The 144,179-nt window shown below is 44.7% G+C and overlaps 1 protein-coding gene across 3 annotated transcripts; it reads left to right on the top strand.

The window, feature by feature from the left end:
* Nucleotides 1-34,455: 34,455 nt before the first annotated feature.
* Nucleotides 34,456-132,216, top strand: prkx (protein kinase X-linked). Of its 3 annotated transcripts, none has more exons than XM_033023359.1 (9): nt 34,456-34,860; nt 64,074-64,242; nt 65,216-65,479; nt 91,023-91,142; nt 102,529-102,624; nt 109,177-109,234; nt 118,762-118,839; nt 124,146-124,293; nt 126,452-132,216. In XM_033023359.1, exons 1-8 carry the CDS (start codon nt 34,710-34,712, stop codon nt 124,269-124,271), a joined length of 1,062 nt encoding a protein of 353 aa, XP_032879250.1. In that variant the 5' UTR covers nt 34,456-34,709; the 3' UTR covers nt 124,272-124,293; nt 126,452-132,216. The 3 variants fall into 3 exon arrangements, with proteins under 3 accessions (XP_032879250.1, XP_032879248.1, XP_032879247.1); XM_033023357.1 differs by having other exon boundaries at nt 126,431-132,216; XM_033023356.1 differs by having other exon boundaries at nt 126,425-132,216.
* The last annotated feature ends 11,963 nt before the right edge of the window (nt 132,217-144,179 follow it).

The raw sequence follows: 144,179 nt of genomic DNA, 5'->3' as shown, positions 1-144,179 counted from the left end.
TATTCTTAAACTGTGGCCCTTGGTTCTGGACTCCCCCAACATCTGGAACATGTTTTCCTGCGTCTAGCGTGTCCAAACCCTTAACAATCTGACATGTTTCAATGAGATGCCCTCTCATCCTTCTAAACTCCAGAGTGAACAATGGTCTACTCCTGCACCTATTTTCCATGTTTCTATGTCTATGTTTCCATGCATCACACTGTGACTATGACTCACTGAACCTACATTGGTAGCACGCCCATCTCTTGTGTAACTTCATTGAATTATCCGCAAGTGTTCACAAACTGAGCAGTCCAGGTACCGGCAGCGTTATGAATGACACAAGATACAGCGTGAACCTATTTACCAGTGGCACTTGCTGCCCGAGGCGACATATCAGCCTGCAATTACGCAAAGGGGGAAGGAAGGCTGACATTTACTGGAAGTCAAATGGAAAGACAGCCTGGGACATCAGGGAAGGGTGTGTCGTTGCCTGTAAAGGCATACTATGTCTTGGGTGGGGCCCATCAGACCATCCCTGACTAAGCAAACGCGTTTGTGACAGGCATTAGTGCTGCAAGATGCAGCACATCTGTGCCTGTAATATGATTTTGGTTCTATAGTTCCAGACTTTCAGACGCCCTGGCAAAAGTATCCAAGGCTTCACTCTGTTGCCAAGCAAACTCTGAGTTTCCCTTACATAGCTGGATGGATGCAGGCTAGATGCAGGAAGATTGTTCCCGATGTTGGGGAAGTCCAGAACAGTTTAAGGAGAAGGGGGAAGGAAGTCTTTTAGGACCGAGATGAGAAAAACATTTTTCACACAGAGAGTGGTGAATCAGGAATTCTCTGCCACAGAAGGTAGTTGAGGCCAGTTCATTGGCTATATTTAAGAGGGAGTTAGATGTGGCCCTTGTGGCTAAAGGGATCAGTGGATATGGAGAGAAGGCAGGTACAGGATACTGAGTTGGATGAGCAGCCATGATCATATTGAATGGCGGTGCAGGCTCGAAGGGCCGAATGGCCTATTCCTGTACCTATTTTCTGTGTTTCTATGGAAAGATATGGGATGGTCTGGTGCAGTGCTTTGTTTTTAGAGAATCAGCGTGGAAACGGGCCCTTCAGCCCACCGAGTCTGCGCCGACCATTGATCCCCGAACACTAACACTATCCTACACCCACTAGGGACAATTTAAAAAAAACATTTGTCATCATCATCGGCGGTCACTGGAAACGAGTATGACTGTCCTCTCATGGAGGAGGCCTGTGCGTGACTTTGTTTAACGTGGGGAGACTGGTGCACAGACAGCCACCTCACGTGGGGTCCTTGACAGATCTGGGTCAGGATCCAATGGCATGGAGTCCAAGACGACCGGAGACCCTTTTCTGCTGCAGCCTTCATCCGCCTTCCCAGCCGTTGTGACGCTCCACTAAGGGCAGCCATCGTCCTCCGCCTGTTCCACCGTTGAGGTCTTGGTTGGATTGCTCTTTGTCAGAGACCTACCCCTCGACCTTACCGCCATGGGTGGCCCTACCAGGAGCATAGCTCCAGACGGCATTGCTCTCAGGATCTCAGGTCCACACAAGCTTCTCCACCACGACAAGGTGACAATCCACGGGGAAGAAGAAAACATTTGTACCAAGGCAATTAACCTGCAAACCTCTGTGGGCAAGTTGGGTCAGAAGGCCTGTTTCCATGCTGTATCACCCTATCACGGCGGCGCCGGAGACTCGGGTTCGATCCCGATTGCGGGTGCTGTCTGTACGGAGTTTGTACGTTCTCCCCGTGATCTGCGTGGGCTTTCTCTGAGATCTTTGGTTTCCTCCCACACTCCGAAGACATACAGGTTTGTAAGTTAATTGGCTTGATAAAAAAAAATGTTAAATTGTCCAAGTTGGCGACATGCAGAGTACTGCCCTGCCGACTACAATATTCAGAAGGTTCAGAACTATGACTCCATGACCCACAGGTTAGTTACTTTCAATTCAAATCATCTGTTTGCAAAGCACATCGGTGGAGAAATGTTGCTTGGGCTGGAGTTATTGAAGATTAATAACATTTAGCTTCCTGGAAGTAAACACCAGTAGATAGACACAGAGTGCTGGAGTAACTCAGCAGGTCAGGCAGCGTCTCTGGGGAAAAAGGATGGGCGACGTTTTGGGTCGTAACCCTTCTTCAGACTCACATTCGATGTTCTCCAGTGGGTCCTGCCTGACCCGCTGAGTTACTCCAGCATTCTGTGTCTATCTTCTAAACACAGGTAGACATCGTGGGGAAAGAAGGCCGTGGTATGGTTGCCCTTACAAGACTCACGTTCAAGTTCAAGTTCGTTAATATTTCTTGTCACATGTACCAATTAAGTTAAAGTGATGTATGAGTTACCACACGGCCATACTAAGTAAAACAAGACACACAGCACATAAAATAAAATTTAAAGCAAGCATCCACCACAGTGAAATCCACATTCCTCACTGTGAGGGAAGGTAATAGAGTTCAATTATCTTCCTATAGATTAACTTCCTTGTAGCTCTATAGAACTTTGGTTAAGACACATTTGGAGTAGGAATAGGAATAGGAATACTTTGTCACATGTGACTAGGCACAGTGCGATTCTTTGCCTGCATGCACAATGTATACAGATAGCAGCCACCTATGGCGCTGACAAGGGTTTCGGCCCGAAACGTTGCCTATTTCCTTCGCTCCATAGATGCTGCTGCACCCGCTGAGTTTCTCCAGCATTTTTGTGTACCTTCAAGTGACAAAGCTCGCCGGCTCCCCCTTTTGTCCCCCCCCCCCACCCCCCCCCTCCCACCACAACAGTTCCCCCACGCCGGATCCCCATTGTTCTTTGTCCCCCCCCCCCCAATGTCCATTGTTCTTCCCCCTTCCCCCTCACAGTGGTTCTCCACCCTCTCATCGGCCATCGATCGCGGGTCGACCAGTGAGTATTGTGTGCAGTTCAGCTCGCCCCATTGCAGGAAGGATGTGGAGGCTTTAGAAAGGGTGCAGAGAAGGTTTATACGTATGGTGCCTGTATTAGGGGGTATTAGCTATAACGAGACGTTGGACAAGCTTGGATTTTTCTTTCGCTGGAGCTTCGGAGGCTGAGGGGAGATCCGACCAAAGTATATAGAAGGCATAGACATTCACTGGCTTCCCATCTCCCACCGGATCACCTACAAAATCCTGATCCTCACCTACAAAGCCCTCCACCATCTGGCCCCCCCATATCTCACTGACCTCCTCTCCCCCTACCAACCCTCACAGTCCCTCAGATCCACATCAGCCGGTCTCCTCTCCATCCACAAGTCCAACCACCGCAGTTTTGGGGACAGAGCCTTCTCCAGGGCAGCTCCCAGGCTCTGGAACTCCCTCCCCCAACTGATCCGCAATTCCGTGTCCCTCACCATCTTCCAGTCCCGCCTCAAGACCCATCTCTTCACCTCTGCCTATCCTTAGCCCCACGTCCCCGTCCCTTTTCATCTGTGCATTAATTGCCTCATACTGTGTTTTGTATTGAATTCTGTCTTTACTTTGTGTACTAGTCATGTCTCTACTATTTATTTCATTCCCCTTACATGTTTTTCCTCTACATGCTCAATTTTTGTAAGGTGTCCTTGAGACTCTTGAAAGGCGCCCATAAATAAAATTTATTATTATTATTATTATTGAAAAGGTAGACAGTCAGAACCCTTTTCCCTCGGGTGGAAATGTCAAGGAATGGAGGACATAGCCTTGAGATGAGAAGGCCCACCGAGGCCTCGCCGACCAACCCTCACCCACACACGATTTCTATCCGACACATAACGGACAATTTGCAGAGACCAATGAACCTACCAACCAGCACGTCTTTGGAGTGTGGGAGGAAACCGGAGCTTCTGGAGAAAACCCACGCGGGTCATGGGGAGAACGTACAAACTCTGTACAGACAGCACCCGTAGTCAGGATCGAACCCTGGTCTCTAGCGCTGTAAGCACTGTAAGGCAGCAACTCCACCGCTGTGCCACCGTGCCGCCCAGCAAGAAGAGGTCCTTACCCATATGGTGGTATTCTTGGATCACAGTGGTCTCCAGAGCTTTAAGGATGTACGAATCTGTGATCAGTTTCCTGCCGTTAGGATGGATGCACGTGTCGACATTCTTGAGCGTCGCACCTCTGTGTCATTCCCATTATTATCTGTATGCCGTTCACAGGGTCATGTAACTGGGCTTCTCGATGTGGAGACTGACAAAAACCTCAGGGAACCTCCGGGAACCGCACGGAAACCTTGGGTGGGGCACAAAGTCTCCAGAGGTTTCCGTTCAGGTTTCCTAAGTGGGACAGGGGCATAAGCAAGAGGACGCACAGAGATGCAGCTGGTAGAGTTGCTGCCACACAGCACCAGAGTCCCATGTTCAAGCCTCACCTTGGGTGCTGCTTGGGTGGACTCTGGTAGAAAAAACCTGATGGGTCAGGCAGCATCTGTGGAGAGAATGGACAGATCAGCCACAGTCATAATGAACAGTGGGGCTGGCTTGAGGGGCCGAGTGGCCTACTCCTGCTATTTACATGTGTTGGTTGAACCCACGTTGTCACAAGAGGACCAGTCAAACTCCGTACAGACAAGCACCCATAGTCAGGATCGAACCCGCAACTCTGGTGCTGTAAGACAGCAACTCTTTCAACGTTATCACACCATTTATTTTGTTAGGAGTCGTCTGAAGAAGGGACTTGACCCGAAACGTCACCCGTTCCTTCTCTCCAGAGATGCTGCCTGTCCCACTGAGTTACTCCAGCTTTTTGTGTCTATCTTTGATAGAAACCAGAATCTGTAGTTCCTTGTTATTGCCAAGGCTTACATCATAATGATGATCTTTAGGGAGACATGGACTGTTTCAAAAGAGGAGATATGGAAGATGGTGGTTAAGAAGGACGGCACGGTGGCGCATCCTCACAGCGCCAGAGATCCGGGTTCGATCCCGACTACGGGTGCTGTCTATATGGAGTTTGTAAGTCCTCCCCTCGACCGCGTGGGTTTGCTCCAGGTGCTCCGATTTCCTCCCACACTCCAAAGATGCGCTGGTTTGTAGGTTAATTGGCTTTGGTGAAAGATTGTAAATCGTCCTCAGTGTGAAGGAATGTGCTCGTGTACGGGATGATCGCTGGCCGGTGCCAACCTGGTGAGCGGAAGGGTCTGTTTCCTCGCTGTATCTCTAAACTAAAGAGGAGGTAGTTGCCAGAGGAGGTAGTTGAGGCTGGGACTATCCCATTGTTTTAGAAGCAGTTAGGCAGGTACATGGATAGAGCAAGTTTGGAAGGATATGGACCAAAGGCAGGCAGGTAGGACTAGTACAGCTGGGCCATGTAGGCCGGTGTGGACAAGTTGGGCCGAAGGGCCTGTTTCTACGCTATATCACTCTATGACTTTATGACTGTGAATGGTGTAGTAGACTCGATGGGCTGAATGGCCTAATTCTGCTCCTAAAGGTTATGTACTTATGAACTTTCATTGGTCAGCACCTTGATGATTGAGAGCTAATCGAATGTAAGGTTGAAGTACAGAGGCCACTTTTACCACAGGCTGCAAAATATGAGCCCCACATGCCTGACATGCTTGAGAAGATCCCGTTCGGATTCAGTTACACGCTGCATGAAAACGTGAATGCTGACCTGCTGAGGCGCAGACACTTGATGCCGAGATGATTCCTGTGACCAACATGAGAAGCCCAACGTGTTTCCTTCGAGAGCCCAACAGCTCAGAGTGCAAAACCCCATTGATCCCATGTATACCTCACGCTGCCTCAGCAAGGCCAGCAAAATAATCAAGGACCAGTCGTACCCTGCCCACTCCCTCTTCTCCCCTCTCCCCTCAGGCAAAAGGTACTGAAGTGTGAAAACGCACACCTCCAGATTCAGGGACAGTTTCTTCCCAGCTGTTATCATGGCAACTGAATCATCCTATCACAACCAGAGAGCAGTGCTGAACTACCATCTACCTCATTGGTGACCCTCAGGCTATCTTTGATCGGACTTTGCTGGCTTTACCTTGTAATATTCCCTATACACTGTACGTGGCTCGATTATAATCATGTATTGTCTTTCCGCTGACTGGATGGCACACAACAAAAGCTTTGCACTGTACCTGAAGTGAAAAGCAAAATACTGCTGACATTGCCAGGTTAGGACACAATGCAACAGCTGGTAAAGCTGCTGCCTCACAGCTCCAGCGACCCTTGTTTAGTTTAGTTTAGTTTAGTTTAGTTTAGTTTAGTTTATTGTCACATTTAGCCAGGCAGAATGGAAAGCTTTAAGGGCCTGTCCCACGAGCATGCGCCTGCATGCGGCGAGCACGACCAAACCGGAAGCGGGGGCCGCGCGGAGGTCGAGTGAGTGACGTGAAGTTCGAGCGAAGTCCGCGGGAAGTTCGCGCTTGACGTACGGCGTCGAGGCGCTGCGCACGCCCGTCGAGGCGCTGCGTACGGCATCGAGGTGGCTGCGGGACGGCAGGCCGTTGCCGCGCGGAATTTTTGAACATGGTCAGTTTTTCGGAGCCCCGCGCGATGTCGGGACCAGCTCCGCACAACTCCATACGGCCCCGTCGATCGAAGTGGGACCGGCCCCGCGAGGCCGTACGGCTCAAGCGACCACGTTAGGTCGCGCTTGCCGCATGGAGTCGCATGCTCGTGGGACAGGCCCGTTAGCCCTAGAGCAGGGCTGGGGAACCTTTTCATGGTGGAATGCCGCATTAAGTTAGCTGTAATCTAATAAGGCCGCATCCACGAAACTTCAATCAGTTATACTTCAAAATGTCCATTGTTCTGTAAAAATCTAACTACTATGTACTAACTTCAGGAAAATGAAAAAGAAATTGTTCATTCTAAAGTTAACTAACTTCTTAATGACTTGCGTGACTGCTTTTTGTGGGAAAGCATTTGAATATTTGGTTGCAACACGGATGTACGCAGTTTCAGCTGATCTTCCAGATGGGTATCCGTCATTTGTGACCTTAAGGGCGTCTTGATTTGGGTTAGGTCGGAGAATGTGGATTCACAGCAATAAGTGGTTGAAAAGCAAGAAAGCATTTTTCGTGCGGGGAGGATTATTTCGTTGAATCTTCTTTTACTCTTTGGTATTTTAAATACGTTCATTTTAAGATTAACATTAAAATAATAAAAGACGAACAACATTAATAAAAATAAATGGATTTGTTCTACAAAATTTGTATTAATTCAAAAGGCCGCACTTAATGGCCTAGAAGGCCGCAGGTTCCCGACCCCTGTCCTAGACTCATACAGTCAGGATACAGTTTGGTCTATTGTCACGTGTACCGAGGTACAGTGAGAAGATTCTGTTGCGTGCTAACCAGTCAGCGGAAAGACAATACATGATTACAATCAGGACATTTACAGTGTATAGATACATGATAAGGGAATAACGTTTAGTGCAAGGTAAAGCCAGCAAAGTCCGATCAAGGATAGTCCGAGGGTCACCAGTGAGGGTGAGTCTGAGACCAATGAGTAATTGAGTCGTGCAACGTGGAAACAGGCCCTTTGGCCCAACTTGCCCGCATTGACCAACATGTCCCATCTACTGTACCTCCCAATCGACCTCATGTGCTTTCTGTGAGGAGTCTTCACTGCCACTGTGTGGGTTTCCTCAGGGTGCACCCACGCCGACCAGCGATCCCCGCACACAAACACTATCCTACACACACCAGTGACAGTTTACAAATTGACCAAGCCAATAGCCTACAAACCTGTACGTCAATAGACAATAGACAATAGACAATAGGTGCAGGAGTAGGCCATTCGGCCCTTCGAGCCAGCACCGCCATTCAATGTGATCATGGCTGATCATCCCCAATCAGTACCCCGTTCCTGCCTTCTCCCCATATCCCCTGACTCTGCTAGTTTTAAGAGCCCTATCTAGCTCTCTCTTGAAAGCATCCACGTCCTTGGAGTGTGGGAGGAAACCAGGGCACCCGGAGAAAACCCACGTGGGCCACGGGGAGAACGTAGGTACAAACTCCGCGCAGACAGCATATCATGGTCAGGGGCGAACCCGGGTCTCTGGCGCTGTGAGGCAGCAACTCTACCGCTGCGCCACAGTGCCGTTCAATGTGCTCGGGCATTTCCTGCTCACGTACAAGAGAGCAGGTTGCCGAAAAAGCTGGGTTGGGAGGAATGGAGTGGGCAACATTTATTGTCACATGCGACTAGGCACGGTGAAATTCATTGACGGAAAATTCAATGTATACAAACAGCGGCCACCTGCGGCAATGACAAAGGTACAATGTTGTGCCAGCTCCTCCTTTGTTCCCCCCCCCCCCCCCCCCCCACCTGCTCGCTCCGCCCCAACAGCGGTCCCCCCCGCCGGGTCCCCCATTGTTCTCCCTCCCCCACCCCACCCTGGGTCCCCATTGTCCATTAAACATAGAAACATAGAAAGTAGGTGCGAGAGTAGACCACCAGGTCCGTCGAGCCCGCACCGCCATTCGCTCATGGCTGAACACTAAACAGACACACTTACCCACAAACAATAGACACAAGACACAGAACACAAGACACTACCCTCCCCTTTATACCGCTATCACCCCTCTCCACCCCAAGAACCGCGTGATCTCCTGGGGGAGGCAAAAAAACGGATAAAAACCCAGGTCCAATTCGGGAAAAAAATCCGGGAAATTCCTCTCCGACCCCAATCCAGGCGATCGACACTTGTCCAGGAGATCACTCAGGTCTTACTATACTAACCATACCTAGGTCCATATCCCTGCCCTCTCCCCATAGCCCCTTATCCCCTTGGCAGCTAAAAAACCATCTATTTTAGACTTAAATATATTTAACGTTTCTGCTTCCACTGCTCCCTGGGGCAGTGAATTCCATAAATTAACCACCCTCTGGGTGAAGAAGTTCTTCCTCATCTCAGTTTTAAAAGAGCCCCCCCTTATTCTGCAACTATGTCCCCTAGTTCTAGTTTCCCCGATCATTGGGAACATCCTCGGTGCATCCACCCGATCAAGGCCCCTCACGATCTTATATGTTTCAATGAGATCGCCTCTCATTCCTCTAAACTCCAAAGAGTAGAGTTCCAGCTTACTTAACCTTTCCTCATATGTCAATCCCCTCATTGCAGGAATTAATCTTGTAAACCTTCGCTGCACTGCCTCCAGGGCTAGTACATCCTTTCTTAAGTATGGACCCCAGAACTGTACACAGTATTCCAAATGTGGTCTCACTAATACCGTGTACAGCTGCAGCAAGACCTCCGTGTTTTTATACTCAATCCCCCTAGCAATAAAGGCCAAAACTCCATTGGCCTTCCTGATTGCTTGCTGCACCTGCATACTGACTTTTAGTGATTCATGTACTAATACCCCTAGATCCCTCCTCATTTAGAAAATAACTTGCCCTATCATTTTTTTTCCCAAAGTGAATGACTTCACATTTATTAGTATTACATTTCATCTGCCAAGTTGTTGCCCACTCACCTAGCTTATCTATATCCTTTTGCAGACTCTTCCTATCCTCCTCATCCCCTACCTTCCCTCCCATTGTTCTTCCATATAACCATATGACCATATAACCATATAACATATAACAACCATATAACAATTACAGCACGGAAACAGGCCATCTCGGCCCTTCTAGTCTGTGCCGAACACTTACTCTCACCTAGTCCCATCTACCTGCACTCAGACCATAACCCTCCATTTCTTTCCCGTCCATATACCTATCCAATTTATTTTTAAATGATAAAATCGAACCTGCCTCCACCACTTCCACTGGAAGCTCATTCCACACAGCTACCACTCTCTGAGTAAAGAAGTTCCCCCTCATGTTACCCCTAAACTTTTGTCCCTTGATTCTCAAATCATCTCCTCTTGTTTGAATGTTCCCTACTCTCAATGAAAAAAGCTTATCCACGTCAACTCCGCCTATTCCCCCTCCGTCACGATGGTTCTCCCCAGGCTCTCATCGACTGTCGACCACGGGTCGACCCACGAGGCATCACCTTCGCCGTGAGAGAAAGCGAGAGAGGGGGGGGGGGGGAGACAGAGAACATCATGGCCCGGGCAGCCGGAGTGAGGTGGCTGCCAAAGATGCAACGATTAAAATCTGGCCCAGAATTTGAAGGAACACAGAGTTCTCAAAAAATAATAAGCGAGAGGAAAAGGACGAGGGAAGGAAAGAATTCTACAACAAAGATGAGAACTTTTAAGGTGCGGCTTTGTGGAGAGGGAGTCGGTTTAAGGCAGGGAGCCCAGCCGGCTAGAAATGAAGCAGGCGCTGCCAATATCATGCTTCTTTCAGGTCAGGGCATTCGAACCTGATCCTTTCACAGGAGAGGTCCCACGAACATGGGAAAGTATTGTTCACATATAAGTATTACTTTATGGCACAGGTAACCTGCTTAAACATCCTGTTGTGTAGCAAGGAACTGCAGCTGCTGCTTTAAACTGGAAATAGACACAAAAAGCTGGAGTAACTCAGCGGGACAGGTAGCATCTCTTGAGAGAAGGAATGGCTGACGTTTCAGGTCAAGACCCTGGGGCTAAAATACAGCTAAACCCTAAGGAGCAGCCAGTTCGGATAGTCGAACAGGGGCTGCAACCCCTCACACTGCATGTACACGTGGAACATGGTCTCTTCCTCGCCGCAGACGTGCCAGGCGGCTGGCGAGTCCGTGAACCGGCTCAAGTGCCTGTTACAGGCCGCGGCCATGTACAACACTCTCCGCCCTAGGTCCCCGATGTGAAGGGGAGGACTCCCTTGTAGAGAGATCTCCACTGGGGACCGCTCCCCTCGTCAGGTGGTAACACGGACCGCCAGGGCGTGTCCAGACGGAAGACGAGGGCGAGGAGGTTTAGAGTGTGCAGGAGCAGCCTGTACAGTACGCGCCTCTCCGCGTCACGGGGCAGCACGCTGGGCATCTCGGAAAGGCGGCTCGCGTTGCGTGGGGCCGGCTCTCCGGAAGGGACTTGGGCCGTGGGACCGATGAGCAATTCGGAAGGAGCGGGGGTAAGCTCGGTCTGAATCGCACCACGCTCGCGCCTCTCCTCGATACCCACCGTGCCAGGGTCACCCTCGCAGCCACAACACCCCCCCTTCCCCCTGAGGAGCAGCACCCTGGCTACAGATGCAAACCAGTGCCTGACCACCCTCCTCCAACGGCACAGGCAGCATCGCTGGAGAGAAGTAATGGGTGACGTTCCTTCAGACTGAAGAAGAGCCTCGACCCAAAACGTCACCCACTCCTTCCCTCCAGATGCTGCCTGACCAACTGAGTTTACTCCAGCTTTTTGTGTCTCTCTTCAGCGTAAACCAGCACCTGCAGTTCCTTCCTGCACATTCTCAAACCAAACGCAATATCAGGGTAGGATTAGTGTGGTAAATGGGTTCCCGATGGTCAGTACGGACTTGGTGAGCTGGAGGGCCTGTTTCTAGGCAGTACCTCTCTTTGATTCTATGATGTACAGTCACAGTCATAGAGTGATGCAGTGTGGAAACAGGCCCTTCGGCCCAACTGGCCCACATTGGCCAACATGTCCCAGATACACTAATCCCACCTGCCTGCATTTGGTCCATATCCCTCCAAACCTGTCCTATCCATGTACCTGTCTAACTGTTTCCTAAACCGTTGTGATAGTCCCAGCCTCAACTACCTCCTCTGACAGCTCATTCCATAAACCCACCACCCACTGTGTGAAAAAATTACCCTCAGATTTCTATTAAAGCTTTCCCCTTCACCTTAAACCTATGTCCTCTGGTCCTCGATTCCCCTACTCTGGGCAAGAGACTCTGTGCATCTACCCGATCTATTCCTCTCATGATTTTATACACCTCTACAAGGTTACGACTCTTCCTCCTGCACTCCAAGGAATGGAGTCCCAGCAACTCAACCTTTCCCTGTAGCTCAGTTACCCTCGAGTCCTGGTGACATCCTCGTAAATCTACTCTGCACTTTTTCCAGCTTTTATGTTTTTTTACATCATTGGATTTGAACCGGCCTGGGGGTGCATTGAAGGTTGCATTTGGCAACAGACCTTAAAAACTCACCACCTTCCATAGGTTTCTACTCCATTCTGTGTACAACGTAACACAAATGCTTCACAAAGTTGGCTCAAATGTCTCCCATTGTTACTTGCCAATGGCCTTGGCTCAGTTTGTTAACATGCAGGTGGCAAATGAGAGAGGTTGGTTTGACCCAAGTATGTTAGAGTTGGCACTACAGTCCTGGTCATTTCCAGGTCACAAGTTTAAAACAAGTTCTTTTGTGGCTGCAGATTGACACAAAATACTGCAGTAACTCAGCGGGTCAGGCAGCACCTCTGGGGAAAAGAGAGAGTTTCTTCCCAGCTGTTGTCAGGCAACTGAGCCATCCTCTCACCAACTGGAGAGTGCTTCTGACCCACCATCCACCTCATGAGACATTTGGACTCTCTTTAATCGGACTTTGCTGGACTTTATCTTGCAGTGAGCGTTATTCCCGTTATCCTGTTTCTGTACATTGTAAAATGGCTCGAGATTGTAATCATATACAGTCTTTCTGCTGCAACCCGAAAAAAGCTTTTCACTGTACCTCGGTTCACGTGATAAAATACTAAACTTAACTTAATGAAACAAAACAAAACAAAATAAAAAAGTCTAAACTAAACTAAACTGAATGCAGGCAGGTGCAACTGGTGAAGATGGGGCACATTGGTTGGCGTGGGCAAGTTAGGCCGAAGGGCCTGTTTCCTTGCTGTATGACTCTTTACCTCTATTCTATTAAAGTTGTAAGTTAATTGACCAATGTAAATTTGTCAGGTCAGGTCGGATGGGGGGGGGGGGGGGGTGGAGTTTCCCCCCGCCACGGGTACCATGTAATCATGTGCTACCTGCTCCATGGTTGGATAGTCGGCGACTAAACCGTCTCTCCCCCACCTGGTTTGCCAGGTGAGGAGGGGGCTGTGGACCCCCAGCAGGACCAAAAACTAGACCTGTCAAAGGGCGGATGAGCTCCTAGCGAGCCAACGGCCATCCACACTTCAGTAGAAGTTGAGATCACTGTTGTACACGGCATTGTAGGGAATGATGATGAAGCACACACACACACCAACATCCTGTACTTCCAGCGGCAGAAGTCCGCAGGAACTGGAGGACAGAGACGTGTGGTGCGTCCGTCACCGTTCCCATCGGAAACCAGCACCACTGCGTCGCTAATATTTTCAACGAATGTATGAATGAAGTAAATTTGTCCCTGATGAGTGATATAATCTGGGAACAAATGTCGAAACTGAGGTGAGAATAAAATGTAGTCCGTGTAGGATTGGAATAAATGGATACTTAGTGATCAGTATGGAATCAATGTTTAAGAAGGAACTGCAGATGCTGGAAAAATCAATTCAGTCTGAAAAAGGGTCTCGACCCGAAACGTCGCCTATTGCTTTTCTCCTTAGATGCTGCCTCACCCGCTGAGTTTCTCCAGTATTTTTTGTCTACTTTCAAGTCAAGTCTATTCGTCACATACACATACGAGATGTGCAGTGAAATGAAAAGTGGCAATGGAATCAATGGTCTGAAGGGCTTAACTTTACTTTAGACTTTAGAGATACAGCTTGGAATGAGGCCCTTCGGCCCACCGAGTCCGTGCCGACCAGCGATCGGCAGGGGGCACTATCCTACACACACTGGGTACAATTCACCATCTTTTTACCAATGCCAATTAACCTATAAACCTGTACGTCTTTGGAGCGTGGGAGGAAACAGGAGCGCCTGGAGAAAAGCCTCGCTGGTCACAGGGAAAATGTACAAACTACGTACAGGCAGCGCCGTGGTTGGGATCAAACCCGGGTCTCTGGCGCTGTAAGGCAGCAACTCACCGTGCCACCCCTATATGTATAGTTTAGTCCAGTTTAGTTCAGTTTTGTTTTGTTTTGTGCAGTTTGGTTTAGTTTATTATTGTCACGTGTGCCGAGGTAGCAGCGAAAAGCTTTTCCTTACGTGTTATCCAGTCAAAGGAAATAGTATACACGAATACAATCAAGACCTGTTCTATTACTGTATCAGAACAAAGAACAAAGCTTCAATTCGGGCAGCACAGATGTGGCACAGCTGATATACTTGCTGCCTGACAGCACCGGAGTCCCAGGTTCAATCCTGACTACGGGTACTGTCTGTGTGGAGTTTGCACATTCTCCCTGTGACCTGTGTGGGTTTTCTGCGGGTGCCCTGGTTTCCTCCCACATTCCAAAGACGTGCAGGTGTGTAAGTTAATTGGGTTCTGCAAATTTGTCCCTGGTGTGTAGGATGCAAAAGTGGGATAACAGGGAACTAGTGTGAGCGGGTGATCGATGGTCAGCGGGCTGAAGGGCCACCTGATTCCGTGCTATATCTGTAAACTAAACTAAATAAAACCCGGGAAGAACACTTAAAACCACAGGGCTCTCCAATAGGTGTAGGAGTAGGCTATTCGGCCCTTCGAGCCAGCTCCGCCATTCATTGTGATCATCCACAATCAGTACCCGTTCCTGCCTTCACCCCATATCCCCTGTCTCCGCTATCTTTAAGAGCCCTATCTAACTCGCTCTTGAAAGCATCCAGAGAATTGGACTCCACTGCCTTCTGAGGCAGAGAATTCCACAGACTCACAACCCTCTGTGTGACAAGGGTTTTCCTCATCTCCGTTCTAAATGGCCTACCCCTTATTCTTAAACTGTGGCCCCTGGTTCTGGACTCCCCCAACATCGGGAACAGATCGACAGCTAACAAAATACTTTTGAAGTAGAGTTGTTGTTTCCTGAAGAGCATCCAATGGACTTGCAACAAAATCCCACGCACGGTGACTCAGTGGATGATGAGTTAATCATATTTCATGCTGGTTAATGGCAGCGTTAGCTGTGAGCTTTGTGGTCTGTTGCCAAGACGAGAAGGTCTGAGCTATAGGGAGAGGTTGAGTAGGCTGCGAATCTATTCCATGGTGTGCAGGAGGATGAGGGGTGATCTTATAGAGGTGTATAAAATCAGGAGAGGAATAGATCAGGTAGATTCACAGAGTCTCTTGCTCAGAGGAGGTGAATCGAGGACCAAATAACATGGGTTCAAGGTGAAGGGGGAAAGGTTTCATAGGTATTTGAGGGGTAACTTTTTCACACAGAGGGTGGTGGGTGTATGGAACGAGCGGCCAGAGGTGGTAGTCGAGGCTGGGGCTATCCCATCGTATAAGAAACAGTTAGACAGGTACATGGAGAGGAATCTAGAAGGATGAGAGGCTATCTTATTGAAACATATAAGATTATTAAGGGTTAGAAGAAGAAGAAGAAGAAGAAATAATTTAATTGCCACACAACCAAGGTCGGTGGTATTTGGGTTGCCAGCAGCGGTACAATAATAAAGAACACAACCACAATAAAAAATTTTACACAAACATCCACCACAGCATTCATCACTGTGGTGGAAGGCACAGAGCTTGGCCAGTCCTCCTCCATTTTCCCCCGTGGTCGGGACCACCACCCTCCACAGCCGTTGCTGCGGGCGTCCAGATGGTAAGGGACAAAGTCAAAGTCAAGGTGAGTCCAGGATCGGCTCTTCCCAACCAGAGACCGCGGCTTCAGGCTGGTGTAGGCCGCAGGCCGGCGGTCAAAGTTTTAAAGTACCTGCCGTGCCGCAGCCGGAAGCACCGCAGTCTGCAGGGCCGGCGGTCGAAGCTCCCCTCCAGGGGAGATGATAAGTCCATACCGCACCCGCGGTAGAAGACGGCCGCGGGCCGGCGGTGGAAGCTTCTTCCCCGGGTCCCCAACGTGAGATCCCGGGCTGTAGACGCCGCACCAGCTGGAGTTCTGCAGACCGCTGCTTCAGGCTGCCGGCTGCCGCGGGCCAGCGTAACGGAGCGCTCCCCTCCAGCGAGGTCTCACCCGCTCCGCGCCGAGAGTCCACGCTGTGCCCGCCGCTGAAGCTCCGGGCGCGTCTCCGGGAAAGTCGGCGCCGATCCTTGCTGTTAGGCCACGGGGGAGGCGACCTGAAAAAGTCGCCTCTCCATGGAAGAGGCGGCCGAAACGGTTTCCCCCTTACCCCCCCACACCACCCCCCACACATAACACACAAAGAAACATTCAATGATAGACATGATATGACATGATAGAGGCAGGAAACATGTTCCCGATGTTGGGGAAGTCCAGAACCAGGGGCCATAGTTTAAGAATAAGGGGTAATAATGTGTAAGCCATTTAGAACGGAGATGAGGAAATACTTTTTCACACAGAGAGTCTGTGGAATTCTCTGCCTCAGAGGGTGGTGGAGGCCAGTTCTTTGGATGCTTTGAAGAGAGAGCTAGATAGGGCTCTTAAAGACAGAGGGGTAAAAAGTTATGGGGAGAAGGCAGGAACGGGGCACTGATTGTGGATGATCAGCCATGATCACATTGAACGACGGTGCTGGCTCGAAGGGCCGAATGACCCCTGGCTGGTTAAATATCTGGTAATGTGTATCCCAGGGTGGCACGGTGGCGCAGTGGTAGAGTTGCTGCCTAACAGTGCCAGATACCCGGGTGCTGTCTGTACGGAGTTTGTGTGTTCTCACCGTGTGGGTGCTCCTCAGACGTACAGGTTTGTGGGTTAATTGGCTTCGGTAAAAATTGTAAATGATCCTTAGTGTGTAGTGTGTGCTAGTGTAATGGGGATCGCTGATCGGCGCGGACTCAGTGGGCTGAAGCATCTATATCCATGCTGTATCACTAAACTAAACTGAACTAAACTAAACTAAACTAAAATAAAATAAAATAAAATAAAATAAAATAAAATAAAATAAAATAAAATAAAATAAAATAAAATAAAATAAAATAAAATAAAATAAAACAAAATAAAACAAAATAAAATAAACTTAAGATGATCGTGGTGGTTAGATCCGAATCGTCACCCATCATGTCTTCCTCAGTTGCTGCCTGACCCATTGAGTAACTCCAGCACTTTGTACTTTGCTCAAGGTTCCAGCATCTTGTTTTCTCCCAGATCTTCGGTTTCCTCCCACACTCCAAAGACGTACAGGTTTGCAGGTTAATTGGCTTGGGTTTGTATACTTGGTATAAGTGTAAATTGTCCTTAGTGTGTGTTAATGTGCGGGAATCGCTGGTCGGTGCGGCTTCGATGGGCCGAAGGGCCTGTTTCCGCGCTGTACCTCTAAACTAAACTAAACAAAATTCATGCACTTGTTTTTAGACAGAAATAGCCCTTTATGTTGACTGTGGTTTAACCTTTTATGGTTTTAGCACAGACTTTGAATAACATCTTTGAAATCCGGGTGCCTGCATCTAAACAGGGCCACCGGGCACAGTTATTCTGATCACTGGTGATTACTGTTGGTTCAAGCAAACCAACATTTCTAAAACTGTCTAGTAATTTATTCTTCGGCCAATCTGGCTATTTATGTGTAGGAAGGAACTGCAGACGCTGGTTTAAACCGAAGTTAGGCAGAAAAATCTGGAGTAACTCAGTGGGATAGGCAGCATCTCTGGAGAGAAGGAGTGGGTGAAGTTTCAGGTCAAGACCCTTCTTCAGTCTGAAGTCTGCAGAGTTACTCCAGCTTTTTGTGTCTATCTCTGGCTATTTATATAATGGATCTGGAGGAAACCGGAGCTTCTGGAGAAAACTCACGCGGGTCACGGGGAGAACGTACAAACTCTGTACAGACAGCACCCGTAGTCAGGATCGAACCCGGGTCTCCAGCGCTGTAAGGCAGCAACTCCACCGCTGTGCCACCGTGCCGCCCAGCGAGAAGAGGTCCTTATCCATATGGTGGTATCTTGGATCATGGTGGTCTCTAGAGCTTTAAGGATGTACTAATCTGTGATCAGTTTCCTGCCGTTAGGACGGATGCATGTGTCGACATTCTTGAGCGTCACACCTCTGTGTCATTCCCATTATTATCTGTATGCCGTTCACAGGGTCATGTAACTGGGCTTCTCGATGTGGTGTCAATGGTTGAGCAGTGGTAGACACAAAATACTGAAGTAACTCAGCCGGACGGGCAGCATCTCCGGCAGAGAAGGGCCCTTCTTCAGTCTGAAGTCCGCTGAGTTACTCCCGCTTTTTGTGTCTATCTCTGGCTATTTATATAATGGATCCACCATGTTTGATACATCAGGCTGACAAGGGTTTGCTTGGTTTGATTGATTGAATTGACTGAAAAATACAGCGCGGAAACAGGCCCTTCGGCCCATCCTGTCAGTAGACAATAGACAATAGGTGTAGGAGTAGGCCATTTGGCCCTTCGAGCCAGCACCACCATTCAATGTGATCATGGCTGATCATCCACAATCAGTACCCCGTTCCTGCCTTCACCCCATTTCCCCTGACTCCACTATCTTTAAGAGCCCTATCTAGCTCTCTTTTGAAAGCATCCAGAGAACCGGCCTCCACCGCCCTCTGAGGCAGAGAATTCCACAGACTCACAACTCTCTGTAAGAAAAAGTGTTTCAGCGTGGAAACAGGCCCTTCGGCCCATCCAGTCCACACTGGCCATCAATCCCCCGTTCACATGAGTTCCATGTTAACACACTTTCGCACCCATTCCCTGCACTCCAGCAGAAATTTACAGAGGACAATTTTACGAGGATGTTGCCAGGACTCGAGGGCCGGATCTATAGCAAAAGGTTGACCAGGCTGAGACTCTATTCCTTGGAGCGCAGGAGGATGAGGGGTGGTCTTATGGAGGTGTATAAAATCATGAGAGGAACAGATAGATGAGAGAAATCAGAGTCTCTTTCCCGTAGCAGGGGAATCGAGAACCAGAGGACATAAGTTTAAGATGAGAGAGAAAGATCTAATGGGAACATGAGGTAATTTTTATGGATCGAGCTGCCGGAGGAGGTAGTTGAAGCAGGGACCATCGCAATGTTTAAGAAACAATTAGACAGGTACATGGATAGGACAGGTTTGGAGGGATATGGGACAAACGCGGGCAGGTGGGACTAGTGTAGATGGGATATGTCTGTCGACACCTTCGGTGGTATCTATGGGCATCTCCTACATACCAATAGAATAAATTCATCCACAACTGATACCTTCAGAACAAGCACTGAGCTGCTTAGATTTTCCAATTCCGTTTCATGTTCACACAAATGCAGAGCCGGAGACCCCGGGTTCCATCCCGACTACGGGTGCTGTCTGTACGGAGTTTGCACATTCTCCCCGTGACCTGCGTGGGTTTTCTCCGAGATCTTCGGTTTCCTCCCACACTCCAAAGACGTACAGGTTTGTAAGTTAATTGGGTTGGTAAATGTAAAAATTGTCCCTAGTGGGTGTAGGACAGCGTTAATGACCGCTGGTCGGTGCGGACTCGGTAGCCCAAAGGGCCTGTTTCCGCGCTGTATCTCTAAAAAGTTTTCACTAAATGAAGACCCAATACGTCACCCATTCCTTTTCTCCAGAGATGTTGCCTGTCCCGCTGAGTTACTCCAGCATTTTGTGTCCATCTTCGATTTAAACCAGCATCTGCAGTTCCTTCCTACACAAACTTCACTAAATGTGTTAGCTTTGAAATAGAGACTGAAGTATTGGTGTCATAGAATGAAGAGGATCAGCAGCGATAATAGATTGAGAACGTTACATCTGTGTGGAATTTTGAAGGGAAATGTTTGGAGAAGATATCAGTCATGGATGTATTGCCCTTTGTTCGACCAGGCACAGACTTAATGTAATAACAAGGAATTGCAGATGCTGGTTTATATCAAAGATAGAAGCAAAATGATGGAGTAACTCAGCGGGGCAGGAAACGGGATAGGTAGCATTTCGGTTCAGTATCTTTTGACCCTTCTTGATTTTCTCCAGAGATGCTGCCTGACCCGCTGAGTTACTCCAGCATTTTGTGCCCATCTTAGGCACAGATCTTTGTCTGATTATAGACATTCAAAGCTGGAGTAACTCTGGAGAGAAGGAATGGGTGGACATTTCAGGTCGAGACAGATGGAAGAAGGGTCTCGACCAGAAACGTCACCCATTCCTTCTCTCCAGAGATGCTGCCTGACCCGAAAAGTTACTCCAGCATTTTGTGTCCATCTTCGGTTTAACCCAGCATCTGCAGTTCCTTCCTTTACACCCAAGCCTGACTGCACATGTTTTAAACAGCTACAACAGTTGATTATGATTCATAACACTGTTATGAGTTCGCAAAGGATCTTTGTTTTAAAAATAGAAACATCAAATGGGAGGGAGTAGACAAAATGTTTCCCAGAAATGTTTTACTTAAGTTGGCAGCTGTCTGGGAAATTTTTTTTTTCTCTCTCTAAAATTACCGCCCTGCTTTTTTGCGACCTCATCTTTCTCCTCATCTTATGAGGGAGTTAGATGTGGCCCTTGTGGCTAAAGGGATCAGGGGGTATGGAGAGAAGGCAGGTACAGGATACTGAGTTGGATGATCAGCCATGATCATATTGAATGGCGGTGCAGGCTCGAAGGGCCGAATGGGCTACTCCTGCACCTATTGTCTATGTTTCTATGTTTCCAGAGACTTGATAGAAAAAATGTGGCGCAGCGGTAGAGTCGTTGCCTCACAGCGCCAGAGACCCGGGTTCGATCCTGACTACGGGCGCTTGCTTGTCTGTACAGAGTTTGTACATTCTCCCCGTGACCCGGGTGGGTTTTCCCCGGGTGTTCTGGTTTCCTCCCACACTCCAAAGACGTACAGGTTTGCAGGTTTATTTTGTATGTAAAGTAGTTAGTTAGTTAGTTTTAGTTTATTGTCATGTGTACTGAGGTACAGTGAAAAGCTTTTGTTGCATGCTAACCAGACTGTGGCAAGACAATACATGATTATAATCGAGCCATTCACAGTTTACAGACACATGATAAAGGAATAACGTTTCATGCAAGGTAAAGACAGTAAATTACGATCAAAGATAGTCCGAGGGTCCCCGATGAGGTAGATAGTAGTTCATTGTTAATTGTCCCTAGTGTGTGTAGGATAGTGTTAGTGTGCGGGGATCGCTGGTTGGTGCGGACTCGGTGGGGAGAAGGGCCTGTTTCCGCACTGTATCTGCAAACTATACTAAACTAAACCAAACTAAATGCAATACAGAATTCCACAATCTTTGCTGACAAGGCAGATTTCTGCAGTACAGCATTCCCCACCGGTTGGATCAGTTCTTTGCAACACAAAGCAAATAAATGTCATCCTAGATTAGCCAAATGGCATAAAGTGTGCATTGAACTCCCACAAGATTTCCACAACACGAAGACACAGCCATCATTGTGCAAGCTGAGCTATTTATATTTCAATTTTCTTACCACACAGGAGTCCATTCAGCCCATCAAATCCTTGCCAGCTGCTGGAGTGTTCCCTTCAGATTCAGTTTCCCTGTTACTTCTCTGTTCTCTGCAACCTATTCACTCTCATATATCGATCACTCTCACATATCCATCAACATTTGGCGGCACAGCAAGGCATCTGGTAGAGCTGCTTCCTCACAGAGCCGGAGACCCCGGTTCGATCCTGACCTCGGTTGCTGCCCGTGTGGAGTTTGCACGTTTTCCCAGTGACCCCAGGGGTGTCCTCCAGGTAATCCAGTTTCCTCCCACATTACAAAGACGTGTGTAGGTTAATTGGCCCCTGTAAAATTGCCTCTAATATGTCAGAGGTGAATGAGAAAATGCCTCAAATGTGTACGTTCATAATTTCATAAGTGATAGGAGCAGAATTAGTCAATTTGGCTCAGTCGTTTACTCCGCCATTCAATCATGGCTGATCTATCTCTCCCTCCTAACCCCATTCTCTTGCCTTCTCCCCATAACCCCTGACACCCGTACTAATCAAGAATCTATCTATCTCTGCCTTAAAAATATCCACTTACGGCTTCCACAGCCTTCTGTGGCAAAGAATTCCACAGATTCAACACCCTCTGACGAAAGAAATTCCTCCTCATCTACTTTCTAAAGGGACATATTTTAATTTGGAGACTATGACCTCTGGTCCTGGACTCTCCCACAAATGGAAACTCTCCACATCCACTCTATCCAGGCCTTTCACCATTCGGTAAGTTTCAATGAGATCCCCCTCAACCTTCTAAACTCCAGCGAGTACAGGCCCAGTGCCCTCAAACGCTCATCATATGTTAACCCACTCATTGCTGGGATCATTCTCGTAAACCACCTATTCAGAGCCAGCACGTCCTTCCTCAGATATGGGGCCCAAAATTGCTCACAATACTCCAAATACGGCCTGACCAGCGCCTGATAGAGCCTCAACGCTACATCCCTGTTTTTGTATTCTAGTCCTCTTGAAATAAATGCTAGCATTGAGTTTGCAAGGAGTGGATGCAAAAGTGGGATAACATAGAACGGGCGATCGATGGTCGGCATAGACTCGGTGGGCCAAAGGACCCGTTGCCATGCTGTATCTCTAAATTAAAACTATTTATTTCACAGTGAGAACATGCAAACTATGCACAGACAGCACCCGAGGTCAGGATTGAACCTGGGTCTCTGGTGCTGTGAGGAAGCAGCTCTAACTCTGTGCCATTGTGCTGCCCAAGGCATGTTGTGAATTCAAGCCAGATTTATTTATGTTACTAAAACGTTCATAGGTTATAGGAGCAGAATTAGGCCATTCGGCCCGAGTCTACTCCGCCATTCAATCATAGCTGATCTATCTTTCCCCCTCAACCCCATTCTCCTGCCTTCTCTCCTGACACCCGTACTAATCAAGAATTTATCATGGGATTCCTGAAATGTTCATGAAAAAACAGTTTAAATAACAGAGAGTTAGAAAATATGTCTTTCAATGAGGAATGATTATCAGCCAGCCTACATGGCAGATGTTTAGTTTAGTTTGGTTTAGAGATACAGCGCAGAAACAGGCCCTTCGGCCCACCGAGCCCGCACTGACCAACGATCCCAACACACATTGACACTATCCTACTCACACTAAGGACGATTTTACATTTATATCAAGCCAACCGAAAAGGTCCACTAGAAACTTACAAAATTCTTAAGGGGTTGGACAGTCTAGATGCAAGAGGATTGTTCCCGATGTTGGGGAAGTCCAGAACAAGGGGTCACAATTTAAGGATAAGGGGAAATCTTTTAGGACCGAGATGAGAAAAAAAATTTTCACACAGAGAGTGGTGAATCTGTGGAACTCTCTGCCATAGAAAGTAGTTGAGGCCAGTTCATTGGCTATATTTAAGAGGGAGTTAGATGAGGCCCTTGTGGCTAAAGGGATCAGGGGGTATGGAGAGAAGGCAGGTACAGGATACTGAGTTGGATGATCAGGCTCGAAGGGCCGAATGGCCTACTCCTGCACCTATTTTCTATGTTTCTATGTTTCTATGTCTGAATGACAATAAAGGATACTTTGACTTTTGACTTTGATCTTTGAGTGTGGGAGTGTGGGAGGAAAGCGAAGATCTCGGAGAAAACCCGCGCTGGTCACGGGGAGCACGTACAAAGTCTGTACAGACAGCACCCGTAGTCGGGATCGAACCCGGGTCTCTGGCGCTGTAAGTGCTGTAAGTGCTGTAAGGCGGCCACTGTACCACTGCTCCACCGTACCGCCCATAATGTTCATGAAAACATTGTTTAAATAAAAGAGAGTTAGAAAATATGTCTTTCAATGAGGAATAATTATCAGCCAGACTGCCTGGGAAAAGTATCAGATATGCTGAAGGACATTTGAGATGGCGGCTTAGTTTAGTCTCAAGTCTGGAGAACAGTAATCACTTTACTGCACAAAAGAAATGCCTTGATTACATGACCATGGGTCACCTTGCACCTGGGATCGTTCATCTCACAACCAGACAGCCACCCACTGAGTTACACTCTGTTACCTGTCTGGAAAGCCAGCTCCATTGTTATCTCTTGGGTTTTGTTCTGGCGTCACAAGTTATGTGACTGATAACCAGAGTGTGTAATGAGAGGACAAACATCCATAGAATAACTCTGAAGAAAGACACAAAATGCTGGAGTAACAGTGGCGCAGCGGTAGAATCACTTGGCCACAGCTGCTGTACATACAGAGTTTGTACGTTCTCCCCGTGACCTTTGCGGGTATTCTCCGAGACCTTCGGCTTCCTCCCACACCCCAAAGATGTACGTTTGTAGGTCCATTGGCTTTGTGTAAATGTTTTTAAAAATTGTCCCCAGTGTGTGTAGGGTGATCATAATGTTCGGGGATCGCTGGTTGATATGGACTCGGTGGGCCGAAAGACCTGTTTCCGTGTCAGTCAAACTAAACTAAAATAATATTCAGCGGGACTGGCACCATCTCTGGTGAGAAGAAATGAGTGGCGTTCGGGTCAAGACTCTTCTTCAGACTGTTTCAACCCGAAATGCCACCCATTCCTTCTCTCCAGAGATGCTGCCTGACCCGCCGTGTTACTCCACTATTTTGTGTCTATATATGTATCAACGTCTGCAGTTCCTCCCAACACATAAAATAACTCCGTCCATTTTATGGATACTAATTGAAAGTTGAAGTCGATTAAAATTTTTATTACAGGATCCATCCTTATTAAGATTGCAAGCTGCTCCTTCTTACAGTAGATACATGTTTGGTGATGAGTGGAAATAAAACGGTGTCACAGCGTTGCTGCCTTATAGCGCCAGAGTTCGATCCTGACTACGGGTGCTGTCTGTACGGAGTTTGTACCTTCGCCGCATGTCCTTGGTTTTCTCTGGGTGACAATAGACAATAGACAATAGGTGCAGGAGTAGGCCATTTGGCCCTTCGAGCCAGCACCGCCATTCAATGTGATCATGGCTGATCATCCCTAATCAGCACCCCATTCCTGCCTTTGTCCGGTAGGCGGCGCGACTCTCGTCAGCAGCGGCCTCTGCAGTCCGTCTGCGTTTTTATTATTTTATGTCTATGTTTTTAATGTAGTTTTTGTTATTTTTTGTTGGGGTATGTGTGTGGGGGGGTGGGGGTGGTGTGGGGGGGTTGGGGGTAACTTTTAAATCTCTCCCTGCATGGGAGACCCGACCTTTTCTTTGTCGGGTCTCCGTTGTCGTTGGGGCTGCAACGAGGAGCGGCCTCCAACAGGAAGACCGGGGGCTGTGGTGCCGACTACTCACCTCACCGTCGCGGAGCTGGCCGAGTCCAGAGCGGGTGGAGCTGTGGTGGACGCTGCTGCGGCCCGACCCCCGGAGATTCGGTGGCTGCAACTGCGGGTTTGGCGGACAGTGACACCGGGAGCCCGCGGGTCCCTGGAGGGAGACCGCTTTTGGGGGCTTCCGCAACGGCGACTTCTCCCGCCCGAGTTGCGGGGTTGAAGAGCTCCTGGAGCGGGGCCTTACACCATCGCCCCGCGCGGCTTGGAATGGCCGCGGGACTCTGCGAGCGCACGCCGGGGGCTCTAACATCAAGACCCGGTGCACGACCTTGCATCACCCGGCGTGGCTTTAATGGCCACGGGACAATTCGCCATCGCCCGCCGGGGGCTTTGACTTTGACTTTGACTCTGACATCGGGGGGGAGAGTGCAGTGGAGAGATAAGTTTTTTTGGCCTTCCATCACAGCAATGTGATGGATGTTTATGTAAATTATGTTGTGTCTTGGGTCTATTTGTTTGTAATGTATGGCTGCAGAAACGGCATTTTGTTTGGACCTCAAGGGGTCCAAATGACAATAAATTGAATTGTATTGTATTGTATTGTATTGTATTGTATTGTGTTCTCCCCATATCCCCTGACTCTGCTATTTTTAAGAGCCCTATCTAGCTCTCTCTTGCAAGCATACAGAGAACTGGCCTCCACCACCCTCTGAGGCAGAGAATTCCACAGACTCACCACTCTCTGTGAGAAAAAGTGTTTCCTCGTCTCTGTTCTAAATGGCTTACCCCTTATTCTTAAACTGTGGCCCCTGGTTCTGGACTCCCCCAACATCGGGAACATGTTTCCTGCCTCTAGTGTGTCCAAACCCTTAACATCTTATATGTCTTTGGTGCTCCCAAAGACGTACAGGTTTGTAGGTTAATTGGCTTCGGTATCATTGTGAAATGGTCCCTGGTGTGTGTAGGCTAGTGTTAGTGTGCGGGGATCGCTGGACGGCACGGAATCGGTGGGCCGAAGGGCCTGTTCCCGCGCTGTACCTCTAAACTAAACTAAGCTAAACTAAACTAAATAAACCAAGATATGGAGATAAATTATGTTGTTTTGTTATAACTATTGTTATATCCATATAATTTATAAATGGTCATTATAAATGGTCATACAAGGTCATTCAGAAATATGCAGAATACCAAGCAGCCTCTGAAGCGAGGGAATGCAGAGAGATATCCTTCTTTTCTACTCGTTCTTCTATTTACTGTTTAACTTAGTGATGTGTAGTGTGCTGACTAGATTGGGAAAAAAAAAATCTAGTGGAGTTATGCATTAATCCAGCCCAAAAGAATGGATCGCTCAATCTTTCTGTAGCTGCACATATGTCAGCATATTATTTTAGCTTTAATTTAGTTTAGAGCTACAGCGCGGAAACAGGCCCTTTGGCCCACCGAGTCCACGCCGACCGTCGATCCCTGCACGCTAACACTATCCTGCACACACTAGGGATAATTTACAATTATACCAAGCCAATTAGCCTACAAATCTCCATGTCTTTGGAGTGTGGGAGGAGCGCGGTGCACCTGTAGAAAGCCCACGCAGGTCACGGGGTGAACATACAAACTCCGTACTGACAGCACCAGTGGTCGGGATCGAACCCGGGTCTCTGGTGGTGGAAGGCAGAAACTCTACCGCTGCGCCACCGAGCCACCCCTCTCGAACATAAAACATAGAACAGTACAGGACGCGCACAGCCCACAAAGTCCGTGCCGAACACGATGCCAAGACCATCTCTTATCTACCTGCACATAATCCATTCCCCTCCATTCCCTGCGTACCCATATGCCTATCCAAAAGTCTCTTAAATGCCACTATTGTATCTGCCTCAACCACCAACCCCGGCAGCACAATCCAGGCACTCACCACCCTCTGTATAGAAAAATTTACCCCACAATCTCCTTATAGCTGAGCCCTCTAGTATTTTATTTTTCCATCCTGGGAAAAGGGTTCTGACTGTCTACCCTATCTGTGCCTCTCAGATCTGTGCCTCTGAATAAGATAAAGATAGACACAAAATGCTGGAGCAACTCAGACGGAAGGAATGGGTGACGTTTCGGGTTGTCTGAAGAAGGGTCTCAAACCGAAACGCCACCCATTCATTCTCTCCAGAGATGCCGCCTGTCCTACTGAGTTACTCCAGCATTTTGTGTGTATCTTCGATTTAAACTAGCATCTGCAGTCCTTTCCAACACATGAATAAGACGAATATTAATAATGAAATCTTTTCAACCAAATCCATATTTTATTGCTGACTACCGACAACTTGGACTTCGGAAATGGAGCTAAAACCTGGCGACTGTTGTATATGGTTTCAGCGGACTATTCCTATGCACTGTATACATAATCAGGCATTGTGACTATGTATTGTAATAGTTTAATGAACTGTATGGAAAAAAAAAAAAAAATTGTGCCTCGGTGCATGTGATAAAGAACAAATTAACCCAATGACTGAACCTTCCAACCATCAACTAGAGAGCAGTCGTGAACTACTATCTACCTCATTGGAGACCCTTGGACTTTATTGCATTTCTCTTGCACTAAATGTTATTCACGATGGTCCTTATATCATGTACCTGTACACTGTGGACACCTCGCCCAAACTTGTCAAGGTAAAGTCACTTTTCGGTTTGAATGTCTGTTTTTAGTTCAATTTTAGGTCTATTTTAGATATGATCATTTTTAAGTGGTATGTACTTATTCTGTTTTTATTAATTGCACTGACAAAAACTGATGAAAAACAACTTTTTCATTTCTTCTGTGTATGTAAGTACTCGGTGAAATTACAATAAAGTTAATACTGTATTGTCTTTCCGCTGACTGGTTAGCACGCAACAAAAGCTTTTCGCTGTACCTCGGTACACGTGACAATAAACTAATGACTATTGACTTCAGCTTGTATTCTTTATTAATCAAATGCGTTTCAATGTTAGGATGATGATTCATGTCCGGTTCTGTTGATGGATGTTTTTATATTGAGGCGTGTTCATCCCTGTTTGAGTTGCTTTGGCATTAGCTGTGTGTTTTGTTTTATTTATTCAACATCTCCTTTCAGCTGTGTGCAAGTGCTTGTCAGGAATTGTTGACATCTGACACTTGCATTGATATCAGTTTACTAACCCTAATGAAATGAGTCTCAGCGGATTCAAGTGACCGATTTATCCTTCTCTTTACTCTGTTTCTTCCTTGGTCTCAGACACCATATATGGTGTATCAAATGACTCAGGTTAATGAATGTTTTTCAGCTAAACGTTTGTTATTCCTTATCTGACCAAGCAAACAGAGGCCGAAACAAAGAACTGCACATGCTAGTTCATACCAAAGATAGACACAAAATGCTGGAGTAACTCAGCGTGTCTGCTTGCCTTTGATAGACACAAAGTGTCAAGCAGCATCTCTGGAGAATAAGGATGGGTGACCTTTCAGCCCGGGACCCTTCTTCATACTTCTTCTGACAAAAAGGGTCCCAACACAAAACGTCACGCATCCATTTTCTCCGGAGATGCTGCCGGACCCGCTGAGTTACTCCAGCACTTTGTGTCTATCAAAGGCAAACAGAAGGCAGATAGTTAATAAATCAGAGTGAGGCCCAGCGCAAATCGGAGGAACACCACCTCATATTTTGCTTGGTTAGTTTGCACCCCAGTCGTATGAACACTGACTTCTCTAACTTCGGATTGCCCTTGCTTCCTCTCTCCATCCCCTTGCCCTTCCCTGTTCTCCCACCAGTCTTACTGTCTCCGACTACATTCTATCTTTGTCCGGCCCCCTCCCCTGACATCAGTCTGAAGAAGGGTCCCGTCCCGAAACTCCAGAGATGCTGCCTCACCCGCTGAGTTACTCCAGCATTTTGTGTCTACCTTCGATTTAATTTATCTGTTTATTCATGGTCAGCAGTGTGGCACAGTGGTAGAGTTGCTGCTTTACAGCGCCAGAGACAAGGGTTCAATCCTGACTACGGGTGCTGTCCAAATGGAGTTTGTACGTTCTCCCCGTGACCTGCGTGGGTTTCCTCTAAGATCTTCGGTTTACTCCCAAACACCAAAGACGTATAGGTTTGCAGGTTAATTGGCTTGGTATAAATGTAAATTGTCCCTGGTGCATGTAGGATAGTGTCAATGCATGGATTCGGTGGGCCAAAGTGCTTGTTTCCACGCTGTATCTCTAAACTAATCCAAAATTATTTGATTGAAAGATACAGCATGGAATCAGGCCCTTCGGCCCACCAGGTCCACATGACCTTTGATCACCTGTTCACAGTAGTTTTATGTAATCCCACTTTCGTATTCACTCCCCACTCACTGGGGTTAATTTAGAGGCCAGTCAACCTGCAAACCCACACGTCTTTGGGATGTAGGAGGAAAACCTGTGCACCAGGAGGAAACCTATGTGGTCACAGGGAGAACGTGCGAACACGACACAGACAGAACGTGAGGTCAGGAACCATATAACCATACAATTACAGCACGGAAACAGGCCATCTCGACCCTTCTAGTCCGTGCCGAACACTTACTCTCAACTAGTCCCATCTACCTGCACTCAGACCATAACCCTCCATTCCTTTCCCGTCCATATACCTATCCAATAAATGTTTAAATGATGGAAACGAACCTGCCTTCACCACTTCCACTGGAAGCTCATTCCACACAGATACCACTCTCTGAGTAAAGAAGTTCCCCCTCATGTTGCCCCTAAACTTTTGTCCCTTAATTCTCAAGTCATGTCCCCTTGTTTGAATCTTCCCTACTCTCAATGGAAAAAGCTTATCCACGTCAACTCTGTCTATCCCTCTCATCATTTTAAAAACCTCTATCAAGTCCCCCCTTAACCTTCTGTGCTCCAAAGAATAAATACCTATCTTGTTCAAACTTTCTCTGTAACTTAGTTGCTGAAACCCAGGCAACATTCTAGTAAATCTCCTCTGTACTCTCTCTCAGGAACGTGAGGCTTCTATATTTGAAAAGCATTACCAGCATTTGACCATCACTGGCAGTCCCAATTACTGGGACTTAAGAGCGGCACAGTGGCGCTGATGTAGAGTTGCTGCCTTACAGCGCCAGAGAACTGGATTCGATCCTGTCTACGGGTGCTGGCTGTATAGATTTTGTATGTTCGCCCTGTGGCATTGTGGGTTTACTCCGGCTGCTCCGGTTTCCTCCCACATTCCATAGACGGGCGGGTTTGTAGGTAGTCCGCTATGCCACTCACTGTTCCACCCAGTAGATTCTTCTGAATTGTTGATAATGCAAGTCCAGGCAAGTAGAGTATATTTTTTGATGGGACACAAAGTGCTGGAGTAACTCAGCAGGTCAGGCAGCATCTTTGGAGAACATGGATAGGTGAACCTTCTTCAGTCTGAAGAAGGTTCTCGACTCGAAAAGTCATCTTATCCATGTTCTGCAGAGATGGTTTAGGTTTAAGTTAATTTATTGTCTTATGTACTGAAGTTGTTTTGCATGCTATCCACACAGTCAAATATAATCAAATACATAGATACAATTGCTTCCACATCAAGTACAATAGGTAGAGCAAAGGGGAAGATACAAAGTGCAGAATAAAGTTCTCAGCATTGTGGTGCATTGTATCAGATCAGTTCCACAGACAAAGTCCAATGTCCACAATGGGGTAGAGGTGAATCAGACAGTACCCTGGCTTATTCCGGAAGTGGCGGCGCTGTTGAACAGCTGCGGCTCGCCTGCAGTCCGTCTGTTTTTACTTTTTTTGTTGTTGTTTTTGTCTTGCTTTAGTTAAATTTTAGTTTATTAGGTTGTGTTATGTGTGGGTGGGGTGTGAATGTTTTTATGTCTCTTCCTTCGGGGGAATGCGACTCTTTCTGTCGTATCCCCCCCTTCTCTGCCTCCGTCTGCGCTAAGGCCTAATGGCGGAGCTGGCGGCCTCCAACTGCGACCGACCTCGAGGCTCCGGAAGCAGAGCCAGCCAGGACTTACCAACGCGAGGCTGGCCGAATTCGGAGCTGTGGCGGCGTTCCGGCGTTCCGGTGGCAGCGGCACGACTCGGGGCTGAGGCGGCGTTCCGACGGCGGCGACCTGAATCCGGGGCTCGGCCGCGGGACAGTGGATGACATCGTCGGGAGCTCGCAGGCCACAGGATGGTGACCTGTTTTTCCGGAGCTCCCGCGGCAACAGCTGCATCCGCTGGACTGGAGGGCGGCATCTTCAGCAGCTTTGACCACCCCGGGCCGCGGAGCTTGAACCGGCCCGTTCGCGGAGCTCGGTTGAGCCGCGGGACTGAATTACCATCGCCCGGTGGGGTAACAACATCGGAGGCCTGGATCGCCTCAGCGCAGAGGGAGAATAAGGAGGGAAGAGACAGTGACTTTAAGACTTTTGCCTCCATCACAGTGAGGAGGTGCCTGGTGAGCTCACTGTGGTGGATGTTAATTTGTGTTTATTGTGTGTTTTGTTATTTATTATTATATGTATGACTGCAGGCAACGACATTTTGTTCAGACCAAAAGGTCTGAATGACAAATAAAGGAATCTAATCCAATCTAATCTAATCTAATCTTATGGAAGGAACGGCAGATTCTGTAGGAAAAAAAGTCACAAAGTAACTCAGCGGGTCAGGCAGCATCCGTGGAGAACATGGGTGGTTGATGTTTCTGGTCAGTATCCTTCTTAGAGGCGTTTGGTGTGCCATCTTGGCTGTCACACCAGTGTGCTTGGTCCACAACAGATTGTTGGTAATGTTAACGTCAAGGGTGTGGCAAACTGAGCGCAGCTAACAATTTTTCACTTTTGGTTTTATGGCGACTGCAGGAGGAATGTCAGTAAGTTGAGTGAGGCAAGGCAGATCAGGACATGTCGGCAGTTATGCTGAAGGAGGCTACCTGGAAACAAAACCACAAATTAATATTATCAACAGGTCAGTTATCATCTGTGGTGAGAGAACATATAATCATAGAGTTTTAAACAGAATGTTTATGTACAGAACCACAGTGGCGCAGCTGATAGAGCTGTTCCCTCACAACGCCAGAGACCCAGGTTCAATCCTGACCTCAGATGCTATCTATGTGGAGTTTGCAAGTTCCACATGTGACCACCTGGGTTATAGAAACATAGAAAATAGGTGCAGGAGGAGGCGATTCGGCCCTTCGAGCCAGCACCACCATTCATTGTGATCATGGCTGATCGTCCCCAATCAATAACCCGTGCCTACCTTCTCCCCATAGCCCTTGATTCCACTATCCCCTAGAGCTCTATCTAACTCTCTCTTAAATCCATCCAGTGATTTGGCCTCCCTGCCGTGTATGGCAGGGAATTCCACAAATTCACAACTCTCTGGGTGAAAAAGTTTTTTCTCACCTCAGTCTTAAATGGCCTCCACTTTATTCCAAGACTGTGGCCCCTGTATGATGTCGCCCAACATTGGGAACATTTTTCCTGCATCTAGCTTGACCAGTCCTTTAATAATTTTATATGTTTCTGTAAGATCTATTATCTTACAGAGTAGAGCGTAGACACAAAATGCTGGTATACCTCAGCAGGACAGGCAGCATCTCAGGAGAGAAGGAATGGGGCGACGTTTCGTGTCATGACCCTTCTTCAGACTGATGTCAGGGGAGCGGGGGGGACGGAGATAGAATGTGGTCGGAGACAGTAAGACTGGTGGGAGAAATGGGAAGGGGAGGGGTTGGAGAGGGAAAGCAAAGGCTACTTGAAGTTAATATGGAGTAGAGGGTGGGATAGGATGAAAACAATGGAGGGGTGGGATCAAACCAGCTGTCCATCAGACCCAGGGCGGGGTCTATTCCATGGGGGTGGGATCTGGACGAGGCAAGGCTCTGATAGGATGAAAGAGGGAGAGGGAGGAGCACTCAGGGCTCAATCAGAACAAGGGGGTGGGACCTAAAGGAGAGGCCAGGCAGGGATAGGAGGAGTGGGTGAAAGGGCGGGGCTTAAGACAACTGCCAAACAGAATAAGGGGTGGTATCTAGAGTAAGAGTATGGAAGTTGGGAGGTCATGTTGCAGTTGGTGAGACCACACTTAGAGTATTGTGTTCAGTTCTGGGTACCATGTTATAGGAAAGATATTGTCAAGCTGGAAAGGGTTCAGAGAAGATTTACGAGGATGTTGCCAGGACAAGAGGGCGTGAGCTACAAGGATAGGTTGAGTAGGCTGGGTCTCTATTCCATGGAGCGCAGGAAGATGAAGGTTGATCTCATAGAGATGGCAAAATCATGAGAGGAATAGATCGTGTAGATGCACAGAGTCTCTTGCCCAGAGTAGGAGAATCAAGGATCAGAGGATCGAGGATTGGTTCAAGGTGAAGGGGAAAAGGTTTAATAGGAATCTGAGGGGTAACATTTTCACACAAAGGGTGGTGGTTGTATGCAACAAGTTGCCAGAGGAGGTAGTTGAGGCTGGGACTATCCCCAACATTTAAGAAACAGTTGGACAGGTACATGGATAAGACAGGTTTGGTGGGATATGAACCAAGCGCAGGCAGGTGGGACTAGTGTAGATGAGACATTGTTGGCCGATGTGGGCAAGATTGGGCCGAAGGGCCTGTTTCCACACTGTGTCTATGACGATGATCTATTCTAGAGGCTCATGTTGAAGAAGGAACTGCAGATGCTGGAAAATCGAAGGTAGACACAAAATGCTGGAGAAACTCAGCGGGTGCGGCGGCATCGATGGAGCGAAGGAAATAGGTGACCGAAGAAGGGTCTCAACCTGAAACGTCACATAATCTAGAGGCTCAGTTGGGACAATAGGGTGGAGGGGGTGGAGACTTGGGCCACCTGTCAATCCTGGAGGGGGCAGGGCCCTGGTTCACCTGTCAATCATAGAAGGGTGGAGCACAGGGGGCAGGGTCTGGAGTGAGCGGCTCGGATAGGACGGATGGGGAGAGGGGCGGGGCTTGACCCACCAATACGTCATTACAGGGGAGCGGGGGCGGGGTCGAGTGGAGGGGGCGGGGTCGAATGGAGGGGGCGGGGGCGAATGGAGGGGGGGGGCGGGGCCGAGTGGAGGGGGAGGGCGGGGTCTAGTGGAGGGGGAGGGCGGGGCCGAGTGGAGGGGGAGGGCGGGGCCGAGTGGAGGGGGAGGGCGGGGTCGAGTGGAGGGGGAGGGCGGGGTCTATTGGAGGGGAGGGCGGGGTCTAGTGGAGGGGGAGGGCGGGGTCTAGTGGAGGGGGAGGGCGGGGTCTAGTGGAGGGGGCGGGGTCTAGTGGAGGGGGAGGGCGGGGTCTAGTGGAGGGGGAGGGCGGGGTCGAGTGGAGGGGGAGGGGTCGAGTGGAGGGGGAGGGCGGGGTCTAGTGGAGGGGGAGCGCGGGGTCGAGTGGAGGGGGAGGGCGGGGTCTAGTGGAGGGGGAGGGCGGGGTCTAGTGGAGGGGGCGGGGTCTAGTGGAGGGGGAGGGCGGGGTCTAGTGGAGGGGGAGGGCGGGGTCTAGTGGAGGGGGAGGCGCCAACCGTCAGTGAGCGAGCGAGCGAGCGGCAGCCCATCCGTCCGTCGTGTGTGAACGCTCACCGGCGTCCCTTACAGTCTGATCCGCCGCCACCACAGTCTGATCGGCCTCCATCACTTTAGCCGGGCACACTGGTTTACGGCAGCAGCGGGAGGAGGGAGAGCGAGAGACGGAGACAGACACAGGCAGAGAGAGAGAGAGATGAGCGACTGCCTCTGAGGGGACGCGAGTGGAGGAGGGGGGGGGTCGCTAAAATGGCGGCGCTGAGGGTGAAGCCGCCAACCTGCGGCTCCGGCTCGGCAGCCGAGCCCGCCCTGCGTCTGCCCCTCGTCAACGGCGACAAGACGGCGCCCGACGAGCCCCGGGAATACCAGCTGGAAGACCTGGAGACGGTGGCCACCGTGGGTGAGTCTGGCGGTCGCCATCACGGTCCTCACTCGCTCCCTGGACCTGCCCCCCCCCCCCCCATCCTTCCTTCCTGGTCCTCCCCCCCCCCCCCTTTCTCCCTGGTCCTCCCCTCTCCCAATCCCTGGATCCCCCCTCCCTGGTTCTCACCCCTCCCCCCACCCCCCCCCCTCCCTGGTTCTCAACCCCCGCCCCCTCTCTGGTTCTCACCCCCCCCCCCTCTCTGGTTCTCACCCCCCCCCCTCCCTGGTTCTCACCCCCGCCCCCTCTCTGGTTCTCCCCCCCCCCCCCCCCCCCGCCCTGGTTCTCACCCCCCCCCCCCCCTCTCTGGTTCTCACCCCCCCCCCCTCTCTGGTTCTCACCCCCCCCCCCCTCTCTGGTTCTCACCCCCCCCTCTCTGGTTCTCACCCCCCCCCTCTCTGGTTCTCACCCCCCCCCCTCTCTGGTTCTCACCCCCCCCCCCTCTCTGGTTCTCACCCCCCCCCTCTCTGGTTCTCACCCCCCCCTCTCTGGTTCTCACCCCCCCCCTCTCTGGTTCTCACCCCCCCCCCTCTCTGGTTCTCACCCCCCCCCCCCTCTCTGGTTCTCACCCCCCCCCCCCCCCTCTCTGGTTCTCACCCCCCCCCCCTCTCTGGTTCTCACCCCCCCCCTCTGGTTCTCGCCCCATCCCCGGTTCTCACCCCCCCCCTGGTTCTCACCCTCCCCTCCCCGGTTCTCATCCCACTCCCCCCCTCCCCGGTTCTCACCCCCCCCCCTCCCTGGTTCTCACCCCGAACGCTCCCCTGAAGTATGAACAAGTGATTTTTGCTTGTTCCTTCAATACTTCCAATTTTTAATATTGAACATCTGTGGATAGTTTTTAGCATTTGTTGTTTGAATGGTTTTGCATATGTCCCATGTTTATTATTTTGTAATTGAATTAACTTTTTACATTTAAAACCAGCATTTATTACTGAACACTTGCACATACTTGGCCGAATCTGACATGCATGTGTGTTTGTGTGGGAGGGAAAAGAATGGAAAATTGTTAGTTGCTCAACTTTTTGTTGTCTTGGTTCCTGGTGAATTCTATCCTTGGCTTTGTTCTCTTTGGAGAGCTGTTCTTTGATTTGAACGATGCGTTGATGGGAAGAGGCTACAAGAATCCAATGCAGCCATGAATCTGTGGCTTGCTTTTGGTCTTTACTGGATGTCAGTTTTTAATACCAGTTTCCATTGTTGCATTTGATGTAGATTTTATCGGAGTCATTTTTATTAATTGGATGTGATGCTGATGGTGTTTTATCAGAAGGGCTGCCGTGCACATCCCTTTCCAATTGGTTTTAGTTCTTTGTCGTCGAAAATACTGTACATTAATATGTCACTGAGCATTTTCAGTGAAACCATTTGTATTATAGCCAATATATTTCCTAGAAAAGCTGTACTGTCAGTTATGCCACTTGTGGAGCAATGATGGATTAGATTTGTCATGATCTAACTGGAATTATTGGTTTGCTTTTCTAAGGTATGTTTACTTGCGTTTTTGGCATTTGTTCAATTGCCATCACGTTTGCTTCGAAGGTTAAAGTTCTTGGGTCTCATTCATTTGTGTTTTTTGTGCTTATTTTTAATAGGGTGGATTTTAAAATGCGTTTTTGTTTCCGTAGAGCACTTATACCCATTATTGTCTCGTGATCCGAACATCGTGAGCTGTTTTGGATAATTTATTGTTCATTGAGTGACTTATTGTCACATGCATGCCATCAATCAGGACTAATGAAATGTATGAGGAATGTTGAGTGTTGGATGTTACCTTGCGTAATACAGATGTACATGATTATGTGCTGTGACTCAAGGGAGACAATCTACATTCTGATCTTCCACTTTTATTACCCCAACACAAACTGGCTGCAATATAGTTAAATTTGCCCATATTGATATTGTGTTATCTTTATCAATAGCAGTCGAAGAAATTAAAGCAGATAAGTTATTTTTTAATTTACTTTTAAATTAAACTTTAAAATTAAAGCAAAATTAAAGACCCAGCTGGAAACACCCAGCCGTTCAGGTCACGTCTGTGGAAAGTTTAGTTTAGTTTAATATTGTCATGTGTACCGAGATACAGTGGAAAGCTTTTGTTGTGTTTTATCCGGTCAGTAGAAAGTCAACTGCCTACTGACTGGAAAGAGAAAAGATAGACAAAAATGCTGGAGAAACTCAGCAGGTGAGGCAGCATCTATGGAGTGAAGGAATAGGTGAAGTTTCGGGTCGAAACCCTTCATCAAACTGATGTGGGGATGGGGGTGTGGGGGGGGGGGGGGAGGAAAGAAGAAGAAAGGAAGAGGTGGAGACATTGGGCTGTGGGAGAGCTGGGAAGGGGAAGGAGTGCGAACTCAAGATTACCTGAAATTGGAGAAGTCGATGTTCATACCGCTGCGGTGTAAACTACCCAAGCGAAATATGAGGTGCTGCTCCTCCAATGTGCGGATGGACTCACTCTGGCCATGGAGGAGGCCCAGGACAGAAAGGTCGGATTCGGAATGGGAGGGGGAGTTGAAGTGCTGAGCCACCGGGAGATCAGGTTGGTTAATGCGAACTGTGCGGAGGTGTTGGGTGAAGCAATCGCCAAGTCTGCTCTTGGTTTCAGATGTAGAGCAGTTGACACCTAGAGCAGCGGATGCAATAGATGAGGTTGGAGGAAGAGCAGGTGAACCTCTGCCTCACCTGGAAACACTGCTTGGGTCATTGGATGGAGTTAGGGGGGAGGTAAAGAGACAAGTGTAGCATTTCCTGCGGTTGCAAGGGAAAGTACCAGGGGAGGTGGCGGTTTGGGTGGGAAGGGATGAATTGACTAGGGAGTTACGGAGGGAGGGGTCTCTGCGGAAAGCCGAAAGGGGAGGAGATGGGAAGATGTGGCCAGTGGTGGGATCCCGTTGGAGATGGCGAAGATGTCGGAGGATTATCTGTTGTATGTGACGGCTGGTAGGGTAAAAGGTGACGACAAGGGGGACTCTGTCCTTGCAAAGAGTAGGAGTAAACGGGTCCTTTTCACAATGGCAGGCAGTGACTAGTGGGGTACCGCAAGGCTCAGTGCTGGGACCCCAGCTATTTACAATATATATTAATGATTTGGACGAGGGAATTGAATGCAAGTTTGCGGATGACACGAAGCTGGGGGGCAGTGTTAGCTGTGAGGAGGCTGCAAGGTGACTTGGATAGGCTGGGTGAGTGGGCAAATGCATGGCAGATGCAGTATAATGTGGATAAATGTGAGGTTATCCACTTTGGTGGCAAAAACAGGAAAGTAGACTATTATTTGAATGGTGGCCGATTAGGAAAAAGGGAGATGCAACAAGACCTGGGTGTCATGGTACACCAGTCAAAAGTAGGCATGCAGGTGCAGCAGGCAATACAATACAATACAATACAATTCAATTTATTGTCATTTGGACCCCTTGAGGTCCAAACGAAATGTCGTTTCTGCAGCCATACATTACAAACAAATAGACCCAAGACACAACATAATTTACATAAACATCCATCACATTGCTGTGATGGAAGGCCAAAAAAATTTATCTCTCCACTGCACTCTCCCCCCCGATGTCAGAGTCAAAGTCAAAGTCAAAGCCCCCGGCGGGCGATGGCTAATTGTCCCGCAGCCATTAAAGCCACGCCGGGTGATGCAAGGCCGCACACCGGGTCTTGATGTTAGAGCCCCCGGCGCGCGCTCGCAGTCCCGCAGCCATTCCAAGCCGCGCGGGGCGGTGCTGTAAAGCCCCGCTCAGGTGCTCTTCAACCCCGCAACTCGGGCGGGAGAAGTCGCCGTTGCGGAAGCCCTGAAAAGCGGTCTCCCTCCAGGGACCCGCGGGCTCCCGGTGCCGCCCGCCAAACCCGCAGTTGCAGCCACCGAATCTCCGGGGGTCTGGTCGCAGCAGCGTCCACCACAGCTCCACCCGCTCTGGACTCGGCCAGCTCCGCGACGGTGAGGTGAGTAGTCGGCACCACAGCCCCCGGTCTTCCTGTTGGAGGCCGCTCCTCGTTGCAGCCCCAACGACAACGGAGACCCGACAAAGAAAAGGTCGGGTCTCCCGTGCAGGGAGAAATTTAAAAGTTACCCCCATCCCCCCCCACACCACCCCCACCCCCCCATACACATACCCCAACAAAAACAACAAAAACTACATAAAAACATAAGACATAAAATAATAAAAACGCAGACGGACTGCAGAGGCCGCTGCTGACAAAAGTCGCGCCGCCCACCGAACACCGAGGCAGTGAAGAAAGCAAATGGTATGTTAGGATTCATAGCAAAAGGATTTGAGTATAGGAGCAGAGAGGTTCTACTGCAGTTGTACATGGTTTTGGTGAGACCACACCTGGAGTATTGCGTAATGTTTTGGTCTCCTAAGCTCAGGAAATACATTCTTGCCATAGAAGGAGTACAGAGAAGGTTCACCAGACTGATTCCTGGGATGTCAGGACTTTCATATGAAGAAAGACTGGATAGACTCGGCTTGTACTCGCTAGAATTTAGAAGATTGAGGGGGGATCTTATAGAAACGTACAAAATTCTTAAGGGGTTGGACAGGCTAGATGCAGGAAGATTGTTCCCAATGTTGGGGAAGTCCAGAACAAGGTGTCACAGTTTAAGGATAAGGGAGAAATCTTTTAGGACCGAGATGAGAAAAACATTTTTCACACAGAGAGTGGTGAATCTCTGGAATTCTCTGCCACAGAAGGTAGTTGAGGCCAGTTCATTGGCTATATTTAAGAGGGAGTTAGATGCGGCCCTTGTGGCTAAAGGTATCAGGGGGTATGGAGAGAAGGCAGGTACAGGATACTGAGTTGGATGATCAGCCATGATCATATTGAATGGCGGTGCAGGCTCGAAGGGCCGAATGGCCTCCTCCTGCACCTATCTTCTATGTTTCTATGTTATGAGTGGGGGGATGGGGAGTGAGAGCGGAACGACGGGATGTAGAAGAGACCCTGGTGAGAGCCTCATCTATAGTTGAAGAGGGGAATCCCCGTTCCCTAAAGAATGTGGACATCTCCGATGCCCTGGTTTGGAACACCTCATCCTGGGTGCAGATGCGGTGTAGACGGAGGAATTGGGAGAAGGGGATAGAGTCCCTACAGGAAGCAGGGTGGGAAGAAGTGTAGTCCAGATAGCCATGGGAGTCGGTGGGTTTGTAGTAGATGTCGGTCAGATGTCTGTTACTTGCGATGGAGATAGTGAGGTCAAGAAACGGTAGGGAGATGTGGGAAATGGTCCAGGTGAATTTGAGTGCCGAATGGAAGTTAGTGGTGAAATGGATGAAGTCAGTGAGTTCTGCATGGGTGCAGGAGGTAGCACCAAGGCAGTCATCAATGTAGCTGAGGTAGAGTTCGGGGATCGGGCCACGGTACGCCTCGAACAAGGATTGTACGACGTACTGTACAAAGAGGCAGGCATAGCTGGGGCCTTGTATTTGGAGGAAATGAGTTTTGTTGAGGGTAAGGACCAACTCCGCTAGGTGGAGGAGAGTATCGGTAGATGGGGATTGGTTGATTCTGCAGTCGAGGAAGGAACGGGAGGGCTTTAAGACCCTCCTCGTGGGGAATGGAGGTGTAGAGTGACTGGACATCCATGGTGAAGGTGAGGGAATGGGGGCCTGGAAAACGGAAGTCATGGAGGAGACGAAGTGCATGTGAGGTGTCTTGGACATAGGTAGTGAGGGATTTGACCAGGGGGATATGATGGAGTCGAGATATGTGGAAATAAGTTCTGTGGGACGTGGAGGTATGTGGAAATAAGTTCTGTGGGACATCGAGGTATGTGGAAATTAGTTTGATGGGACCGAAAGAGAAAAGGAGTCAACCTTTCAGGTTGAAGACCCTTCATCAGAACTGGGAAGGAGACAAAGCATGCTTGTTAAACTGCATGGATGGTGGGGGTGGGGGAGCTGCCTCTGATTGGGTAAAACTGGGGTGACCATGTCGATTAAGCTTTAAACAAAGTTACAGTTGGTCAGTGAGTAAAGGCAAGCAGTTTGAGAATGAGAACATGGACAATAGAATGTGGACAAGACAGGAGCATAAAAAAAACACTTTGCCTTTATTTTCGAATTCCAGCATCTGTGGCTTTAAAACTTTTTATCATTATTCTGTTTCAATTAGCTTTGCAAACTAGCAACTATAATTCACAGTCGTGCTTCCAAGTAAATGTATTTAATTGTAGTTCAAAAAATCAATTTGAAGCATTGTTCCAGTGAGAATGATCTTCAATTATATTGGTTGAAACATTCTTTGATTTTGATTGCAACTTGCTATTTAACTTAGACTTTAGTGATTACTAATAAAATAAATGGAAAATGTTGGAAATACATAATTGAATCCTTTATTTGTCATTCAAACCTTTCGGTCTGAACGAAATGCTGTTGCCTGCAGCCATACATGTAATAATAACAAAACACAATAAACACAAATTAACATCCACCACAGTGAGTTCACCAAACACCTCCTCACTGTGATGGAGGCAAAAGTCTTAGAGTTACTGTTTCTTCCCTCCTCTTCTCCCTCTGCGCCGAGGCGATACCCCACCGGGCGATGGTAAGTCAGTCCCGCGGTTCAAGCTCCGCGGCCCGGGGGTGGTCGAAGCTGCCGCCCTCCAGTCCAGGACGCAGCTGTTGCAACGGGTGCTCCGGAAAACAGGCACCAGCCTGTGACCTGCGAGCTCCCGACATTGTCCTCCACTGGCCCGCGGCCGAGCCCCGGATCCAGGTCGCCGCCGCCTCAGCCGCCGGAGCACCGTCTCCGCCCCGCACCGGGCCGCCCACACGGCAGCGTCTCAGCACCGCACCGGGCTGCCCCCACGGGAGCACCTTCCAGCCGGGAGCAGGTCCGCCCACACCGGAGCGCCTTCCAGCCGGTAGCCGTGCCGCCCGCACGGGAGTGTCTCAGCCCCGCGCCGTCCGCCCTCACCGGAGCGCCGAGTCGTGCCGCTACCCGGACGTCGCCACAGCTCGAAGACGACCAGCCTCGCGTTGGTGAGTCCTGGCTGGCTCTACCTCCGGACCCTCGAGGTCGGTCGCAGGTTGGAGGCCGCCAGCCCCGCCATTAGGCCTCAGCGCAGACGGGGGAAGAGAAGGGGGATACAACAAAAAGTCGCATTCCCCCGAAGGGAGAGACAGAAAGCCCTGTTTCACACTTCCCCCACACACATAACACCACCTAATAACCAAAAAAATTACTGAACTAGACAAAAAAAAAAAACAACACAAAATAGTAAAAACAGACAGACTGCAGGCGAGCCGCAGCCGTACCACAGCGCCGCCACTTCCGGAAGAATTGAACGTTAACATTTCAGCTAAGTAACATTACATTACAGCACATGATAGGTTGTGAATCTGGAGCTTATTTTTCCTCCACGAATGCTGCCCGACTTGCTATGTATTTCCTTCATTTTTTGTTTTGGATTTCTGAGGTTAATTGGCTTTTTGATTTGGAATTGTTGACTGGATAACAACTAATTGATCTGTCTGAGGTCAATAAGCAAACATTTACTTACAGGGTGAAACCAAGTCTAGTGTTGGATTATCAGTGGTGGCCAACTATGAATAACTTGCTGTATAGACTTATGAAGATTTGTTTCTATGTGACCCAGTACCCAAACATGATTTGCAGCCTTAATGTGGATAAGGGTGTCCAAAAAAAAGCTTTGATTACATAAGTCAAATAGATTCACCTGTTTGGACTAATTTTATTTCTGCTTTCTTCACTTGAGTACTGCAAGCATATTCAATGTCAGATTAAATTTTACTAAACGATTCCTAGTTAAAATGTTAGTCAAATTGCTAACCCTGCAGTTGAAAATGGTTGTATAAAATTTGATATTCACTTGGAGAAGGCGCCATCCAAGGTATTTTGTTAACATGGCCACTGTTTGCCAGGCCACCAGGATTTCTGAACATCTAGTTTACTGACTAGTCTAGAACAAGAGCTGGACGGCCAGAGAGCAGTCAGTATGTGCAGCAGATCCATGGTTAGGGTCTGGAGTGCAGACAGGGCAAAGATCTTGACAGTGGCCCGGTGTGGCTGGAAACAAGATTGGGATCCAAAACATCTGGCAGAATGGTTGGTTTGAGTGGATTGGTTTGCAGCTGAAAACAGGATCTGGAGTCCTTTTGTGTTTCCCACAATCTTTAAGCGCACTGGGTTCACTGGAAAATGTATTGATTAAAAGGTTAAGAACAATGTGTAGTTTGGTACAATTAAGAGTCACATCCAAGTCTGCTATTACAGCAACACCAAAATCCCACAGGTTCCAGATTATCAATGTATTGGTTGTGATTATTGTATAGTGTCATGAGAGAATATTTGCCATTCTTTATGCCAGCGTTCTTCACTTCTGCTGTTATTTTTTTGTTAGTTCAGCAGTTTATGATGAACTATCAATTCTGAAAACATTATTCTGTATCCCAAAATGATAACGTAATTGTTACTCCTTGCAGAGCACTACTTAATTTATTTTGGCCTGTAAAGAAGAGCTTACATTCAAAGGCATTATGTTCCAAGTATCTCATTTAAGATCCTACAAACAAGAGACATTTTAGTCAGAGGAACATAGATAACACATATGGAAAGGAGCATGTGATATCCTTCACAGTTGCCCTGATGATGGTGATTCATCTCTTGAGGATTTTCAGTACTTTGAACCAGTGGTGAGAGGAGCATCTGTGCAGTTAGAATGATAAGGTAATAATAATAATATATTTTATTGTCATTGCCAATAAACGCAACGAGATTTGGTATGCAGCTTCCATCCAATGTCATAACATAAATAACTAATAAAATTTAGATTTAGATACCCCGAGAACATGGTTTGTAAAGAACAGTAAAATAGTCAAAACAGTTCAAACAGACTAAAATGCAGATGTGTCTGTGCGAGGTGACCATCCAAGGAAGACAGTCCGGGGGGGGGTGGGGGGTGGGGGGCACTCAGCAGGGCCGGTTCAGAGCCGCAATAGCTCTGGGAATGAAGCTGTTCCTGAGTCTGGAGGTTTGGGCGTAGAAGGCCTTGTAACGTCTGCCGGAGGGAAGTAGTTCGAACAGACCATTACAACGGTGTGAGGAGTCTTTATGGATGCTGACGGCCTTCCTGAGGCACCGTGTGTGGTAATGCCCTCCAAGGCTGGTAGCTGTGTCCCAATGATCTTCTGCGCTCTGTGGACGACGCGCTGAAGAGCTCTCCTCTCTGCCTCCGTGCAGCTGAGATACCACACAGAGATGCAATACGTTAATATGCTCTCTGTGGTGCAGCGGTAGAAGGTTGTCCCGATTAGTAAAAGGGGAGATGCAACGAGACCTGGGTGTCATGGTACACCAGTCATTGAAAGTAGGCATGCAGGTGCAGCAGGCAGTGAAAAAAGCGAATGGTGTGTTAGCATTCATAGCAAAAGGATTTGAGTATAGGAGCAGGGAGGTTCTATTGCAGTTGTACAGGGTATTGGTGAGACCACACCTGGAGTATTGTGTACAGTTTTGGTCTCCAAATCTGAGGAAAGACATTCCTGCCGAGAAGGTTCACCAGACTGATTCCTGGGATGTCAGGACTTTCATATGAAGAAAGATTGGATAGACTCTTGTGATTGCAATGATTGTGCCATACATGACCTACTGTACAACAACTTGGTCACTGGCATGTAAGTCCACACTAAAGCCTGTTGAAATTGCTTATAAACAAGCCCTAAAAACTTGTGACAAAAAGCCCAGAATGTACCATCACTGTAGCATCCTGAAGAAATTTGATCTGCTGAGCTGGGAAAACGTAATAAAATATTCGGACTCGATTTTGGTTTACAAAATCTTCCGTGGACTAGCCCCACCTCCGTTAAACGATTTCATAAAGAAAAACACAAATAGGTCGACAAGAGCAGCCTCCAGGGGTGATTGTATAGTCCCGTTTAGGAAAAGTGTCTTTGGGCAGTCAGTATTTTCATATCGAGCGTCGCAGACCTGGAACGCGATACCATGCGTCATACGGGATCTGCCAACCCTTACCTCATTTACCAAACATCTAAAAACATGGTTACTGCAAAATCAAAATTGCAATCATAATCTACCTTAAAATTATCCTATGGTACTCTTTTATTGCTACTTTTTTACTTTATTGTTTGTTTTGTTTTTATTTTTGTCTTTTGTTTTTACCTTGTTTGGGATGTGTTGTGTTGGGACTAAAGATGGAAATTAGCTACTGGCTACAATCTTGCATATTACATGCAAATGTTTATTAATATGCACTGTCTCTAATAAAATCAATTCAATTCAACTCGGCTTGTACTTGCTAGAATATAGAAGATTGAGGGGGATCTTCTATAAACTTACAAAATTCTTAGGGGGTTGGACAGGCTAGATGCAGGAAGATTGTTCCCGATGTTGGGGAAGTCCAGGACAAGGGGTCACAGTTTAAGGATAAGGGGGAAATCTTTTAGGACCGAGATGAGGAAAACATTTTTCACACAGAGTGGTGAATCTCTGGAATTCTCTGCCACAGAAGGAAGTTGAGGCCAGTTCATTGGCTATATTTAAGAGGGAGTTAGATGTGGCCCTTGTGGCAAAAGGGATCAGGGGGTATGGAGAGAAGGCAGGTACAGGATACTGAGTTGGATGATCAGCCATGATCGTATTGAATGGCGGTGCAGGCTCGAAGGGCCGAATGGCCTACTCCTGCACCTATTTACTATGTTTCTATGTCAGCAGCTGTCTTTTTTTAATGTCCTCAGGAAGAACAGTCGTTGCTGTGCCTTCTTGACCAGCGCAGCGGTGTTGGTGGATCATGTGAGGTCCTCTGAAATGTGAGTGCCCAGAAACTTAAAGCTGGACACTCTCTCCACACTGGCTCCGTAGATGGAGATTGGGGCGTATTCTTCATTATGTGACCTCCTGAAGTCAATAATCAGCTCCTTGGTCTTGGACGTGTTTAGTGACAAGTTGTTACGTGTGCACCAGTCCGCCAGGTTCTGCACCTCCGCTCTGTATTTTGTTTCATCACCGTTGGTGATCAGCCCAATCACTGATTGGGCTGTTGTGTCTGTTGTGTCGTCTGCAAACTTGACGATGGTGTTGGTGTCGAATGCAGGAACACAGTCGTGTGTGAAGAGGGAGTAGAGCATGGGGCTCAGTACACAGCCCTGTGATAGTGGAGGACAGGTGCGGGCCCAGTCTCACTGCCTGCGGTCGCTCCGTCAGAAAATTCAGGATCCAATCGCATATCGGCGAGCTGAGGCCTAGCTGGTGAAGTTTGGTGGTGAGCTTGTTGGGATGACCGTATTGAATGCAGAGCTATAGTCTATGAAGAGTATGCTCACGTACGTGCCCTGTCTATCCAGGTGAGTCAGGGGTGCCAGAAGGTGCTTCCATCATCACCAGTTCAAGTAAAATGTGCTGTATGTGGTCAACATTATTTTTTAATTAGCTTGCTATTGTCATGGTTATCTAGTAATCTTGAATTTATTTTCAGGTTATACTGTGCTCTTTTATCTTATTTTGATTTATTTCTACAGTAAAATAATATGGTTATGCTGTGGGGGAGGGAGTTGGAAGGTTGCCTTTCATACTGTTGGTGTTTTTATTTCATTCTTCCCTCTGCAAACGTGTATTACTGTGCTTTCTGGAAAATGATTTAAATGTGCCTTCCATTTACTTCCAAATAGTTCTAAGATTGCACAGTTCCGTATGGACAAGTAATTTCATGATTTATGTATCATTGATTGTTTTATAATGGCTTCCTTCTGAACGTTTAATAAATTGATGTTCCTCACTCTGAAACAAGTTGAACATTTTAAACTTTTAAGGGTGTTATTGATTTTCACTTGAGCTGCTGCATTTATTTAGTCTGGATAATTTTGTGTTTACTGAAATGCTTCTGCTTGTGACAAAGGCTGAGACTCCTGTAAATGAAATGCATGTTTTTTTAATAGTAACTCAAAATCTGTTTCATTTTCTGAAATAAATGAAACAAAATTTGTTTCATTTTGTCAACTGATATTAATAATACAGAAAATGGCAATGACAATTTCCTGCATTATCTCCAGAAGCTTGATTCCCTAACCATTCAGAAATATAGTGGTCTATGTTGAAGTGTATTGAATAAACACAGGAACTAAGCCTCCACAGTGCCCCAGTGAAGTAAATTCACCCTCTGGAAAGATTTTGCCCCATTTCAGACCTTCAATACCAATCAATGCCTTCTATTTTAAACTCATTGGCTAGGGGAAAATTCTCCCTATCATTGGTATACATTGGGTATGCAAGCAAAGAATTTTGCTGTGCCTTGTCACATCTGACAAAGTATTCCATTCCAAGCCCTGTGGATGTTGTATGATTTTTAAATGTTTTATTATCTGTAGTTTGGAAGAACACAGATCTAGTGTGCTTGATATGAAAAATTGCATTAATGGGGATCAGAGGGTATGGAGAGAAGGCAGGTACGGGATACTGAGTTGGATGATCAGCCATGATCATATTGAATGGCGGTGCAGGCTCGAAGGGCCGAATGGCCTACTCCTGCACCTAATTTCTATGTTTCTGTTTCTATGTTATATCTTCAGGATTCCAGCATTTTTTCATCCCACTACTGTTAGGCTGACGTCCCTGCTTTAAAAAAAAAAAAAAAAAAAAAAAAAAAAAAATCCTTATTAAATAGTTGAGTCATATTTGCTATCCTCTAATCTACAAAAACGTTCAAACATCTATAAACTGGAAGAATCAATCATTACATCTGTTGTCACCTCTTTCAAGTTTCTGGGAAATATATCATCACGTTTTTGGATTTTCACCTCTCTACCTTTTGTTCTTTTTGAATAATTTCCTTCCGTTCCTTATTCTCACCAGACTGTTGCAACTCCCATCCTCACAGTACTCCCCCATGTATAAGTGATAGATGCAATACCTGCACTTGTTTACCTGTTCTTACTATCATCAACTTTGTTCTGTATCCTATCACAGACATTATCTTGTGTTCAAGAAGGAACTGCAGATGCTGGAAAATCGAAGGTACACAAAAATGCTGGAGAAACTCAGCGGGTGCAGCAGCATCTATGGAGCGAAGGAAATGGGTGACTTTTCGGGCCGAAACAGCTTCTTCAGACCTGGGCTTCAAATTCCTGGGCGTGCACATCTCTGAAGATCTTTCCTGGTCCGAGAACACTAATGCAATTATCAGTCTGAAGAAGGGTTTCGGCCCGAAACGTCACCTATTTCCTTCGCTCCATAGATGCTGCTGCACCCGCTGAGTTTCTCCAGCATTTTTGTGTACCTACAGACATTATCTTGTTCTCTCTATCTACTCCTTTTCTACAACGTAAATCTTATTAAATAGTTCAGTCATATTTGCTATCCTCTAATTCGGTAAAACATTCAAACATCTATAAACTGGAAGAATCAATCATTCATTATTTCTGTTGTCACCTCTTTCAAGTTTCTGGGAAATAGATGTCATGTTTTTGGATTTTCACCTCTCCACTTTTTGTTCTTTTCGACTAATTTCCTTCAGTTCCTTATTCTCACCAGGCTGTTGACCTTTTGTGGTGCACTAAAGTGCTTGACCTCACATTTTTCTACATTGTATTCTGTACAGTCTCATCTAGGAGAACTTGGAAATGTCACTTGGTCCCCTCCTGACAAATTGTTGCTATAGATGGCGAGTAGCTGGCCTATTTTTTCTGCTGTATAGCACTCTGAAGATCAGGATGCCTTTATGAAGTAGGAAAAGGTCAGGTTAATGACCGCTTATCAGAAGTGGAAAGTGAAAAACTTGTTTCATGTTGCAGAAAAGTGAAGCATTTATAGGGTGCAAACCAAACTTGTCAAGGTAAAAATTGCTTTACAGGCCAGCAGTTATTAACAGTAGGAGAAGCAAATAAAGGAACAATATGAAGCTGAAATAGCCAGCAAAAAAATAGGTCTGTTTGCTGAAACTCGTATGTCAGGCTGTTATTCATCGATTACAGCTCGGCATTTAACACAATCATCCCCTCCAAGCTGGTTACCAAACTCGCAGAACTGGGTCTCTGCGCATCCCTCTGCAATTGGATCCTCGACTTCCTCATTCACAGACCACAGGCTGTTCGTATTGGTGGAAATGTGTCAGCCTCGATAACAATGAGCACGGGAGCACCTCAAGGCTGCGTGCTCAGCCCCCTGCTGTACTCACTCTATACCCATGACTGCGTAGCGAACCACAGTGCGAACTCCAACATCAAGTTCGCTGATGACACCACTATTGTGGGGCGTATCACTGATGGGGATGAGTCAGAGTATAGAAGAGAGATCGAGCAACTGTCCATATGGTGCCAGCGCAATAACCTGGCCCTCAACACCAGCAAAACCAAGGAACTGATTGTGGACTTTGGAAGGAGTAGGAGGGGGACCCACAGCCCCATTTATATCAATGGGTCGATGGTTGAAAGGGTCAAGAGCTTCAAATTCCTGGGCGTGCACATCTCTGAAGATCTTTCCTGGTCCGAGAACACTAATGCAATTATCAAGAAAGCTCATCAGTGCCTCTAATTCCTGAGAAGATTACAGAGAGTCGGTTTGTCAAGGAGGACTCTCTCTAACCTCTACAGGTGCACAGTAGAGAGCATGCTGACCGGTTGCATCGTGGCTTGGTTCGGCAATTTGAGCGCCCTGGAGAGGAAAAGACTACAAAAAGTAGTAAACACTGCCCAGTCCATCATCGGCTCTGACTTTCCTTCCTTCGAGGGGATTTATCGCAGTCGCTGCCCCAAAAAGGCTGGACGTATCATCAAAGACCCACACCATCCTGGCCACACACTCATCTCCCTGCTACCTTCAGTTAGAAGGTACAGGATCCTGAAGACTGCAACAACCAGGTTCAGGAATAGCTACTTCCCCACAGCCATCAGGGGAACCTGGCTCGGACAAAACTCTGATTATTAATAACCCATTATCTGTTATTTGCACTTCATCAGTTTATTTATTCATGTGTGTATATATTTATATTATGGTATATGGACACACATCTGTTTTGTAGTAAATGCCTACTCTGTTCTGTGTGCTGAAGCAAAGCAATAATTTAATTGTTCTATACAGGGACACATGACAATAAACTCACTTGAACTTGAAATTATTGAACTCTGTGGTAAGGCCTGAAGGCTGCAATGGTCCTGGCAGGAAGGTCAGTGTTTTTCCTTCAGCTTGTTGGCTATCTGTGGAACAATTTCGAGCCCCAAGCCAGAAAGGTCAGAGTGGGTATGAAGGAACTGCAGATGCTGGTTTAAACCGAAGATAAACACATAAAGCTGGAGTAACTCAGCGGGACAGTTAGCATCTCTGGAGAGAAGGAATGGGTGAAGTTTTTGGTCGAGACCCTTGTCTGAAGAAGGGTCACCCATTCCTTCTCTCCAGATTTGCTGCCAGTTCCATTGAGTTACTCCAGCTTTTAGTGTATCTAAGGTCAGTGGGGATGGGAGGGAATTTTAAAATTACAGGTGACAATTCAATCTGGGTAAAGGAATGGAGATACATTACAATCTGTGTCAAGACTGTTCCAGGGTGGTGAGAAGGGAGGAAGTAAAAGTTGGTGAGAAGGGAGGAAGTAAAAGTCTCTTAACAACCCATCCTCACAGTACTTCCACATGTATGTGATACTGCCCTCTTTCACTTCTTCTTATCAACTTTGTTCTGTATCCTATCACAGACATTCTTCCTCTCTAGAAGATCATTTTTCTACAAATTAATGTAAAAATTAATCTGTCTGCAAAAAAAAAGGAGAGCAGGTCAGGCAGCATCTGTGACAGGAAATGGACATTTAAAGTTTATGATAAACACCATTAACATTGAAATAGTAGAGGGGGAGTAACTGGTAGAGGGAGGGGGGAAGAAGAGATGTCAAACTATAGATGTGTGGCGTCAGCTAATACACGGGCCACTTATGGTCGAACCCTCGTCAGTAGATACGAGGGCTGGCATGTGACGTCATGGGCTAGAGGCAGTGTCCTGCTACTTAAGGTTATCTCTCCTCGAGACCTTGGCAGTCAACAGGTAGCTGAGCCCGAGAGAGCAACCTCGCTCAGCTACAGCAGCAATGATAATATAGTTAGCGGACCAAACTAACGTGTAACACCTGAATAAACTCCTGTTTGAACCTGCCTGACGTCTGGCCTTATTCACCACGTTTGGTGCCGCTACAGATGGCTTATTTTTGTTGCTGAACTGGTAATTCTGCTACACATTCTACAGTGCCCTCCATAATGTTTGGGACAAAGAGTCATCATTTATTTATTTGCGTCTGTACTCCACACATAGCTACATGACTACTTTCATTGCTGTGTCCCAAACATTATGGTGCCCTGAAATGGGGGGACTATGTATAACACTGCTGTAATTTCTACATGGGGAAACCAAAATGAATAAAAATGGCCTTTATTAGAATCTGACAATGTGCACTTTAACCACGTTATTTTTTTTTTCTATTACAAATCTCAAATTGTGGAGTACAGAGGCAAATAAATAAATGATGGGTCTTTGTCCCAAACATTATTGAGGGCACTGTGTCTCTGGGTAGAACACTAATGGAAGCTGAAGTAGGTAAAGCAATCGCCTTCATTCTGGTCCTTTGTCCATTCCATTAATGGTGGGAACAGTTTCTCTCTGCTTCATTCCTTAAGATTTGGTAAATAGTTTTATCAATGTGAACCGATAAAACTATTTACCAAATTTTTGCAGGACAATTTCTGCTTTTAAATAAGAGAATTACTAAAATTCTTTATTCCTTGAATCATTCCAGTAAATCTTGTATGTACCATCTAAGGCCTTCACATCTTTCTTAAAAGTTGGGGGAGTGTTTGCTAGTGCTGTCGGGGAGGATTTAAACTAATGTGGCAGGGGGATGGGTGCAAGAGCAGAGAGGCAGAGGGGTGTAAAATGAGGGTAGAAGCAATAGGTAGCAAGGTGAAAAGTAAAAGTGGCAGGCAGACAAATCCAGGGCAAAAATCCAAAAGGGCCACTTTTCAACATAATTGTATAAGGGGTAAGAGTGTTGTAAAAACAAGCCTGAAGGCTTTGTATCTTAATGCAAGGAGCATTCGTAATAAGGTGGATGAGTTGAATGTGCAGATAGTTATTAATGAATATGATATAGTTGGGATCACGGTGACATGGCTCCAGGGTGACCAAGGCTGGGAGCTGAACATCCAGGGATATTCAATATTCAGGAGGGATAGACAGAAAGGAAAAGGAGGTGGGGTAGCGCTGCTGGTTAGAGAGGAGATTAACGCAATAGAAAGGAAGGACATTAGCTTGGAGGATGTGGAATCGATATGGGTAGAGCTGCGAAACACTAAGGGGCAGAAAACGCTAGTGGGAGTTGTGTACCGGCCACCTAACAGTAGTAGTGGAGTTGGGGATGGCATCAAACAGGAAATTAGAAATGTGTGCAACAAAGGTATAACAATTATAATGGGTGACTTCAATCTACATATAGATTGGGTGAATCAAATTGGCAGGGGTGCTGAGGAAGAGGATTTCTTGGAATGTATGCGGGATAGTTTTCTAAACCAACATGTAGAAGAACCAACGAGAGAGCAGGCTATTCTAGACTGGGTATTGAGTAATGAGGAAGGGTTAGTTAGTCTTGTTGTGCGTGGCCCCTTGGGCAAGGGTGACCATAATATGGTTGAGTTCTTCATTAGGATGGAGAATTACATTGTTAATCCAGAAACAAGGGTCCTGAACTTAAAGAAAGGTGACTTTGAGGGTATGAGACGTCAATTGGCCAAGATAGACTGGCAAATGATTCTTAAAGGGTTGACGATGGATATGCAATGGAAGGCATTTAAAAACTGCATGGATGAACTACAACAATTGTTCATCCCAGTTTGGCAAAATAATGAATCAGGGAAGGTAGTGCATCTGTGGATAACAAGGGAAATCAGGGATAGTATCAAAACAAAAGATGATGCGTACAAATTAGCCAGAACAAGCAGCCTACCAGAGGACTGGGAGAAATTCAGAGTCCAGCAGAGGAGGACAAAAGGCTTAATTAGTAAAGGGAAAATAGATTATGAAAGAAAACTGGCAGGGAACATAAAAACTGACTGCAAAAGTTTTTATAGATATGTGAAGAGGAAAAGATTAGTTAAAACAAATGTAGGCCCCTTGCAGTCAGAAACAGGCAAATTGATCATGGGGAACAAGGACATGGCAGACCAATTGTATAACTACTTTGGTTCTGTCTTCACTAAGGAAGACATAAATAATCTGCCGGAAATAGCAAGGGAACGGGGGTTAAATGAGATGGAGGAACTGAATGAAATCCAGGTTAGCCGGGAAGTGGTGTTGGGTAAATTGAATGGATTAAAGGCCGATAAATCCCCAGGGCCAGATAAGTTCCATCCCAGAGTACTTAAAGAAGTAGCCGCAGAAATAGTGGATGCATTAGTGATAATTTTTCAAAACTCTTTAGATTCTGGAGTAGTTCCTGAGGACTGGAGGGTAGCTAATGTAACCCCACTTTTTAAAAAGGGAGAGAGAGAGAGAAAACGCAGAATTTCAGACCAGTTAGTCTAACATCAGTGGTGGGGAAAATTCTGGAGTCAGTTATTAAAGATGGGATAGCAGCACATTTGGAAAGTGGTGCATTCATTGGACAAAGTCAGCATGGATTTATTAAAGGTAAATCGTGTCTGACGAATCTTATACAATTTTTCGAGGATGTAACTAGTAGAGTGGATAAGGGAGAACCAGTGGATGTGTTATATCTGGACTTTCAGAAGACTTTCGACAAGGTCCCACATAAGAGATTAGTATACAAACTTAAAGCACACGGTATTGGGGGTTCAGTATTGATGTGGATAGAGAACTGGCTGGCAGACAGGAAGCAAAGAGTAGGAGTAAACGGGTCCTTTTCAGAATGGGGTACCGCAAGGCTCAGTGCTGGGACCCCAGCTATTTACAATATATATTAATGATCTGGATGAGGGAATTGAATGCAACATCTCCAAGTTTGCGGATGACATGAAGCTGTGAGGAGGATGCTAGGAGGCTGCAAGGTGACTTGGATAGGTTGGGTGAGTGGGCAAATGCATGGCAGATGCAGTATAATGTGGATAAATGTGAGGTTATCCACTTTGGTGGCAAAAACAGGAAAGTAGACTATTATCTGAATGGTGGCCGATTAGGAAAAGGGGAGATGTAACGAGACCTGGGTGTCATGGTACACCAGTCATTGAAAGTAGGAATGCAGGTGCAGCAGGCAGTGAAGAAAGCAAATGGTATGTTAGCATTCATAGCAAAAGGATTTGAGTATAAGAGCAGGGAGGTTCTACTGCAGTTGTACAGGGTCTTGGTGAGACCACACCTGGAGTATTGTGTACAGTTTTGGTCTCCCAATCTGAGGAAAGACATTCTTGCCATAGAGGGCGCACAGAGAAGGTTCACCAGATTGATTCCTGGGATGGCAGGACTTTCATATGAAGAAAGACTGGAGCGACTCGGCTTGTACACGCTAGAATTCAGAAGACTGAGGGGGGATCTTATAGAAACTTACAAAATTCATAAGGGGTTGGACAGGCTAGATGCAGGAAGATTATTCCCGATGTTGCGGAAGTCCAGAACTAGGGGTCACAGTTTAAGGATAAGGGGGAAATCTTTTAGGACCGAGATGAGGAAAACATTTTTCACACAGAGTAGTGAGTCTCTGGAATTCTCTGCCACAGAAGGTAGTTGAGGCCAGTTCATTGGCTATATTTAAGAGGGAGTTAGATGTGGCCCTTGTGGCTAAAGGGATCAGGGGGTATGGAGAGAAGGCAGGGATGGGATACTGAGTTGGATGATCAGCCATGATCATATCGAATGGCCGTGCAGGCTCGTAGGGCCGAATGGCGTACTCCTGCACCTATTTTCTATGTTTCTATCTATGTTTCTATGTTGTGTCAGGTCTGATGCAATATGCTATTTATGACTGAAGCAGCATTTTACACAAGCACATTGTGACTATCTTGTTCTTGAACAAATCGACTGTTTAATATAGCTGTGGATCCTGATAATTTAAATGTGAAGTGCCAGCTGCTTACTTGCTTTGCAGTATGATACTAAAATATTTTTAACGAAAATGTGGCTCAAGCCATTCCATCACAAAATGCATAGTTTGTGCATTTGCATCAAGGAATTCCTAACGGACTGGCCGCAGTCAGTCAGGATGGGACCCTACCACTCCCCCACTCTGACACTCGGCACAGGAGCTTCACAAGGATGTGTGCTTAGCCCCCCTCATCTACTCTGTACACCTATGACTGCATACTGACCTACAGCATGAACACCCCAAGGCCATCACCACTTTGAACTCAGCATTGAATCTACACCCCCCACCCCCGTAACCAATAGTGTACTGCTACAACACTATACTGTGGAATATTGCACATTCTGACTACGTTTTTCTTGCCGTTTTTGCCGTTTTCATTGTCGTTACTTATTTATCAGATACGTTGGAGCTCCGCTCGGGCAGTGCGCCTGAAATTTTGTTGTATGTATTTACAATGACAATAAAGTATTATTATTATTATATTTTCACTTTCTTTACCTGCTTGTTTCTGACTGAATATTGTTCACTTCTACAGGAGGTCTGTACCATTTCTTTTGGAAACAGTAACCTTTTCACGTGGAATGAATTGAGGTTCTCTGATAAAACATCTTAATATTTTTTAAGCCGTGAATAAATAATGTGTCCAGTAATGACTGCGATCCTGCCCCTCTAGACTTTGCTGCCACCTGAGCTGTCTGGTGCTGGCACCTGATGTTATCTGTAGAAGAGTGAATTTACTGACAGTCTCACTTCCCCATTTTATTGGTTCTTTGTATTTTATTCACTTTGTTCAGAGTGAAATTTCTGCAGCATAATATTGGAGTTACTTCGCCCTCTGACCACTCCATCTTCGTCTCACGCATTCTATTCTGCTCACAAATTGAGTGAGTGGCAAGCTGTCTGAGGTACTGGGAAATCCGCTTGTTTAGTTACCAATGTTCAGTGAGGTTTTAAGTTCCATTTTTGTCTATTCCCAAAGGCATTGACTTGGTATCAAAGTCATGCAACAATATGTTCTGCAGTGCTTATTACTTGATTTAGTTGAAGGTTTTCTTGTTTTAGTCTTATATTTTTTTCACTTATTTTCCTGAAGTTATTAACTGGACACAGTTCCAAGTTTAATCTCCTGTCCCTTTGCTCTGGGCGATGCCCATTATGTGTGAATCTGAGGAGAATGTCAACATTCAATGCCACCGTAGAGGCATTTTATTTCATGCACTACTTTTCTGCACCATATCTCATAATTTGGATAACATCCTAGAATGTTTGGATATGTTTTAAATCTATTCAATGCCTGAACTTCCTCTTAAGATTTCTAGATATTTGCTATAGTCCAGATGGAGTTTTTACCTCTTCTGTCCTGATTGACTACTCACCTCCCCCCCCCCCCCCTTTCTCCTACGTTGAGATACTCCAACCAGGCAAAACATTTCGGTCTGAAGAATGGTCTTGACCCGAAACGTCACCCATTCCTTCTCTCCAGAGATCCTACCTGTCCAGCTGAGTTACTCCAGCATTTTGTGTCTACCAGGCAGAACATCAGCTCCCCATCTAATCTGTCAAATCCCACAAGACTTTAATTCCATGAGATTGCCTTGCATTCTAAATTATGCATAGTATAGGCTGTATCTGCTTAATTAATCCACATGACAAGCTCAATATTCCAGGAATCAATCTATTGACGTTTTGTTGCATTTTCTCTATTGCATATGTTCTTTGGTAGGTATAGGGAACAAGAATCATTTTTTATATTTCAGATGTGTTTTCATAGAGCTCTATGAAATTGGAGTGGGATGCGTCAACACTTAGGAATAAATTTGTGTTACTGAGTTTCTTCTTGTGTCACAGACTTTTAAGACTAAATACAAGGTTGAGTACAGAACATTTAGTGAGAGTGAGGTTAAACCTTGAGTGGACATTTAAATAGTCTCTTTTACAAGCAATATCCTAATGAATGTAAATATAAAATCCTTTGGACAATCTGCTCTTTATGTAAACAAAAATATGTTAAAATTATGAATCTTTGTGTTCAATTTAAAGTTGATTTATTGCACCCTTTTTGCAGTCATGGGAAGCACGCAGAAAGCCATTTTGAAGTGTTAGTATTGTAATAGAGAAAAATGCCACAACTAACGCTGAGGATCTGAAGAAGGTATGAAGTCAACGGTTGCCGTAAAACCTAGGCCATGACGCATTTGAAACTGGGGCTGTGCTGTTTCCAATGATTGGCATGGGATGAATGTCAAAACTAAAAGTTTAAATGTAAGAAGTGAGTGCATGATACGGTTTTTATCCAATGAGTTCTAGAGTGTCTGTTGACTTGGAGCTGGTGGTTGAGAATCCGTATCAATATGGTTAAATAAAGCATTGGCTGAGAGAAATATATTTAGATAGGAACTAGTGTGAAAATATGTGTTAGCACTTCTGATGGAGCTGATTGCAAAATCACAGTTTGGTTACAGTACAGAAGTAGGGCATATGCTCGCCCCCTAATCTTCCATGTTCTTTCCTTTCAAATATTTTAGAATGCTGCAATTGAATCTGCCTCTGCAGCTACCTCATCACCTTAACTACTCTCCAGATGAAAAGTTTCCCTCATCATTTTTTGGTTCCTTTGTGTATTATCATCATTCTGCTTCCCCTAGTTTGTGATCCTTCCAATAGGAATAGTTTCTCTCTAATGCCTTTATACTTTGTGATTTAAATACCTCTTATCACAATTCCTAAATAAAACTTCTGTTACACAAAGAGCATCCCCAGCTTATGCAGTATATCCACCAGAGTTGTTTCTTCTATCATTTCAGTAAATGCTTTGCACCCTCCTTTGGGCTCACATCTTTGCTGTACGCAATGACAAGAATTGACACCATACTCCATTTATAACCAAACCCATGTCTTAGAAAGGTTTGTCACGACTTTCATGGTATTCTATGTTTTTTTTAGTTCAGGTTTTGTTGCATGCTTTATAATCAGCGCGGAAAGACAATACATGATTAAAATCGAGCCATTTGCAATGTATAGATACGTGATAAGCGAATAACGTTTAGTGCAAGATAAAGCCAGCAAAGTCTGAACAAGGATAGTCCTCGGGATTCTGCAATGCTGCTTTAACCACTTTCACAGCCAGTCTTGCAGGCTTCAGTTAATTGTGTATTTATCTTCTCTTCCAGAATTTATCTCTTTTGGATCTCTCAGCTTTCATTTGCCCATATCTGCTAATTCCAACAACTGCCTTTATCTCTTTTGAAGTGTATATTCCTTGCAGTTCCTAATGTCTCCCAAGTTTTGCCATCTGAAAATTTGGGAAACATGCCTTGTACCCAAATCATTAATACTAACAGCAGTCCCAGTGCTTACTTCTGGGAAATTCCAACATATACTTATCTGCAAAGAAACAGCTTTTCACAAGATTTCTTCCATCACATGGCAAATTTACTCTCCACGCTGCTACAAGCCTGTTTTATTAGTCTCTGTGACAGGGAGGCACAGTGACACAGCAGTAGAGTTGTTTCCTTACAACGTCAGAGACCCGGGTTCGATCCTGACTATGATTGCTGTCTGTACGGAGTTTGTATGTTCTCCCTGTGATTGTGTGGATATTATCCTAGTGCTCCAGTTTCCTCACGCATTCCAAACACGTGAAAGCTTGTAGGATTATTGGCATCTGTAAAATTGTCCCTAGTGTGAGGATAGAACCAGTGTATAGTTGATCATGGTCGGCGCTGACCTGTTGGGCTGAAGGGCCTATTTCTACGCTCTATCTCCAACTAAACTAAGACTATAATGTGGCACATTGTCAAATGCCTTTTGGAAATCCATGCATAAAATGAGCAGCAAATCTTTCTCTGCAGCCTCATCAAAGAATTATTGTTAATTAGTTACTGGTTGTCTTTTACATATCCATACTTGCTTACTTTCCTCAATTCAATTTGTTGGCGTCATAGCAGACAGTGGTGAAGAAGGCATTTGGCATGCTGACCTTCAGTCAGGGCATTGAGTACAAGAGTTCAGACGATATGTTGCAGTTGTACAAGACATTTCCAAGGCATGTATTCCTTAAGAGTAGGAGACTAAGGGGTGACCTTGTAAAGGTGTGTAGATTCGGTGACCAGTTTAGATGGATGCAGGACTAATGTAGACAAATGGGGCTAACTTAGATGGGCGTCTTGATTGACCTGGGTGGGTTAGGCTGTAGGATAGTGTTAATATGCGTGGATCACTGGTCGGTGGAGACCTGGTGGGCTGAAGGGCTTGCTTCCGCGCTGTATCTCTAAACTAAATTAAAAGACGTTGGTCAAGTTGCACATGAAACATTTTTACAGTTTTGGTTACCCCGCTATAGAAAATATGTCATTAAGCTGGAAAAAGTGCAAAAGAAGATTTGCAAGAATGTTTCCAGGACTCGATTCCTGAGTTATAGTGAGAGGTTGGGCAGGCTGGAAATGTATTCCTTGAGAGTAGGTGACCTTGTGAAGGTGTGTAGATAAGGTGAAAGGTTTAGAGGGATGCAGGCCTAATGTAGACAAATGGGGCTAACTTAGATGGGCATTTCATAGTCCCATAGAGGCCCGTTCCAGCTAGAGCCTCCATCCAGTTGTCCCAAGAACTGTCATTCCTCTCCTTGTAAGGTTTGTTTTAAGGATAAATGTTTCCCAAAACACCAGGGACAATGCAGTATCATGAGATATTTTGCAACCATATGAGAAAGTTGATGGAACCTCGATTTGTCTACAAACTAAAGGCAGTACATGCAACATTTTAGCACTTCCTTAGTACTTTGTCGGAGTGACAATGTAATTGTTTTTGTGTGCAAATCTCTCGAGTGGATGAAGGTCCTATTAAATTTGCTAAGATGTAATTTCTCTTGTAGAAAATATCCCATTAATCAGTTGATCATGGAGATTATTCATACTAAATTATGGATTGTTTTTGTGGTTAAGATTTTATATTCCAGTTTCCTGTTAGATGATTAAAGTATAGTACAGGCATTAGACTACATATGAATTGGTTCTTTAACTGGAATTGCTTGTTAAAATCTTTGGAATCATACTTAAAACCAGCTTTATTTTTCTCCCATTTAAATTGGGAATTTTCTGCCTTTTGCAAGTGGGATTTTCAACAAAAATAAATAATTTGCAGTATTGACCCTGTAACACTAGAAGACTGGGATCTCCTATCCAGATGGGAATGATTTTCTACCCCCCCCCCCCCCCTTTTTTTCATTGGGGAAAAATATTTGTAATCAATCTTTGGAGAGTTTTAATGCTTTTGAATATCTGAATATTCAAAAACATTTACAAAAAATCAAACCAATGTTAAATATTCTGTAAGCACCAAGTATTTTTAAAATAATTAAAAGCATTGAAGCAAAATTCAAATCACAATTTACTTAGCTGGGTTCGTTTCAGATGCTTCCAACCATTCAAATGAATGCACCTGCTGTTTTTCCTCTCGGTCTAACTGGGGCATGTTGGCTGATTCCCCAACGTGGCATCTGGAGAATTGCTGCAAGTTTCATGGGCTGCTGCTGAATCCCGTGAAGACTCCAGGAACAGAGCACAGATGGGAAATTACTGACTAAAGATCCCCAACAAGTTCCACACTTCAGCTTTCATGTTAGAATCCCAAACTTGGTGATACTTGCGCTGATAAGTATTTTGGCATGGAACTGCTGACATTTTAAGCAACTTTCAGGCCATCACCCTAGCATTAGTCACACTCAATAACACCATTAAATGCACTTGATTGTGGTATTTGCATGTGATTGCATTCAGCAAATAAAAAATAAGCTGTCAGCTAAATCATCCTTTTTACTTCTTTCCCCTCCTGATTGTTTATCGCAGGTAACTTCCTTCCATGCATTTTCTCTGCATTCTGGGGTGATTGATGAGACCTCTGGGTCTGCAGCCCCTTCCACCAGTGGGATGAGGTATCTTGTATCTTGTAAGCAGTTTGTGGGGTAATTTTCTGGATATGCTGGGCTTCCATGTGCTCCCAAGTAACAAACTTGGGAGCAAACAAGATGTGGTTATTGCCGTCCCAAATGCTTGTCAACTTTGAGTAGTCATGCGTCCTCTATTGCCAGAGTGAGGTCACATGCAAACACACGGAACTGTTTGTGCTAGGGTAGCTTACAGGGAGTTCTCTAATTTCAAATGATACCCCCAACCCATTGTGCATGCATTACTCCCAAGCCCCCACAGTCATCATGCTCTTTCCCCCTCATCTCTCATCCCCGAATATCCCTTTTTATTCAACCCTCTGTCTCCACCTCATCCCCTTTCACCCATATCCTTCTCTCTGGCTTTATATTCACCTCTTCTCTCCCCACCCTTTTGAACCCTCGTCACCTGTAGCCTTTATCACTTACTCGACCCATCTACCAATCACACCTCCCTTACCTGTAGCCGCTTATCACTTGCTAGGTTTTGTCCCACCTTGCCACTTTTTCCAGCTTTCCCCCCAGTACACCATTCAGTCTGAAGAAGGGTCCTGGCCTGAAACATTATCTGTCCATTCCATCCCCAGATACTATCTGACCCGCTAAGGTCTCCCTTCAACTTGTATTTTGCTCAAGATTCCGTTATCTGCAATTTCCTGTGTCTAACATAAGAAAACTTGAGTGAACAAGATTTAAAAACTGGTGAAAATTGCTGAGAAACTCGGCTGTTCAGGCAACCCCTACGGAGAGAGAAAAGGTTCATGTTTCAGGTGTTTACACCTATCCTTCCACTGGATGTTCTGAGCCATGGTTTTTCACTTGAAACAACATGCTGGCAACCTCTGCTGGAAGTTTGATAGTATTCAGCAACTTCTCAATTTGCGCTGGGCCTCTGACAATGGAGGAGGCCCAGGACAGAAAGGTTGGGAATGGGAGGGGGACTTAAAATGCTGATGGGTTTTGTTGAAGAAAGATGAGTGCATCATGAAATGTAGAATTCACTGGCTTGGCTGAATGACTGGTTTCTAGCCAGATATCTTGTGAAATCTTACTTAATTTTTTATCTGCCATCACATATCAAATACGTCTAGAACATAAAACTGCGTTAAGATGAAGATAGATGAAGATAATCTTTATTGTCATTGTACAAGACAACGAAATTCTGTTGGAGCAGGCCTCCAGCTGCACAGGAATATAAGTATAAAAATACAATTAAAAAAAAAAGAACTATTAAAAAATTTAACTATAACCATAAACATACAGGAGTATTGGCGGGTGTGTGAGAGAGAGGGGGGGGATCAATGTGGGAGGGGGATAGAGTTCAGTAGTGTCACAGCTCTATGGTAGAAGCTGTTTTTCAGTCTTGTCGTGCGGGCGCTCAGTATCCTGTATCGTCTTCCTGAGGGCAGAAGGGTGAAGAGACAGTGTCCAGGGTGTGTGCTGTCTCTAAGGATGCCCTTGACCCTCCGGATGCAGCGGGTCCGGTAGATGTCCTCCAGACTGGGGAGCTGGGTGTCAGTGATCCTCTCAGCAGTCTTGATGACGCGTTGGAGAGCTTTCCTGTTCTCTGCGGTACAGCCAGAGTACCATACTGTGATGCAGTATGTAAGAACTGACTCGATGGCTGACCTGTAGAAGCTCACCAGCAGCTGTTGTGGGAGACGTGCCCTCTTCAAGCACCTCAGGAAGTGAAGCCTTTGTTGTCCTTTCTTGGCCGTCGCCGTGGTGTTGACGGTCCAGGTCAGGTCGTGGCTGATGTTGACCCCGAGGTACCTGATGTTCTGCACAGCCTCCACTGTCTCGCCGTTAATGGTGATGGGCTGATGGACGAAGGTCTTCGGTCTCCTCCTGAAGTCCAGGATCATCTCCTTTGTTTTTTTTGCGTTGAGGATCAGGTTGTTCTCACGGCTCCAGCTCACCAGGTTCTCTACCTCTGTCCTGTAGGCGGCCTCGTTGTTACTCGTGATCCTGCCTACCACGATGGTGTCATCTGCAAACTTAAATATGGTGTTGGCCTCGTGGGTGGGTTTGCAGTCGAGAGTGTAGAGGGAGAAAAGGAAGGGGCTCAACACACAGCCCTGTGGTGCACCGATGTTCAAGGTGATGCTGGAGGAGACCTGCCTCCCCATGCGCACAGTCTGTGGTCGGCCGGTGAGAAAGTCCAGGACCCAGCTGCTCAGGTGTGTGTTGAGGCCCAGGTGGTCCAGCTTAGTGACTAGTTTATGGGGGTGGATGGTGTTAAAGGCGGAGCTATAATCTATGAATAGCATCCGCACATAACTGTCCCGCTGGTCAAGGGTGGCACTGGCGCAGCGGTAGAGTTGCTGCCTTTCAGTGATTACGGCACCAGAGACCCGGGTTCGATTCCGACTATGGGTGCTGTCTGGAAGGAGGTTGTACGTTCTCCCCGTGACCTTCATGGATATTCTCCGAGATCTTTGATGAGAGAATATCGTGCTTTGAAAGTGATGAGCATTCCTGATGTATTTTGTCTTTCCCATTCTGGGAAGAAAGATTCTGACCGTCTACCCTATCTATGCCTCTCAAAGTGCTCTGACCAATGAGGAGAACGTTGCAACCAAAGGACTGGTCTGCTGCAGCAAAGTCCGTATCTATAGCAGCAGTATCAACATCTAATGGCCTAGCTGATGGAATGTATGGCATTGTGATCCTGAACAGCATTGTGCATGGTGTGGCTTTCCAAAACATTTAATGTATAGCACAACCCAGAAGTACTGTTGAGTTCATCTAGCACTGAAAAGCCACACATTGTGTAGCAAAGAAAACAATAATAATAATAATAATGGATGGGATTTATATAGCGCCTTTCTAATACTCAAGGCGCTTAAAGCTGGGTCATAAAAGTGGGACAGGCCCTATAGTTGTACTTGTTTAAGAAAGAATTGCAGATGCTGGAAAAATGGAAGGTAGACAAAAATGCTGGAGAAACTCAGCGGGTGAGGCAGCATCTATGGAGAGAGGGAACAGGCGACGTTTCGTGTCAAGACCCTTCTTGTGTTTGAAAGGTTATGCGACGCACCCGAGTGCCAGGAAAGTTATGCAGCTTGAAGTAACTGGAGCTAAATTAAAAACATCTTATTGCCAACTTGAAAATTGTAGATTTAAACAAAAAATCTGGGAAGTTCAGTTAATGTAATCTGTGTGAATTTCTTATTGGAGGACTGACCATTCTTATGCTTTTTGTAGGGACTGGAACCTTTGGACGGGTTCTGTTGGTCAAAGACAAAAAGACGAGAGAATATCGTGCTTTGAAAGTGATGAGCATTCCCGATGTAATTCGCCTTAAGCAGGAGCAGCATGTACACAATGAGAAAAGCATATTAACAGAAATCCATCATCCATTTCTTATAAAACTGTAAGTAAGCTTGATGATTTTGTCTATCTAAAGGTTGTACTTATACGACATACGTATTTTAGGCAGGTTGTTAAAACTCTATTTTCTTCTTCTGCTTTCTCGATGTGGACCGCTGGATACAAATAAAACTTTAAATTGAATTGTTATTTCCTGAACAGGTTTAAAATGAAAGGGAAACGATTTAATAGGAATCTGAGGAGTAAAACTTTCACACAAAAGGTGGTTAAGTACATTGACAAGCTGCCAGAGGAGGTAGTTGAGGCAAGGACTATTCTCAATGTTTAAGAAACAGTTCGACGTACATGGTTAGGACAGGTTTGGAGAAATTTAGGCCAAACACAGACAAGTAGGACTACTGGAGCTGGGACATATTGGCCGATGTGAGCAAGTTGGGCCAAAGGGCCTGTTTCAATGCTGTTTATCTCTTATGACTCTAAGGACATTTCAATATCTGATCAGAAAGAATCTACTGTGCTTATAAATGCTGAATTTGAATTATAAAACTTTATTATGCAAGTATTGATTGATAGCAGTTCACATACTATCGCACATATAGACGCTTCAGCTACTAAACATCATGCCTTTCATACATTTAACATGCAAGTCTGATTTTTAACAAACTTTGCAGCACGTGAGTTTTATTTAAAATCTGTTGACTTCTGTATTATAATACTGAAGTTTAATTTCTACACACTGGTTGTCTAGTTGTTGCGTGGTTCTGTAACTGCACACTTGAGTCATTGTATTGAGTATCGAGATAGATATATTGTAGCTGGTTAGCTCCTGTCCTTTGGATAAGAGACGGGAATGTTATTATGTGAATTTTGTTCAAGGCCACTGATTTGATAAAATTAAAGATTTTGTTCTTAATTTCATTTTATCTTTTGATATATTTTTCAGTGACAAATCATTGCATTTGCCCACTACGCAAACTCATCCCAATCTAACCTCTTGGCTTTGTTTTTAATTGCAGGTACTGGACACATCATGATGAATGCTTTTTATATATGTTAATGGAATATGTGCCTGGAGGTGAACTGTTTTCTTACTTGCGTAACTTGGGACGTTTCAACAATAGTTCTGGACTTTTTTACTCTGCAGAGATTGTGTGTGCAATGGAGTATCTACATGCCAAAGATATTGTTTACAGAGATTTAAAACCAGAAAATATTTTACTGGACAGAGATGGTCATATAAAACTTACAGATTTTGGATTTGCGAAGAAACTTGTTGACCGGTAAGTCTGTTGCTTGGCTAATTGATTTTCAAGACCTTGGTATTTACTTAGTATTTAGAAATGTTATGTTATTTTGTCTAATAAACCAAATATTTTTCTTACTGGAGGAGTACGTTCTCATATTTAAAGATATTTTAATTTTGTGGAGGGAGTACAAAGAAGATTTACGAGGATATGGACAGAACTAGAGGGTCTGAGCTATAAACAGAGGTTGAGTAGACTGGGACTCCTTGAGCGCAGGAGGATGAGGGATGATATTATAGAGGTGTATAAAATCATGAGAGAAATAGATGGGGTAGATGCACTAAATCTCTTGCCCAGATTAGGTGTATCATGGGACATATGTTTAAGGTGAATTGGAAAAGACTTAATAGGAATCTGAGGGGTAAATTTTTCTCACAAAGGGTGGTGGGTGTATCGAACAAGCTGCCAGGTGAGGTAGTTGAGGCAGGGACTATCCCAATGTTTAAGAAGCAGTTAGACAGGCACATGGATAGCACAGGTTTGGAGGGATATGGATCAAATGTAGGCAGGTGGGACTAGTGTAGCTGGGACATGTTGGTCGTTGAAGGGCCTGTTTCCACACAGTATCACTCTATGACTTACGTAATTGTACTACCAATTGATGGCCATGTAGAAATAATGGGAATATCTGTAATTTGTGTTGTATGGGTTGATGAATTATGAATTTTGGATGCCAAAAATTAACATTAATTTTAAATTAAAGCTAAAACTTAATATAACTTTTCTGTTGTTACTTGAAGGGCAAATATAAAAGTTTGAATTACTTGTCTGACATTCTTCCATTCATTCACTAGCTCTCATTTAACACATCAACATTTATCAATATCTTGGGTTTTTAAATTTAAAAACTCTGGTTTGAATAAATGTTCTCCCGTCCTGCTGAACAGGCTTGGATAAATAAGTTTGACTTCATTGTTTTGTGGCGGAAGGAAAAGGAATGTTGACTTTACTGTTTGGTACTGATTGATACAATGACTGCCACTAGAAGGCACAGTGGGTGCTCTTAAAGGATAAGATTCAGCTGCTTTGACCGAAACCATTGACACTATTTTTCTATTAATTACAGATTAGTAGATTGGATTTATGGGAGGACAATGATCTAGCTTAATTTTCTGAAGAGTGAGCCGATGAGGAAAGTTGGCAAATGGTTAGTGGCAGAGACTGAATTAATTACTGGGATAAAGCAGGGAGAATGTAAATACCTAGCATTTTTGAGAAGTGTAAACATGAATGATTAAGGGCTTGGAGTAGAGTTCAGAAATGGTAAATCACAGTTTCATAAAAAAACTAATCAATAGGTTCTCTTGGCTCTGTATTCTGAATATTCCTTATCAAAGGATTGTGTTCTTGGTTGCTGTGGATATACAAGACTGGTATAAAAATTCAAGGATTTGCAAAGAAATGCATCCAGCATAAAATGATAAGAAATCCTGATTGTAAATAGCTCCACGGCAAGAGAACACATCAAATTACAAATAACTTGCGTCTTCAATGGAGCACTTGACAACAAGGATGAAAAGCATCTAACACGTGTCGTGTGAATATGATCTCAGCAGTCAACTTGATGAAGGCAGAGTACTGCTGATAATTTATTAATTTACAGAGTGAAGGAATCACTGGCTAGACCAAAGCTATATTTAATTGCCCCAGGATTAAGTGGCATGTGGAGTCATTTTAGAATTCATTTAACTGTTAACCATGTGCTATAGGTCTGGAGTTGCCTTGATCACATTGTGCAAAATTGGTTGGCAGACAGATAACAGAGTAGGGATTAATGGGTCCCTTTCAGAATGGCAGGCATGTACCGCAAGGCTCGATGCTGGGAGCGCAGCTATTTACAATATATATCAATGATTTAGATGAAGGGATTCAAAGTAACATTAGCAAATTTGAAGATGACACAAAACTGGGTGGCAGTGTCAACTGTGAGGAGGATGCTATGAGAATGCAGGGTGACTTGGACAGGTTGGGTGAGTGGGAAATGCATGGCAGATGCAGTTTAATGTGGATAAATGTGAGATTATCCACTTTGGTAGCAAAAACAGGAAGGAAGATTATTTTCTAAGTGGTGTCAAGTTGGGGAAAGGGGAAGTACAACGGGATCTGGGGGTCCTTGTTCATCAATCAATGAAAGTAAGCATGTAGGTATTGCAGGCAGTGAAGAAAGCGAATGGCATATTGGCCTTTATAAAAGAGGAGTTGAGTATAGGAGCAAAGAGGTTCTTCTGCAGTTGTATAGGACCCTAGTGAGACCACACCTGGAGTATTGTGTGCAGTTTTGGCCCCTAATTTGAGGAAGGATATTCTTGCTATTGAGGGAATGCAGCTTAGGTTCACACGGTTAATTCCCGGGATGGCGGTACTGTCATATGCTGAGAGAATGGAGTGGCTAGGCTTGTATACTCTAGAATTTAGAAGGAAGAGAGGGGATCTTATTGAAACATATAAGATTATTAAGGGTTTGAACACTCTAGAGGCAGAAAACCTATTCCCGATGTTGGGGGAGTCCAGAACCACTTTTTCACACAGAGTTGTGAGTCTGTGGAATTCTCTGCCTCGGTGGGTGATGGAGGCTGGTTCTCTGAATACTTTCAAGAGAGAGCTTGATAGGGCGCTTAAATATAGTGGAGTCAGGGGATATGGGGAGAAGGCAGGAACTGGGTACTGATTGTGGATGATCAACTATGATCACATTGAATGGTGGTGCAGGCCCGAATTGTCTAAAATTACTAAACTTGACAAAACATGACAAATTCTGGCAAGAGATAGGTGGATACATGTCAGACGGGTTTTAGATTGGCAGATTTTTGGTCAAAGGCCAGAGATGAAAAGCAAAATGTGTGGAATACAGACAGGAAGCATAGCGATGCTCCCTGAATCACTGAGTTACTGAGTTACTCCAGCACTGTTCTACACAAAATTCCAGCATCTGTGAATTCCTCTTATCTTCTTATTGCATGTTGCATGTTTTGTCAAAATAATTAAACTCAACTAATTCAGTAGGTCAGGCAGCATCTCCAGGGAACATGGATAGACAACATTTCGGGACCCTTCTGGCAATAATTCTGATGAGTTACAACTGCACTATTTCACTACATGAAAAAGTAAGACAAATGGTAAATTTGACCTGATTGTAAGGAAATTTGAATACAAGAGTAAAGATGCCTTGCTTTGATTATTGAGGGTGCTGGTAGGACCTCACCTATGGTATTGTGAACAGATCTAGTCGCTACCAAAGGAAAGATACATTTGTGTTGAGTATAGAGAAGATTCACCAGATTTGATTTGCGAAATAACTGTTTATGTGGGGAAGTTCTGAATACTAAGTAGATAGTTTATTTTAGAATGAGAGGTTATCTCACAGAGAAATACAAAATCCTTTCTGATCTAACATATGCTCCAGTGATGTTCAGCCCCGGTTAGGTGGTGGTTTAAAACATCAAAACAGGACAGCTATTCACGAATGAGATAAAGTTCTTTATCCTGAATTTTCTAGGCAAGGGGCCTGGAGAGACCCAATTACTTTATTTGGGAAAGGTTAATAATTCAAAGATTCAAAATGTATTCAAGCGAGAGTTATATACAGTGCCCTCCATAATGTTTGGCACAAGGACCCACCATTTATTTATTTGCCTCTGTACTTTACAATTTGAAATTTGTAATAGAAAAAAATCACATGTGTTTTCAAGTGCACAGTGTCAGATTTTAATAACGGCCATTTTTATACATTTTGGTTACACCATGTAGAAATTATCAGTGTTTATACATAGTCCCCCCCATTTCAGGGCACCATAATGTTTGGGACACAGCAATGTCATGTAAATGGAAGTAGTCATATTTAGTATTTTGTTGCATATCCTTTGCATGCAATGACTGCTTGAAAACTGATTCATGGACATCACCAGTTGCTGGTTATCTTCTCTGGTGTTGCTCTGCCAGGCCTGTGTTGCAGCCATCTTTAGCTTCTGCATGTTTTGGGGGCTAGTCCCCTTCAGTTTTCTCTTCAGCATATAAAAAGCATGCTCAATTGGGTTCAGATCGGGTGATTGACTTGACCACTCAAGAGTTGATCATTTTTTAGCTTTGATAAACTCCTTTGTTACTTCAGTAGTATGTTTGGGATCATTGTCTTGCTGTAGAATGGCAAATGAGTTTGAGGCATTTGTTTGAACTTGAGCAGATAGGATAGGATATGTCCATACATTTCAGAATTAATTATGCTACTACCATCAGCAGTTGTCTCATCAATGAAGATAAGTGAGCCAGTACCTTCAGCAGCCATACATGCCCAGGCTATAACACCTGCACCACCGTGTTTCACAGATGAGGTGGTATGCTTTGGATCTTGGGCAGTTCCTTCTCTCCATACTTTGCTCTTGCCATCACTCTGATATGTTAATCTTCATCTCCTCTGTCCAGAAGACCTTTTTCCAGAACTGTGGTTGTACTTCCTGACAAACTGTATTCTGGCCGTCCTATTTTTGCGGCTAACCAGTGGTTTGCATCTTGCAGTGTAGCCTCTGTAGTTCTGTTCATGAAGTCTTTTGCGGACAGTGGTCATTGACAAATCCACACCTGACTCCTGGAGGGTGTTTCTGATCTGTCGGGCAGGTGTTTTTTGGTTTTTTTTAATTATAGAGAAAATTTGTCTGTCATCAGCTGTGGAGGTCTTCCTTGGCCTGCCAGTCCCTTTGTGATTAGTAAGCTCACCAGTGCTATCTTTCTTCTTAATGATGTTCCAAACAGATGATTTTGGTAATCCTAAGGTTTGGCTGATGTCTCTAACCGTTTTATTCTTGTTTCTCAATCTCATAATAGCTTCTTTGACTTTCATTGGCACAACTTTGGTCCTCATTTTGATAAACAGCAATAAGTTTCCAAAGGTGATGGAAAGACTGGAGGAAAGACTAGGTGCTGAGAGCTCTTATACCTGCATTAAGGAGGCAATTAAACACACCTGAGCAATTACAAACACCTGTGAAGCCATGTGTGACAAGCATTATGGTGCCCTGAAATGGGGGGGGGGGGGGGGGGTGAAATCAACTGGTGAAATCAAAATGTATAAAAATACCCTTTAATAAAATCTGACAATGTGCACTTTAACCACGTGTGATTATTTTCTATTACAAATCTCAAATTGTGGAGTACAGAAGCAAATAAATAAATGATGGGCCTCTGTTCCAAACATTATGGAGGGCTCTGTATAGCTCTTAGGTTCACGGAATCAAGGGATATGGGGAGAAAGCAGGAACAGTGTACTGGTTTTGGATGATCAGTCATGATCATATTGAATGGCGGTGTGGCTCCAAGGGCCGAATGGCCTACTCTGGCATCTATTTTCTGTATTTATTACCTGATGCATCAAAGGTCAACCTATGACTTTGTATAGGTCTCCCCTCATCCCAGTCTTGATGTGCTCTCTATTTCTATTACAGCCAACAATTCCATCGTCAAGCGTTTAATTTCAATATCCTAGCTTGCAACTTTAAGCCGGCAGTACATATTTTTGTATTTTAATTAAAAGGAAGCTTTGTTTCATGTAGCACCTTTCCCACTCTCAGGATATTTCAAAGCATTTTACAACCTTTTCAATACTTTCTGAAGTGTAGTCACAAGTAGAAACATCACAGTTGAGTAATGGTAATATCCTCTGTAGTACACTGGAGTGCCAAGCTAAATTTCTGATCTTGAGTCCCTGGAGTGTGACTTAAATTCACAACTCTGATTCAGAGACGAAAGTGCTACCTGCAGAGCCATTTAGTACAATGTACACAATCTAGTTTTAAGTAAATCCTGATTTGTGTTTGATCAATATTGACTCGCATGTGGTTGTATTGACAAAGTTGTTTTAAGTCCCATATCAGATACAAATATGAATTTTTGGTTTATGTCAAAGGTACAGTCTTTTGAATGGAGCATTTAAACTGATCTCTTCTGCCGTCTCGGCTAATGCAGTGCATCCCATGACACTTTGAAAGGCAGTGATTCAGTCACTATATATTTCTCAGTCAAGATCACTAAAAGAAAGGAACTGCAGATGCTGGTTTAAACCGAGTATATGGTGGTAACTCAGCGGGACCCCCCCTCCTCGTCGCAACAGGGACAGAGTCCCCCTAGTCATCGCCTTCCACCCCATCAGCTGTCGCATCCAGCACATAATCATCTGATATTTTTGCCACCTCCAACGGTATCTCGCCACTAGCCACATCTTCCCATCTCCATTCTTTTCCGCTTTTCGCAGAGACCATTCCCTCCGCAACTCCCTGGTTAAATCGTCGCCTCCTACACAAACCACCCCCTTCCCAGGTACATTCCCCAGCAACTGCACGAGATGCAACACCTGTCCCTATACCTCCTTCCTCTACTCTGCCCAAGGACCCCAACGGTCTTTTCAGGTGAGGCAGAGGTTCACTTGTACCTCATCCACTGTATCTGCTGTTCCAGGTGTAAACTATATATTGGCTAGACCAAGCGCAGGTTCGGCAATCGTTTTGCTGAACACCTCAGCTCAGTCTGCCTAAACCTACCTGATCTCCCGATTGCTAAACACTTTAACTCCCTCTCTCATTCCCACACTGACCTTTCTGTCCTGGGCCTCCTCCATTGTCAGAGTGAGGCCAATGCAAATTGGAGGAACAGCACCTCATATTTCACTTGGGCAGCTTAACTCAAGCAGTATAAACATTGACTTCTCTAACTTCAAGTAACCCTTAGTTTCCCTCTTTCTCCATCCCTCCCCTTTCCCAGATCTCTGACTAGTCTGACTGTCTCCAATTATATTTTATCTTTGCTTTGTTGTTAGCTTCTTCCAGCTAACAATAATCTACTCTATTTTCCTTGATCTCCATCCCCTTTGAGTTAGTGTTACATGTAAGATCATGGAACATATCATACACTTTCACATCATGGACCATTTCGAAAAGAATAGGATACTGGTGGACTCACAACATGGCTTCAGAGCAAAACGTTCAACGGAAACATAACTTATTACCACTATTGATGACATCACAAGGGCATTAAATAAGGGGAAATCTATACATATGGCAATCCTGGACTTTTCGAAAGCATTCGATAAAGTTCCTCATGAAAGGCTCCTAGGAAAACTAGATTACTATGGCATCACAAATAGTCAACATAACTGGATTAGGGACTTTCTCACAAACCGGATGCAGAGCGTGGCCTGTGAAAGAAACATTTCTTCAGAAGAACAAGAACAGGAGTACCGCAAGGCACGGTCCTCGGACCACTGTTGTTCCTGGCGTACATTAATGATCTACCTGAACACATACATTGTAAAACAAGACTCTTAGCAGATTGTCTTGTATATACACCTGTCACTGAGGTAGAGGATATAAACTCCTTACAAAAATACCGTAAGTCCTTGGAATTATGGCAAAACACATGGAAGATTAGCTTCAACCAAACCAAATGCTCAATTATGGTAATTTCAAACAAGAAGAAACCACCGACTCGAGACTACGTCTCTATGGACAAATACTTCATCATACAAGTTCACAACCAAACCTTGGAGTTCATCTTGATAACAAGCTTTGGTGGAGGGAACACGTGGACCACACGAAACCTCTGGTTCTGCCCAATGGAAGTGAAAACCACAGCATATACAACATTGGTTAAAACCTTACTGGAATACGCTACATGCGCCTGGGACCCATACAAAACTGGTCATATCAACAAACTAGAAGGGGTACAGAGGAAAGCAGCCAGCTTTTGCATCGGGAACTACAATAGAGGTAGCAGTGTCATCTCGATGCTGTCTGATCTGGTGGGAAACACTGGAAACAAGAAGGTCAAGGAACAGACTAGCCGTGTTGTACAAGATTCAAAAGGGGATCGTCGTACTCAACAGAAAGGAGAACAAGAAGGAAATGATATGCAAATAGAAATCCCATTCGCCAGGACAGATATTTATAAGAACTCATTCTTTGTAAGAACCTTGAGGGAATGGACTAAACTAGACAACAATATAGTCAAATCACCTTCACTAGACAGTTTTAAGGGGGCACAACACATCCAAGTTGGCAATATGCAGGGTACTGCCCTGTCCACTACAAATTCAGAAGATTTGTCTTGTTTTCACACCTTATCTCTGTATCTCCCTCTACCCTGACCTCAGTCTGAAGAAGGGTCTCCATCTGAAATGTCACCCATTCCTTCTCTCCAGAGATGCTGCCTCTGAGTTACTCCAGCATTTTGTCTGCACTAAAACAGATGTTATGATCATTATCCAACTACTTATTTTTCTAGCCTTGCTGTGTAAAATTTGGTTACTGTTTTTCTAGATTAGATCTGACAACTCAGAAGTACTTAATTGGTTGTAAATTGTTTCGTGATATTGTGTGATTATAAAATGTGATCCTTTTGTGTGCTATTTTGCATGAATGATGAACCTGTTCTCTGCAGCATGTGTTTTTCACAGTCAGGTGTTATGGTTATTCTTTGCAAGTATTTGCTGTAGATTAGCGCTGAGAGCTTTTGGCAAAATCTCCTCAATCTAGTTTCCAGCTTTCATACCAAGCTGCTTAAATTTTTATTAATTGAAACAATGGCACAATTCTATCAAGGGTACTAAGCAGCTGAACACTTATTGATTTCTATTGATTTTTTTAAATTTGAGTCTCTGTGGCCTCCATTATATGCTGCAAACTAGTTTTAGTTTTTAATTTTAAAGTACGTAAAGCCAAATGCTAGAATATGGTTAAAATGTAGAAAATCCTGTAAGAAAGTGAGCACTTTGTTTTTCAACATTGTGTTATTCACAGTTTTTAGATATGTGGGGAAACACACTCTTTTGATCTCCTGTCCACATTGAATGTTTTATCTGTAAACGTACACACCTTGGCAACCTCAAGTTAAGTCGTGTTTGTTGCCAAATGTGCAAATATGGTGAGGTACCGTTGCAGGAATTTTTTTTGCTAGCAGCGACATCGCATGGACAGTGAGATCAGTGTGAAGAATACTAATAAGCATGGGAAGTTTGAAATTAAGGTGTTGTGGCTCTTAAAAAGTATTAAGGTGGATAAATCCCCAGGACTTGATGAGATTTATCCCAGGTTGTTGAGAGCCACAAGAGAATCCAGGGAATTATAGGCTGGTGAGCCTTGTGTCGGTGGTAGAGAAGCTATTGGAGAGGATTTTTCAAGACGGGATTTAATTCCATTTGGAAGAGAATGGGTTAATAAAGGAAGTCAGCATGGCTTTAGACAGGGCAGGGTTGAGTGTATGAGGAGGCGACAAAGGTGAGGGTAGGGCGGTGGATATTGTCTACAAGGATTTTAGTAAGGCATTTGATAATATCCCCATGATAGGCTAATCCAGGGGTGTAAGGTGTACGAGATTAACAGTGATTTGGTCATATGTGTTTCAAACTTGTTTACTGATAGAAGACAGTTGTGGATAGACACTATTCAGGATAGAGGTCTGTGACGAGTGGAGTTCCACAGGGATCTGTGCTGGGACCTCTATTTGTGATATATATAACTGACATGGACACAAGCATAGACGGGTTGGTTAGTAAATTCACAGATGAGAGCAAGACTTCTGGAGTCGCAAACTGTGGAAAGGTGTCGAGGTATGCACCAGGATACAGACCAGCTACAGAAATGGGCGGAGAAGTGGCCGAAGGAGTTTACTCCAAGCAAGTGTGAGGTGCTGTACTTTGGGAAGTTGCATGTAAGGGGAAATATACAATTAATGGCATGACCCTTAACAGCATTGATGTACAAAGGGATGTTGGGGTCCAAGACATAACTCCCTGAAAGTGGCAACATGAGTAGATACAATACAATACAATACAATTTATTTGTCATTTGAACCCCATTGAGGTTCAAACAAAATGTTGTTTCTACAGTCATACACACAAGAAAGAACCAAGACACAACACAATTTACACAAACATCCATCACAGCGCATCTCCTCCTCGCTGTGATGGAAGGCAAATACTTATATCTCCCCTGCACTCCCCATTCCCCTCCCGATGTCAGAGTCAAAGCCCCCGGCGGGTGATGGTAATTGTCCCGCGGCCATTAACGCCGTGCCGGGTGATGCAAGGCCACGCTCCGGGTCTTGTTGTTGGAGCCCCCGGCGGGCGCTAGCAAAGTCCCACAGCCATTCCAAGCCACGCCGGGCGATGATGTAAGGCCCCGCTCCAGGTACTCTTCAGCCCCGCAACTCGGGTGGGTGAAGTCGCCGTTGCGGAAGCCCCGAAAAGCGGTCTCCCAGCAGGGACCCGCGGGCTCCCGGTGTCACTGTCCACCAGACCTGCGGTAAGCCTCCGAATCCCCGGGGTCGGGTCACAGGAGCGCGCCACCACTGCTCCTCCCGCTCCAAACTCGGCCAGCTCTGCGATGGTGAGTAGGTCCGCAGGCTCCACGACTGGAGCCCCAGGTCGTTCCTGCTGGAGGCCGCTCCACGGTGCTAGGCCCCAACGACAACGGAGACCCGACAGAGAAAAGGTCGGGTTCTCCGTGCAGGGGATAGATTTTAAAAGTTTCCCCCACCCAGATAGTGGTAAAGACTGGCTTTATCTTGCACTAACGTTATTCTTTTATGGATCTATATACTGGTTCGTTTGTAACCATGTATTGTCTTTCCGCTGACTGGTTAGCATGCAACAATAGCTTTTCACTGTACATCGGTACACATGACAATAAACTAAACTGAATACAGTATGTTTGAATTTAGAGGTCACTAGATCAAGAGAGACCTGTTGGGTCCTGGGGTGGGGTGGGGGGGGTGTCCTTTGGAGGTCACCTTCCCATCGCGCTGTCCCGCACACACACCCACATCTCCCCCCCCCCGATAACGACCACCTGTTCTAGAACTTCAAGGAGCCCAGCGGAGCATGCTGCACGACCTGAGCAGCAGTTTAAAAACGCTAAGTGACAAAGTTAAGAAGCCAAGAAGTACAGAAGACATAACAGAGGTGACCTCACTCGCAGCGCGAGCAGAGGCAGGCCGTTAGATCCATTGTGACATCATCAGCGAGACCATCCCGTCTATTTTCTAAGTTATTTGAGACGTGAACGTTTTCATAACTAACTCATGAGATTTTTAAATAAGGCGAGTTTTGACATGGCGTAAATCTCTTATCGGAATATGTAAAGATTGCACCGTTGGCGTGTCGTGTTTTCGAGGAGATGTGAAAAGCACACGAACATCACACAAATACGCATCCAAGATCAGAGTTTTATGAGTATAGATCACAGTCATGATGCAGTTTTATATTACTTTGGTTACGTTGCATTTAGAGTATTTTGAGCAGTCGCGGTCACCCAATTACAGGAAGGATGTGGAGGTGGTGGAAAGGGTGTAGAGGTCTACCTCAATGATGCCTGGATTACACGGAACAAGCTAGAGGAAGAGGTTGTACTGACTTAGATTGTTTTCTCTGGACTGTCGGAGGTCTTGGGGAGACCTGATAGAAGAATATAAAATTATAGAGATACAGATATCGTCGGCAGTCAGAACCTTTTTCCCAGGATGGAAGATCAATTACTAGAGGGCATTAGTTTAAGGTGAGTGGGGCAAAGTTTAAATGAGATTGTGGAGTAGCTTTTTTTATACAGAGGGTGGTGAATGTCTGGATTGTGTTTGCTGGGGTAGGTGGTTGAGGCAGATATAATTGTGGCATTTAAGACTTGGAAAGGCATATGGATATGGATACAATACAATCAGTTTTATTCGTCACATTGCACATAAAGTGCAAGTGAAATGAATTTATCAGCAGCGGTACAATGATAAAGAACACACAAACACAATAAAAATTTAACACAAACATCCACCACAGCATTCATCACTGTGGTGGAAAGCACAGAATTTGGCCAGTCCTCCTCCATTTTCCCCCGTGGTCGGGACCTCAACCCTCCGCAGCCATCGCTGCGGGCGTCCAGATGGTAAAAGGACAAGGTAAAAGTCAAGGTAAGTCCAGGATCAGCTCTTCCCCATCGGAGACCGCGGCTTCAGGCTAGTGTAGGCCGCAGGCCGGCTGTCGAAGATTTAAAGTTCGCGCCGCAGCCAGAAGCACCGCAGACTGCAGGGCCGACAGACGAAGCTCCACTCCAGGGATCCCCAGCGATGGTAAATCGCCACCGCGCCCGCGGTAGATGTTGGCCGCGGGCTGGCGGTGGAAGCTTCTTCTACTCCCCGGGTCCCAAACGTGAGATCCCGGGCTGTAGATGCCGCGCCAGCTGGAGCTATGCAGACCGCGGCTTCAGGCTGCCGGCTGCCATGGGCCAGCGAAACGGAGCACTCCCCTCCAGCGAGCCCCAGCGAGGGCTCGCCCGCTCCACGCCGAGAGTCCGCGCTGCGCCCACCGCTGAAGCCCCGGGCGCGTCTCCAGGAAAGGCAGCGCCGATTTTTGTTGTTAGGCCACGGGGGAGGCGACCTGGAAAAAGTCGCCTCTCCATGGAGGAGGCGACCAAAGCGGTTTCCCCCTCACCCCCCCACACCACCCCCAACACAAAACGCACAGAGGAACATTAAAAACATACATTAAAACATACTAAAAAAAAAAAAAAAAAGTAGAAAAGAACGGACACGCTGCTGATAGGGCGCCGGGTTGCAGCGCCCCCACTGTGTGCAAGTAGATAAGAGATGGTCATGGCATCGTGTTCGGCACAGACATTGTGGGCTGAAGGACCCGTACTGTTACATGTAAGCATAAAGAAACAAATTATACATAACATTTTTAAAAGACTCTGCAAAGAAATAAACAAGACATTAGTGCAAAAGCATAATTGGAATAAAATAAGGCCACAGTATTGCAAGATGTCAGTCGCTGTGTTCTGTTGTAGGATATTGGGTCGTACAGGTTAGTTCATGACCCTTTTGGTTGTAGGAAAGTAGCTGTTCCGTAACCTGGTGTTGTGGGACTTTGGGCTTCCATATCTCCTCCCCAATGGTAGCAGTGAGGAAAGTGCATGACCCGGATGGTAGGAATCCTTGATGATGGATGCAATAGCCATGAGGCAGCACTTTGTAGATTCTTTTGATGGCTGGGATTCTTCGGATGCCTCTAATGGAAACCATTCATTAAAGGCTCTAAATCTATACTTTGTTCTGTCAAAGCTCCTACTCAGTGCAACAGAACAGAAATAAGTACTCCAATAATCCAGTATTCTTAGGATTTTGGTGATGACATGCTGGGAGACTGTCTGAACTATTCTTTTTTTAACTCATGATACAGCAGGGATTTCATTTCCTTTTTTTACTTATATAGTTTTAAGGCTTTTTAGCCCACCGAGTCTGCGCCGACCAGCGATCCCTGCATATTAACATTATCCTACACATACTAGGGCCAATGTTTATGTTTACCAAGCCAATTTACCCACATACCTGTACGTCTTTGGAGTGTGGGAGGAAACCGAAGATGTCGGAGAAAACCCACGTGGTCACGGGGAGAATGTTCAAACTCCATACAAACAGCACCTGTAGTGAAGGTGGAACCTGGGTCTGCGGCGCTGCAAGCATTGTAAGGCAGCGACTTTACTGCTGCATCACCGTCCCCTAAATTTTAATTTGTATTAGTAATTTAGTAATCAGTAAAACATTTTTCAGTGAACCAGCTGAGTTTAGTTTTTTATTGTCATGCAAAACCTGGTGAGTTTAAAGGGAGTATGAGAAACACGGGCCTTATAACAGGGGGTCTCCAATAGTCCAAATTTATAGGGACTAATAGGCAGGTTGTAGGAAACATTGGAATGGGACTCTGGTGAAAGTGTCGGGATTTCAAAAAAAAAAAGGGTCATGGACTATTGGAGTTTCACAGTTCAGTTGACTAAGAAGCTCATTCCTAGACAAGTTATATCACTTCTGTTATGCCACCAAAGCACTTTCATGTTATGATAATTCTTCCTCTATTACTGTTATACTGATTGTCATTGAGAAATACAGTTGTATAAAGCACTGTTTTAATTGGAGTTTGCCTTTTGTTACTGCAAGCGTTTGTAGGCACTTAATATTTTATATATAATATTTATTTTTGCTTCAAAATGTATCAAGTAAGAACTTTGAAGGCCTGTCCCACTATGGCGACGTAATTTACGAGTTTAGAAGAGTTTGCGCTCGCCACAAACTCGCAGCATGGTCGACACGTGGTCCTAGGAGGTCACTGTAACTCTCCTTCATGCTGGAATTCTCTGCCTCAGAGGGCGGTGGAGGCGGGTTCTCTGGATGCTTTCAAGAGAGAGCTAGATAGGGCTCTTAAAAATAGCGGAATTAGGGGATATGGGGAGAAGACAGGAACGGGGTACTGATTGGGGATGATCAGCCATGATCACATTGAATGGCGGTGCTGGCTCGAGGGGCCGAATGGCCTACTCCTGCACCTATTGTCTATTGAGAGAAGTTTGCGCATACTCGCGGCCTCAGTTTGGCCGAGGAAAATGTTTCAATATGCTCAAAATGTGAAATGCACGCTAAACTTTATTGAACGTTGTCTGGCTTCTTAAAAAATTCTCCCCTTCTCCCCTTCTCCCCCCCCCCCCCCCCCTTTTTAAAGGGCTAAGTACACTGTGCCAGCCGTCTTTGACCTTCCTGTTCAAAGCGGGTTTCACCTTGGCTTTGCATCGTGTGAATTTCAGACAGTGCTCCCCCGCTTTCCCTGGCCCCCGCCTTTGCTCTGTGTGTGTGATCTTCTCAGGAAGTAGAGGTGCTGATGTGCTTTCTTTATAATTGCATCAGTGTTCTCGGACCAGGAGAGATCTTTGAAAATATGCACGCCCAGGAATTTTAAATTCTTGACCCTTTCCACCATCGACCCGTTGATATAAACGGGACTATGGGTCCCCATCCTACCCCTTCCAAAGTCCACAATCAGTTCCTTGGTTTTGCTGGTGTTGAGAGCCAGGTTATTGTGCTGGCACCATTTTGTCAATCGGTCGATCTCACTTCTATTCCCTGACTCGTCCCCATCAGTGGTGTCTTCGGCGAACTTGATGATAGAGTTCGCACAATGTCCGGCTATGCAGTCATGAGTATAGAGTGAGTACAGCAGGGGGCTGAGCACGCAGCCTTGAGGTGCTCCCATGCTGATTGTTATCGTGGACGACACATTTCCGCCAATACTGGTCTGTGAATGAGGAAGTGAAGGATGCAATTGCAAAGGGATATGCAGAGACCCAGACCTGAGAGATTGGTAACCAGCTTGGAGGTGATGATGGTATTAAATGCCGAGCTGTAGTCGAGGAATAACAGCCTGACATATGAGTTTTTGTTGTCCAAGTGGTCCAGCGCGGAGTGGAGAGCTAGTGAGATCGCATCCACCGTTGATCTATTTTGGCGGTAAGTGAACTGCAGTGGGTCCAGGTTTTTATCGAGGTGTGAGTTGATTTGCACCATGATCAGCCTCTCAAAGCACTTCATCACCACAGGCGTTAGTGCCACTGGTCGATAGTCGTTGAGGCACGTCACCTTGCTCTTCTTGGGCACCGGTATTATTGATGACCTTTTAAAACATGTGGGAACCTCAGACCTCAGAAGTGAGAGGCTGAAAATGTCCATCAAAACTCCAGCCAGTTGGTCTGCACGGGTTTTTAGAACACGACCGGGTATACCATCAGGTCCAGGCGCTTTTCAAGGGTTCACCCCTCTGAAGGTTCTAACCGTCAAGTGCCCCCGAGCTTGAAGGTCGAAGACAGTTGCTGAAAAGTCGCGTCAGTGGGACAGGCCCTTAAGTCTGTTCCACTTGAACTTTATTGTGTTTGGCACTGACAAAACTATTATCCTGTTCTACATGCATCATTTGATTATTAATTTGTTTTCATGATCTAATCATACTTGTCTCATTATACCTTCGGCATTTTACCATGAAATGGTACTTTTCAATACTCCATTTATCTACTATAATAATCAATATTGGGAATTTTGATTATTGGGACAACAACCCAGCAGATCAAAATACCAGCATGAAATTGTGACTTTATCCTTTCTTATTGGTAAAGTACACCACCTGCTGACTGACTTAAGTTATGGCAAGCTCCTTTGAAATTGTTTTTTCCAAAGACTGTCATGTCCAGTCCCACTGTAATGCACCAACTGCGGAAGCAATGTTTAGTTTGGAGATACAACATGGGAACAGGTCTTTCAGCCTGAGTCCAAACAGGCCATCAATCAGCTGTTCACACTAAGGTACACAAAATGCTGGAGAAACTCAGTGGGTGCAGCAGCATCTATGGAGCGAGGGAAATAAGCGACGTTTCGGGCCAAAACCCTTCTTCAGACTGATGGGGGGGGGGGGGGGGGGGGGGGGGGGGGGGGGGGGGGGGGGTTCAACGCATGAACGTTTGAATTCCTCCCAGTTTTGCTAGCCCTTGCTGTCTCCTCCCCTTCCTTAAACCCTCGAGCTGTCTCCTCCCATCCCCCCGCCCTCGGGCTCCTCCTCCTCCCTTTTTCCTTCCTACTCCCCCCCCCCCCCCCCCCCCCCCCCCCCCCACCCCCTATCAGTCTGAAGAAGGGGTTCGGCCCTAAACGTTGCCTATTTCCTTCGCTCCATAGATGCTGCTGCACCCGCTGAGTTTCTCCAGCATTTTGTGTACCTTCGAACTTCCAGCATCTACAGTTCCTTCTTGAACACAGCTGTTCACACTAGTTCTATGCTACTCCATTTTCTCACCAAGCCCTACACACCAGGAGTACTTTACAGAGACCAAGTAACCTACAAACCCGCACGTCTTTGTAATGTGGTAGGAAACCAGAGCACCTGAAGGGAACCTGCACAGTCACAGGGAGAACGTGCATACTACACACAGACAGTACCCAAGTTCCGGATTGAACCCACATCTCTGATGCTATGAGTCAGCAGCTCTACCAGCTGCATGATTATGCTGCTCGTTCAATGAATGAGGCCAAATAAAAATTCTAATGCAATCCATCTCTGGCTTGACATGTAATAGGAAAAAGACTGGATAACTTTGTGATTTCAGTGGCAGAGTTGACATGATTGGTGTGATTAGCAAAGAAAACAGAATATGAGATGCAATTCCAGCAGAGTCTTCCTCCTGACAAAATGATTAGAACCCTCCTTCATTATAAACAGCACATTTCTTTGTCCGTAAAACTTATGCAATGCCTCATGGCAACACCCTCAATTCTAGGCATTGATTCCTGCTGGATTATGCCATTATTTCTGCTAGGAACCCAAGGGCATTCATCACAAAACTAGGACAGTCCCGAGGACTGCCGAGGCAGCCACTGCCTTGTACCATCCATCTCCATGAGCACTAAATGGCAACCGAAACATTGCTGCAAGAAAATCGTTGTCAAATAATTCAAAAGAACGCACTTCTAAACAAATCTATGATTGTGCACAGTCAGTTCACCTCAAACAGCCTGATGTTTGCCATCTAATGGTGTGTGTAGTCTAAATGGGGTGTGCAGTCTGCTTTGAAGCATAATCGGCATACATGAAGAGACTATCGTGCTCTCTATTAGGAAACAAAAGAGATTTGATGAAAATAACCAGGAAGTTCAGGAGCTAATTGTGAATGCATTGCTTTTGTGGACTCCGCACAATCATGCCTCGTGTAGAAAAATGCCCAGATCTACGGACATCGATAGCCCAAGACTCAATAAATAAATTGTGATCTAAAGAACAGATACACTGTGAGGGGGGGGGGGGTAACCAGAGAAACCAAAACTTATCACCCATTGTGCCTGGATTCTTTAGTACCCAAACTGAAGAATATACCTCACTAAAAGGCAACGTTGGCAGCAAGCTTATTAAATACTGATGCTGGCAACACCGACTGAAAGCACCATTTTGAAGATTTTCTTAATGGAGACATTTTGATGAGAAATGGAGGAATGACTGGGTTGGGGGCAAGTCTTTGATTATGTTGGCTACTTTTTCAAGGCAGCATAAAGTACAGATGGAGTCGATGGTGGGAAGTTTGATCACTGTGATGGACTGGGCTACATCTACAACTCTGTGCAATTTATTGAGGTCTTGGGCAGAGCTGTTCGCAAACCAAGCTGATGTAATTGAGCAGTATGCTTTTTACAGTGCATGTAAAGAAATCTGTAAGATTCATTCGAGACATGCAAAATTTCCTCAGTCTCCTGAGGAAGTTGAAGTATTGGAATGCCTTCATAGAAACATAGAAAATAGGTGCAGGAGTAGGCCATTCGGCCCTTCGAGCCTGCACCGCCATTCGATATGATCATGGCTGATCATCCAACTCAGTATTCTGTACCTGCCTTCTCTCCATACCCCCTGATCCCTTTAGCCTCAAGGGCCACATCTAACTCACTCTTAAATATAGCCAATGAACTGGCCTCAACTACCCTCTGTGGCAGAGAATTCCAGAGATTAACCACTCTGTGTGAAATATGTTTTCTTCATCTCGGTCCTAAAAGATTTCCCCCTTATCCTTAAACTGTGACCTCTTGTTCTGGACTTCCCCAACATCGCGAACAATCTTCCTGCATCTAGCCTGTCCAACCCCTTAAGAATTTTGTAAGTTTCTATAAGATCCCCCCTCAATCTTCTAAATTCTAGCGAGTACAAGCCGAGTCTATCCAGTCTTTCTTCATATCAAAGTCCTGACATCCCAGGAATCAGTCTGGTGACCCTTCTCTGTACTCCCTCTATAGCAAGAATGTCTTTCCTCAGATTAGGAGACCAAAACTGTACGCAATACTCCAGGTGTGGTCTCACCAAGACCCTGTACAACTGCAGTAGAACCTCCCTGCTCCTATACTCAAATCCTTTTGCTATGAATGCTAACATACCATTCACTTTCTTCACTGCCTGCTGCACCTGCATGCCTACTTTTAATGACTGGTGTACCATGACACCCAGGTCTCGTTGCATCTCCCTTTTTCCTAATCGGCCACCATTCAAATAAAAGTCTACTTTCCTGTTTTTGCCACCAAAGTGGATAACCTCACATTTATCCACATTATACTGCATCTGCCATGCATTTGCCCACTCACCCAGCCTATCCAAGTCACCTTGCAGCCTCCTAGCATCCACCTCACAGCTAACACTGCCCCCCAGCTTCGTGTCATCCGCAAACTTGGAGATGTTGCATTCAATTCCCTCGTCCAAATCATTAATATATATTGTAAATAGCTGGGGTCCCAGCACTGAGCCTTGCGGTACCACACTAGTAACTGCCTGCCATTGTGAAAAGGATCCGTTTACTCCTACGCTTTGCTTCCTGTATGCCAGCCAGTTCTCTATCCACATCAATACTGAACCCCCAATACCGTGTGCTTTAAGTTTGTATACTAATCTCTTATGTGGGACCTTGTCGAAAGCCTTCTGAAAGTCCAGATATAACACATCCACTGGTTCTCCCTTATCCACTCTACTAGTTACATCCTCGAAAAATTCTATAAGATTCGTCAGACATGATTTACCTTTCATAAATCCATGCTGATTTGTCCAATGATTTCACCACTTTCCAAATGTGCTGCTATTCCATCTTTAATTACTGATTTTAGCAGTTTCTCCACTACCGATGTTGGACTAACTGGTCTGTAATTCCCCGTTTTCTCTCTCCCTCCCTTTTTAAAAAGTGGGGTTACATTAGCTACCCTCCAATCCTCAGGAACTACTCCAGAATCTAAAGAGTTTTGAAAAATTATCACTAATGCATCCACTATTTCTGGGGCTACTTCCTTAAGTATTCTGGGATGCAGCCTATCTGGCCCTGGGGATTTATCGGCCTTTAATCCATTCAATTTACCTAAAACTATTTCCCGGCTAACCTGGATTTCACTCAGTTCCTCCATCTCATTTGACTCCCGGTCCTCTGCTATTTCAGGCAGATTATTTATGTCTTCCTTAGTGAAGACAGAACCAAAGTAGTTATTCAGTTGGTCTGCCATGTCCTTGTACCCCATGATCAATTCACCTGTTTCTGGCTGCAAGGGACCTACATTTGTTTTAACTAATCTTTAATCTTCACATATCTATAAAATCTTTTAAGAACTTTGTGGGTTCTTCTTGCCTTTGAGGCTGCAGAAGTTATGTAATGCCCTCCAGGCGCTGTAGCCTGTTCAATGTGCTGTTGTCGAAGGCCGTGAGGTCTACCAGGGGGGCGGAGGACAGCGCAGTCGAAAATTACGTGCTGCACTGTTTGCTGGTCTGCTCCACACACAGGCTGCTGATGAACGCAGCCCCCAGCGATGCGTGTTGGCGTTGAACCGGCCGACCCCTGTAAGGAGCCGGTTCAGGGCGACCCACTCCTTGCGGGACAGGTCCGAGCTGGGTGGGGCTGTGGTGTTCAGTGCAACAGTGAATTAGGGAGGTCGCAAAGTCTGTTCCCAGCTGGTTCTTCATGGATGCTCCAACAGAGCATTGGTAATATTAATGCCAATGAACTTGAAGCTCTCAACCATTTTCACTTTGGTGTAACTGCATGCATGAGCAATATATGGTGGCCAATTAACCCACCAATCGCATCTTTTGGATGTGATAGGAAACCCACGATGTCACAGAGAAACGTGCAAACCGCCCAGACAGCAGCACAGGTCAGAATTGAATCCAGGTCGTTGCATGCAGTATTAGCTCTACTAGCTGCACCTGTAACATTAATAGGAAACCCTCTAATATCTTTCTCCATTTCACAATCAAAATCACCCCAAACTTTGTCATCAGTATATTGTGTGCAAAAACATTTGGAAACAAAGCTCCATTGTTGCTTCTTGATTGATTGATTGATTATTGATTATTCCTTTAATAATCCTTTTCAGGAAATTACAGTGCCACGACAGCTTCAAGACAAACATAACACCACGCTTTCATACATAACAAGTTAAAATACGTTAAAATACAAGTTAAAATACAATTAATTTAAAAAAAGTGCAGTTATTTATGCTCATTATAAAGTCTTATAGCAGCTGGTAAACAGGACTTCCTGTATCTCTCCGTTTTGCACATTGGTGCAATCAGCCTCTGACTGAAGATGCTGCTCTTGATCACCTTCAGGGCATGTAGTGGGTGAGTGGGGTTTGTCATTATAGAACCTAGTTTATTTAGAGTTCTGGCCTCTGCCACCTGCTGGACCGTTCGTTGCTCAGCCCCGACCACTGAGCCGGCCTTCCTGATTAGTTTGTCCAGTCTATTTTTATCCGCTATACGGGCGCCATCTCCCCAACAGGCCACAGCAAAAAAACAGAGCACTGGCCACCACTGAATGGTAGACACTGCACAGTAGGGGTTGGCAGATATTAAAAGACCTCAGCCTCCTTAAAAAATACAGTCGGCTTTGTCCCTTCCTGTACACCGCCTCCATATGACACTTCCAGTTCAGCTCACTGTCAAGCTGCACCCCAAGGTACCTGTGATTAGCGACCACCTCCACCTCAGTGCCCTTAATGGTGATCGGCGTTGCTTGAGTCCTCCTCCTCCCCCTCCTGAAGTCCACCACTATCTCCTTTGTTTTTATGGTGTTAAGATGGAGGTTATTGTGTGCGCTCCACTCCACAAAGTTACTTATAATAATTCTTTAATGTTAAGGAAAGGATGGGACTTGATCTAAAGCTCTGAAATGCAAATGATTTTTGGCAGCCTGCCCTTCTGTGACAATCTGGGTTCATGACAAGATTGTCCAGGCCAAGGCAAATATAATTTGCTGTATTTTAAAATAGGTTCTGCTGGCGAGTAATCGAATCTGGAGAAGGTTGTGAGGAATGTGGAATAACTGGGATTAGTGTCTGATGGTGTGGATTTCGTTCCGTTTCTGTACAACGCTATGATTGTTGCAAGTGACCTTAATTTTGTACATGTGCTGTGCTTATTCTAACACCAGATGGTGATATAATCCTCCAGTGAGGATGTCATACCTAATTACAAACCCTCCCATGTTGTGTGACTTCTTGTCTTCTACTTTAGACAATATGGTACATTTTATTTTGAAAATTGCTGCCAAAATCCCAACCAAGGATTTGAACATGCATCCTCTCCTTGAGCATCGTCATGGCCATGTATAGGCTGGCAAACGACTCTTGGAGTACATCTTCAAACGGTTTTGTGCTTTGTTAAAGCCTGATTATTCATATATTTATATCTGAAAACATGCTGGATCTTTAAAACCACATTGCTTGGTACCTAAGCAGATATGGATAATGGTGCGTGTTCGTCTATGACATCTATTCATTTACAATTATACTTGCAGTGCCATAAACCCAGAAGTGGATCTCCTTGGAGCTCAGATGTTCTCTAGTATGTTCAGATTTTTTAATAGTCCTCAGAAATAAATGACAAAAAAATGATACGTGTACTAAAGCATCCTCAGCTTTGTTTACTTGACAGTTGATAAATAATATCTGCCTCTAATATTGCATCAACTATATCAGATTATAATTTTTTTATCGTATTGGTAACATTCTCTTGCCCTCTTGGAAAACATATACAGGTACTGGAATCTTAGTTCATGTGTTGGCTCTGTAGAATAATGCTGGAGTTATTCAATGACTTTAACAGATGAGCAACATTGTATTCTTACTATTGCATGTCAAATCAGGAATGAAAATCTGAATTGTTTAGTTTCTTTGCACACTGCATTAACATTCGTGCTCTCATAAAACTGATGTGCTTCGGTGTCGCCTGAGGCATGCACTGTCCTGTTCCTCATCATAAACCAGAACCGATTGACCATTGCTTGAGCTATTATTCTTGAAAGTTGAAAATCTATAAATAACTGGAAAGTACTGATGGTTCAAGAAAAAGCTATTTCCAAATGCCAAAATGTATGCATCTGAAGTCGGTGCTGTAAAATTCTGTAAATTTAGAAAAGGGAATGTTGTAGTGTGTGTGTTTTACTTGTAACTCTCAAGCAATTGCAACCAAATGTAACTTTTGTAATTGTGTACCATATGCAAAATCATAAATTATTATTGATCTTTTCACTAAACAGTCATGTTTCCAGGAAGGAGCCAAATCATTCAACGAAACTTGACAATTATCGATGTGCACAATTAAAAAAATATTGCTGACTGACTTTCCTCAAAGATATTTGTACTACATTGATCATACAGCATTCATTTAAGGATAGTTTTTATTTGTGAATAAAGTATAATGAGACTTCCTGCAAAATAATGGTGATCTCTCACATGGGGGGGGGGGGGGGAGAGAGAAAAAATAAATGAATAGAGGGTTTCAGGAAATTTTACTCAGCCGTGATATTCTGAACATTTGGACATCTTGTTCTTGGTAGCTTTGCGGCATCTTGAAATCAGTCATTGCGACTTTTGTAACCATCATATTTATGTAGCTGCACCAATTGAGTGTTCATTCAGTGGTATTCCCCAAAGATATTGATCCCAATGACGAGACTGAGTACAGGTAGGAGATAGAGAGCTTAATAGTATCAACAACTTCTGCCTCAATGCCAGCAAGACTAAGGAACTAGTTATTAATTTCAGGAAGCAAGGTGGTGTACACGCCCAATGCATCAAAGGTGCTGAAGTGGAGATAGTAGTACACTTCAAGTTCCTAGGTATTAATATCACCAGCAACTTGTTTTGGACCAACCACATGAAGCTACGGTCAGGAAGGCACACAGCGCCACACTCAATTATTGTAAGAAATCCCCCTTAAGCGAAACGTCCTTCAATGATTAGTACAGCTTCAAGTAGTCAGAGTCTTAAACGTTATATGCTCAGTTGTAGTGAAATTTGGGTATTGGTAAAAAAAAACATTAATTGATTTCAATAAGGAATAACTTGCAGTAACCAACTGAACTGAGGCATTCCCTCATGATCTAGGGTGACTTGCATCCGTGAGTTCAGATGTGACCGATAAGATGAGAGCTGAAGGTTGTTTCCGTCTGTCCACCATTTTGTTGGCTATCTGTGTGTTCCTGATTCTCAACACCAATGCTCAAACACTTTGAGCAGTCATGGGCCAGGAATTTTCAGAAGAAAGGAGGAGTGTTGCTTTTTTTGTTTCAAGGAAGCTTTCAGTGGCGGCGCGACTCGCGTTGCAGCGGCCCCCACTGCCTGTCTGTCTTTTATTTTTATTTTTTGTCTAGTTAAATGTAGTTGTTCATGGTTTTTTTGTACTATTTTTAACTGTGTATATGTGGGGGGCGGGGGAGGAAGGGGGAAACTTTTAAAATCTCTTCCCTGCACGGGAGTCCCGACCTTTTCCCTGTCGGGTCTCCGTTGTCGTTTTGGGCCTAGCACCGTGGAGCGGCCTCCAACCGGAATGACCTGGGGGCTCCAGTCGTGGAGCTGCGGACTTACCATTGTGGGGCTGGCCGGCCTCGGAGCGTGGGGGAATGGTGGTGGCTCGCTGCTGCGGCCCGACTCTGGAGCTCGGAGGCTCCAGCTGCAGGCCGGTGGACTGTGACATCGGGAGCTCACGGGTCCAGGTGTGAGACCGCTTTTTGGAGCTCACGCAACGCAATTTCACCAGCCCGTGTTGCGGGGTTGGAACGACCCGGAGCGGGGCCGTACATCGCCCGGCGCGGCCTTAAATGGCCGTGGGACTTACCATCGCCCGCCTGGGGCTTCAACATCGGGAGAAAAATGATGCAGGGGAGAGAAAAGACTAGTCTTCCATCACAGTGAGGAGGAGATTCACTGTGATGGATGTTTGTGTGAATTGAATTGTTTGTGTGTCTTGTAGGAATTGTTTGGTTTGTATGGCTGTAGAAACAGAGTTTTGTTTGAGCCTCACTGAGGTTCAAATGACATGGAATAAATATTGTATTGTATTGAATAAGTTTGAATCTTTCAATTTGTCCACCTAGTAATCCACAGGAGTCTGGTGCCAGTTGTACAATTGATTTGTCCTCTCCAGTGGAACCAAATGAAAATTGGAGTCTTAAAGCTGGGGATATTGACCTGAGAAAGGAAATGGATGCTGATTTATTAACCATCCAGTAGAATTGGAGGGATTTGCAGCCATCACATTAGTGGTATTTTTCTAATACTTTGAGTTTAATGAAGTCGGTAGTCCAACTCTCAGAAGCATATAGGAGGGCAGGGATCACTGCGCTGGGTTGCCCTTGTGTTTTGTATCAGATCTTGATCCTTAAACATCCTTTTCTTCAATCAAGCGAAGGCCATGCTTGAACTGTGAAGTCGCTGGTGAATTTCATCCAAGTCCTTGTCTGGGCTGAGAAATGGTTCTTGAAAAAGGAGCGGCTCGCCTTTTCTAGGGTATCTCCATGCACCGTCATTGTTGGAGGACAATATTACATAGAGGGCGCAGGTTAAGAGAAGTCCATTGTTTTGCAGGTGTTATATGAAAGGTCTGGCTGCATCAATGAACAAATCAATGATAGCCTGGAGATCAGCCTCTAAGCATGCGCAAATGCATTTATTGCCTGTGTTATAAAGTCGTCAAATTAGGATGTTTTGAATCCCATTGCTGCATTAATTTTATAAATTATTGATTTGAGACTGCAGCTCTAGTTCCTTTTTTTAAATATGCTCTTCATTAAATGTATTAAAAAGTCAATTTTTGATCATTATTACTGGCTAATCCATTACCATATTTACTCAGATTCTCTCAACAAAATAACTTTTATTTGCTCTTTTCTAGAACTTGGACTCTCTGTGGAACTCCAGAATACCTTGCACCAGAAGTCATCCAGAGTAAAGGTCATGGAAGAGCTGTGGACTGGTGGGCATTAGGCGTGCTGATGTTTGAAATGCTTTCAGGGTAGGTCTTTGTGGAGAGTTTTCAGCTGACTTCTATAACCTTGCATAATATTACTGAAGAAGGGTCTCGACCCGAAACGTCACCCATTCTTTCTCTCCGGAGATGCTGCCTGACCCGCTGTGTTACTCCAGCATTTTGTGTCTACCCATAATATTACTAGCATCCCTGCTCTTTTATAACTATTGTTTGGCAAAAACAGAATCTTAAAATTATTTTACAAGTCCCCTTTCTGAAATAAAACAACGTGTAAAAGTGGTTTAGCAGCGGATTGCTGGTACATTTGCTGTTGGATATTCGCACAGTTATTTATTCATTATTCATTTAACCTTTTGGCATTGTGAAAGAAGTAACTATTGAAAAATGTATGCGTTTTATTGTATATATATCCAGACACGACACTGAATCCAGGCTTTGCCAATATCCTGTGGTAGGGAGTACACTAGCCAACCACCCCATGCTCTGCAGAACATCACGGATGAAGGCGAGATGGGAAACTAGTGATCCCTTTACTGAATTTTGAACACGGGTGGTGTTTGAGAATAATACAATTCTGAAATAACAGGCTGGAAAAATTCCAATAATGGTGCCAACTCCATCTCCACTAAAGGTTTTCTTTCCAATCTCATACTTTCCCCATTCTTCACATTTTTTGTTTAAACATAAGAACCAGAGACAGCAGCAGTCCACTCAATCCTTTAGTTTGCTGTAACATGGCTGATCTGATCATGGCCTCAACACCACTTTCTCTGCTCTCTCACCATAACCCACAACTACCTTGTAATTCAGATGTCCATAGATTTCCCCCTTGAGTATATTCAATGACCCTGCCTCCACAAAGTCAAAGTAGCCTTTATTGTCATTCAGACCTTGCGGTCTGAACGAAATTTTGTTGCCTTGCAGTCCTACATATAGTACAAAATGACAAAAACACACAATAAACACAAATTAACATCCACCACAGTGAGTTCACCAGGCACCTCCTCACTGTGATGGAAGACAAAAGTCTTAAGTCTTTGTCTCATCCCTTCTTATTCTCCCTCTGCGCCGAGGCGATCCAGGCTTCAGATGCTGTGACCCCGCCGGACGATGGTAAGTAATGTCAGTCCCGCGGCTGAATCCGAGCTCCGCGAACGGGCCGGTTCAACTCCGCGGCCCGGGGTGGTCGAAGCTGCGGCCCTCCAGTCCAGCGGACGCAGCTATTGTTGCGGGAGCTCCGGAGAACAGGTCCGCAACCTGTGACCTGCGAGCTCCCGACACTGGGCCCGCGGTCAGGTCGGGTGGCCGCTGCAGCCGGAACACTGCCCCACCTCCGAGGCCGGGTCGCCGCTGCCGCTGCCCCAGCTCCGAGGCCGGGTGGCCGCTGCCGCTGCCCCAGCTCCTAGGCCGGATCTCCGCTGCTGTCGGAACACCGCAGCTCCGGAGTCGGACCGCTGCCGCTGGAACGCTGCCCCAGCTCCACGGCCGCCAGCTCCACTATTAGGCCTCGACGGAGACGGGGGGATACGACAAGAAAAGTTGCATCCCCCCCGAAGGAAGAGACCAAAAACATGTTTCTCCCCCCCCCACCCACACACATACACATCCTAATAAACCAAAGATTAACTAAAACAGGACAAAAGAACAAAAAAACAAAACAGACGGACTGCAGGCGAGCCGCAGCTGCTAAGATAGCGCCGCCATCTCCTACACTACAATTCTCTGGTATAGGAATTGCTCTGCTCTTGACTGAGCTTGCTGAGAATGAATGAGCACTGCCCAGTCTATCACAGTCTCGTCACTTCCTTCCATCCAGTCAATCCTCATTGTGCATTGTATCGCAAAGGCTGGAAGTATTATCAAGGATGCCTGCCATACTGAGCATTACCCTTTCTCTCTTCTACCTTCTGGAAGACAATATAGAAGCTTGAAAACCTGGAAATCCAGACATAAGAACAGCTTATTCCCTACCTCTTTCACACCCCCTTCCTGAAAATTCTCTTATTCTCCCTCCCTCGGTTATTCCGTTATTTGCACTCCAATTTATTTGCACTGCTTCAGATTGCATTACAATCTTTGCACCATCATGTTGATTTGCATTCATTATTGTATCTATTATTATCCTGTGTACTGCAAGTTTCATGATGACAAGTAGTTTAATTGCACCCTCATGTATGTGACAACAAAACTAATCTAAATCTGGATAGAGTTCCAAAGATTCCTGAGCCTTAAGAAATTCCTCCTCATCTACATCTGAAATGGGTAACTCCTTATTTTGAAACCATTTGCCCTACTTCAAGAACACTCGGTCAGAGAAACATCCTCTCACCATCCACCCTGTTAATCCCTCTCAGAATCTTACATTTCTAACATATCACTTTTCATTCTTCTTGTTAGCTCCATCAGATTCTAGTAGATTTGTCCATAATGACTTCCTTTTCACATTTATTCCTGCTTGATTTTCTTAACACCCTGCACATTACTCTCTCAATAATGGATTCTGGAATTTTGCTGATAACAAGATGTTGGATTAAATAACATATAGTACCTTAGTTTCTTGCTCCTTTCTGAAATATTGGTATTTTTCCATTCCTTTGGGTCTTCTCCAGAACCATAAACCAAAGGAATAGTTAGATCTCAAGCCGGGTGTTGAGCAGCCAGGTTGTTGTCTCTGCGTCAATGTCTGCCAGGCCCTGGGCTCCATTTGGTGGGTGGTAGAGCGGGCACCCAGAGATGACATGGTTGGCTGCCTGTTGTTCTGTTCAAATGTAAGTTTTATTGCAAGTTCAAATGCTTTCTTGAGACACTTCAGTTCCTCTGCTTCATTGATGTTCTTGTCTTAATTTGCAAACAACATTTGGTGCTATTTTATTGTAATGATAATGTTCTATAGACTCTGGGTCAGTTCCTGTGGACTGGAGGGTAGCTAATATAACCCCTCTTTTTAAGAAAGGAGGGAGAAAGAAAACGGAATTATAGTTCGCCTGATATCGGTAGTGGGGAAGATGCTTGAGTCGATTATTAAAGATGTAATAGCAGTACATTTTGAAAGCAGTGACAGGATCGGTCAAAGTCAGAATGGATTTAAGAAGGGGAAATCATGCTTGACTAATCTTATATGGAATTTTTTGAGGATGTAACAAGTAGAATGGATAAGGGAGAGCCAGTGGATGTGGTGTATCTGGACTTTCAAAAAGCCTTTGACAAGGGCCCACGCAAGAAATTAGTGTGCAAAATTAGAGCACATTATTTCGGGGTTAGGGTATTGACATGGATAGAGAACTGAATGACAGACAGGAAGCAAAGAGTAGGAATTAACTGGTCCTTTTCAGAATGGCAGGCAGTGACTAGTGGGGTGCCGCAAGGCTCAGTGCTGGGTCCCAGTTATTTACAATATACATTAATGATTTAGACAAAGGAATTAAATGTAACCTCCAAGTTTGCGGATGACACAAAGCTGAGTGGCAATGTGAGCTGCGAGAAGAATGCTGAGGATGCAGGGTGACTTGGATAGGTTTGGTGAGTGGGCAGATGCATGGCAGATGCAGTATGTTGGATAAATGTGAGGTTATCCACTTTGGTGGCAAGAACAAGAAAGCTAATTATTATCTGAATAGTGTCAGATTAGCAAAAGGGGAAGTGCAACGATACCTGGGTGTCCTTGCACATCAGTCACTGAAAGTAAGCATACAGGTACAGCAGGCAGTGAAGAAAGCAAATGGCATGTTGGCCTTCATAGCGAGAGGATTTATTTATAGGAGCAAGGAGGTCCTACTGCAATTGTACAGGGCTCTAGTGAAACCACACCTGGAGTATTGTGTGCCGTTGAGGAAGGACCTTCTTGCTATTGATGAAGTGCAGTTCACCAGGTTAATTCCCAGGATGGCGGGACTGACATTTGATGAAATAATGGATCAACTGGAATTTAGAAGGATGAGAGGGCATCTTGTAGAAACATGTAAAATTCTTAAGAGATTGGACAGGCTAGATGCAGGAGAAATGTTCCCGATGTTGGGGGAGTCCAGAACAGGGGTCACAGTTTAAGAATAAGGGGTAGATCATTTAGGACTGAGATGAGGAAACACTTTTTCATCCAGAGAGTTGTGAATCTGTGGAATTCTCTGCCCCCAGAAGGCAGTGGGGGCCAATTCACTAGATGTTTTCAAGAGAGTTAGATATAGCTCTTAGGGTTAACAGAATCAAGGTATACGGGAAGATGGCAGGAACGGGGTACTGATTTCGGATGATCAGTCATGGTCATATTGAATGGCGGTGCAGGCTCGAAGGGCCGAATAGCCTACTCTTGCACCTATTTTCTATGTTTCTATGATAGATGGTGTTTCTTACCATTAAGCTGAAAATAATTTACTGTGGCTCAGTTAAAATATATTTACGATGATGATAATTTAAGTATCAATCATAAAAAAATATACTAAACAGCTGTGACAAGTTTAAAAATAATTTAAACCCATTTAGGGTCTTCATTTTTCTTCATTTCATGTTTATATATTTTTAAATTACTGCAAAGTACTTGCTAAAACATCCCTAATTGCACATCAGTCTACTTGTCAGTTTTTTTAAGGAACTCGTTTACACATGCTTAGTATAATTCAGCATGATGGCTTTCTAACAGATCGATAGATCCTTATCTAACATGCATGCACAAGATTGTTTAAATGAAAGGCCTAAAAAATAATGGTGACTGATTTTTCTTTTTTCACCTCTCGCTTCTGCAGTGCACTATATTTGCACCCAATTATAGTACTGACTGTTGCAAGTAAAATAGTAAGATTAAACGAGAACTTACCAGTTTGAAGTTTGATCTTTATTTTATGAGGAGTTACGATGAGGGATTACGGGAAGAACCCCGCCAGTCCGCATGCGCGTCAATCTTCAAAGCAGCGCCGTGAAATCACAGATAACAGAAATTGAAGTAGCATAGTAAGATTAGAAACCTAGAAACTACCAGATGCCTTTGTGATATGAGGGCTGGGAGCGGTGGGCACGTAATCGCTCATCATAACTCCTCATAAAATAAAGATCAAACTTCAAACTGGTAAATTCGCGTTTAATCTTACTATTTTACTTCAGAGTCACGTGAGTGATTCCGTGAAGACTTGAAAGCTCTGTGATTTCATGCCGTGGATACGAATCCCTGCGACACACTGCCTTGGTTGACACAGGATGAGTAATAACAAATAAAGCATTCCAACATAATACAGACTTAACCAGGTTGATGCTTTATTCAACAAAAGGAAAAAATAATAGCGACCCCCTCTGTCCCAGGGGGAAGCTACAAAACAGAATTTAGAATCGAGTGCCCAAATATCCCCGGTGAGGCAAGAGGTTTGTGATAGAACCTCTCAAACGTCAATTCACTGGACCATCCTACTACCGCGAGGATTTGGTCGTGACGGACGTCCTGTGCCCTCGCTGCTGACGTTGAAGTCGCCCTGATGGAGTGAGATTTAAACACATCAGTGTCCACTCCAGCACAAACCAGAACCTGTTTTAACCACCTTGAGATGGTCTGTACTGACACCTTGTTATGAGGCTTTTTATGACTGACGAATACTGCCAAATCGGAGCCTCTGAGGCTCTTGGTGACCTTGATGTACTGCTGTAAGTGCGTGACGACACAGAGGCGAAGGTCTATGGGGTATGCCACAAAATTAAGTTTAAGCCCTGACGTCCCTGGCCTGCTCTGCTTAAGTAAATCATAAACATAAAAAGTTATGCTATTTACAGACAAAAGCATCCTGTCCAGCCGAAACTTCTGCAACGTCTGGACGCGTTGCGCTGAAATCAGCGCCATGAGCATGACCACCATGAGAGTCAGTCTGGCCAATGACAGAGATGTTGCTGGAGCCCATTGGTGAAGCAGGTCGAGAACCACGCTCTCATCCCAAATTTCCGTGTATTAGGGCCTGGGGGGATTTCAGTTAAAAATACCCTTCATGAACCGAGATACTAGAGGGTGAGACCCAACAGAGTGTTGTCCCACTCCTTGGCACAGGTAGGATGACAAGGCACTCCTGGCACTATTGATGGCACTGTAGCTTAGTCGCGCATCAAAATATAATGTGGAAAGAAATTCCAACACATCAGGTACGCTTGCCGTGTGATATGAAGTGTTTGACTGCAAGCAGAACATCTCCCATTTCTTGACATGAGAAATATTGTTTTTTAGTACTATCCCTCCAGGCTGCAGTAATCACATCCACCGTATGCCCCGATAGTCCGAACCCCAGGAACAGTCTCCTCAGAATCTGCAAACCAACAGATTAATACGGTCATGTAGTGGATGATTTTCCCCAGTTACAGGATGAACCAGCAGGCTACTGCTTTTGGGGATAGCCATAAAAGGCTATGTTTTTAATCTTAGAATTAGTGGGAACCATGGTTGTGTAGGCCAGTCAGGAACTACCAAAATGCCTGAGGCAGAGTCCTGCTCGATCTTAAGCAAGCACCGACTGATGAGGCAAAATGGGGGAAATGCATATAAAAACATTCCACCCCAGTGTAGCGAGAATGCATCTACTGCTACTGCCCCTGGGTCTGGTTCGCATGAAACATACTTTGGTAACTGGTGATTCAATCTGCATGCAAACAAATCAATGTCTGGTAAACCATACCGAATGACAATCTCTGAACATTTCACAATTCAACATCCATTCTGTGTTGTCATTGAACTTTCGTGATCTGGTGTCTGCCACCATGTTAAATCTACCTGGTAAGTTGATAGGTGAAATCCAGATGTCCTTGTAATACACCAGTGCCAAATAAGGTTAGCCAACTTATCACATGATACCGATTTGATTCCACCCATGTGATTAATATATGCTACTGCTGTAGTATTGTCAATCTGAAGCTTCACATGCAAATCATGCATATTAGTACAATATGCTTTTAGGCCATAATGCTCCCAATAACTCTAAATAGTTGATACCATGTGATTGAAGAAGTAATGCCTCATGCATATTCCATCTACCACCACAGCTGGAGATGGTATCAGTAGCTCCCCCTCCTAGAGCACTAACATCAGTTTGTAAAACAACTGAATGTCTGTCAATCCGCATTTTCCCGGTGAAAAGCCAAATATTTGCTATCCACCATTGTAATTCTGCAGCGGCTTCAGCTGGTAACCGCATAGGTCTATTAAAATGCCCTGCATGCCTTTTAAGTGCGTGCTCCTTTGCACGTTGATAGAAGATTGTTGCTCATCAACGAGTTTGCTACAGGCTTCGAGTAACTCTGACCTCTTGCCTGGAGGCAGAGTCACAGTTGAGTTTAATTAATGGGGAACCCCAAATAATCAATGACTCTGGATGGGATCAATTTCGATTTAACTGGATGGATGAGAAACCCCAAACTCTCGTAGCTGAAACAGATAATTCAGCTGATTTCTGAGTCTTGCCAATGATTAGGAAATCATCCGAATAGGCCATTACAATATGATTCTGAGCCCGGAGTAGGCCCAACACTGGTTTTAACAATTTTGTAAATAACCTAGGAGCCGAAGTTAAATCATTAGGCAATGCTTTAAACTGCCACAATTGCTTCATCCAGCTAAATTTCAAATATCTCCGATGATTGTGATGAATGGGTACCGAATAGTATGCATCTTTGAGGTCTATGCATGCCATGTAGCATCCTTTAGAAACCAGCTGTTTGGCAGTAAGAAACGTTTCCATTTTGAAATGTTTATACTGCACATAGAAGTTAAGCCTAGTTAGATCAAGAATGATTCGACACCCACCATCCTTCTTTTGTCTAGGAAATAGATTAGAGACAAATTGGTGAGATTGATGAAATGACTTCTCAATTACCCCTTTTTTAGCTAGTGTTTCAATTTCAGTTTGTACCTCTAAGGACTCTTGGTGTGAAAAAGACAACGTCCGGCTAGGTGTATGCTGTGTAGGTGGGCATAATTTAAAAATGAATTCAATCTGGAAACCTAGTATACTGTGCAGTATAAACGAGTCTGATGTTATACGACACCACTGATTGAAAAACAAACATAATCTCCCACCAGATTGTAACTGGCTACCTACCTCCATGGTTGGCGGAAACTTCTGCCCTCGTGTTCTGGAGGGGAATGTTGGCATGCGCCAACTGCGCACACTTGGCAAGGGCCGGCTTGGTCCTTGGCCTGAACCCGATTCAGCCGACCGTTTGTAGGGGTGCTGCCGCCGGCGAGGATTTTTGCTGTGCTCTTATGAGGCCAACTGTTTTTGCCTCATCATCTAATTCTCTGACCTGTTTTGACAAGTCGTCCCCGAACAGCAAATTCAGCGGCTGCACACTGCTTGTCTTGCATAGTGCTGCAAATTTTGGATTGAGCATTGGCCGGATTGCAGTCTTCCTCAAACAGTTAATTTCAAACTGTGCATTGCATATGAGGGCAAGTGCATCCTGCTGAACTTCAGACAGAGCCTCACCATCCACCGACCTGGCAAAAGCTGTTATTCCTGAAGCAAGGAGCTTGAGGATCTTCTGGAGCCTTATTTCTTGGACTCTGATTTCCGCTGCCAAGTGCCTCCAGATTGGGTGGTTCACAGCTGGGACTTTGAGTGATGTGCAATTAGCCGGCGTTTGGTATTTTTTGGAGGTTTCCTCCATGGTGAGGTCTTGCAATTGATGAGAGACCATATAATTTATGGTCCTGGCCAGATCATTCAGTGGTTCCCCCGTTCCGGCAGGAATGGCAAATTTGGATGCCATGTTTGGCACCCCTAACTCCTGGTCTCCTTGCCTGGAGGTATGCTCATCAGCTATACCTCCGATCTCGAAGTCAGAACAAAACTGACTCCATGTGCTCACCTCCTCCAAGAGGGAGACATCATGCGGTGCGGCGGGGACTTTAAATCTTCGACCTGCGGCCTACACCATCCTGAAGCCGCGGTCTCCGGTGGGGAAGAGCTGACTATGGTCTGGACTCTGGTCCCGACCACGGGGGGAAATGGAGGAGGACTGGCCAATTTTTGTGCCTTCCACCACAGTGATGAATGCTGTGGTGGATGTTTGTGTTAAATTTTTATTGTGTATTGTGTGTTCTTTCTCATTGTATCGCTGCTGACATATTCATTTCACTTGCACTTTATGTGCAATGTGACGAATAAACCCGTATTGTATTGTATTGTATCATGCAGCCCTTCTACAGGTGCTGCTGCCACGGGCCCCCGAGGAGACCCGCGGATATAAAGCTCGTCTTCCTCGAGCATTTCTTGATGGAACATTCTCTCCATGAGTCGTTCCATCCTGGACAGCCATCGTGGGAGGGCCATCCTCCTGGCCCGACTCATCAGAGTCAATGGGCCTGTTCGATTTTATGGTGGCTAACCGGCCATGGTGTCTTCCACCGGCACCAAGTCAGAAGCCACTGGCCGTGCCGCCAGTGACTCGGAAGGCGAGAGGAACGGCCGCCCGTTACCCGCACTCCCGTGGTGTTCTGTAGCTGTTTTTGCAGCGGACCGCCTCGACCTTCCTTTCACCATTTTCTCCATAGCGGTCTTGCTCCTGTAAACAAGTTTCCCGACCGGAGAAAAGACCTCAGCTAAGTTTTAAAAACTTACCTCGGGGTTGAAGTGGCTCAGCACTTCAACTCCCCCTCCCATTCCCAATCCGACCTCTCTGTCCTGGGTCTCCTCCATTGCCAGAGTGAGCAACAGCGGAAATTGGAGGAACAGCACCTCATATTCCGTCTGGGGTCCTTGCGTCCTTATGGCATTAACATTGAATTCTCCCAATTTGGCTAGCCCGTGCTGTCTCCTCCCCTTCCTTAACCCTCTAGCTGTCTCCTCCCACCCTCCCATCCGCCCGCCCTCGGGCTCCTCCTCCTCCTCCCCTTTTCCTTCTTTCTTTCCCCACCCCCCATCAGTCTGAAGAAGGGTTTCGGCCCGAAACGTCGCCTATTTCCTTCGCTCCATAGATGCTGCTGCACCCGCTGAGTTTCCCCAGCAATTTTGTGTACCTAGCGGTAGAAGTACTACCTTGCAGCACCAAAGACTCTGGTTTGATCCTGACTATGGGTGCTGTCTGTACGGAGTTTGTATGTTCTGCCATGACCTGCATGGGTTTTCTCTCCGGTTTCCTCTTCACACTCCAAAGACGTGCATGTTTGTAGGTTAATTTGCTTTGTATAATTGTAAATTATCCCTCGTGTGTGTGTAGGGTAATGTTAATGTGCGAGGATCGCTAGTCGGTGTGGGCTCGGAGGGCGAAGGGCCTGTTTCCGCACTGTATCTCTAACATTAAACTAAACTAAACAAACTTTCAGTTCGTTTTATGGTAGCTATAACGTTTCCTTGATTTTACTATCAAAGAGGATAAAATCATTGGAATTTTTTTTTTTTGCTTTCAAACTCTCAAAGGCTACATTTTTTAAAAATCTTTGTGAGTTTCATTTCGGTAGTGAATGTGGAATTGTCATTTAAAATGAATGTACCATTTGCACTGTGTACCTGTACAGGTTTTTACTGAGGCAGTGCACATTTTGTAAGTTCTTGTAATGTAAAATGAAGTGCTTAGGTTTGCTTGACAGCTTTTTAAGAAGTTTAAAGGTGCAGAATGTCAAGGTTGAATAATAATTTGTTTTGCATACAGTGTATGCATGAATCCCCCAGAACAAATAATATGCAAAGGAACTTGTGTGTTAAACCCGTTGTGTCTTGGCTTCAATATGTACTATCGTTTACACAATTATAAGTATGATTTGACCTCTCCTTTTATGTCTAAGGTGTGCCTTAACTCCCTCCACCATTGATACATTTTCCCTTTGTAAACCAAATCCCCTTCAAGCATCAAGAGGTCAAGGGGTTTCTTTAATTACCTTGTATCTTTTGAATAATATTGTCTTTCATATGAATGACAATTTGGTTCTGTAGCCTTGGTTCTTGGTCCTCCAAAATATTCCAAATGGAATTTAAACTGGAGGTGGTGAAGGGAGGGCTTAAGCCAGAAAGGGTTATTGGGAAGCCTTCTGCCCACCAACTGGATTGAGATATCCCCATTATTAGTTCAGTTTAGTTTATTGTCACGTGTACCAAGGTACAGTGAAGGGCTTTAAGCGTATCATAATCTGTGGATCTGCAACCAGCATAGAAAGGGGGAAGATATTTTATATCCTATAAAAGTCCTAGCACCAATATGTAAAAGGTATCTTATCAAGCAGCTGGAAGGAAGTATGAACAGTGGTCACTTTTACAAGAAAAAATAATACTATTACATTGGTTTTCCATTGAGGTAGAATGGTGGGGGAGGGTGGCAGGGGGACATCATGTACAATAGAGTGGATGTTTATTTATGCTGTTGTAGACCATTTCCAAATATATAGTGTACTACTTTATCTGACACTGTATCTAATACTGAAGAGATTTAATTTTTCATCCACTGATTTTTCTTTTTACAGTTACCCCCCATTTTTTGATGACAATCCCTTTGGAATTTATCAAAAGATTCTTGCTGGAAAATTGGAGTTCCCAAAACATCTCGATTTCTATGTGAAGTAAGTTTGATCCAAACTGCTGATAATTGGGAGATTGTGAGTTAATTATGAATTGGAAAGGCTACTCTTAAACATCTGAAGAGTTTGTGATAACATGCAGCAGTTAACTCAGAATTTCCCCTCCACTATTTTGATTGGAGCTTTGCCTGAAGAAGTTTCATGGATAATTGCCATGTATTGCTTTGACATTATTTTTCATTTCATTCTGAGGGGCAGATCTTACTGTTAAAAGTTTATATTAACTTTAATTAGTTATATATCCCAATGTGGAGGGCAAGACAGAGTGCTTGTATTAAATTGCATGTAACAGTTCATTAGATTGATCCTAGGAATGAGGAGACGACCAGTGAGGTACTCAAAAATAACAAAAAGGAGAAAAATTGAAAGACACAGTTTTTCAAGCGTTATATCCTACAATTGGAAAAATGCTGATGGAAAAACATTTGTACTCAAGACTGTAAAGCTTATCTAATGTTGAGAATTGTGGATGCTCAGTGGTTCAATGTAGTCAATTCTGATCAATAGATTGTGTCTAAGAAGATCCAGAGCTTTTGGGTGTAGGTGGGGAAAGTCGTAGCTGATACGTCATGCATTATTAACCTACAGTGCCCTCCATAATGTTTGGGACAAAGACCCATCATTTATTTATTTGCCTCTGTACTCCACAATTTGAGATTTGTAATAGAAAAGATCATACGTGGTTAAAGTGCACATTGTCAGATTTTATTAAAGGCCATTTTTATACATTTTGGTTTCACCATGTAGAAATTACAGCTGTATTTATACATAGTCCCCCCATTTCAGGGCACCATAATGTTTGGAACACATGGCTTCACAGGTGTTTGTAATTGCTCAGGTGTGTTTAAATGCCTCCTTAACGCAGGTATAAGAGAGCTCACAGCACTTAGTCTTTCCTCCAGTCTTTCCATCACCTTTGGAGAAATTTAATGCTGTTTATCAACATGAGGACCAAAGTTGTGCCAATGTAAGTAAAAGAATCCATTATGAGACTGAGAAACAGGAATAAAACTGTTAGAGACATCGGCCAAACCGCAGGCTTACCAAAATCAACTATTTGGAACATTAAGAAGAAAGATAGCACTGGTGAGCTTACTAATCGCAAAGGGACTGGCAGGCCAAGGAAGACCTCCACAGCTGATAACAGAATAATTCCTTCTATAATAAAGAAAAAACCCCAAACACCTGTCCGACAGATCAGAAGCACTCTTCAGGAGTCAGGTGTGGATTTGTCAATGACCACTGTCTGCAAAAGACTTAACCATGAACGGAAATACAGAAGCTACACTGCAAGATGCAAACCACTGGTTAGCTGCAAAAATAGGATGGCCAGGTTACAGTTTGTCAAGAAGTACTTAAAAGAGCAACCACAGTTCTGGAAAAAGGTCTTGTGAACAGATGAGATGAAGATTAACATATCAGACATATTCCGGAAGTGGCGGCGCTGTAAAACGGCTGCGGCTCGCCTGCAGTCTGTCTGTTTTTGCTTTTTTTTTTTTTTTTTTTTGTCTAGTTCTGTTAAAGTTTTGGTTATTAGGTGGTGTTATGTGTGTGTGGGGGGGGGGGGTGCTGAAACAGGGCTTTCTGTCTCTCCCTTCGGGGGAATGCGACTTTTTTGTCGTATCCCCCTTCTCTTCCCCCGCCTGAGCTGAGGCCTAATGGCGGAGCTGGCGACCTCCAACCTGCGACCGACCTCGAGGCTCCGGAGGTAGAGCCAGCCAGGACTCACCAACGCGAGGCTGGCCGTCTTCGAGCTGCGGCAACGTTCGGGCAGCGGCACGACTCGGCGCTCCTGTGAGGGCGGACGGCGCGGGGCTGAGACACTCCTGTGTGGGCGGCCCGGCTACCGGCTGGAATGCGCTCCCGTGTGGGCGGCCCGGCTCTCGGCTGGAATGCGCTCCCGTGTGGGCGGCCCGGTGCGGGGCTGAGACACTCCCGTGTGGGCGGCCCGGTGCAGGGCTGAGATGCTCTCGTGTGGGCGGCCCGGTGCGGGGCGGAGACGGTGCTCCGGTGGCTGAGGCGGCGTTATGGCGGCGGCGACCTGAATCCGGGGCTCGGCCGCGGGCCAGTGGACGACATCGTCGGGAGCTCGCGGGTCACAGGCTGGTGCCTGTTTTACGGAGCTCTCGTGGCAACAGCTGCGTCTGCTGGACTGGAGGGCGGCAGCTTCGACCACCCCCGGGCCGCGGAGCTTGAACCGCGGGACTGACTTACCATCGCCCGGTGGGGTATCGCCTCAGCGCAGAGGGAGAAGAGGAGGGAAGAGACAGTAACTCTAAGACTTTTGCCTCCATCACAGTGAGGAGGTGCTTGGTGAACTCACTGTGGTGGATGTTAATTTGTGTTTATTGTGTGTTGTTATTATTACATGTATGGCTGCAGGCAACAACATTTTGTTCAGACCGAAAGGTCTGAATGACAAATAAAGGATTCAATTCAATTCAATTCAATTCAGAGTGATGGCAAGAGCAAAGTATGGAGGAGAGGAGGAACTGCCCAAGATCCAAAGCATACCACCTCATTTGTGAAACTTGGTGGTGGGGGCGTTATGGCTGCTGAAGGTATTGGCTCACTTATCGTCATTGATGATACAACTGCTGATGGCAGCATCATAATGAATTCAGAATTGTATTGACACATCCTATCTGCTCAAGTTCAAACAAATGCCTCAAAACTCATCGGCTGGCGGTTCATTCTACAGCAAGACAATGATCCCAAACATACTACTGAAGCAACAAAGGAGTTTTTCCAAAGCTAAAAAATTGTCAATTCTTGAGTGGCCAAGTCAATCACCTGATCTGAACCCGATTGAGCATGCCTTTTATATGCTGAATAGAAAACTGAAGGAGAGTAGCCCCCAAGATAGCATTAATTACAGATGGTTGCAAGAGCATCACCAGAGAAGACATCAAGCAACTGGTGATGTCCATAAATCACAGACTTCGAGCTGTCATTGCATGCAAAGGTTATGCAACAAAATACTAAACATGACTACTTTCATTTACTGGCCCAAACATTATGATGCCCTGAAATGGGGGCGGGGGGACTATGTATAAACACTGCTGTAATTTCTGCATGGTGAAACCAAAATGGCCTTTATTAAAATCTGACAATGTGCCCTTTAACCACATGTGATTTCTTTTCTATTACAAATTTCAAATTGTGGAGTACAGAGGCAAATAAATAAATTATGGAGCTTTGTCCCAAACATGGAGGGCACTGTATATAGTCTCCGTGCAAAGAACATGTGCCTCTGATCTTTTTAAAATCTTTCTGCCTCTATCTTAAACCTATGCCCTCTAGTTTGGTACTGCTCTACCATGCCTAATGTAGAATTGAGAAGAGATAACAGCAAAACATATTTGCCTATCTATGTTTTGAGTACCTTTAATGTCATGCCTCGGACTCTTGCGCTCCTTGGAAAAATGATCCTTTCAAATTCATTACAGATTGTTTACAGCTTTGTTGTAGGTACGTCTTCAGACATTGTACCCTGCTATAATTCAGATTATTTCCAATTCAATAACATTCTCTGACTTAACCCCCAACTGCTCTTTTGCTGAAATTATCTTCTATGTAGCCTTAATTCTACCTCCCGTTAAACACTTCCACCAGATTTCCACTCTGGTTTTCATGGTTCCTAGATGGCCAAGGAAGCTACCAAGGATGGGGTAGTTAGGTAGTGCCTCATTAAATGGACAGTTAGAGGTGGTCCAGTGCTTGCACAGTGTCCCTGTGTATGTATGTACCTCTAGGTTTCTCAATGTCAACACAAATACACCTTTTGCATAGGAAGGAACTGCAGATGCTGGTTTAAACCAAAGATGGACACAAAGCTGGAGTAACCCAGCGGGTCAGGCATAGGTGATGTTTCGGGTTGAGACTCTTCTTCAGACTGAGAGTCAGCGGGAAGGGAAATGAGAGTTGAGCAGCTAAGAGATAGAAATTTGCAGAAATCTGTGGGGGTGTTGCATTTCTTCTTGGAGGCTTTGAACATTTGCACTCGTAATAAATTGAGACATTTTCTCCCTCGTGTGTAACAATCCAGGGTAGGAATCCTTTTTGCTTGTGTATTTATCTGGACGTAGTCTTTAAACATCACATTCCTTTCACGAAAGATTGCTTATTTTAACTACTGTACGTGCATGCTTTAACCTCATTTTTTTTTTAAAGTCATGGCTTGCAAATTGTTTGTGCAAAAGTAATCTAATGCACATATGTGAAATTTTCCAGACATCAAATCGTGCAGGTGGCACAATCTGACTTGGACAGCTATTTTGAGGTTTAGTTAGCACTGGCCCTATTGTGTTCTTTATCATGCGTTCGCAATGGTGCAGTCTTTTTCCTTGCACTTTGTTTATAGACAGTATGCTCTGCTTTATAATAATTATATTAAGAATTCAACATGCTGATTTTTGATTTGAAATTTTATGCGGCAATTTAACCATCAGCTGTAGCTATGTAACGTTATGTAATTGTTTGCCAGATCATGAACCATAATAGCTGGATAATGCCTTTTGCATTGCAGAAGCTTTAAGCTGACATTTCCTTACTCGTTATGAATTTTCAGTTGCAGGCAGAGCATAGTTTTTCCATGTTAAATTCATGTGATACGGACATTAGCTGAGGTTGTTTGTGGTGAGAATCAATTCCTTTACAATTCTTCTCCAGCGTTGTTAATGGTAGAAGTCCCAAATGCTGAGGTTTTTTTTTAATAACAGTGGTTACATTAAATATCAATTTTATCATGGATGATTTGGTTGTGGAAGTCATCAGTCTATAAATAAATGAATCTGAAGAAAATTCTCGACCCGAAACGTCGCCTATTTCCCTCACTCCATAGATGCTGCCTCACCCGCTGAGTTTCTCCAGCATTTTTGTCCACCTATAAATAACAAAACAACTTTTTCCTTTTGCTATGTTTTTGCCCCATTTGTGGTTTATTCTGGACTTTTCCTGTTATCTCTTCTCAATTCTACATTAGGCATCGTTCCAGAAAGTTGTCATGTTTTTGTTTAATATATCATTAAAATAACAGACTGGTGTAGTCGAGCAGGTCTTGTTGGAAAAAATCTCTGAAGTAAGGGGCTACAGTTGGCTGGGGTCTGGAACGGGGGAAGAAGGGAGGGGGAAGCTCTCTATAATTCTAACCCCCACCCCCAGCGTTAATAAGTTTGGGGATGTTACTAAAATCTGTGCTACAATGGACAATGCTGCAATTATGTAAGATTTCAGTGGGATCACAACTGATTGGGACCACGGGCCAAAGAATGGCAGATGGAGTTTGAGTCTGATAATTGTAAGATGTTGCTTTTTGGTGAAGACAAATGAGGACAGATCTTTCTCAGTAAATGGTAGGGTCCTGAGGAGTGCTGTAGAACAGAGATCCAGGCGTGCAGGTACATAGTTCCATGAAAGTAGTGACACAGGTCGACAGAGTGGTGAAGGAGATATTTGGTACATTTTCCTTCAATGGTCAGTGTGTTGAGTACAGGAGTTGGGACATGTTACAGCTGTACAAGATGTTGATATGGTCACATTTGGAGCACTGTACAGTTCTGGTCGCCTTGTTATAGGAACGCCTTGGGTAACTTTGCTGGCATGGACGCGGGCTGTATAGTTCTATGATGACCTGAAATATTAAAGGCAAAATTATTCATGCAACAGATCAATGTTTTGAATGTCTCCTAAATACACGAGTTTTCTTTACCGTTCTCTCCATGTCAAACACCGCCCACCAATGTCCTAGCTACACTAGTCCCACTTGCCAGCGTTTGGACCATATCCCTCCAAACCTGTCCTATCCATGTACCTGTCTAACTGTTTCTTAAACAATGGAATAGTCCCAGCCTCAACTACCTCCTCTGGCAGCTTATTCCCTTTGTGTGAAAAGGTTACCCCTTGGATTCCTATTAAATCTTTTCCCCTTCACCTTGATTCTATGGCCTCTGGCCTTCGATTTGCCCTACTCTGGGCAAGAGACTCTGTACATCTACCCGATCAATTCCTCTCATGATTTTGTACACCTCTATAAGATCCCCTCCTGCGTCCATGGAATAGAGACCCAGCCTACTCAACCTCTCCCTTTTGCTCACACCCTCTAGTCCTGGTAAATTCTGGCAACATCCTCGTAAATCTTCCTTTTTATTGTGGGACCGCACTATTTTGGGAGTTTAGATCTTCAGACTGAGTTTCTTTGCCTCAGCTGCTGTTTATTAAGTTAATTGTCTTGTCTTGCTTATTTCATCATTTAATATATGCCTTGGAATAACGATGGAAAGTATCACTGGAGATCCACTGATATTTTCAAAAGATGTAGCTACTGTTCGAGGAGAATAGTTTGTGTAAAATTGCATAATTTCAATCTCACCATTCTTTTTGATGTCGTATGTGGTGGCCATTGTAGAGAGTTTCAGTGAGCTTACTCAATACATATTAAAATGAGGCCTTTTAATGTTACAATCCCTTGACATTATGTAATGTTATATTAAATATATAATATAAATATATAATAAATATATTTTATTGTTTCAGAGACCTTATAAAAAAGCTTTTGGTTATAGACCGGACAAGACGATTAGGAAATATGAAGGTAAGCAATAATAAAAATGACCAAATCATTATTTGCATCAAATTTCATTTCAAACGTCTGCCATGGAGATTATATAATTGTTGTAAACTATTGTGGTTTTTCTGTTCTTTGAAGCTGATTATCAATGAGTTTCTAATTGAAGGTGCCAATATTGTTAAAGAGTATTGCGTTCCACATTAGGGTTTGGAAATTATTATCAATAGACAATAGGTGCAGGAGTAGGCCATTCGGCCCTTCGAGCCAGCACCGACGTTCAATGTGATCATGACTGATCATCCCCAATCAGTACCCCGTTCCTGCCTTCTCCCCATATCCCCTGAATCCGCTATCTTTAAGACCCCTATCTAGCTCAGACAGCCTATACTCAACTCCTCTTGTTATGAAGGCCAACATGCCATTCGCTTTCTTCACTGCCTGCAGTACCTGCATGCTTACTTTCATTGACTGATGAACAAGGACCCGCAGAACCTGTTGTACTTCCCCTTTTCCCAACTTGACACCATTTCGATAATAATTTGCCTTCCTGTTTTTGCTACCAAAGTGGATAGCCTCACATTTATCCACATTAAACTGCATCTGCCCACTCACCCAACCTGTCCAAGTCACACTGCATTCTCATAGCATCCTCCTCACAGTTCACACTGCCACCCAGCTTTGTGTCATCTGCAAATTTGCTAATGTTCCTTTGAATCCCTTCATCTAAATCATTGATGTATATTGTAAATAGCTGTGGTCCCAGCACTGAGCCGTGCGGTACCCCACTAGTCACTGCCTGCCATTCTGAAAGGGACCAGTTAATCCTCACTCTTTGTTTCCTGTCTGCCAACCAATTTTCTATCCATGTCAGCACTCTACCCCCAATACCATGTGCCCTAATTTTGCCCACTAATCTCCTATTTGGGACCTTATCAAATGCTTTCTGAAAGTCCAGGTACACTACATCCACTGGCTCTTCCTTCTCCATTTTCCTAGTTACATCCTCAAAAAATTTCAGAAGATTAGTCAAGCATTATTTCCCCTTCGTAAATCCATGCTGACTCGGACCGACCCTGTTACTGCTATGTAAATGTGCTTCTATTTCATCTTTTATGATTGACTCCAGTATCTTCTCCACCACCGACGTCAGGCTAACTGGTCTATAATTCCCTGTTTTCACTCTTCCACCTTTCTTAAAAAGTGGGATAACATTAGCTACCCTTCAATCCACAGAAGGTCATCCTGAATCTATAGAACATTGGAAAATTAGACAATGCGTCCACGATTTCTGGAGCAACTTCCTTATGTACCCTGAGATGCAGACCATTAGGCCCTGGGGATTTATCAGCCTTCAGTCCCATCAGTCTACCCATCAAATTTCTATTTTATAAAATTGGTGAACAAAGGTGAGCTGGGAACAATAAAAAGAGTTATCAAAAATGACAACGGGTCATGATCAGCTGGGCAAGTGGGTTAAGGAATGGCTAATTGAGTTTAATGCAGTTAAGGGCCTGTCCCACTGTACGAGGTAATTCAAGAGTTCTCCCGAGTTTCCCCTGATTCGAACTCGGAGAATTACGGTAATAGCAGCTCGTAGGTACTTGGGGCTCTCGTGGACATTTTTCAGCATGTTGAAAAAACTTCACGAGCTTACCGCGTTTCCAGAGTACCTGCCGTTAGCGTTACGAGACGTCCCGAGCTCCGACATACCCGCTACGTACATTCTACGTACTTACCACGAGTCTGATTTTTTTTTTAAACTCGAAGAGCTCTTGGGTGAGCTCGCATAGTGGGACAGGCCCTTTAGTGTGAAGTGTTACATTTGGGGAGTCTAAGCAGGGCAGGGCCTTCGCAGTGAATGGTAGGGCTATGGGGAAGGTTGTCAAGAGGGATCTAGGAGTACTGATATTATTCCCTGAATGTGGCGTAACAAGTAGATAGAGTAGTAAAGAAGGTTTTTGGTATTTTGGCCTTCATCAGTCAGCTTTGAGTATAGAAGTCAATATATAGAATGTGTAGAATGTTATTGTTGTAAAAGATGTTGGGGTGGCCACATTGAGAGTACTGTGTTCAATTTTGGTCACCCTGCTTTCGGAAGGATGTCATTAAGTTGGAAAGAATGCAGAGAAGATTTACGAGGATGCTGCCAGGGCTTGAGGACCTGAGCTAGAGGGAGGGGTTGGGCAAGCTATGACTTTACTCCTTGGAGCACAGGAGGCTAAGGACTAATTTTATAGAGGTATATAAGATCACGAGGGAATAGATGGGGTGAAAGCTAGAGGACAGATTTAAGGTGCAGGATTTACTTGGAACCTGAGGGGCAACTTTTTCACTCGGACGGTGGCGAGTATGTAGAATGTGCTGCCAAAGGAGATAGTTGAGACGAATATTCTAACGGCATTTAAAAGACACTTGGACGGTTAGATGCAAAGGAAATATATAGAGGGATATGGGCTAATGCGGGAAAAGGAATCGGCCTGAAGAAGGGTCCTGACCTGAAACGTCACCTATGCAAGAATGCTGCCTGACCTGCTGAGTTACTCCAGCACTTTGACTTCTTTTTGTGGGAAATGGAATGAGCTTAGATGAGGCAACTTGGTCAGCAGGAACAAGTCGGCTGAAGGGTGTATTTCTGTATTCTATGACTTTAGGTTATTGAGGTAAAGTGGAGCTAGATGGTTCTTTGGACTTTAGTTTAGAGATACAGCACAGAAACAGGCCCTTCGGCCCACTGAGTCCATGCCGACTAGCGATCACCCCATACCGTAACACGTTCCTACACACTAGGGAAAATGTACAATTTTACCAAAGCTAATTAACCTACAATCCTGCACTACTTTGGAGTGTGGCAGGAAACTGGAGTACCTGGTGACACCCCATGCAGTCACATGGGGAACGTACAAACTCCATACCGACAGCACCTGGAATCAGGATCGAACCTGGGTCTCAAAGCAGCAAATCAGTAACACTGTGCCGCCTCAAACTCAACTACTCAACGAAAATTAATACTTTGTTATTTTACCTTTAATCCGCTGTAATTAGGTCTAATCCTTGTTTTGGTCGTACAGTGGTGATGGCCTATTGAACAGAAACATTTCATAGCTCATCGAGTTTGCCAGATTCCACATATAAAGCATGTCTAGCAGTTTGTATAATATTTATAGTTCTCTTTATAGACCTAGTTGTATCTGAAGTGAAGTAATACAACCTAAAGCTCTGCAAGGCTTAATGCATCTGCAAATCCTTTAGCTGTGCAGTAACAATTTGGATGTTAAATTGCTGGTGCAGCCAAAATTCATACCTCGTAATGGAGTATTCTTCTGCATGAGAACCTTTTATTGAAATCAGATAAAATAGGCTTTGGGTCAAATGTCTGTACTGTGGGTTTACATGAGAGAATAGCCTAAGTTACCATTTAGTTTCTAGTTAATGTGGCGACGCTGCAGCCACCCATGTTACTGAGCGATTTGAGATAGTGAGGCAAAAATTTGGCTTGCGTTTGCATTGAAAGTATAATAATATAATCGTGGTCCTTAATGTTTGTAGATCAGAACTCGGTGGAACGCAGATTGCTGTGATAGCATTTTCAGAAAGAGTCCACAACGCGATTATAAAAGTAAAACCAGTAAAACTAGGTTCACAAATGTTGTGATGGAAAAAATGTATTCTGCCCCAATTTAGATTACAATGAACATGTGTCAACAACAGGCACATCTATTTGTATAATGCATTTAATGTTATAAGAGGTTCAACAGAACAGTATTGCTTGGGATGGTAGAGTCGCTGCCTCACAGCACCAGAGACCCGGGATCGATCCTGACTACAACAGGTGCTGTCTGTACGGAGTTTGTATGTTCTCCCTGTGACTGCATGGGTTTTCGCCGGGTGCTCTGGTTTCCTTCCACATTCCAAAGGTGTACAGGTTTGTAGGTTAATTGGCTTTGGTGAAGTTGTAAATTGTCCCTGGTGTGTAAGATAGTGCTAATATACGGTGTGATCGCTGGTTGGCGCGGACTGTGGGCCGAAGGGTCTGTTTCCTTCCCGTATCTTGTCTAATAGTCAAATCAAAAATTAACACGGTAGTTAGTACAGATTTGGTTAGAGTGGTATGGTTTTAAGAAGCATCTTGAGGCTGCATGATTTAGGGAGAAGATCCCACAAAAGTATTTGGATGCTAGCGATATGGATGTCAGTGATGGCCTTAATAAAATCAGGGATGCTTGTGGACAGGAAGAGAATTGCAGGTATTCTGGACAGTTAAGACAAAAGATAATTAAAGAATGATGGCAAGGGCACAAAGAGATCTAAAAATGAGGATCATTATTTAAACTTTGAATGTTGCTTAACAGAGTCCTGTGTAAGTCAGCAGCACTTAATTTTTGTTTGATGGTTGAATATGACTTGGAGAAACATGGACATAGAAAACAGGTGCAGGAGGAGGCCATTCGGTCCTTCGAGCCAGCACCGCCATTCATTGTGATCATGGCTGATCGTCCCCAATCAAATGTGACCCATGGTTCTGGACTCCCCCCAACACGGGGGAACATTTTTCCTGCATTTAGCCTGTCCAATCCCTTACAAATTGTATATGTTTCTATAAGATCCGCTCTCATCCTTCTAAATACAAGCCCAGTCGAACCATTATTTCATCATATGTCACCGGGAATTAACCTGGAATTTACGCTGCACTCTCTCAATAACAAGGTCCTTCCTCAAATTAGGAGACCAAAACTGCACATAATACTCCAGGTGTGGTCTCACCTGGGCCCTGTACAATTGCAGTAGAACCTCCTTGCTCCGAAGCTCAAATCCTCTCGTAATGAAGGCCAACATGCTATTAACTTTCTTCATTGTCTGCTGTACCTGCATGTTTACTTTCAGTGACTGATATACAAGCACACCCAGGTCTCGTTGCACCTCCCCTTTTCCTAATCTGACACCATTCAGAAAATAATCCGCCTTCCTGTTCTTGCCACCAAAGTGGATAATCACATTTATCCCCGTTATGCTGCTCTGTCATGCATCTTCCCACTCACCCAACCTATCCAAGTCACCTTGCAGCCTCATAGCATCCTCCTCGCAGCTCACACTGCCACCCAGCTTTGTGTCATCTGCAAACTTGGAGAAGTTACATTTAATTCCATAGTCTAAATCGTTAATATATATTGTAAATAGCTGGGGTCCCAGCACTGAGCCTTGCGGCACCCCACTCGTCACTGCCTGCCATTCTGAAAAGGACCCGCTAATTCCTACTCTTTGATTCCTGACCAGTTCTCTATCCATGTCAATACCCTACCCCCAATACCATGTGCTCTAATTTTTCACATTGATCCCTTGTGTGGTACTTTGTCAAAGGATTTTTGAAAGTCCAGATACACCACATCCACTGGCTCTCCCTTATCCATTCTACTTGTTACATCTTCAAAAAAATTCCAGAAGATTAGTCTAGCATGATTTTCGCTTCATAAATCCACGCTGACTTTGATCGATCCTGCCACTGCTTTCCAAATATGCAAAGGGACTTGGGAGTGCTGGTGCAGGATTTCTACATGTTGAAACCAAAATGTATAAACATGACCTTTATTAAAATATGACAATGTGTCATTTAACCACATGAGATTTTTTTTTTTTTCTATTACAAATCTTAAATTGTGGAGTACAGGGGCAAATAAATAAACGATGGTTCATTGTCCCAAACATTATGGAGGGCATTGTACATTTGCTGAAGCATTTACGACTTTATAGGGTTACAGGAAAATAACTCTGCAGTATCCTGGGAATGACCTGAGATACATTTTTTGCCTCTCACCTTTCCCACTCCACCACTCCAGATATTGATCTTTTTTGGAAAAAAAAAGATTTATGATGAAATAAAGTACAGTCATAAGTCATGTTAATAATTCACTTGGCTGAAGCCCAGAAGTTTGTTAATTTATTTAGCAGACAGGTATTGCTTTAAACAATGACTATACTCTCAGGGTGAGCTTTGTGATTTTTGTTTTTGCATGATTAAGCCCATTCAGTACAGCCCAATTTTTTTCCATCTCTTGAGGGAACATAGTGAAAATTAGTTTCATTCCTATCATTTATGAATATGAAATGTAAAATTGTGATAGGCTTTTTGTTTTTGTTTTTACCTTTTTCGAAGAGTACAACCCCCAACCACATCCCTGTAGCATGGAGGTCATCTGTAGTACAGTTTAGGTTGGTCCTGCTGATGTTTTGTAAAATTACTTTGAACCCACGAAGACTCATGTATTACAAAAAAATGCCTGTTCTACTTAAAAGAACAGCATTCTAAATTTAGTCTTCGGTGTTATCTTGGTTGTTCCATTAATTGCTTCAAGACTTGGATAAGACAAAATAGCCCAATTACATGATAAAATACTAAATGTTAGGTTAACGTGGAGCCTTGATATCTAATTTAGAAATGTCTCACCATAATGTAATTGGGCTTTCTATGTTAGACCCTTAAAAATTAGTGTTTTATTTGGATCTAATTTTGCCCACTAATCTCCTGTGTGGGACCTTATGAAAGGCTTTCTGAAAGTCCAGGTACACTACATCCACTGGCACTCCTTCTTCCATTTTACTTGTCACATCCTCAAAAAATTCCAGAAGATTAGTTAAGCATGATTTCTCCTTTGTAAATCCATGCTGACTCAGACCGATCCTGTTACTGCTATCCAAATGGGCTGCTATTTCATCTTTTATAATTGACTCCAGCATCTTCCCCACCACCTATGTCAGGCTAACTGGTCTATAATTCCCTGTTTTTTCTCTCCCGCCTTTCTTAAAAAGTGGGATAACATTAGCTACCCTCCAATCCACAGGAACTGATCCTGAATCTATAGAACATTAGAAAATGAACACCAATGCATCCACGATTTCTAGAGCCACTTCCTTAAGTACCCTGGGATGCAGACCATCAGGCCCTGGGGAATTATCAGTCTTCAGTCCCATTAGTCTACTCAACACCATTTCCTGCCTAATGTGGATTTCCTTCAGTTCCTCCGTCACCGTAGATCCTCTGGCCACTAGTACATCACGGAGATTGTTTGTGCCTTCCTTAGTGAAGATGGATCCAAAGTACCTGTTCAACTCGTCTGCCATTTCCTTGTTCCCCATAATACATTCACCCGTTTCAGTCTTCAAGGATCCAACTTTGGTCTTAACTAATTTTTTCCTCGTCACATACCAAAATAAACTTTTACTATCCTCCTTTATATTGTTGGCTAGCTTACCTTCGTACTTCATCTATTCTTCCCTTATTGCCTTTTTAGTTATCTTCTGTTCTTTAAAAGTTTCTCAATCCTCTGGCTTCTCACTCATCTCTGCTATGTTATACTTCTCTCTTATTTCTATACTGTCCCTGACTTCCCTTGTCAGCCACTGTTGCCCCTTATTCCCCTTGGAATCTTTATTCCTCTTTGGAATGAACTGATCCTGTGCCTTCTGTATTCCCAGAAATACCTGCCATTGTTGTTCCACTGTCATCCCTGCAGGGGTATTTTTGGCCAGCAGGTTGGTAACTTTGGCCAGCTCCTCCCTCGTGGCTCCATAGTCCCCTTTGTTCAATTGTAATACCGACACTTCCGATTTTCCCTTCTCCCTCTCAAAATGTAGATTACAACATCATATTATGGTCACTACCTTCTAATGGCTCTTTTACCTCGAGTTCCCTTATCAAATCTGGTTCATTACACAACACTAAATCCAGAATTGCCTTCTCCCTGGTAGGCTCCAATACAAGCTGCTCAGTACAATCCATCACGGAGGCACTCCACAAACTCCCTTTCTTGGGGTCCAGTACCAACCTGATTTTCCCAGTCTACCTGAATGTTGAAATCTCCCATAACAACCGTAGCATTACCTTTGCGACATGCCAATTTTAACTCTTGATTCAACTTGCACCCTATATCCAGACTACTGTTTGGGGGGCCTGTAGATAACTCCCATCAGGGTCTTTTTACCCTTACAATTCCTCAGTTCTATCCATACTGACTCCACATCACCTGATTCTATGTCACCCCCTCGCAAGGGACTGAATTTAATTCCTCACGAACAGAGCTACCCCACCCCCTCTGCCCACATGTCTGTCTTTTCGATAGGACGTATATCCCTGAATATTCAGTTTCCAACCCTGGACCTCTTGCAGCCATGTCTCTGTAATTCCCACAACATCATACTTGCCAATTTCTAATTGAGCCTCAAGCTATTTCACTTATTTCTTATACTTTGAGCATTCATATAAAACGCTTTGGCATTCACCTCCCTTCTCACACCGGTTATTATTGGCCCTGACCTTACACTGACCATTTTGCTTCTTGCTGTGTTTAGTCTTATTCTGCTTTTTTTGTGGAAAATCCACAGAATTGAATTTTATTCAGTGAACAATGTGATATTTATAGCGTTCCTTTGCATGATTTTAATATTTTCTCAGAAGGACAATCACTTGAACTATCCTGCTCTCCTTCATGAAGATTTTATGCAAACTAGGTGATGTGTACTGTGCTAGTACTGGAATCCTTCTTTAACCTAAAAGCCTTTTGCTATGAAGAGCTGTACTACCACTGAGCCCAACTGAATTTGACAGTTCTGTTAAAATACAAGTCAGTTGACAGTATTCTGATTTCAATTTACTACACCCTAGAGATGGATTCCAGTCCATTCTTACCGTGAAATGGAAATCTGTGGACTTGCTATGCTCCTTTTGTAACAATATCATAGATATTCAGTGTGCATTCATAAAATGGATTTGAATAAAGACATCTGTTCATTCCATTTGTTATAATCTCAACCATGTGAAAACTGCTACCTTCTCATTAACTTAGTTGTTAAATGATTCTAATGCTCAGACCTCAGCCACTTCTCAGCAATTCTTTCCAGCTTCATCCTTTGTGTAAGCAAATGTCATACGTTTGACTTGTAGCTTTGGATGTCTAGGATGTGTGGTCATAGAGTGATATAATGTGGAAACAGGCTCTTCGGCCCAACTTGCCCATACTGCCCAACATGTCCCCGCTACACTAGTCCCGTCTGCTGCGTTTGGTCCATATCCTGCTGAACCTGTCCTATCCATGTACCTGTCTAACTGTTTCTTAAATGTTGGGGTGGTCCCTGCCTCGACTATCTCCTCTGGCAGCCCGCTCTATACACCCACCCTCTTTGTGTGGAAAAAGTTGCCCCTCAGATTCCTATTAAATCCTTTCCCCTTCACTTTAAACCTTCGTCCTCCGGTCCTCGATTCACGTACTCTGGGCAAGAGCCTCTGCGCATCTACCCGATCGATTCCTCTTATGATTTTATACACTAGAAATAATATTTGGGTTTCGCCTTCCTTATCACCAATAACATTTTTGTCACTCTGCAGTACTATAACTAATCCAGTTTGTTTCCCCCACCAAGCTCATTCTTCAATAGGGAGGTAACATAATCGTGACTCTGGAATCTCTCCACTGGACAGGGTAATGGACCAGCCAAGCTTGCTGCACTATTATGCTTTGATTTGCTTACTGAAAATTGATAAACTGCTTTCCTTTCATTTTCAGAATGGAGTAGATGATGTTAAACGACACAGATGGTTCAAATATGTCGACTGGGAAGCAGTACCGTTAAGAAAACTAAAGGTGAGGTACAATAAAGGTACTGTATTCCTGAAAACATAGGAATGTTTTGCATATCAGTAGGATTAAATTAAATATTTAAAAATCTATATTTCACCATATACTGATGATGGTTGAATATTTAAATTGTGTGTCAAGCATGTTTATTTCTTGTATTAAAATTATTATTTTATAGGTACTTAGATGTGGTAATGAAACTTGTTAGAGCTGCTATGAAACTTGTTAGAGCTGCTCAGGTCCTGGCAGCATACTTATAAATCTTCCCTGCACTCATTCCAGTTACACACGTCTTTCCTATAGCAGAGCAACCAAAACTAAATGCAATACTCTAAATGTGGCCTCACCGTTGTCTTGTGCAACTGCAACATATCAGCCCAACTTCTGTCTCTCTCCTACAAGAGTTCTGCAACATCTGTTCTGGCTGCTCCTCTATGATTCTTCCTGCTCTAGGACAAAGTTTTAACCCAGACTCGCTACTGCAGCCACGTATGTTTTCTCGGTGCTTGCCTGCGAGCCTCCATCTTCTACCTTGGGAGATCCAGGCATCCCAGTTTGCATCTCTCTACATCTATATCTCTTGTTTCCTTTTCCCTGACTCTAGATTGAAGAAGTGTCACCCATTCCTTCTCTCCAGAGTTGCTACCTGTCACGCTGAGTTACTGCAGCATTTTGTGTCTATCCAACTTCTACACTCAGACTGATGAAGGCCAATATGTTGAAAGTCACCTCTCTAGCTGTGATGCAATGTTCAAGAAACTATGTATCTACGCACACATGATAATATAGACACCATAACAATACACTAGTATCCTGGTAGCTGGAAAGTTAAATCACAACTGCTGTATGCAAAACAAAATTCCGTGTATTTTGGATATTGTCTAGAATTAAGCAACAGAACTTGGTAGACCATGAGAACTGGTTTACCAACAGCTAATAATCAGTCTTCATGTTTTTAGCCAGGCCTACATGTTGAAACCTCTCTTATGAAAATGTGATCATGTTTCTTCTTGGTATACTGCTGTTGCACCTTGATTTCAATCTTCTGTCAATACCATTCAAATAGCTACATGAAAAGGAATAGACGTGTGCGGTTGAAATGATCCTCCTCAAATCCTTTCCCCTTCTGCCAGGAAGTATTAAAACACCACTTAGCAATTAACTTGGATGAAAATTTGGCCCAATGGAGGAATGTTTCCAAAACAGTTTATAAAATGTGATGAAATTAAATGGCCCCAAGTGATTCAAAATGCAAAGGAAGCAGCCAAGAACTGTGACGGGGTCTCGCAAGAGTCCAGCCAATAACTAGTCGGACACAAGTTGTGCGCACTAGTGTTTATTCTTCTGTAATACAGCTCCCTACTCCTCACCTGACACGGGCGTAGCCCGGCCTTAAATACCAACTCGGCTACCGACCCTGTGACTCGCGCCTCCCCCACCAAGCGCCGCCCTCTAGAACCGATGGTTCGTCGTGACCTTGGGTTGCTATCAGGTGCCGTCACCGAACCTAAATTTAAGCGGAAATACATTTAAAAAAATTGTTGAGATTTAAGGTGCAGATGTGATCCGATTGAAGTCTGGAACTGGTGTAGGAGACTAAATCTTACTCATGTTTTTATGACAATGTGAACATAGACAGAATCTCTGAAAAGGCCTGGCTTTTTTGCTTTTTTTTTCTCCTTTTGAATCCTGTAAAGTTTCTTTGCATATTTAGCACTTTGTTTTATTGGGGTATTTATGATTGAAAATGTTTTATTTCCTAGGTTTGTTCGGATTTTACAGTACTCTTGTTCTGTCGCAACAATTTAGTCTTGTGTTCTGGGATGAAATGCGATGAAGGCAGCGGAGTTAATAGCATAGCGCTGATCATAAATTTATTGTAATGGTTGTGGAGACAGCATGCACAGTTGCATGGATTAGCCTTCAGTTAGCGGTTCTCTGCAAGTGCATTGAGCTCCAACAATTTAGCAAGATTCATGAAACGAAAGTTCTTCCAAATGTATTGGATCTCTTTCAGAAAATGTTTCTATAAACGCCTGGAGACGTTGCTTGTAATAAAGAGAGGCACTTGCTTTTGTAATGTATTTCCTTACAACAAAGGTGGTTCCTCTGCCGAAAGAATCAGTCGGCTCTTGAAGCACAACCTTTGAAGTCTAGTTCCATCTACTGCCTCCACAAGGCCACCAGCATAATCAAGGACCAGTCTCTCCCCAGCCACTCCCTCTTCCTCCCTCTCTCCCATCAGGCAAGAGGTTTGAATGTTATCAGGCAACTGAATGGTCCTCTCACCAGCTAGAGGTTGGTCCTGACCTCCCATCTACTTCGTTGTCACCTTCTCCCAGCTAACAATGATCTATTCTACATTTTCCTTGATGTCATCTCTTTTGGTGTCTTGTTTTTACACCTTACCCTTCCTTCTCCCTCTCCCCTTACTCTCAGTCTGAAGGAGGGTCTCAACCCAAAACGTCACTCATTCCCTCTATCCAGAGATTCTGCCTGCCTAGATAGGCTGTCTGAGCTAGATAAGGCTCTTAAAGATAGCGGAGTTAGGGGATAAGGGGAGAAGGCAGGAACGGGGTACTGATTGGGGATGATCAGCTATGATCACATTGAATGGTGGTGCTGGCTCGAAGGGCCGAATGGCCTACTCCTGCACCTATTGTCTATTGTCTATTGTCTCGCTGAGTTACTCCAGTATTTTGTGGCTACCTTATTGGAAACCTCGGAACTATCTTTTATTGGACTGTATCATACTTTAAGGTACTAACTCCACACAGACAAGCACCCATAGTCAGGATTGAACCCAGGTTTCTGGCACTGTAAGGCAGTAGCTCTGCCGCTATGCCACCATGCTACCACTAATTGTTCTGAAATCCTGATGGCCTGGCATCTGGGTTACTTAGTGGTGCAGAGTGTAAATGGGGTGAACGTCCAGGGTGAGTCCGGGCTGGGGTCCACATGTGTGGATTGAGCTGGAATGGTCTGATGCATTGTATATGTAGTGCTTCCTTCACTGAAAACATTATCACACTGCAATGTAACATGGAGGAAACAAAATGAAGCGGAAGAATTTAGTATTAATAGGAGTTGCATCCATTATCTAGACAGTAGTAGTGACATTTGTGTAGATGTAGTCCAGTCCATCACACAGACCAGACTCCCCATCATTCTCTCAATCTACACATCACGCTGCCTCGGAAAAGTAGCTAACATGATCGCTTCTGTGGCATCTGCTGAAATCGTGCACCACCGGACTAGGGAGCAGCTTCTTCCTTTCTGTTATCAGGCTTCTGAACGGTCCTTCCATAAGCTAGTACAATGATGGATTCACTTCTACACCAATGTGGACATTGGACTTTGTCCACGGAAATGCTGAGAACTGTATTCTGCACTCTTATCGTCCCCTTTGTTCTATCCATTGTACTTGGGTTTGACTTGATTGTCTTTATGTATGGTATATCTGATCTGTTTGGATTGCAAAGCTTTTCACTGTACCTCGGTAAACGTGTCAGCGACCCCAACTCTAAATCCAAATCCTGTGATCAAAGGCTTTCTGCACTACATCCACTGGCTCTCCTTAAAGTACCTTAAAGTATGATACAGTAGTGGCTTTTCCAACGTACTGTCTTACAGCCATGGCAGAAGGTGGTGTTAGGGGGCGCCGTCCTGTGTGGTATGGCTGCCCAGCCTGCAGCTTTTCATCTTTTATTTTTTATTTTTAGTTAGTTGAGTGTTTTGTTTTTAGGAGTTCTAGCCTTTTTTATGTGGGGGGGGGGGGTAGGGGGAGGGGGGGAAGGGGGAAACTACTTTTCAGGGTCCCTACCTGGTCGGAGAGGCAGCTTTTCTCCGGGCTGCATCATCGACCCGTTCTCACGGCCTACCAGCGGGCCTGGAGCGGCGTTTCCTGAGGGGACCGCCCAGAACCTCGGCTTCGGCGGCGGCACAGCGCTGGAGCGCTATCGCAGAGCGGGAGATGCCTTGCCCGGGTCGCCGCGCTGGAGCTCCGGTGAGCTGAAGACCACTGATGAACATCGCGGAGCTGTGGGACTGTGGAGCGGGCAGCTGCGGGCGGCAGCGCTGAACTTAAACATCGCGGAGCCTGGGATCTCTCGCTGAGATCGCCGGTTGTGGAGCTCCATCCGGCGCGGCCTTGTTGGCTTCGGAAGCCGCGGCCTCCAGTATGGAAGCGGCTGTTCCAGGTGTCCCATGACACTGTGAGGATTCTCCCGACGCCGGAGCTACATCATCCGGCGTGAACGGCCTGGAACATCGGGCCTCGGTAGAGGCGGCTGCGGAGGCCTCAATAGGCCCGACTATGGGTGAACTGGGGATGGGGACTGGACATTGTGCCTTCCCCCACAGTGGGAACCATTGTGGGGGGATGTTTTTATGTTTATTGTTAAATCTCTTTAATGTTATGTCTAATCTTTATCTGTGTGCTGCATGGCAAGACACATTTCACTACACCATTTGGTGTACGACAATAAATGTCCTTTTGTCGTTTGTTCTTCCATTTTACTTGCCACATCCTCAAAAAATTCCAGAAGATTAGTCAAGCAGGATTTCCCCTTCATAAATCCATGCTGTCTTGAACCAATCCTTTACTGCTATCCAAATGTGCTGTTCTTACTTCTTTAATGGTTAAGAAATAAATTTAAAAAAATTGTAGACAGAAACTGCAGATACTGGAATCTTGAGCAAAACCCAGTTTTGTGAAGCGAATTGTGAATGTAGCCCAGACCATCGCACAAACTAACCTCCCTTCTATTGACACCATTTATACCTCACCCTGCCTCAGCAAGGCCAGCAACATAATCAAGGACAACGCACCCTGGCCACTCCCTCTTCTCCCCTCTTCCATCAGGCAAAAGGTGAAAACGCACACCTCCAGATTCAGGGACAGTTTCTTCCCAGCCGTTATCAAGAAACTGAATCATCCTACCACAACCAGAGAGCAGTGCTGAACTACTATCTACCTCTTTGGTGACCCTCGGACTATCCTTGATCGGACTTTGCTGGGCTTTACCTTGCACTAAACGTTATTCTCTTATCATGTATCTATACACTAAATGGCTCGATTGTAATCATGTATAGCACGCAACAAAAGTTATTCACTATCTCGGTAAAAGTGACAATAAACTAGACTCCACACTGAAGTGCTGGAGAGCCTCAACAGGTGAGTCAGGGAATGGATAGATGATGTTGTGACCCTTCGGAATTGGGAAAAGATCCTGGGCTGGGATCACCTGCAAGAATCTAAAAATCTAAATATCCAACGTGATTTTTCTAAAGGGGTCAATTTTCTGTTTCAGCCACCAATTATACCGAAACTCTCTCATGATGGGGATACATCAAATTTCGAGACCTACCCGGAAAATGAGTGGAAAAAAATTCCTCCTGTGCCTCCCAAAGATCTGGAAATTTTCAAGACCTTTTGATCATGTTGCTGTACAAGTTAAAGTGAGTTTCTCTCGTGAATAGTGACAGCCTGCAGAAATATTTAAGTTGAGTCGTTACTTAAGAGCACAGATGCAGAGTGAAATTTGTGTTTGAGACCATTGTTTTCCATTTCCATTTCAATTTGATGATGTGAAAGGATTTGCCTTTCAAGTTAGCATGACAAATAGTTGCCCCATCTTAAAATCTATCGGGTGTCAAGATAGATATAATATCTTAAAATCTATCGGGTGTCTAGATAGATATAACATGAGCTATTTGGAAACAACACTATCTTTTGTTCTGAGCATATTAGGAAAAAAAATCAATGTATGGATTAGAAAACATGGATTTGTTCTCTTTGGAACCGAGGTTGCCGTGGCCTTTGCTAGAGGTAATTAAAATCACTAACAGTATAGATCGGGGGATAGATGGAAAAATCAAGAAGATGTGAGCATCGAATGAAGGCTGGGCTGGCACAGTGGCGCAGCAGTAGAGTTGCTGCCTTACAGCGCCAGAGATCCTGACTGCGGGTGCTGTCTGTGCGTAGTTTATACGTTCGCCCTGTGACCGTGTGGGTTTTCTCCGGGTGCTCTGTTCCCCCACACACAGCAAAGACATACAGGTTTGTAGATTAATTGGCTTTGGTACAATTATAAAACGTCTCTAGAGTGTGGGATAGTGCTAGTCCAGGGGTGGGGAACCTTTTCATGTTGGAATGCCGCATTAAGTTAGCTGTAATCTAATAAGGCCACATCCAAGATACTTCAATTAGATATACTTCAAAATATACATTATTTTGTTAAAATAGCCCTCATGACTTACTAATATTTTAATTGTGGCCGTGAGTCGGGGAGGGTTATTTCGTTGAATCTTCTTTTACTCTTTAGTATTTTACATTTTAAGATTAAAATAAAAATAATAAAAGACGAACAAAAACATATTAATAAAAATAAAAGGATTTGTTCTACAAAATTTGGATTTGTTCAAATGGCCGCACTTAATGGCCTAGAAGGCCGCATGCGCCGCAGGTTCCCCACCCCTGTGCTAGTGTAAGGAGTGATCGCTGGTGATTGCCGACTCACTGGACGGAAATGCCTGTTTCCGTGCTGCATCTCTAAGGTCTAAAGTATGAGAACAAAGTGACAGAAAAACATTTTATCCAGAGAGTGATTAGGGTCTGAAATATTCTGCCTGGGCGACAGTGGAAGCCAATTCAGTTGTAATACTCAGAGGGGAACTAGATAAATATTTGAAAAGAAATTTGCACGGAATGAAAGGGTATGAATCATGTGCAGGCAGATGAGATTAGTTTAGCTTGGCGTCATGTTTGGCACAGACATTGTGGGCTGAAGGGTCTGTTCCTGTGTTGTACTCTTCTATGTTTTACATTGCAGGGCTACAGGGAGAGAGCAAGGTAGCAGGGAGTGGGCAGAGCAGCTAACGGATAGACACAGAATACTGGAGTAACTCAGCGAGTCAGGCAGCATCTCTGGAGAAAAGGAAAAGATGACATTGGGTCAAAACCCTTCTTCAGACTGGGAGTCGGGGGAGGGAAACTAGTCGAACTTCTTCAAAGTAGGCATACCTTGTGGAGATTTTGCAGTGGAGCAGACAAATGTGTAGGAAGGAACTGCAGATGCTGGTTTACACCCAAGATGGACAGAGGCAATGCAGCGTTAATAGGCGGAATAGAGTGGATGTGGAGAGGATGTGGAGAGTCTAGGACCTCAGAATTAAAGGACGTACCTTAAGAAAGGAGATGAGGATTAATTTTTTTTAGTCAGAGGGTGGCAAATCTGTAGAATTCTTTGCCACAGACAACTGTGGAGGCCAAAGTCAATGGATATTTTTATGGCAGAGATTGATTGATTCTTGACTAGTACAGGTGTCAGGGTTTATGTGGAGAATGGGGTTGGGAGGAATAGATAGATCTGTCATTGAATGGCGGAGTAGACTTGATGGGCCGAATGGCCTAATTCTGCTCCTAGAACTTATGACCTTATGAAGTGGTCTCCTGTCCTGTAGCCATTCTGGATGAGGTTTAATTAGAAAAGGCAGTCTGTCAAAAAACCTTAAGCTTCATTCCTGTAACAAAATAACATTGGTCATTTCAAGAATCTTGTGTTAAGCATGTGTTTCTGCGTTTCCTTAGTTATAGATGATTTCTTCTTCATTGCTGAGGACTGAGTCGAAGTGTGACCAAGATGAATGTCCTTGGAAGAAGGAACAGGCAGCAAATTGCACATTTGTTTCTTCCACGTGGCCGTCCGTCTGGTGATCTTGTTCAAATCAGCACATTGAAAGGTTCCAGACGCAAACATGGTTCCACTTCGAAACCCATCAGTCTGAAATGACTGAAAGGTGCATACTGAAGATTGGAAGTCTAAACTGGATTTTTTTTAACATAGAATATAATATAGATTATGTACAAAATAAATCTGAATTCTTATGGTAATTATTTTATTGCATGTCCATAATGACACCTGTTTTTAATTGAATTCTTGTATTTCTTCTTAGAAAGTGACTGATCCGGATCCTACATTATTGTAAAGTTGCCTTGATTTAAAAAAAAAAAGCACAAGTACTTCCCTGCAATGATTTATTTTTAAAATAACTGTTTATATCGGTGTAAAGTTAGGGTCGTATCATTTTGTAAATACATAAATCCAAAATGGATGCACTATGCAAATATAATTGTCTTTAAGTTTTGAATCAGGATATGGTTTTAAGAATATATGTATATTGCTTTTGTTTAAAGGGATCATCCAAAATACCAGCATCTCGCCATTTTTTTTTGTCTGTGTTTGCTGTCATACAGCAAAATGTTCTGGAGTTATCACTCATCAAAGGAGCTCCCATCTATTAATGTTTTCACACTCCACCAATTGTAAATTATTTTCTCATTCAAAATCGGGTGTGCTATTGCAGTGTTTATATACAGCTGCAATGGCAAAGAAGCTTTCTGCTGCCTTGTGTTTCCTTCAGCGTTAAATGGAAGGGTGGGTTGGTGAAATAGAAAATTATTTGAAGGATTTACTTCTAAAACGGCACATTTTTCTCCTACAGATGTACAATCTGTACATTTTACGCCCTTGGACAATCTTTCTTGCATGTATACGACTTCAAACTTTAAATACAGTCATGTGAGGATGAATTAGGTTGAGGTGAGCATGTGTTTTTGAACATGTATAGATCATAAATTAGTAAGCCCCTCTGTAACAAGCAAAATATTTCTCGCACCAATATATCAGGATTCTTTTTTTTGAATGAGAAGAACCACTAATAAGAAATGTCTTTGCAATTGTATTGACATGATGTTTGAATGTATTGAACAGCTGGTTGAATTAAATGAAGGACACTCAGTGTGGCACTGAATTGAGGACACATCTGATCAGTCTTGTTTGTTGGGCGGCATGGCAACGCAGTGGTAGAGCTACTGCCTTGCAGTGCCAGAGACCCTGGTCCGATCCTGACTACGGGCTGAACAGAGTTTGTACGTTCTCCCTGTGACCTGCGTGGGTTTTCTCCGAGATCTTTGGTTTGTAGGTTAATTGGCTTGGTATAAATGTAAATTGTGTGTTCAGCATTTTGTTGACGTGCGGCAATCTCTGGTCAGTGCCACTCAGTGCACTGTATCTCTAAAACTAAAACTGCAAAACTATACAATATTCAATTTCTCTGGCTTCCAACGCCTGAATATTTTGCGTCGCTACCCCTTTAACATCTCAAACAAGAAACAAACTGCGTCCGTTCCTCCACCTGTGCCAGTCCTTTATTTTTGTAGAAGCATGCTGACCTAATAAATCTATTTGCCCAGCAGGTCAACATGCTCCGTTTAATGCCCTTCTAGTGGCCTAGCTCAGCAGAAAACAAAATGTATGTGGAATGCCTTAGCTGTGTCATTCTGCAGCACGCCCAGTTGGTGCGCATCACACTTGTTGCCTTATTTTACTGAGAGTACCCTCTGGATGATTTCACTGCACAATTGTCTCCCTCAGGATCAATGGCCATTAATCCCTCTCCTTTGATAAGTGGCTTATTTGCTGAATTTTGTAGTCGTACTGCTGAATGCATTTTATTCAGCTCTCTTGTCTTTTGATGAAATGGACTAAATATTTGCCGACAGGTGAGAAAATATGGAAAGAACTTCAAACTGAAATTGTTACTTTTCAAAGACAATTTATTAAATATCGTGTACTGCACGATTGCCAACCCTTAGTGTTGAATATTTTTCAGTATTAAGGTTTTCCGCCGGTCTCCATTTTTGCTGACTACCTTTTAACTGGTATTTTCTTAATATTGCTGTATATAGGCACTGTCTAATTTCTGTTGTATGACAAAATAACGTAGATACCTGGTAGATTTTAGCTACTGGATACTGTGTAAAATTTGTAAAGAGGCAACTCTACTGTTAACAGGGATATATTGTACAATAGGTTTACAGATCTCCACATTTTTAATGATGGTCGTGACATTTAATTGTCAATGCACAGCCTAATTATCTGCAAAGAAAGGCAAAAAAACATTAAACCTGCATAGGAAATGGAGGGTTTTTTCTTGATGAAAGACTGCTAATAACCTCCTCTGAATACACTGATCTTTCAAGTTTTAAATCACAAAATGGATTGCCACCCAGTTTAAATAATGTAGTGTTTACAATGTAATCTGTATTGTACAAATGCTTATCATTGGAAGCTATCGTTCACCATTGTGTTTGCACCAGTTTACAGATATAAATGCAAATCCAATGGATGGATAGTAATTGTAGCAGTGTGTTGACAATGCTTCATTCACTTTTATATTTATTTTCCTCGGTCCAAAAGCTTCCCATCAAATCGGACACTTTAAGAACCCACGGGTAAAGTAAAAAAAGTACATTCAGAAGCTTGGCCTGTGTAACCATTGGAAAATTAGACAGGGAGCTGTTGATGTGTGACTTGGTCACGTAGGTGTCGGGTGCTGCCAGTTAATATGACTGTTTCAATCCCATGGAGATGGATCAAAGTTGCAGCTTTTTGTACAAATGGCTTCTCTTGATTTTCCATTGAGGTAAACATGGCCAGCCTGCAGAGTTTTGTTCGCCTTTTAATCTATTTTCAATAACGTCCCCATACATGAGTGGTTGCAGTGTACACTTTAATGCAGTCATATACAGGACATTTTGATCATAAGATGTGTGATACAAACTTAGGGACTCCTCTACTCCAGTATCAGTAACCTTGTAATTTATTGTCCATTGTCCAGTTGATGGGCTGATAAAGTGCACGAGCACTAGAAAATACTAAAAAGCACTGGGCCACAGCCCATTCAGTATGAACATCTATTTTCATAAGTTATAGGAGCAGAATTAGGCCATTGGGCCTATCATCCACTCCGCCATTCAATCATGGCTGATCTATCTCTCCCTCGCAACCCCATTCTCCTGCCTTCTCCCCATAGCCCTGACACCCTTATTAATCAACACTAACCCCCTATACCTGCACTAATCTATGCTCCCTTCGTCTATTGTGCCAGTTCCCCATACCACTCAAGTCCTCAATATGTTGAATGTCTCTGTCTCCACCTCAAATATCTAATGATCTGGCCTCATCCAATCTCAGGCAGAGAATTCCAGAGATTCGCTACGTCAGTTTTTAATGCCCTTTCACGTTTTATCTTTTTTTATATAATTATGCCTCTTCATGACTCTCCATTAGTAGAAACATGCTCAGCATCTGTGCGGTCAAGATCCTTGATATCTTCGGACTATCCTTGATCGGACTTTACTGGCTTTACCTTGCATTAAATGTTATTCCCTTGTGTATCTATGCACTGTAAATGGCTCGATTGTAATCACGCAGTGTCTTTCTGCTGACTGGCTAGCACGCAACACAAGCTTTTCACTGTACCTAGGTACACGTGACAATAAATTAAACCCAATGGCCCGTATTCTACTAATTGCAAAGTTAGACTTTCCTTAAACTCACCTTAAACCTGCCGCTCGGTCTAACTAAACCCGACGCTCGGTTTAAGAAAAATTTGGTATTCTGGTAGCGAGGTTTAGTTAGACTAAAGTCTAAGGCGAGTCTAACTTTAGACTTTGGTTTTAGCTGAGTCTAAAGTTAGACCGAATTTTAGTTGCCATGGTGACGATGTCTGCTTGTACTGCACATGTGCAATGCAATAGCAGAAGCTCGAGCAGACGACAACTTCAACATGGCTGACAAAAAGAAACAGCGGAAAGGAAACTGGGACGCCAGCGAGAAAGACGTTACTAGCCGATAAAATGTCAATTATCGAGAAAAAAAGGTGCAATTTCCAGGCAACAATTGAAAAGAACAAGGCATGGGATGCGATTTATTCACAATTCCAGTCTCAGTTTGGCAGCCGCAGAGATCTTTGTGACCTTCGTGAGCAATGGAAGAGAATGAAGTTGCAAGCGAAGGTAGAGTGGTCTTCTCACAAGATGAGTGTGAGGCAAGCGGGTGGAGGCCCACCGTCTCCCAACCCATCACCCATGTGTATATTTATCAGAGATCTGATCCCCCACGATGTCTTACAGATCAGAAATCCATTCGATGATGATGCGGACAGTTCACAGCAAAATGAGGAGGCTGTGACAGTTTTGGAGTTCCTGGCTGGTGAATCGATACCTTTTCAAGAATGCATCATCGTCGTACTTAAAAAAAGGATTAGCGTAGTCAGCGACATGGTTCTCCAGTCTCCCAGCTTGTAGGGCAATCCTTTCGATCTCATCAAACCGTTCTGCTCTCCGCAGTGCTTCCAGCTCGTCTGTGATTTTTTTTCTCTCCGTAGCGAGCTTAAGCCTTCCTTAAACCTGCCCCTTGCTGAGTCTAGATTTTGCGGCAAGTTAGACCCTAGTCTAAGGTCAGTCTAAGCTTTGGCGATTAGTAGAAAGACAATTTAGACTCTAGTCTAAATATCAGGGATTTAAACCCGCCATCGAGTCTAAATTGCAGAGTTAAAACCTGCTGTTCGGTTTAAAAACATTAGTAGCATACGTGCCTTTGGGTTTTATGTTTTTGAATAAGATCTCCCCTCTTAAACTCCAAGGAGTTCAGGCACAAACAGTCCAGCCTCTGATCCTTAGGCCACTCCTCTAATCACAGGAATTAATGTGGTGAAACTCCTTCTCGATTGGCTCCAATGCTCCAGTATCCTTTTATTTTAGATAAAGGGACCAAAACTGTTAAGAGAAGACTTTTATAATTCAAAACGCCACCTTAGTAGCAGGCTGAATTCATTTGATGAACACTAAAGTTTCCACAATCTAGCTCAACCTGCGATTATTACTCTGCAAACTGGCTCTGTTTCCATCTGCACGGAAATACAAAAATTGGAGTTCTAATACTCCCTTTTGGGGGTTGGCCATTGGACCTGCCAATTCAATCATTCTAGCTGCTAGAACCAATGGCAGCTGGGGTCAAGTGACAGTACGTGTGAATCTTTCAAGAATTTATTAACAAGCTGCATGAATTTAACCTCCATTTTAGCAGATGTGATTTTCCTTTCGCTCTCTGGGTCCAATCCACGTTCTGGAAGCTAGATTCAATCCCTTGTGATCTGAGATTAATTTGAATAGTACAAATATCCAATTTATCCTAGTTCTTCGTTGTCAGATACTTGAAACGTTGTTGCTGACATCAAAAACTTGAAGCAGTGTTTGATAAATCAGTGTTGGCTCATTCTCCTGGATTATCACTTTAAACAGCCATCTATAATGTACACACTAAGGTCAGCATTATTCAGTGTGAGTTGAGTTGATCACCACTATTGTCTCTTTGATCAGGTTTTTTGAAACCACTAATTATGTGAACCTTTTGTCAATTTTTCTACATTGTACAGTCATTGATGTATTCTTTCAGCTGCTGCAGTACAGCTAAAAAGCTATGCTTGTCTTCTGGATTGTTATTTTTGCAACACCTAATAAACCAGCTTTCTTTATTCTGTGTCTTTATTTTGAAGTTGCTTGGAAATGTTATTTTAGACTAGGAGATGCAGCGCAGAAACAGGCCCGTATACAAGTCAAGTCAAGTTTTATTCCTTACTTGCACATAAAGTGCAGTGAAATGAATTTGCCAGCAAAAAAAAAGAACACACAATACGCAATCAAAAAAAATTGACACAAACATCCATCACAGCATTCATCACTGTAGTTGAAGGCGCAAAGTTTGGTCAGTCCTCCTCCATTTTCCCCCGTGGTCGGAACCACAACCCTCCGCAGTCGCCACTGCGGGCGTCCAGATGTACAGACAAGGTAGGTCCAGCTAGGTCCCACCGGAGACCGCGGCTTCAAGATGGTGTAGGCCGTAGGTCGGCGGTCGGAGATCTTAGGTCCCCGCAGCCAGAAGCACCGCAGACCGCAGGGCCGGCGGTCGGAGTTCCTCTCCAGAGATTCCCGGCGAGGGACCCCGCTCTGGATGGTAAGTCCCCGAAGTAGGTCGCTGACTGGCGGTTGGAGCTCTTTTCCTCCGGGGTCCCCATTGAGGGATCCCAGGCACCGGACGCTGTGCCAGCTGGAGCTCCGCAGACCGCGGCTGAAGCCCCGGGCGCGTCTCGGGGAAAGGCCGCACCGATCCTCTGCGTTAGGCCACGGGGGAGGTGACATGGAAAAAGTCGCCTCTCCTTGGAGGAGGCGACCAAAGCGGTTTCCCCCCTCCCCACACTACCCCCCACACAAGACACACAGAGAAACATTAAAAACACACATTAAGACACAAAAAAACCCCCAAAATAAAGTAGAAAAAACTAACACGCGGCTGACAGGGCTGCCAGCTCGCCACGCTCCCACCCACCTAGGAGCACTGTGCTACACACGAGACAATTTACAATTAACCGACAAACCTGTATGTCTTTGGAGTGTGGTAGGAAACTAGCACCCGGAGAAAAATCATGCAGTCGCTGGGACAACGTACAAACTCCATACTGACAGCACCTGTAGTCAGGATCGAACCTGGGTCTCCGGTGCTGTAAGGCAGCAGCTCTACCCCTATGCCATTGTGCCGTCCCTGAAGTAGGGTTGTTGTATTACTTTCACACACCTTTTCTGTGGCATACTCTTCTTCTTGCGTAGGGAGTGCACAGCCTAAAGTTGTCGGGCAACTTGTTCTATTTGGTCTTATTTGATTGTGCAGGCCGGGTTGATTGCATTTGTCGAAACAGGGCGGCACCACGTGAAGGTTGCAATCTCCCACCCCACATACTCTATTGAATTACTATAATAATGAATCGCCCATTGGTGGGATTATTAACTCAAGTATGTTGGTGTCAGGAACCTTTAGGTGAAATAATCCTAGTATCTGCCCTTTGATGCCATGGGCTCCCATCTTCCTTAGCAACCTCCCATGTGGCACCTATCAAAGGCTTTCTGAAAATCTAGGTGTACAACTCCTTTGTCCTGCTATTTACTTAATGGAATTCCAGCAAATTTGTCAAGCAAAACCTCCCCTTCACAAAGCCATGCTGACTTAGGCCTGTTTTATCGTAAACTTCTAAGTAATCCGTAACCTCACCCTTTATAATGGACTAAAATCTTACCAACCACCGAAGACTAGCCAGCCTATAGTTCTCACTATTCTGCTTTTCTCCCTTCTTGTGCAGCGGGGTAATATTGGCAATTTTCCAATCATCTAGAACCACTCCTGACTAGTGCTTCTTGAAATATCACTATCAATGCCTCGACAATCTCCAAAGCCACCTCTTTCACAGGGTGCAGTCCATCTGGTCCAGGTAACGTATCCAAAAGCATGCAGGCACAGCAGGCAGTGAAGAAAGCGAATGGCATGTTGGCCTTTATAACACGATGAATCGAATATAGGAGCAAAGAGGTCATTCTGCAGTTGTACAGAGCCCTAGTGAGACCACACCTGGAGTATGTGCAGTTTTGGTCCCACAATTTTGAGGAAGGACATTCTTGCTATTGAGGGAGTGCAGCGTAGGTTTACAAGGTTAATTCCCGGGATGGCGGGACTGTCATATGCTGAGAGAATGGAGCAGCTGGGCTTGTACACTCTGGAGTTTAGAAGGATGAGAGGGCATCTCATTGAAACATATAAGATTGTTAAGTGTTTGGACACGCTAGAGGCAGGAAACATGTTCCCGATGTTGGGGGAGTCCAGAACCAGGGGCCACAGTTTAAGAATAAGGAGTAAGCCATTTAGAACGGAGACGAGGAAACATTTTTTCTCACAGAGAGTGGTGAGTCTGTGGAATTCTCTGCCTCAGAGGGCGGTGGAGGCGGGTTCTCTGGATGCTTTCAAGACAGAGCTAGATAGGGCTCTTAAAAATAGCGGAGTCCGAAGATATGGGGAGAAGGCAGGAACGGGGTTCTGATTGCGGATGATCAGCCATAATCACATAGAATGGCGGTGCTGGCTCGAAGGGCCGAATGGCCTACTCCTGCACCTATTTTCTATTTCCACCTTTCAGCTTCCCAAGAACCTTCTCCCGAGTAATAGCAATCCTCTCCAGTTACTTTCTTACTACAGATGTTACGCTTACTGGTTTATAATTCCAGATTTTTTGTTGCAGCCCTTTGTAAATAGAGGTGCAATATTCACTCTAGTCTTCAGAGACTTCACCCATGTCTAACGATAATCCATATATGACAGTCAGAATGCCTGCAATTTCTTCTCTAGTTCCCACAGGAAAGAATATTTAGATAGAGAAGGACTTGTTTCTTCAAACAGTTGAGCTCCAACGAAGATAGACACAAAATGCAGTAGTAACTCAATGGGTCAGGCAGCATCTCTGGAGAAAAGGAATAGTTGAATTTTCAGGGTAGACACAAGTGCTGGAGAAACTCAGCGGGTACAGCAGCATCTATGGAGGGAAGGAAATAGGCAATGTTTCAGGTCGAGGCTCGAAACATCATCTATTTCTTTCCTCCAGAGATGCTGCCTGACCTGAGTTATTCCAGCATTTTTTCACTGTCTTTGGTGTAAACCAGCATCTGCAGTTCCTTCACAGTTGAGATACAACCCCAGATAAATTGGAGTCAGAAAGATCAGTATATAATAGAGCAAAAGGTGGCTTTTAAAGAGTTAAGTTGAGCAGTCTCTGTTTATTACCACAAGGGGGAAATGGAGGACTGACAAAGTCAGTGCTAATGAAATAGATGTGTGGGAAGGAACTGCAGAAGGGTCTTGACCCGAATCGTCACCCATTCCTTCTCTCCAGAGATGCTGCCTGGCCGGCTGAGTTAGTCCAGCTTTTTGTGTCTTATCTAATGAAATAGATTCCAGTTCTATATTGGGTAAACCAAGACAGAACCTGCAAAGTAAATGATGAGGCCGTGGGACATGTTGCAGAACAGAGAGACCCAAGGTATGTAGTTCCATGAATGTAGGTAAGAAGGAACTGTAGATGCTGGTTTACGCAGAATAATAGACACAAAATGTTGAGTTATACCAGTATTTTGGGTCTATCTCCCGCGGGAGTAGGTGGAAAGGGAGGTGAAGCAGACATTAGGCACACTGAATCAAGAGTTTTTCACTGCACGTCGGTACACATCACAATAAACAACACTTTCTTTCATCAGTCAATGGATGGGAGTGTAGGACTTGGGTTACAGCTGTACAAGTCATTGGTGAGCCCACACTTGGGGAGCCCTGTGTATTGTTCTGGTTGTCCTGCTATAGGAAGGATGTCATTAAACTGGAAACGGTGCAAAGAAGATCGTCGATGATGTTACAAGACCCGGAGGGTTTGTTGTAAGGAGAGGCTGGATAGGCTAGGACTTTTATCACTTTACAAATGTTTACAATATCATGAGGCAAGCAGAATAGGTGAACAGCCACAGTCTTTTCCCCAGGGAAGGAGAGTTGGAAAACTAGAGGTCATAGGTTTACGGTGGGAGGGGAAAAGATTAAAAGGAACCTGAGAGGCAACTGTTTCACACAGAGCTGGGTATATGGAGCGAGCCGCTAGAGGAAGTGGTTATAATTTCACATTTAAAATACACTTGGACAGGAAAGCATGGATGCAGAAGGCCTGGAGGGATATGGGTTAGATTCAGGCAGGTAGGGTTAGTTCAGTTAGTTAACTTGGTCAGAATGAGCAAATTTGGCCAAAGGGCATGTTTCCGTACTACATAGCTGTATGACTCGCTGTTCGTGACTCAAAATGGAACCCAGGGGTTATCTTGGAAGCAAGAAATTGTATTCCATGGCAACATTTTAATCACATGCATTCATTGTCTTACCAATGCAATTGTGCCCTGTCAATACAAATAATGGAGGCCTTAAACCCTAGTGACTACAGAAAGACATGCTTACGTTTATTTTGGTTTAGAGACACGCCAGAAAAAGGCCCTTCGGTCCACCGGGACCTCGCCAACCAGCGGTCCTCATACACCAACACTGTCATACATGCTAGGGACAATTTACAATCTTTACCAACGCCAATTTGGTGGCAAAAACAGGAAAGCAGACTTTTATCTGAATGGTGGACGATTAGAAAAAGAGGAGATGCAACGAGACCTGGGTGTCATGGTACACCAGTCATCGAAAGTAGGCATGCAGGTGCAGCAGGCAGTGAAGAAAGCGAATGGTATGTTAGCATTCATAGCAAAAGGATTTGAGTATAGGAGCAGGGAGGTTCTACTGCAGTTGTTACAGGGTCTTGGTGAGACCACACCTGGAGTATTGCGTACAGTTTGGTCTCCTAATCTGAGGAATGACATTCTTGCCATAGAGGGAGTACAGAGAAGGTTCACCAGACTCATTCCTGGGATGTCAGGACTTTCATATGAAGAAAGACTGGATAGACTCGGCTTGTACTCGCTAGAATTTAGAAGATTGAGGGGGGATCTTATAGAAACTTGCAAAATTCTTAAGGGGTTGGACAGGCTAGATGCAGGAAGATTGTTCCCGATGTTGGGGAAGTCCAGAACAAAGGGTCACAGTTTAAGGATAAGGGGGAATCTTTTAGGATCGAGATGAGAAAAACATTTTTCACACAGAGAGTGGTGAATCTGTGGAATTCTCTGCCACAGAAGGTAGTTGAGGCCAGTTCATGGGCTATATTTAAGAGGGAGTTAGATGTGGCTCAAGGGATCAGGGGGTATGGAGAGAAGGCAGGTACAGGATACTGAGTTGGATGATCAGCCATGATCATATTGAATGGCGGTGCAGGCTCGAAGGGGTTACTTATTTTCTAATTAACCTACAAACCTGTACATCACAGGGAGAGCGTTTAAAACTCCATACAAACAGCATCGAAGCCTGGTCTCTGCCGTTATAGGGCAGCAACTCCACCACTGCGCCACCTTGCTGGCCTTTAGTTTAATTCCGTTTATTATTGTCACGTGTACAGTGAAAAGCTTTTGGTGCATGCTATCCAGTCAAAGAATAAAACTGCATGATGGCAATCAAGCCGTCCAAGGTGTACAGACCAAGGATAATAGTTACAACATTTAGTGCAAGATAAAGTATAATTAATGATAGTTCAAAGGTCTCCAATGGCATAGATGGTATGTCAGATCGGCACTCTAGCTGGTGAGGGGGTAGGTGGTGAGGTGCCTGATAACACCTGGGAAGAAAAAATGAGTAGGACGTTATTGGAGTGCAGGAGGATGAGGGGTGATCTTGGGGTGGAAGATTGCAACCTTCACGTGGTCCGCCCTGTTTCGACTAATACAATCAACTCGACGTGCACAAACGGAAGATCAAATCGAACAAGTTGTCCAACAACTTTAGGCTGTGCACGCCACACGAAAGAAGAAGAAGGGGTGATCTTATAGTGGTGTACAAAATCATGAGAGGAATAGATCGGGTAAATACACAGTCTTGCCCAGAGTTGGGGAATCGAGAATTAGAGTACGTGAGCTTAAGGTGAGGGAGAGATAGATTTAATAAGAATCTGAAGATGGTGGGTGCATGGAACAAGCTGCCAGGTGAGACAGGTACTCACTCAACGGATAAGAAACATTTGGACAGGTACGTGGATAAGATATGTTTAAAGGGATATGGGCCAAACACAGCCAGGTGGGACTAGTGTACATGGGGCATGTTGGTCAGCGTGGGCAAGCTGGGCAGAAGGGCCTGCTTCAACGCTGTCCTAGCATTACCAAAACATGAATTGCAGAACTGTGAAGGTGCATCGCAGGTGTGCGTGTCTTTGTGCTAAAGAGATGATCCAACAAGAGTTGATGGATTATAAGGTCAAAAGGAATAGGAATAGAATTAGGCCATTCGACCCATCAAGTCTACGCCGCCATTCAATCATTGCTGATCTATCTCTCCCCCCCAACCCCATTCTCCTGCCTTCTCCCCCTAACCTTTGACACCCACACTAATCAAGAATCTATCTCTGGCTTAAAAATATTCACTGACTTGGTCTCCGCAACCTTCTGTGGCAAAGAATTCTACAAATTCACCTCCATCTGACTGAAGAAATTTCTCCTCATCTACTTCCTAAAAGAACGTCCTTTAATTCTGAAGCTACGACCTCTGGTCCCAGACTCTCCCACTAGTGGAAACATCCTCTCCAAATGCACTCTATCCAAGCCTTTCACTATTCTGTAAGTTTTTTATTGAGCCCCCCCTCCCACCTCATTCTTCTCAGTACATTCCAAGTACATTCTTCTGAGTACAGGCCCAGTGCCGACAAACGCTCATCATAGGTTAACCTACTCATTCCTGGGATTTTGGAGTCGGAGTGTGAGTGGGCGGAGTGCGGAATCGAATGAGATTGGAACAGCTCTTCAGCTAGCCATGAACGATGGAGAATCAAAGGAGAGGAAGGGGAAAGCTCCAAGGGCAACTCCAACCTCAGTGATGAAGGAGCCTTGGTGTGCGAGTCTCAAAGACTAGGCTGACACATTTGCAACCATCCTCAGAGGTGCCAAATGGTGAATCCATCTTGGCTTCCTCCCAGAAACCAGTCTTCACAAATTCAATTCATTACGCACGATTCCAAGAAATAGCTGAGTGCATTAGAGAGCTCAAAGCTGTGGAATCCTGGCTGCATGCGCTGAAATAAGACTAGCACTCCTGAGTCGCATTGCCTCCAGCCAAGCTGTTGTTACCCAACAGCGGGGCAAATTGCCCAAGTATATCCTTCCAACCAATCCATTCTCGCTAATCGCTCTCCCATCTGTCGACCGTGATGGAAAGAGCCTTCAGCCTTTGCTATCATACCAACGCCGACTAATAATCTTAGCACCTCCCAGTCTGGATTCTTCCAGAACCACCTGGCTCCAGACCTCATTGCAAATTTGGACCAAAATGCACAAATGAGCTGAATTCCAAGCATGAAATAGAAGTGGAGCATAAAAATAAACTCTGCAGGAAGGAGCTGCAGATGCTGGCTTACACCGAAGAGAGACACAAAATGCTGGAGTAAATCAGCGGGTCAGGCAGTGACATGTACCATTCTACATTTCCTTGATCATCGACCCCTTTGATCTGTGTTTTCACACCTTACCATTCCATATCTCCATGTCTCCCTCTAGCCCTGACTCAAGTTCAAATTCAAGAGAGTTTATTGTCATGTGTCCCTGATAGGACAATCACATTCTTGCTTTGCTTCAGCACAACAGAACATAGTAGGCATTTACTACTCTCAGTCTGAAACATAGAAAATAGGTGCAGGAGTAGGCCATTCGGCCCTTCGAGCCTGCACCGCCATTCAATATGATCATGGCTGATCATCCAACTCAGTATCCTGTACCTGCCTTCTCTCCATACCCCCTGATCCCTTTAGCCACAAGGGCCACATCTAACCCCCTCTTAAATATAGCCAATGAACTGGCCTCAACTATCTTCTGTGGCAGAGAATTCCAGAGATTCACCACTCTCTGTGTGAAAAATGTTTTTCTCATCTCGGTCCTAAAGAATTTCCCCCTTATCCTTAAACTGTGACCCCTTGTTCTGGACTTCCCCAACATCAGGAACAATCTTCATGCATCTAGCCTGTTCAACCCCTTAAGAATTTTGTAAGTTTCTATAAGATCCCCCCTCAATCATCTAAATTCTAGCGAGTACCAGCCGAGTCTATCCAGTCTATCTTTATATGAAAGTCCTGATCATCGTTTCCTTGACCATCGTTCCCTTTGATTTGTGTTTTCACACCTTACCCTTCCATATCTCCATGTCTCCCTCTAGCCCTGACTCTCAGTCTGAAGAAGGGTGCCGACCCGAAACTCCATTCATTCCTTCTCTCCACGGATGCAGCCTGACCTGCTGAGTTACTCCAGCATTTTGTGTCTATCTTCACAAACATAAACAGCAGGTTGAGCCGTACCTGTCAACGTAAGGGGGTGGTCAATATTTTGAGTCAAGATAAGTATACTTCTCAATCCTGATTCAGGGCCTCGACGAAGCATCGACCATCCATTTGCCCAGAATGCCAACTTGGCTGGATAGATAGTTGGGCCAAAGGGCCTGTTTCAATGCTGTGGAGATTTAGATTTTTTTTAGATTTAGAGACACAGCGCGGAAACAGGCCCTTTGCCCAACGAGTCTGCACCGACCAGCGATCACCTCTTGCACTAGTGGTCTCCCACAGAATAGGGAAAATTTACAGAGGCCAATTAACTTACAAACCTGCACGTCTTTGGAGTGTGGGAGGACAGGCTAGATGCAGGAAGATTGCTCCCGATGTTGGGGAAGTCCAGGACAAGGGGTCACAGCTTAAGGATAAGGGGGAAATCCTTTAAAACCGAGATGAGAAGAACTTTTTTCACACAGAGAGTGGTGAATCTCTGGAATTCTCTGCCACAGAGGGTAGTCGAGGCCAGTTCATTGGATATATTTAAGAGGGAGTTAGATGTGGCCCTTGTGGCTAAGGGGATCAGAGGGTATGGAGAGAAGGCAGGTACGGGATACTGAGTTGGATGATCAGCCATGATCATATTGAATGGCGGTGCAGGCTCGAAGGGCCGAATGGCCTACTCCTGCACCTACCTAATTTCTATGTTTCTATGTTTCTATGAAACCAGAGCACCCGAAGAAAACCCACGCGGTCGCAGGGAGAACGTACAAACTCCGTACAGACAGCACCCGTGGTCAGGTTTGAAGCCGGGTCTCTGGTGCTGTAAGGCAGCAACTCTACCGCTGCGCCACTGAGCTGCGCTTTAGCTCCATGGCACTAAGTGCATTTTGAAGTGTAGCCACTGATGTAATGCAAGACATCTGGCAGCCAATTCACACGGATGAGGCTTCCCATAATAGTGATGTGCTAATGTCCAGGTAGTCCATGGTGAGCTGAAGGCCTAAGTATTGAACGGAGAAACAAGGACAAGAAGGGTCTCGACCCTAAAAGTCACCCATTACACCTCTCCAGAGATGCTGCCTACCCCGCTGAGTTACTCCAGCATTTTGTGTCAATCACAAGGAACAAGATGCTGGTTTGTGAAAGAAAGACACAAAGTGCTGGAGCATCTCTGGAGAACATGGATATTTGACGTTTCGGGTCGGGACCTTCTTCATTTTGACAAAGATGGTGGCGAGTAGTTGGAACGCGCTGCTAGGATTAGTGGTTGAGGCTGAGATAACAGCAGCGTTTAAGAGGCTGTTGGATATGCACATGGATATGAAGGGATATGGATGATGCACAGATAGATAAGGTGATGGTCTTGATATTATGTTTGGCAAAGACAATGTGTGTCGAGTTCACACTACATGCTGCCTTTGCACTTCACGCCGCCTCGGCAAGGCCACCAGCACAATCGTGGACATTCTCACCACAGTCACTCCCTCTTCTCCCCTCTCCCATCAGGCAAGAGGTGCAGAAGTTTGAAAACACACAACGCGTGGTAACAGGCACAAATGGCCGGCTCCCTTTATCATCGATACTTTTTTGCATATCTTTCATTCATTTGTTCTATATCTCTTCACATCATCTCTCGTTTCCCTTTCCCCTGAGTCTCAGTCTGAAGAATGCTCTCGGTCTGAAACGTCACCCATTCCTTCTCTCCAGAGATGCTCATGTACAGCACTTTGTGGCAACTGCAGTTGTTTAAAGTGCTTTATAAATAAAGTTATTATTATTATTATGCTGCCTGTCTCCGCTGAGTTATTCTAGCATTTTGCTTCAATCTTCAGTTTAAACCAGTGTCTTCAGTTTCTTCCTATACACCAGAATCAGGGTCAGGGTCAACATCTACAGGGTCAACATCTACAGAGCGGTCCTGACCTACCATCTACCTCATTTGAGACCCTCGGACCGTCTTTAATCTGACTTTATCTTGCACTAAGCGTTATTCCCTTTATCATGTATCTGTACACTGTGGACGGCTCGATTGTAATCATGTATTGTCTTTCTGCTGTCTGGATAATTACACGCAACAAAAGCTTTTCACAGTACAAGTAACACTTAGAAACTAAACTAAACTGAGGGCCTGTTCTCCGTTCTGTCCCATTTTGTGCTCTATGTTCAGACTCGTTCTTTGGGTAGAGCTGGAATTTTGTTCATATATATCTTTGAGTTTCAGAGTGCAGCAGCCTCCAGTGCTGGAACATCCAGGCTAACCTCACACACGCAGAGACCACATAAATCATCCATCTCAAAGCGGCGTTGAAACCATTTGCCAATCCCACCGCAAGGCTCCTGAGGGAAGTAGGAGTCAGCGGGCAGGCACAAAGGAGGGCAATAAAAGAACTTGCCAATGCCATCAAACGGAGCAGTCACTGGCTGTGGCTGAAGAGGAAAGATGCTGTCTGGGCTGCCACGTGACCATCTAGAGGCTAACCATAAGACACACACCCAGGTCTGATCACCCTGCGGTGGGCCTGCCTCAACTGAGGGAGTCTTGTGATAAAAGGCCGAAACGCCCAGTGACGTTGAGGTACACAACTGAAGATGTGTCTTAAGGGTTCTTAAGGGGTTGGACAGGCTAGATGCAGGAAGATTGTTCCCGATGTTGGGGAAGTCCAGAACAAGGGGTCACAGTTTAAGCATAAGGGGGAAATCTTTTAGGACCGAGATGAGGAAAACATTTTTCATACAGAGAGTGGTGAATCTCTGAATTCTCTGCCACAGAAGGAAGTTGAGGCCAGTTCATTGGCTATATTTAAGAGGGAGTTAGATTTGGCCCTTGTGGCTAAAGGGATCAGGGGGTATGGAGAGAAGGTAGGTACAGGATGATCAGCCATGATCATATTGAATGGCGGTGCAGGCTCGAAGGGCCGAATGGCCTACTCCTGCACCTATTTTCTATGTGTCTGATTGTTAGCAAATTCACCTAGTGGTCATAACCAAGAATGTCAATTGTAGTGAAATCATAGGGATTGTAACATCCAGTCCTACTAATTAATCTTGTAAAGTGTTGCTAACCACCAGCTCCCAGATTGATAGCTACTACATTTTTCAAGCCGTTCCTTAAACAAAAGGGAAATAAATCATAGTTTTATGATTTCAGGAGTTCCTTCGCCATAAGTTCCACACTTGAACGGCGCCTCCTTTATAATTAAGACAGCATCGCTGTCTCAGAGTGGTGAAAGACTAATATGTAACATAAGGAGGTGTGTTTCGAATTAGAACCTACCCGGGTTTGTTTTTCTGATAGGGCATTTTCCTCCTTTGCCTTCAGGCCAGGAGTTTGATTGTTTGTAATAGATCAGATTACACACCGTAGTTTACCGGGGATCCTCTGCAGTTTATTGTTCCCACAATTAGTCAAAATTAGCTCCAGCAATTAAGAACAGCTTTATGTGAAACGTCTTACTAAACCTTTGCTTTGAACTAAAATATTGCAATCTTCAAAAATAAATTTATATGTTACTAATTTAAAGAAACTGTATATCCGTGAATACACTCATTCTATCTTTTAATTCTTGTATGTCTCCTGGTATCTTGAGATCTTTGCCATTGGCAGAATGCACAATATTCAGAACGTATGTGCTGTACCAATCCTTAGAGGCTCTTGAAATTGTCAATTAGGTCACTTTAAGAACCGGGTTTTC

Source organism: Amblyraja radiata, chromosome 6 (genome assembly GCF_010909765.2).
Source record: "Amblyraja radiata isolate CabotCenter1 chromosome 6, sAmbRad1.1.pri, whole genome shotgun sequence".
NCBI lineage: Eukaryota > Metazoa > Chordata > Chondrichthyes > Rajiformes > Rajidae > Amblyraja > Amblyraja radiata.
Note: the sequence above shows the minus strand (reverse complement) of the source record. Positions and strands in the feature narration are given on the sequence as shown.

Bases quoted from the DNA above. Each gene is read 5' to 3' on its own strand.
- prkx (XM_033023359.1), top strand. From the start codon at position 34,710: ATGGCGGCGCTGAGGGTGAAGCCGCCAACCTGCGGCTCCGGCTCGGCA. The intron at 65,480-91,022 runs GTAAGTCTGTTG...GCTCTTTTCTAG, and splicing joins GCGAAGAAACTTGTTGACCG to AACTTGGACTCTCTGTGGAA. The intron at 91,143-102,528 runs GTAGGTCTTTGT...TTCTTTTTACAG, and splicing joins ATGTTTGAAATGCTTTCAGG to TTACCCCCCATTTTTTGATG.